General features: G+C 36.3%; 4 protein-coding genes across 26 annotated transcripts in view; 1 reads left to right on the forward strand and 3 right to left on the reverse strand.

The window, feature by feature from the left end:
- Window positions 1-1,397: 1,397 nt before the first annotated feature.
- LOC128865682 (putative phosphatidate phosphatase) lies at window positions 1,398-88,685 on the reverse strand. 4 transcript variants are annotated; one of them, XM_054105945.1, is made up of 7 exons: window positions 88,613-88,685; window positions 71,641-72,658; window positions 23,602-23,753; window positions 19,368-19,586; window positions 9,490-9,669; window positions 9,248-9,424; window positions 1,398-1,761 (listed from the first exon to the last, which is right to left on the reverse strand). In XM_054105945.1, the coding sequence occupies exons 2-7, from the start codon at window positions 72,044-72,046 to the stop codon at window positions 1,654-1,656; spliced, it is 1,242 nt and encodes a 413-aa protein (XP_053961920.1). In that variant the 5' UTR covers window positions 72,047-72,658; window positions 88,613-88,685; the 3' UTR covers window positions 1,398-1,653. The 4 variants fall into 4 exon arrangements, with proteins under 4 accessions (XP_053961920.1, XP_053961921.1, XP_053961919.1 ...); XM_054105946.1 differs by having other exon boundaries at window positions 88,582-88,654; XM_054105944.1 differs by lacking the exon at window positions 88,613-88,685 and adding an exon at window positions 88,200-88,567.
- A 5,645-nt stretch (window positions 88,686-94,330) lies between these two features.
- LOC128867959 (putative phosphatidate phosphatase) lies at window positions 94,331-109,864 on the reverse strand. Of its 3 annotated transcripts, none has more exons than XM_054109601.1 (7): window positions 109,635-109,864; window positions 106,009-106,449; window positions 102,396-102,547; window positions 98,828-99,046; window positions 94,932-95,108; window positions 94,650-94,826; window positions 94,331-94,508 (listed from the first exon to the last, which is right to left on the reverse strand). In XM_054109601.1, exons 2-7 carry the CDS (start codon window positions 106,367-106,369, stop codon window positions 94,443-94,445), a joined length of 1,152 nt encoding a protein of 383 aa, XP_053965576.1. In that variant the 5' UTR covers window positions 106,370-106,449; window positions 109,635-109,864; the 3' UTR covers window positions 94,331-94,442. The 3 variants fall into 3 exon arrangements, with proteins under 3 accessions (XP_053965576.1, XP_053965575.1, XP_053965574.1); XM_054109600.1 differs by having other exon boundaries at window positions 106,009-106,461; XM_054109599.1 differs by having other exon boundaries at window positions 108,994-109,864.
- Window positions 109,865-111,280: 1,416 nt separating this feature from the next.
- On the reverse strand, window positions 111,281-115,864 carry LOC128867914 (uncharacterized). The gene is made up of 6 exons (XM_054109532.1): window positions 115,688-115,864; window positions 115,451-115,613; window positions 115,248-115,387; window positions 115,085-115,178; window positions 114,876-115,004; window positions 111,281-111,479 (listed from the first exon to the last, which is right to left on the reverse strand). The coding sequence occupies exons 1-6, from the start codon at window positions 115,852-115,854 to the stop codon at window positions 111,321-111,323; spliced, it is 852 nt and encodes a 283-aa protein (XP_053965507.1). The 5' UTR covers window positions 115,855-115,864; the 3' UTR covers window positions 111,281-111,320.
- A 7,013-nt stretch (window positions 115,865-122,877) lies between these two features.
- Window positions 122,878-144,179, forward strand: part of LOC128866440 (cyclin-dependent kinase 6) — a 24,387-nt gene continuing 3,085 nt past the window's right edge. The window contains exons 1-4 of one of the 18 annotated variants that reach the window (XM_054107177.1): window positions 122,878-123,180; window positions 129,270-129,579; window positions 140,316-140,481; window positions 143,317-143,452. In XM_054107177.1, the coding sequence (XP_053963152.1) occupies window positions 129,489-129,579; window positions 140,316-140,481; window positions 143,317-143,452 (393 nt within the window). In that variant the 5' untranslated portion in view covers window positions 122,878-123,180; window positions 129,270-129,488. The other 17 variants (XM_054107178.1, XM_054107176.1, XM_054107175.1 and 14 more) reach the window with 17 other exon arrangements.

Raw genomic sequence — 144,179 nt, forward strand, 5'->3', positions numbered from 1 at the left:
CAAGTGCATAAGTCGCTGATACCTATTCCTATTGCCACTTTTAAACTACTTATAGATAGGGAAACGATCAACCAGGTAAAACCTCACAATATGCGAACTAAGCAGACAGACATGGCCGAAATGGAACAGTGGTCGATCAAAAAGCTTGTTAAGGTTCAACAAAGATGCTATAAGAAACATGATAGGGGTATTAACTGGCCATTGTTTAATAGGCAGCCACGCTAGAAGGTTAGGACTCCCGTACTTCGATTTCTGTAGAAGCTGTCTTAAGACAGAAGAAGATGAAACAGTCAGACACCTTTAATGTGAGTGTGAAAGCTTAGCTATAAAGAGGTTCCGCACTCTTTATACGGCATTTTTAACTGATGTAGCGGACAGAGCGCATCTCAAACTAACGAAGCTTTGCTCGTTTATTAAAGCTACCGGATGGTTTCAAAAGGTACTCATAGTGCAAGGATAAGTTCCAGTGGTATCACAATGGACTTATGAAAGTGTGTCATTGCGACAGCCATCCTACCTACCTACTTAACAATGTAATGAAAGAATTGATGAATACCAACCATAAATTTATATTACGTTTTTAAGCAATTTAAAAATATTTCTAAGGTGCACGCAGACTTTATAGGCAATGTGTATATTTCTTAATGTAATAGGAATGTTTGAAAATATTATAAAAATCCGAGTTTTTATATTACCAACACAATCTTATATTTTGCCGACCTCTTTTGTAAACAAACCGCTTTCATACTCCTTATTACGTCAGCAAATTAGCTGATTCCTTCAAATTCGGTGATAGTTGACGTTAGCCACATCTTTGCTTTCTGTACAACGTGGCTGTCGTCCACCTTGCACTGCATCGACATACCACGCAAAGTCGTAAACGAAATTTGCGTTTTTGCGCGTATTGAGGTTAATTGCAGTTAATTTCGTATATTCGTAAGCTTCGTTTTCCAAAATTATTTCACGATTATCGTGAATCCCCTCATTGTTTTAAATAAAAAGGTGTTTTTTTTACTTATTTTATTATCTATGATTGTACTTTTATTTTATTAAGTGGACACTATTTAGCGAAAATGCAACGATTCTTTTTGTACTTCAGTCGCGAAAGCAACATAAAATCTTTTAATTTGATTGGTTATTTCTTTATACATTCAATGAATCAACCAAATTTCGCTTACAAAGCACTTGAATCTATTTCATAGTTATTATTTTTCGCAAATTGACGATTGTTTAAGTAGTTCGAAACTACATCTTGTAAAATTGATTTAAGACACGCATTTACTAATTACTCACTGTCCTATTGCACTCGTGGCGCATCACCAGCAATCACTTCGCCACATACGAGTATGCACCTGTTGCGCATTGGAATATCATTTAAAAAAATAATTGTACGTATGTAACTGTAAAACGACATGTATACAGTTGTATACATGCAATGGTGTGTCAATTTAATAACTAACTTACTGTCGACTATCATTAAAGCTACTACTTATAGATATTTTTTCCTCACATCGATAAAATAAATAGCATAACGACGACTTCAGAATAAAAGGCGCTGTCATCACTTGTATGTGTATAAATATATAGTAAATCTAAGCTTATAGTCTAAAACGCTTTGCGGGTAAAAGGCGAAATACTGTCCAGAGCTGGAGATTAATGACCATTGTGAGTTATCGTCTGTGGTTGTGCGTCTTGAGATGTACGTGGCAGTAGATATTGTTGCGTTGATTTTCGTTGAAACAAATCGGAAACGTAGTTCGCCTGGAAAATAAAATATTGAAATATTAAATGTATGAGTAATTTGGTTTTGGAATTCAATACTTCTGGCTAAAAACATTCACAAAACTTGTAAAATAAAGAAGGAGTTACCCAAGTGTATTAAAACATGGAAAATAAGTATATGACATTTAACGCTTTGGGAACGGAGCCGCTCGACGGGCGAGCATCGCTTAGTATAAAAGGTATTGGAGTGCGCAGTAATGAAAATAAATACGTTGAACGTTATAAAAACTAAGGATTTATTTAACAATAGAAGCATTTATTTAACACAAAAAAATATATATAAAAAGCCTGCTGGTTCCACTGGCAGTGAAATTCGTTCTGACTCTACCGTCGTCTCACATCGTAAGTTTACATTATAAGGAAGATAAGACTTCATCGCAAATGGCCCTTAATGTCTTTGAATGGAAACGTGACCCTTTTACTATATGCGTATCTTATCGCTCAGAACGACAGACGTCGCGAACTAATTCGGGCGGCTATATGCCGACACGCGTTCAGAACGGTAAAACGGCTTGGGCGGCTATATGCCGATACTCGTCCCCCGCCGGTTGATGTAACCCTTCTTTTACTTTGTGTTTTTATAAAAAAAATTCATCTTGATATTAAAAAATAGCAAAATTTCAAAACGAAAAACGCAATTATTAAAAAACAAAATACTATATAATAATCCGAACTGAAATACAAGGTGAAGTCCCCAATAAACAAGACTGGCGTCATAAAAATGTTTTTGATGGCGCGATCTTTTTAATGAGTTAGTGCGTTGGAAGTTACATCCCTAGCTGACTTCTAGTGAAAGCTTGGTTACATTCGGTTGAAAGAAAGTTATTGCGTCTAAAGGGTCCGTATGTTTGTGTCATCGGTACAAAAATAAGTTTCGAACAAAGAGCTAATATCAAATTTTGTTTTCAAATCGGTAAAATGGGTAAAACGTTTACCGAAACAGTTTATGGCGATGATTGTCTATCTCGTACCAGAGTTCGTGAGTGGTTTACATGTTTCAGAGATGGTTGTGAGGACATAAATGACAATAAACATACGAGCCCCCAAAATCAGTAATCACCCAAAAATCCATGGAAATCATTGTTGAAATTCATGGAGTCAGAGTTGAATATCCCCGAAACATCGATTTATCGCATTTTAACTGATCATTTGGGCTAACGTTTGAGAGAAAGATTCTGCGGAAGATTTTTGGACCTTTGCACGTTGGCAACGGCGAATATAGCAGACGATTGAACGATGAGCTGTATGAGCTTTACGACGACATAGACATAGCGCAGCGAATAAAGATCCAGCGGCTACGTTGGCTGGGTCATGTCGTCCGAATGGATACAAACGCTCCGGCTTTGAAAGTATTCGTTTTAACGTTTTAACTGGTGATGAAACGTGGTGTTTCCAACATGATCCTGAAACTAAGCGTCAAATGCAGTTTTCTATCTTGGCGTTTTGAAACGTTTGTTGCATCGCCCTGAATACCGCGAAGAGGGAAGCTGGCGCTATTGCATGATAAAGGACCCTCTTATCGATCCACTCATGTGACTGATTTTTTGACTAGAAATCGCATTTTAACCATCAATCACTCACCTTTTTCGCCTTCTACCTATTCGGAAAATTGCATTTGGCCATGAAAGGAAAACGTTTTGCGTCCGTAGAGGCCATCCAAAAGGCATGTACCGACATCATGAAGGACATTCAAGTCAATGACCTGAAATACTCTTTCGAAAAGCTTTTAGATCGCGCAAAATAGTATATCGAGGCCAGAGGGGACTATTTTGAATAAATAAACTCGAAGTTATCAGAACAAAGCTCCTGTCGATCCTATTTTAGCTCAGTCTTGTTTATTTTGGACTTCATCTGGTAATTATTAGGTTGAGCCATTCACTCTCAATTGTTTATCTGCTTTTAAATCTCCCATTGACGCTCTGTACTGTTAGTTTCTATTTCTCTTTTATGGGAGATTTTATTAACATTTACATTAGCTGTTAGTAAAATTGTATATCTCTAGTCTGTAAGATATACCCGTCATGTTATAACAGGTATTTTCTATTCGCCAAGCTTTAGCAAGTGGGGAATAGATGAAGCAAATGGTGTAAATAATTTGGAGCACTGGAAAAGAGCTGCCAAAAATTACATTTGCTTCGAAGCATTTCATGAGTATCAGTAAGAACGCAATCATACAGGGAGACAGTTGTTGCTTCAACTCATTACTTGTGATGCTCGTGTTCCCTCAACACCCTTTGTGTTCTTATTCTTCTCAATGTTGTTGCTGACTGTATACTGAAAACTAACAATTGCAAGGTGTGCGAACACGACGGGCAATACCAAAAGAGAATTCATAAATCTTGAAGCAAGAAAGGTCTCCCTCTATGAAAGCTGTCTAATGAAACTTTCTTGAAAGAGAGTTGGCAGAATTAAAAATAAAAAATAGTGAGTTATTTAGTTTTATGAGGTACTAGCAAACCCGGCCCGCTTCGCTGGGCACACTAAAATAGAATAGATATGGTTTAGAACAGAAAAGATATGGTTTTCATATTATTTATTTCTTTATTCTAATACTATTTATTTATTTATTCAATACCACGTTTTGGTCTCTATCTCGAGACCCTAGTCACGGAGCGGCATGAAAAATACTCTGAACTAAAGCATTCACCAACAGCTTCCATTTGATACCCATATTGAACATACACATCCGAAGGTTACCTGAGTCCACGTTTTGACCTATATCTCGAGACCCCTGTCACGGAGCGGCATGAAAAATACTCTGAACTAAAGCATTCACCAACAGCTTTAATTTGATATCCATATTGTACAAACATATTCTAGGGTCCACGTGTTGGTCTCTATCTCAAGGCCCTAGTCACGGAGCGGCATGAAAACTACTCTGTACTAAAGCTTTCACCAACAGCTTCCATTTGATACCCATATTGTACATACACATCCGAAGGTTACCCGGGTCCACGTTTTGGTCTCTATCTCGAGGCCCTAGACACGGAGCGGCATGAAAACTACTCTGTACTAAAGCTTTCACCAACAGCTTCCATTTGATACCCATATTGTACATACACATCCGAAGGTTACCCGGGTCCACGTTTTGACCTATCTCTCGAGACCCTAGTCACGGAGCGGCATGAAAAATACTCTGTACTAAAGCATTCACCAACAGCTTCCATTTGATATCCATATTGTACAAACACATTCTAGGCTCCACGTTTTGGTCTCTATCTCGAGGCCCTAGTCACGGAGCGGCATGAAAAATACTGTGAACTAAAGCATTCACTAACAGCTTCCATTTGATATCCATATTGCACAAACACATTCTAGGCTCCACGTTTTGGTCTCTATCTCGAGGCCCTAGTCACGGAGCGGCATGAAAAATACTCTGTACTAAAGCATTCACCAACAGCTTCGAATTGATATCCATATTGTACAAACACATTCTAGGGTCCACGTGTTGGTCTCTATCTCGAGGCCCTAGTCACGGAGCGGCATGAAAAATACTCTGAACTAAAGCATTCACCAACAGCTTCCAATTGATATCCATATTGTACAAACACATTCTAGGGTCCAAGTGTTGGTCTCTATCTCGAGGCCCTAGTCACGGAGCGGCATGAAAAATACTCTGAACTAAAGCATTCACCAACAGCTTCCAATTGATATCTATATTGTACAAACACATTCTAGGGTCCACGTGTTGGTCTCTATCTCGAGGCCCTAGTCACGGAGCGGCATGGAAAATACTCTGAACTAAAGCATTCGCCAACAGCTTCCATTTGATATCCATATTGTACAAACACATTCTAGGCTCCACGTTTTGGTCTCTATCTCGAGGCCCTAGTCACGGAGCGGCATGAAAAATACTGTGAACTAAAGGCATTCACCAACAGCTTCCATTTGATATCCATATTGTACAAACACATTCTAGGCTCCACGTTTTGGTCTCTATCTCGAGGCCCTAGTCACGGAACGGTATGAAAAATACTCTATACTATAGAAATCATCAACAGCTTCCATTTGCTACCCATATTGTACATATATGTCCGAAGGTTACCCGGGTCCACGTTTTGACCTATATCTCGAGACCCTATCTACCAAAAGGTATTCAAACTATACGGAAACCATCTTCAATACCTACTTAACAATGTGTGTAAGTTTGGTTTAATTCGGTTTAAAGACACGGCGCGTCCACGTTTTGGCATATATTTCGAGACCCTAGTCATCAATAGGTATGAAAATTACCCCACATTAAAGCACTTATCGACAGCTTTCATTTGATGCCCATATTGCACATCCACAACCAAAGGTTACCCGGGCCCACGTTTTGACCTATATCTCGAGACCCCAGTCACGGAGCGGCATGAGAAATACTCTGTACTAAAGCATTCACCAACAGCTTCCAATTGATATCCATATTGTACAAACACATTCTAGGGTCCACGTGTTGGTCTCTATCTCGGGACCCTAGTCACGGAGCGGCATGAAAAATACTCTGAACTAAAGCATTCACCAACAGCTTCCATTTGATACCCATATTGTACATACACATCCGAAGGTTACCCGGGCCCACGTTTTGACCTATATCTCGAGACCCCAGTCTCGGAGCGGCATGAAAAATACTCTGTACTAAAGCATTCACCAACAGCTTCAATTTGATATTCATATTGTACAAACACATTCTAGGGTCCACGTTTTGGTCTCTATCTCGAGACCCTAGTCACGGAGCGGCATGAAAAATACTCTGAACTAAAGCATTCACCAACAGCTTTCATTTGATACCCATATTGTATATACACATCCGAAGGTTACCCGGGTCCACGTTTTGACCATTTTCCCGGCAATTATTCGAATTTTTCTCACCTTTTAAACCTTCCCTAGACCTCCACGAATAATTCAAGACCAAGTTAAGATCAATCCGTTCAGCCATTCTCGAGTTATAAGCGAACATAGGGACAGATTTTCACATTTATATATATATATAAGAAACTAAAGATGATAGAATACAAGGTTGAGTCTTGAATATAAAGGTTGCGCCATGAATAAACAAACGAAAGGGTGATTACTTGTTTGTGAAGAAGAAGAGCAGGCGAAAGCAATAAAACTAATAGACACAAGAAATTATACGCTCACACACCCAGTTTCTTGCCACGGCGTCTTCCGCATAAAAACGTAAAGAAACTGCATAATGAGGCTTTATATTAAATTGAGCTTTCACTTTCATTTAACACACTTCCCTTCGTTTCATTAGTTTGTTTAGTTTAAATCTCATAAATCACAATTTTACCAAGCCATTCACTGAATTTTCACGAACATTTAATTTCTCATCCTTTGGTTTATTTTGTTCGTTTGTTTTGTACTGGTTAGGGAACTGACGCCAGACTTGCCAAAATCGCGTGAAATAAAGTAACTGTTTTGGGAAGACGCCACTTTCAGTACTCAATTCGCCTTGTTCGATTATAACCATTGTACAAAATTACAAGTAAAACCACTCTTCTTTTCCTATTTTTGTGGCATGCACCTTGTTGTAAGTTTGACAGGCACCTTTTTCATTCACAACAGATATTAACTGTCATTTTTCGGCAATCCATTCGGTTACCATCGAAAATTCTCCTAATCCTCTTAAGGGGGTCTTCTGGTCTCCAGCGAAAAAAAAATCGATTTTTTTTTTTGCATAATTTTGTTGTATGTGTATGCGAGAATACGCCACAGAAAGGATTTTTTGAAAATCGCATTTTTTCACATTTTTCTGGGCACCGAAGTGTACCCTCCTCCGGCCGTTTTCATCATAAACTTTATCTTTAAACGCGTTTCCCCGAAAATCGTATTTTATAAGCATTTTGGTCACACTTTTCATAGTAGTTATACTCCGATTTCAATGGTTTTGGTCTTAAAAGGTTCGGAAAACTTACCGCTAAGTTTCCCCGTGTACGATTTTTGAAATTTTTTTTCATTCCATTTTTATAACCTTTTAAATTTCAAAAAATGAGCAAAAAAAAATTTTTTTTGCAAATTGTTGCATAACTTTTGAAAAAAATTTAAAAAAAAAAATCTGTCACGGGAAAACTTAACCAGGGCAACTCTGAAGACAACGCATATCTAATTTTTGCTTTCTGATTACCCAGGTGGAAAAACCGTGACCAAAATGGAGACCTGTTTCGTTTGGAGGTGGACGTCTTCAGCGCCATTTCAAGGTCGCGGGTGTTAAAAATTTTTTAAAAATATTCACAGGATTTGTCACAATCAATCCCCAAAAAAACCCTTCATTTCAGGGCCTCGAGACCAGAAGACCCCCTTAAATGATGAGATTAAGTTTAGTTGTCAATCTGCATTAGTTACACTTAATTCCTGAGATAATTGCGAATTAAGTCGTTAATCCCGATTAACGTCGGCGTCTGTCTAGGCTATAAGAATGTAAAAGGAGACTTTAGCACACAGACTTTCCCTCTGCCGTACCTTTTCTATAAAAGTTAGATCAGTAAAATTGCATGAAAATCGGAAAATGTTTGTTAAAGAGGTGCTTAACCCATATCTACACTTTCTACTTCCTTTCCAATGGAAAAATACGTGGTACACATGCTTTGGTTGAGTTGAAAAAGAAATAATTTAGTCTTAAACATGAAACACTGTACCTTTAAACGTAGCATATCGACGGGCGTGATGCGTCATTGTTGTTGATTGCAAAGCCCTGGACATGGAATAGAAAGAGTTCAAACTGCGTTGTGCAATGCTGCCATGAAAAGGCTGTTCATAAATACCACAAGCGCACCAGAGAAGCGCAAAGTGCAGTTGAGCTCTCTTTTGGAAAAATAGAAAAATAACGCAAATAGAGGGCTAAGCTATTTTTAAATTTGCCAAGACAGTTCAACTGTAGTGAAATAAAACGACTGCAAAAATTAGTAACTTTTCATATAATGTTTTTATTTTGTTTTGGTTTTCAATTTTTCTTCTTCGATACTAAATTTCTAGCTATTCGTCTTTATAGAAAATTTACATAAATGACTTTCTCAAATTGATATAATTAATAGTAGTTCGGTTAAATTGTATTTGTTTTTAGCTATCAGTTCTCTTTATTATGCTTAACGGGCCAAACTGTATTCCAATTGAACCAATCCTTCGGAAGAAAGTAACTCTAGAAAAATGAAGGAGATATGGCGTCAATGAGCTTTTTGATTTTGATTAAAATTGCGGTTTCAAACACATACTGCTCTTGTAAGTATTTTAAAAGAACATAAAATGGTAAGGTAAGGTGCAAAGGCACATGCAAACTGAAATTTAATTTCTGAACACTTTCGATGCTTGTGAGAATACAAAAAATGTGCATAAGTGCAACTATTCATAAATATCTCAAAAGTAGGCCCCCGCTTGAAGCGATGGCATTCCATATACTTCAAGAGTAGATATACATACATACATTAGATACATCACACACACAAATATTTTTAGGTTTATGAATGAAAAATTACGATAAACTTACCACGATCACAGCAGTGAATGCTCCGATCGTCGAACCGGCCAGCACATCAGACCAATGGTGTTTATAATCAGACACCCGGCTCAGGGCTGTGTACCAGGCAATCATAATAAATAGGAACTGCAGAAAATGCCGCAACAATTTCGATCCGTGCCAATTCATGCGTGATTGTAAGTATAGCTAAAAAAAAAAGTATAATTAATTTTTTTCATATTTAGTAAAAACTAATTAGATTTCGAGCTTACCGCAGTATAAACCATCGTGTAGAATGTAAAGCTAGAGTGGCCGCTGGGGAAAGAGAGACGGACTTCCTTCAACATGCGCTTTGTGGAATCATCACCTTTACACGTGAAGTACTCGATGTATTTTCCCACGTTTATGGAATCATCGCAAGTAGTGCCGTCGAACAATATTGGCTGACAGACCTACGTAATAAATCACATAAAATACAATTTTACAATGTTAAGTTTTAATAAAATATATAGTTTTTTTTACATAGATGCAGATTTTATTTAGATATTTCAAATGATAAAAACGCGAGGCATGCATGATGAGGAAGAAATTGTAAAAATCCACCCAAAGACAATTCCTAAACTTAAAGACGAGATTCAATGCACTGTTGTTTGAGTTAATCCTGCACTTTTCCCAATTATTGTAATAAAATTCATCAGACCGACCAACTTTGCATAGTAGTAATTTATCGGTAACCGCGTTTCAAATATTATATTTTAATTAAAACCAAATTTTAGCTAATAATAGACATTCTAAAACCAAGCTTTTTACAAGCTAAATTACAACTACTACACAGAGTCACCCAAATGAAATGAAAAAGTTAACCAAGCACTAGGAGGAAGTATGCGTATTTTAATAAGTTCATCCTGTGCCAGCTACTTTTAATTTACATACTCGTAGTAGTGGAAAGTGAAGTGGACTGCATAGCTAAAAGTAAAACCTTAACATTTGTGTAATTTACTATAAGGAGGGTCATTAGAATCGGAAGATAACTGTATTACTTTGTTTTTTAATATTAAGGATTCAGACTGATGCGCGAGATGATGTAACAGCAATTATGAGACTCGTGACTAACTCTAGTGACGTACAGATAGAAACTAACATTCAATCACGACGCAGGCTCGTGATATTTACGTTTGGCCCGATAATCTATTAACGAGCCTGGCTCGTCGTATTAATGTTTGGGCCAAAAATTTTCATCACGAGTCAGACTCGTTAAAGCACGGCATGGGCTTAAGCCTGTAACACAATTTTGTTAAAATGACTTTCACGTCTGAATTTAAGGTCGTTCATTCTGTTAACCTAATTTTTACTATAATTTCGCGAGTTTCGGCACTTATCCATGGCAGTTAGAATTGTCTCTGGATGATTTGCATTACATTCATCTTCAATGGCACCCCAAAAAAATTGTCGAATGGATCCAATTTGAAACGGGGATATCGTTTCAGCTGATTATTTAATTTTCAAAGGTATGCGTAAATGATCGAACGTAAGGATGGCTGTGGGACCTGTAGCACCCTTATATTGAAACTAAATGTCGTTTATGCAGTCCTCTGCAATTTAGGGAAAGAAAAAATTGGCTAAATTGGCTTAGTCGTAATTCGAAACGTTAGACGAACCGCCCTGTATGACATTCATGTCTACGCTTTTTATAACAATAAAACATCAGAATTTTTATATTCAGGGAAGTCTATTGGAAACATCCCTAGTTCGCATTCCTTTTATTTTCTATATATATATACATATGTACATGCATATAAACAAATAGCGACTTTTACATGATGATAGCCGTTTCTGTATCTCTTGTTCATTAATTCGCAACCGTTTTAAATTCGATATATTACATATGTAGATCTAAATCTCTATATAGTCATTTGCTCTTAACAGAGCTGGTCTTGTTTGTACTTAATAAGCTGCTGTGGGCCTATAACTTATCCTCTATTTATCGAATATCATTTTAGATAACTTAGAAGGGTAGGAGAAGCTGCAACGATTGAGGCTGTGAGTGGTCTAATGCCATCTGAAAGATGTCAGGTTGATGATTTTTTTCTTTAGCTAACATTTTAAATTAACCAAAGAGATTAAATGGTATTGCAATTTGTATTACGAAATTGATATCAATAGTAAAATGGGAATTGAAAATAATCTTCTTTTTGAGGCTTTTATTGAATAATTAATTAGTACAAAGTTTTTAGTTTTAACAAATGTAAAAAATAAAAAGTTTAAGCAGATAACTTTTAAGGAATGAGAAAGCGCCTTAAATTAACTTTTCCAAAATCTAAAGGTCAGCAAGCCACTGCAAGTTCAACTTCGCTTTCCAGTTAAGCCGAGTTTAAATGCCCAACTTTGCGGGCGGAAACCAAGTTTAGAAAATCCATCATAGATAAATACAATAGCAAAATAGCTGGAAAACCGGATCTAAATACAAAATATGTTCAGAACTCTGGTAAACTCTCCACAGAAAAATTTGTGTCACTTTATTTTTTGTTTGCTGTTGCACAGAACTGAAAAAGGAAGATGCATGCAAAAAGTGACATGCGCAAAATTAATTACCTTTTCGCAAGATTTCTATCAATCAAAATCATTTTGGGAAAAAAATTCAGAAACAAAATTGGATGATTAAGAAGAAATCTTAAACGTGCCCATAAAATTAATAAATAAATAATTGGCGCGTACACTTCTGTTAGGTGTTTGGCCGAGCTCCTCCTTCTATTTGTGATGTGCGTTTTTGTTGTCCATGAAATTCACGTAACACCTTCACAGCGAATCTAATTCGTTTTTTGTTTTTTTTTTGTTTTTGCAAATCACGTTAATTTATCTACGAGCCCTGCGATAGGAAAATGTTTTTGTACACATTTTTTACTTTATAACATAATTACATCTTTTTGTAAGTTATTTTATTTTTTTAAGTATGCGTCTTTTTGCCGCCCTGTCTTTCGAATTCGAATGCAGGGTGCACCGGCTGCCTATGAATCTTAGTTTTTAGTACATAACTGCATTTCATAGATCCGCTGACAGATGGCGCGAATGCGCGCCTTAAAAAATGGCTGCACTTTTGTGCTAATTGGTAACACCTTGAAATGCAAGCGTACAAATTTATAATAGGCTATCATTCGGCATGCATGCCATCTCATTTTTATGGCAAAAGTACGTATGTATGTACATTAGTACGAACCAAAAAATAGTTTTTTTCTTGATGCTACCTCCTAAATTCGTTATGTGGGCAAATAGATGACTCACACATGATTCAATAATAGAAGGTTTGCACTCAGTAAACAACTTTCTTGTTCTCTGAAATCGACTTCCCTAGCAAGGCACTGGGTTGCTAGCTCTAGAAATTTTGAGTACATTTAGGAATATGTAACTAATCACAGCAAGCAACAACGCAAGTTTTGTTGCTCGTGGTAACGTGCAACTGATGAAACCGAGTGGATTAGCTTAAGTTTCATACCAATTGGAAAATTAAAAAACAAAACTTTTTTTCTGATGATGAGGTGATTTTTAAGAAGTTCATATTTTGAAACAATCTAGCATTTCCCATCGGGCTACAACAGGGCGAAGAGTGAGATAGTTTCCATCGAATTACATTGTAGGACTTCATTATAAGAAAGGATTGACGGCATATTTTCGCAATGTTTTTTTTTTTCAAAACAAGAATGTTTTAGTTAATGAAAATTTACACAAATCAATTCGAAACAAAAAATATATTAAAAAAGCCCTTTAAATAATATAATAATAACTAACTCAAATAAGAGGAGCAGCTCGGCCAAAACACCTAACAGAAGTGTACGCACCTATTTTTTATTTTAACTTAAATAGGCACTGGTCCTTGTCAAGTAGTTAGTAGTGAAATAAAAATCGTAGGTAGACTCCAAGCTTATAATAGGTTCATATAATAAAGGGTTTTCCAATAACAGGTGTTACAGGTGTTTTGAATACCCCGTTAGTGATGTGAAGAATAAAACCGGTGCACGTCGCTCAAGAACAGCCGAAAATATTGCTGTTGTAGCCGAAAGTGTTGAAGAAAACACAGGTTTGTCTATTCCTCGTCGTTCTTTGGAATTAGACATTCCACAAACGCCATTACAACGTATTTTGCATAAAGATTTGGGTCTTAAGGCCTATAAAGTCCAGTTAACACGAGAACTCAAGCCAGCCGATCATCAACAACGTCGTGTCTTTGCTGATTGGGTCGTTGGGATGCATGAAAATTATCCGGAATTTCATCGAAAAATCATCTTGAGTGATGAAGCCCATTTCCATCTCGATGATTTCGTCAACAAGCAAAATTGTCGGATCTGGGGCTCAGAAAATCCAAGAGTTATGGTTGAAAAGCCGCTCTATCGTCAACGTGGGACTGTTTGCTGCGGTTTACGGTCCGGCGAAGTCATTGGACTTTACTTTTTCGAAAATGAAGCTGAAGCAACAGTTACGGTGAAAGGATTGCGCTATCGAGAGATGATTAACGATTTTTTATGGCCGGAATCGGATGGTATTGATCTGGAGAACGTTTATTTTCAACAAGACGGCGCTACGTGCCACACAAGCAACGAAACCATTGATCTTTTACGGGAATAACGCCTCTTATTGGAAAACCCTTTATTACTTTTCTTTGCCTTTGACTATCGTTAATAGTCATCAAACAAACCAAAAGCACTAAAACCTTCAACCAAAGCAATTTCTATGAAAAAAACCTCTCAAAACAGTCTTAACTGCTGATTGTCAATTTTGCAATAATGTGCCATATGTGAAGGGTTAAATTAATTTTTGTGGATTTATTGCTGATTGCTGCATATGTGAACGTACTTTTACGTACGCTTCTTCTTTGAAAGAATTTATTGTGACCTATTTTGGTCTCATATTTATTATGACCCATTTGTAACATAATAACTGCAAATTGTCGGAACTTCGTCACATCGGCTTTAAACTTAAAAATTACTTCACAAAATATAATTCTTGAATTAATTTAAGCCATTTTTTGTTTCAATATCACACTCGGCAATGTCTGCTAATAACTTCTATTTTTACCATATATTTATTTATTTGTACGGGCGGGTTAATTTAAAAATCGCTCATTGCTCTGTGAAAATCGTATTCTAGGGATCAAAATAAGAAACTTTGCCGAAGGAACCATACCTCTAAAACGAATTCTGATGTCCCCCAAATTGGGCCGTTTCCTAAGCACATTCTCTCTCAAACAACGCATAGCTTCCAAATAATATTCTCTATTTACCATAGAACCATTTGGAACGAATTTCGAGTGCACAACACCATGATAATCAAAGAAAACCAGAATCATGACTTTCTCTTTTGACCGACTGTGGCGTGATTTTTTGGGTTTCGGCTCATGTGGGTAGCGCCATTCAGCCGCCTGTTGACTGTTTTGAACCTCAAGCTCATATACCCACGTCTCATCACCTGTTATGAAGCGCTGGACAAACGTTGGGTCTGAATTCACTTGCTCAAGCATGTCTTCAGCCACCTTCTTTCATGAATTTTTTGAAAGAAATTCAACTCTCTTGGAATGAGTCGAGCGTCTCATGAACAATTGATGGGTTAAGGTCACCAGCTACCTCCCTCAAACTCAAATAATGGATTTCCAGCACCATTTCCTTGACTTTACGATCGGGGCGAATCTTCCACGACTTCTGGGCCCTCTGCAACAGCCTTATACCACTCGTAGACCCGTGTTTTTGATAAAGCACACTCGCCATAGGCTTCCTCCAATATTTTCAACGATTCGGCACAAAATTTAAGACAAATATTTTTATCCATAGTGAAAATCGCAAAGCACACTTCCGGTTGACTGATACAATTAAATGCCAAAACAAGCTAATTGACAGATCCCACTCAAACTCTGCGACACTATAGAAGGCAGTGGTACCAACATTCCAGCAAACAAAATTTTGACAGATGTGTAACACGCGCTTTTTAAATGAACAATTCCCGATATTTTTTTGACAGAATGCATATGGAATTTATTTGCATTGACCACAAAATATATTATTTACATTCAAATATTAATTTAAAAACATGGATAATTTTGCACTAAGTCAATTAATTTTTCATCGTTCGTTCTAAAATTTAAATTTTTTATCGCAAATATCAAAATAAATGTAAAGTTTTTCCCAGCTGAGTGTCAAAACTCTAATGTCGCAAGTGAGCAAACCTTCAATAGTTGGATCATATTGATCCTCTATTTAGCTTTTCAGTTATGTAATATACTCATGCCACCAGCGCTTTGAAAATTACCATTAGAAAATTGCCGTTTGCTTTCGAAGAAATAAATAAATAAAGATATAAAATGTAGAACTGCGACATAGCCATCGATGTTGGTAAGACATGGGGTGACTATACAAAATAATAATATTTTTTTAAGTGTATTTATAGTTAATTTATCGAAAGACAATTTTCGGTAGTGCAAAGAATGAAATTTGTTATTTAAATAATACAAATCAAAAATAAATAAAAAGTTTCAGCTCTTCACCTTCAAATATATGTTTTATTGACGTATATACGACACTTGGGTGAAGTTTGTTATGTGCTTAGCGAAACTCGATGACTGGCTGATGGTCCATAATTTTATGCCACCCACCAACTCCAAATGAATTTTTATTTATTGGAAACATTTTCCCCCGGCATAAAAAATACACTCGGGAGTTGGCAACATTGCCTGCTTTGACTTTCATCAAGGATGGAAGTTCTTGACACAACTACACCTTTGCAGGAAAAAGGTGTTACATATAAATTTTAACTACACCCGCGCTGACAATTTTCAAACAATTTTATTTTGAAATGCTACGTTAAAAAAAGTAAGTAGTATATCTTCAAATAGTTCAACCGAAATAGCTTTCACATGATTACAATATCGGGCAATAGCATCAGATTTGGTAGTGATGACACCAATAGTGAATTTAAGGAAATGGTTTTGGGGGCAACATTGTATCCATAAACATACATACGTGCTTATGTAGTAGTGTATTACCACGCGAATGTGCCGTTTCAAGAATACTCCGTTAATGGCTTCAAAACATACTCACCGTAATTCACTACACAATTACAACATTGTTATCATTCAATCCCACATCTGCTACAAATTAAACTTTTTTTAGAACATCATCGCTTGCAATCAGAACACAATTTTCCATTTTTTAAATTGCATTGGAATCATAAAATACAATTAGTTGGTTCTTAATAGAGCATCCAATGCCGCAATGCAGCAACTCGGATCCCGAATGTCAGGGCTTAGGGATTTACTTGAAACCAAATAACGAATTTTTCAATAGAAGAATCATAAGTATAAATTTTATTTACTATCTGGCAGTGTCAAAAATTCCTCCAAGTCTAGTTTTTATGACGAGGTATTTTTTAAACGAGTAAAACATGGAAATTATTGGAAACCCCAGCCGTACTTCCCAGTTAAAAAACAATTAATAATTGGCGTGCACCCTCCTGTTATACTATATGTTTGGCCGAGCTCCTTCTCCTATTTGTGGCGTGTGTCTTGATATTGTTCCACAAATGGTGGGACCTAAAGTTGCAAGTTTTTATGAGGAGCTTCTTAATGGCAGAAATACACTCGGAGTTTTCCTATTGTCTGCCGAGGGGCGGCCGCTATTAGAAAACCACTTTTTCTTTCATTTTGCTGTCTCATGCACGGAGCCTCGAACCTATATATTCCCGAGTGGTAGTCACGCACCAACTCATTCGTCTATGGCGCTCATTATTTACGATCTGGCAATGTCAAAAATTCTTCCACATCTAGTTTTTATGATGTCGCATTTTATAAACTTGTAAAACTTGGAAATAACTGCCGTACATTTTTAGTTAGTTTAGGATGTGCGTGCTATAGTGGATAAATCCATCGCAAGACCTTCACTACTAAATGCTCCTGTGCTAATGAGACAATGCACTGGTCGAAATATTGAAAATATCGTAGCCGTAGGAGCATCAAATTAGTCAATTTCAAGCTTTTTACAGGAATTCGTAATATTTCGGGTCACTTTTTTACGAATTTCTATCGTATGAAGCCCTGAAACTTCTCCCACTGAGCTTTACAAAAAGGATGCTCTGTGGAATATTACTATAACACAAATATGAAGGAAAAACTAAGCAAACTTTAAATTTTAGGCATTCCCTAACAGTAAAAACTTCAATTCGATGTAACGACAGCAGCGACATGGAGTTCTCAAGTCTGGGTGCTCCACGACATAGAATGCTGGAGGAATTTTTGATGGTTCACTTAAAAGCAATTATAAAAAAGAAAATAGACGACACAGGCAGATTCATAGTCAAATCAAGATGGTTGACTAATCAAAAGCAGTGGTTCTGTTGTATAAGTGGAATAAGTAAAATTTTCGCATTCAAGTAGTCTATCAAAATGGCATCTATTGTGCTAATTGGGTCTGGCCTGTGTCACTCGGACAACACCTCCACCACCACTACCAAGTAGCAGAGATGAATATTTTCCAAAATTGCAGACCCTACCAACCCCTCTTGCTGTGCTCACGCATACAAAATTGGCATGACACGCGTAAAACGAAAAGATCGCCCCGTAGACCAAAAAGAGCCCATTCAAGGGGTCAGCAATCAGTTAAATTAGATTAAGATTTTAAAACTTACTGATAGGCTTAAGCTTACTCATAAGAGATTCTGTAAATAAAACAATGTGGACAGTTAACGGACTGAAAAATTTGTCCGGTTATGAGAAAAGTATAAAAAAGTGAATACTATGTTATAGGAGGATTGTCCACTCAGGAGCAAAAAAATTTAAAAAAATGCTTAAGGATTTGTGATATGTACTGAAAAAAGTGTCCCTTAGGAGAGAGTGTACTGTATTTATAAAAAAAAGTTATATGCACAAATAGGTTATGTCGAAATTATGTAGTTCTAATAGCCAAAATCACGCGACATACGAGTTATGTGCAAAAAATAAGGCCGTTAACATGTCTTCGAGACGAGTGTACTAACATAAAAAAATAATAATCGTATGTCGAATGTAATCCGCGAAATCCGCAGAAAACGGTAAGCAAAACTTTTACACTCGACCGAACTTGGCGCGCTTTTTTCGGTCTTGGCTCGTGCGGCAGCTTCCATTGAGATGATTGAGCTTTGGTTTTCACGTCATAACCATAAACCCACGATTCGTCACCAGTTATGACCTTCTGGAGCAAATTCGGGTCCAACATCTCATTAGCAATGTTCATGCGATGCTGCTTTTGGTAGAAATTGAGCAGTTCTGGTACGAATTTTGCGGCGACCCGTTTCATGCCCAAATCATTGAAAAAAATCGAATGGCACGAGCCAATCGATATGTCTAGGTCCTTAATAACTTCTCTAACGGTGATTCGACGATTGGGCAATACCATTTTCCTCACTTCATCAATTTTTTCGCCTGTTGTTGAAGTGCTCGTGCGTCCGGCACGCTTTTCGTTGTTCACATCTTCTCGGCCTTCTGAGAACATTTTGTACCTCTGATAAACGTTGCTTTGGTACAAAATAGCTTCTTCGTATGACACAGTCAACATTCGAAATCTATCCGCGCACTTAATTTCGTTTTTCACACAAAATTTGCTACAGGTTCTTTGATCCATCTTTAATCCATCCATTTAAAATCGAAGACGAGCCGAAACACGTGCAAGCAAAACAGCTGTTAACAACTAAGTGAACATTCAAAATTGCCGAACTCGTCGGCATGAGTGCCAACATATCGCCACAAAAAAATTGAAATTCGAATTTACCTAACCTGCGAAAATTCAAAATTCGCAATACCTTTTGAACACACCTCGTATATCTCGAAAACTTTCGGTTCCTCCGAATTAGTACTTTAAAACCTCGGAATCCCGATAACACCAAAGCTGTACGGGATTGCGTGCATTAGTTCCCACTCATAAACACTTTCATGTGCAGCTATGTTTATGTGTATGTATGTATGTGTGAATGTTCGTCGGCACATATTTTCCGTTTTCATATGGCAAGCATCTTAAACATGCCTCGTTCAGCATGGCGTTTTGATTGCATTAATTGCCCTTAAAATTTTTACATTTTTGCCACTTATGACGAATGCAAAGCTACGTAAATGATAATTTTATGATTTGCTGGCATAACTTACTGCGAAAAAGTGAGGCCTCAGTCGCCCAATCGAGTATTTAGCGATGTCTGTTGTTAGCTGGCAAATAGCAGCACCAAATCCGAAAACACCAATACTTTTGTAGCATTCCACCAGCCAGGCGGGAATTTCATAGTCCATAAAAATATATCGCCGGGTTGGAATGGAATCATCCATCGAGGATTTTATGTGTTCCGATTTCACGATCTCAACGGCAAAAATCTAAAAGAATGACGTTTTAAAATTAAAATAAAAGCTTCGGGAATTTTAAATGTTTGTATAAAATATCCTTTTTTGTAGTAAATGATAATAATAAATAGAACTATATTAGCTTTTAAGGAATGTGAATGGACAAATGGTATCTAAAGGCCAGTTTTGCACTGCGTTTAAACGCCCAACTTTGCAGGCCTAAACCAAATTTAGAACATCCACCACAGTTGACACATCGCTGACTGGCAATTTTACCCTAAATCTATTATTTCGAGATTCAATGTGGAAGTGAAAGAATATAAATAACCTTCAATAAACTGTGCTCGATAAAATAATTGGCCATCACCAGCCATCAATTCAAACCAAGAGCGTAAGAAAGAGAGCAAGAGAAAAGCAAAAATGTTAATGACGGAAAATTTGGCAAATTTGACTATAGCACGCACTTGCAAAAAAAGGTAGAAGAAAAAATATATATCCGCTGTGTTTGTTTAAAAACTGTAATACTGTCTAAAAAATTTATCGTTTGCTACTGTACACTGCAAATTGAACAAAATACCAGATTACACAAAAAAAATGTTCCTTGTTTAAAAAAAAGTTTAGTCACATACAGGGTCCGCACTGGACGTGTAACCAATTAAAAGGGCCATAATTTTAGTTTGGAAAATTACTTTTATACAATTCAAAGTAAAAAATGTGTGAAAATAATACAAAATTAAAAATCAGTGTACTTTTGCTCGATATGACCATCTTTTCGCAAGCTGCCTGAATGTGATTTGCAGGTATTTTGGCCCACTCGCGGGCAATCACACTTTTACGAAACTTTTTGAAATGCATTACTGATTTTCTTTTTTCGCCTTTACTCTCGGAAAAGTGCTTTCGCGCAATATTCTAGACTGTCATTTAGCCAACTAACAGACAGCGCGAGCGGTCTGAAGTTAGTTACACTTCGAGTGCCGGACGCTGTATTTTGGTAATACATAGATAATTTTTGCTGACGGATAATTTTTGCTGACTAAATTTCTCAATCACATTATTAATGTCTTTCTTGCCCCGAACTGGCTCTTTGTGTTCTCAATTTTTGTGTGATAGACAATTGCTGGTGTTATTGAACTCGACTGTTATATGTACAATATTATATATAAAATATTATATATGTAAATATAATGTTATGCTCAAAGAAATTAGTTGAAAAACTTTGAGCTTAAGCGTTGCGATTTGTCCGTACAAGCTTAGAAAAGAGTTTGATCTCGACATATACTCGTACATATATTTATGTATCGGCCGCCGTAGCCGAATGGGTTGGTGCGTGATTACCATTCGGAATTCACAGAGAGGTCGTTGGTTCGAATCTCGGTGAAAGCAAAATTAATAAAAACATTTTTCTAATAGCGGTCGCCCCTCGGCAGGCAATGGCAAACCTCCGAGTGTATTTCTGCCATGAAAAAGCTCCTCATAAAAATATCTGCCGTTCGGAGTCGGCTTGAAACTGTAGGTCCCTCCATTTGTGGAACAACATCAAGACGCACACCACAAATAGGAGGAGGAGCTCGGCCAAACACCTAACAGAAGTGTAAGCGCCAATTACTTATTTATTTTTATATACTTACACATACAAACCTACACGCATGCAGATCTTATTCATTTATTTATGAGTAAAATGTGATGTATTAAGCTTTCCATAATTCAAATTTGGAATTAAGATAACGCCCACTATTGGAGGGAGTATTTTGTGCTGGCACATTTCCACAGCTGGTATTCAGCAAATAAACATAAAAAGTGCCATCTAATGGTGTGTATAAATGGACCACACCACTTTAAAATTGTGGTAATTCAAAGTATGTCACACTTAACATCTCGTGCATACAAGTCAAATAGTCGCTGTGAAAGATTAAATTACGAAAATTCCAGCCAACAGCTGAAATCGCTTACGCATTTTATTTCGTCATTATTTCACATATGAAAAGTGGGCAAGTGTTCAGTGAAAGATCCCAGCGGTAAATTTATTTCTAACTTGTCGCAGTTATCGATTTTTATTGCTCCTTATCAAGAACAATTGCCGTGCTTGACTACCATTCGGTAGTGCCTGGATTCGAAACGCCAAATGACAGAAAAAGTATTTTCTAATAGCGGTCGCCCCTCGGCAGGCAATGGCAAATCTTCGAGTGCATTTCTGCCATGAAAAAGCTCTTCATATATTAAGAAACATAAAAGTGTGGATCCCTTGATTTGTGGGAAAACATCAAGACGGACGCCACAAATAGGAGGACGAGCTCGACCAAATACCCAATAAAGGGTTCAGATTGTAGCCTCTAGAAAACACTGTTAATCTTATTAAAAATTTGAGCTTTTCTTACTATGAGGGAGTGAAGTAGTACAAATGCACCTTTAAATGTTAAAATAAATAGATAATAAAAAATATTTATAACCTGTCTCAAATATGGTAAATTTGGTATCGGATTAACTTTGGGATGTTGAAATTCTCCCAAAACTCAAACCTCCACTGTTATTTTGTCCCAATCTGCCGGTATTCAGCAGTAATGAGAATTTAAAAGTCCATCCCAAAATCCTAGGTCTATGAGCAGATGCATACTATACATGCATGACGTTGAAAACCACAACAATGAGTTATTGACAACTTTTAACAGCACTCGACATTTTTTATATGGAGTAAAACACCTTCCTCTTCTTAGCTTCACAGCTCTCTCTTCGTGAGAGAGTCTGCTTCGACGTCATCTAGCCAATTCTTTCTTGTTCGGACTCTTTTCCTTCCTCCTATTGGACGTAAAGTAAACACTTGTTTTTTTAATTCTTTCATTTGGCATTCTTATAATGTACCCAATTCATCTAATCCGCTGCGCTTTAATAAAACGCTCACCACCAATAAGATCTTCCACTTCGTCCTTAGATTTTTTTCATAATGCTTATTGCAAATCGCAATAGCTGGTTTATATCATTAACTTTCAATGTCAAGATTTCCGCACCATTAAGGCAAAGTTTTATAAATATTGATTTTCTGTGTTCATGATAAAACCTTTGATATTAACTATTCAATATTTGCATAATGAGCCTTGTTGGCCCTTTAATTCTTTCATCTATAGTAATTGATGAGCCTTTATTCACTTGTAGAAAGAATCCCAAGGAAGCAAACACCGTCAGCAAAATAATTGTTTACCACTTGAAACTTGCACTTTACTATATCAAAAGTCAATGGGTATACCCGAAAATTTACTTCGAATTCTTTTTTTTTTCAATTTGCATAAAGTGCGAAACTTGGATTTATAATTATCCTAAATTAACTATATTTTCATAGAAAAATTGTCAAAATTAAAAAAGGAACAAAAAATTATCAATAAACCGCAGTGCTATAGTTATTTAACGCAGTCTAGTTTTAGTTAGTTTTTCAATATCAGGAACTCTACAGAATAGGGTCGACATATAAAGATTCAGAATATAAGAGTATGTATGTACAATATATGTATGTGTATGACTGGCCTCAGCTTCAAAATCGAAATGTCAAAGTAGCTCATTTATTCACTCGAACAATCACTGTTAGTTTTAGATATTACAGTATTTTTAAACCCAACTCACAACTTATTCAAGTTCGATTGTGTTCTCGATTATTTTAGCTATCGATCGATTGCTTTGAAAAGCTAACATTCAGCTGTCGCCTAAATTGAAAACTTTGTTGAATTGATTGAAGTCGAAAAATAATAGCAACAGATGTGTGAGTGAATTTATATTGTATATATTCATATGTATATCTACATACAAATGTTTGTTTGTATGTGTCCATTTGTGCGCCCCTTGAAACTCTGCGTAATGGGAACTTTTAAGTGAATGGGGCTTATGGACACACGTACATACATATATACATATGTATATATCCACCAATGACAAAGATGACAACAATATGTGACATTATGTTTGAAGAGATATGTATGTAGGAGTGTACAGCCTACATACACAAACATTTATGGTAAGTAATTGACTGCACTCATGGCACAATTTTAATGTTCATTTCGCTTACCACTCCAACGGGTAACACCAAACCGATGATATATAACATCCAATTCCGCACGGTTGACTCTTTGAAGGGATGCTTCAGCGACTCGTCATCGCAAAAGAACCCACGCTGATAGGCAGAGCCCCAAATATAGAAGCACAAAATCGGAAGGCCCACTGTAAGTAAAATAAAGAGATCATTTATAGATTAGAATTATAATTATAAAGTTGTATTTGTTTTATTATAAAATATAATTTAATTTATTATAAAATATAACTCTTGTATTTTTAACAGTAATAAAAACGCCGGAAAACTAAAAACAAATGTGTCTAGTAAGCTGCGCGAGCAAGAGCAACACCTGTTTTGCAGCGGTCAGCCAACGCTGTCCACACTACAAAGGTAGTCATCGGTAAGCACCTAAGCTCAGCTCACCGCCGAGTACTAAACGGAATGTGTTCTTTTCAAGAGCGCGCAGGGTTTTTATAGGTAAAGGCAATCCTATTATAAAATTCAAATTAGAGGGCTGTATGATAAGTACGTGGTCTTGCTTGCCAAAGATTCCTACAACTTCCCAAAATACATGTTAAATTCAGCAATGATCTCATCGTTAGAGCCGAATTTTAATGGATGAGAGGGCAATTCGTATCCTAACTCACAGAATTTTTGAAGTTGACATAAATGCAAGTTTATTGGAAAGCTTTTTCATGCCCTATCAATCAATTATGGATTGGTGAGCCAATTTGGATGGCCTGGACGGTGTTCATGAAAAACTCCTTATTTAAATTTAGCATTCAAATATTTTATAGTTAATAATAAAGAAGCACAGTTCCCGTAAGTCCCTTTTAGCTGCGTTTTAATTTCATTATTGGTTTTCTTTTTCAAAAGATATTTTATCACTGATCGATACTCTATTTTTTCATTGCTGTAAAATCAATCAATTTTTTTCAATTGCCATAATTTACCGCCGTAGCCGAATGGGTTGATGCGTGACTGCCATTCGGAATTCAGAGAGAAGGTTCGAGTCTCGGTGAAATACCAAAATGAAGAAACAGTTTTTTCGAATAGCGGTCACCCCTCGACAGGCAATGGCAAATCTCCGAGTGTATTTCTGCCATGAAAAAGCTCCTCATAAAATCATTTGCCGTTCGGAGTCGGCTTGAAACTGTAGGCCCCTCCACTTGTGGAACAACATCAAGACGCACGCCACAAAAAGGAGGAGGAGCTCAGCCAAACTCCCAAAAAGGGTGTACGCGCCAATTAAAAAAAATAAAAATAACGGGACACTGTTAGTCCTGAGGAATGCATGTAACACAGGCAACGAAGCGAATGCTAGGGATAGTTTGGAACACCTACTTTGCCACTGCCCTGCTTTCTGGACAAATGTGCCTACGATCAACACATTTATCATCCTTGAAGGATATTGCTGCCAAAAGGCTGAACGGCTTGTTAAAACTCCCGAAGACGTCAAGTATGAATTATATAAAATAATATCTTCGACTCTGAATGCATATCACTGGCAAGACAATGAACCCTAGAGCTCTAAGTGTGATCTTTTTACTGATGAGCCAGCACTACCTAACCTAACCTACAGTGTCTTGATGCTAGAGAAAGAACGTTAAGGATAATTTCCGCCTAGAAATTGACCCGACAGCGGCAGTTTAATCATAAATATTACTCGCAAAATTTTTCTGCGACTTATTAAGAATATTTTTACAGCATGTTTTGACTATGCAATTGGAATAAAGTAATTTTCATTATAAAATATTCTTATAACTCACACTTTTATACAAGGTGGCGCAAAATTAGTCATCTAATTTTGTTTTTGAATAGCTTTTTTACTAAATAAATAAAATGATTTTGATCTTAATGCGCCTCATTGCCTGTAGGTTTGTATACTGCAGCTGTCCAGTTCACAAGAGTCAGATATTATTGACATACGACGCCAGTTGCAAAAATTATAGATCTCCCGATGTAGTGATTAATTTTGGGCTCCCTTTTCGGTGAGTTAAGAGAGCATACCGTTGTATAATTATCTACTTGCAAAATATGTTCATATAAATTCATAAAAATGTCTGTGCGTAAGAGGCTTCTAATAGGGCCGTTCCAATGATGACAGGCTGTAGCGGGCATATTGCTTAGGCGGCATAGAATCTGTTGATTATTTTTCAGCACTGAGGCCAAATAGACATGAAAAGTTACAAGATCGCGCGATTTGACGCCACTAGACATTTTTAGTGACCCTTTCTGAAATCGCAGTTATATGTATTAAACAGCATTCAACCAATGCTTTCCAACTCAACAACGAATAAGAAGAATTTTTACAGGTGTGCTATTTAGCAGACCTGATGGACTGACGTCACTTGAGGTGTGTTTAGAAAAAAACTAAGATTGTGTTGGTGATATACGAAAAAAATCAACCAATGACACTTCGTTGCCGTCTGAAAAACGTATGATTGGACGAGTCTGCGAATAAATACATGCGAAATGATCGTGCAAACTTCGGCTGGCGATATCTCAAGGGGCGTGACATCCAAGATTCCCCTCACAAATTTTCTTCTTCACCATTGTTAAAGAGCAAACCTGGTAAATCAAGGATGATAGATTACTAGGTTAGGCCAATAATTGTGGTGAAAAACAAAATTGTGAACTGAACTTCGGCTGCCACGTAACGGTGGTGATTCGCCAACCGAATTCTGCACGATCATTTCACACACTCGTCCAATCAGTCGTTGTTCAGACGGCAACGCAGTGTCATTGTATTAATTTTTTTCGTATATCACTAACACTTAGTTTTTTCGTAAAAATTTCATTACCCCGACTACGTCAGCCCATCCGCTGAGTGCCGGTCTAACGGTCTGATATTGGCCACACCATTAAAAATCTGTTCACCATGTTGGTAAATTTATCATCCTTGGCCATAGCAGCATTCAACCAATGCCCCCAAACTCAACAACAAATTGGAACGGTATTATTCAGAAAAGATTGACTTGCATGAACTTACCGAAAAAAAAAAAATAATAACGAATTTCGTTAATACCTCACACACGGCTTTTATAGTATATTTTGTTCCACCCTTATTGGAAAACCCCATATAAATATATCAAAAAAACTCTAACTACATAAATACATACATACATACATATAAGGACAATTAGAGCTCGTAATTCGTAGCATGATTAATGTAAACTAAGGTGAAGCAATGCAAGAGACTTCAGTGAATTTGCAAAGGTTGATTCGTAGTCAACAGGTACGAATGCAATCAGTAACTCCTAGGAAAATGGGATCCTCGCTACGTACATATGAACATATGTAAGTATGTATGAATTGTTTTATCCGTTGAATCTTCAAGGTATACAAAATGACAACAAAAACATTACGAACAATGCAGCCTGCAACCATTAACCCCTGAGCATTAAATTCCTTTCAAGTGACTTAGCCAATAGCTTTCACAACATCTAGTTTTTTTTCAGAGTAAGCCATTCATTTTCAATTTTTCAAAAACATAAAAGTAAGTCGTCGAAAAATGTGAACTACCGATAATTCATTTCGGATCTTTTATTGTGTTGTAACGTAATCCGTGCAATCGTAACAATGCTCCTGATACATACATACATACATACACGTGCATGCGTATATAAGTGTGTATGAGTGGATAGTTTCCCAAATGAGATACGATTTCAGAAAAGGTAATAAAATGGCTTTAACACTTCCTTATTTTCAGGTGTAAAAAATATTGTTTCATAAAATCTGTACACTTTTTATAGCTACTGCATTTATGTCCCTTTAATTATTCTACTCTAATAACTTCACCTCGTCCACTCATATGTAGCTACTTAAGTACATATATGTACATATGTGCATACATATTTGAATGTGTATGTATTAGTATAGTGCTCTACATCTTATCCACAATCAAAAATTTTAATCTCTTTCGGCCGATATGAAACTTTTTTATGGAGTTAAAAAAACAGACCCATAAAATATTGAAGGAATTAGCGCAACTGGTGGGCCGCGCGTTGTATACGGGTCACGAGAAGTAAATTTGTTATCAATTCTATTCCACTCAAGCGTAGCATTGACAGTTCAAATAGTTTCCGTTAGAATGTGAAACAGTGGAGCCGTTGTCACTTCAATTGAAGTTGGATGAGGGGCTTCACTGAAATACTAAAACCGCCATACTAAACGGCTTAGTTTAACAAAGCGCGCCAGTGTTTCCATTCTCTTGCTAACCGGCGCCAATTATATGCACCAAGTGAAGCCAAATTCTTCTCCAGCTGATCTTTCCAGCTGGTACCGCATCGAATATTTTAAGAGACCGACGTTTGTACCCATTCCGGCAACGTGACTTACTTATGTACTTATATGGCTTGATCAAGTTCACAACCCGTTATCGGATTAAGGCCGACTGCAACAAGTCTCGTTAGGTGTCTCTGCTTTGCGCGCGTCTTCTCAAATTTGTTACACCAAGCGAGAATAGGATACCCTCGACACCCTGGTCCTTCCATCGGAGGCATGGTCTTCCCCTACGTCGTTGTTCTCCAACTTGCCATCTGAACACCTTTTTTGCTGGAGCTTCGGTATCCATACGCTCGACGTGGTCCAGCCAACGTAAGCGCTACATATTGATGCACTCGCGGTTCATTCGGTGATAGTATCGCCAACATAAACAAGACCGAAGATTTTCCGAAGTATCTTTCTCTCGAATACCCCAAGAGCTGCTGCATCAGTCTGCGACACGACCCATGTTTTAGCGTCATATAGTAGCACGGACAAGATGAGCGTCTTGTAGAGTGTTAGTTTTGTCGGGGGAGAGAAGTCTCTGCAACACATTTGCTTACTTAGACCGTAGTAACACCTATTAGCAAGCGTGATTCGTCAGTTTATTTCCCGGCTGACATCGTTTGTTTTTGTGCCGGCGATGCCAAGATACAATACATATGTATATAAACCCCTTGACAATTTCAAAAGTATAGTTGTCCGCTGAATTGGTGGATTCAAAACGCCATGTATGTTTTCTAAACGGCAGCACTTACTTCGTCTTGCTCTCATTAACTGCCAATCCCACTCTAGTTAATTCTCTTTCGATAGCGGGAAAAACTGCGGTTTGTTCAATGTGGTGCGGAATTTTAGGACTTCTGTATGAAAACGTCCTCAAATCGTGCCTTTGGATACATTAACACCACTTTTCCTTCAAACTGTTTCAGCTTCACTCAACGACAAGTTCGGCTTTGTCAGAAACAAATCAATGATCTTCTGATCTAGCTTTAGAGAGGTATTATTTTTGGGTCTCGATATACCGTTGCAACTAGTTTTTTTATGAACGTCTTCGACCTTCCTCAAATATTTTGTTGCAGATGGACTTGACATTTTTGGACCTTTAGGGTGTGTACTACACATAGGAACACTGTTACAATTCGTTTCTCATAACTCATTTTGTAAAAACAACGTACGCTTTCTACATTCCTCACAAAGCTAATAAATTGCACAACGCGAATTGCGAAAAGGATAGCAGGATTTAATTTTTATTTATAAAGGAACGCTAAGTTTGCATTTTGCCGGTCATGCTTCTATGAGACAAACTGTACCTGCATATATGATATGAAACACGTGTCTGACAGAAATTCGTGATCACCATAGATTCCATCAAAATTGTTTGGAAGAACAGCAAAAGTCAGACAACATACAAAAAAAATTAACTTTGACAGAAAACTTTAACCAAATGGGGTTTGTTGAGCTCAATTATTTTTTTATTTTTAAAGCGGTTTTTGAACACAGAAGCCATTCAAAACTACCAGCCAACGATTTAAAGCAATAGCCTTTGAATAACATAAATCCACGATGTAGAGAATACAGAAGGTAGAGCCTTCTGAACACCGCTGTTTTGTTTTTGGCAAATTTGCAAACTGATTGATGTTCGTGTAGAGAGTAAATAAACGTTTGTGTGCAAACGGATGCACGTGGAGATATACAAATATGTGCTCCATTTCTCCCATCATTCTTGGTTTTCCACTCAATTTTGCTTATTCTTACTCTTCTTCTTGTTTGTTTATTTCTTCGACGTCACTACACTTGGGAGGGCTAAATAGATATTTCATTCTTGAAGTAGATCGCTTTTGTAAAATTTAAATTTTTGTTGTTCATATTTTTAAAAGATTCTGCTTAAAACAGTTTTCAGATTCGAAATACGCTCATATTTCACGGGAACACAGGTTCGCATTAACCAAAATAAAATCTTATTTATCTAAGTCGATGATAAAACGAATTTGAAGCAACCCACTACAGTGAAAATCATATTAGTTCCTCTCGGGAATTTACATGCATACTTTGATGTTCCCTCTGTTTTACTGGCAAATATTTGTTAACTTAAATCTCGTTTATCTTTAAATTGTTTACTTGAACTTGGGTAGTAGTTTGTTTGTTCTGCCTCGTGTTGTTACTGCGGAGTTTTATATGAACAGAAACAGTTCCGTTTTTTTCAAACCTTAAAAGCTTAAAGATTTTGTTTAACTGCTTTGTTTAAACTTCTGTTTCGGTGCTTTTGATCTTAATACATATTAATTTTTGTATGTACGTATGCATGTATATGTTATAGGTACAAATGTATGTATGTACTTGCACATCAGTAAGAGAACGAGTCCGAATAATTTCAACGAGATGCATCCATAGAGTAAAATGTTTTTCAAAATTATCGTCTATGTCTCATACGCACATACACACGTACATGCATACATGTATTCACGCACTGGAGTCTAAACTGTACATAAAATATCTTGGAGTACTGATTGACCACAAGTAGAGCTTTTTAAATAGCACCTAACATACGCCAGCAGTAGAGCAGCGAAGGCTGTAAATGCATCAACTCGGATTATGATGAATACGAGAAGTCCTAAGTAGGATTCTAAGAAGTTACTTAGCAAATAATTAGTGGTATCACCTATCTTGTTATATGCTGTACCGTCCTTGGTTGAAGCAATAAACTGCAGCTCATTACATGAAAGGCATTAAATCGAAATACCGGCTAAGTGCATTTAGCACCGTATTGGAGGATGCCGTATTAGTCATCGCGGGTATGCTACCAGTTAAGCTGACTGGATTTGAATTCGCTGAGATAAAAAAAAACACCGAACGCATCAAGCACAGCTGATCAACAGAAAGACTGAACGGGAGCGAGGCATCCGTACGTGACAGTAGGAGTTGAAGAACTCTATGAACAAACTACGGACATATCAATTGATTGCGGATATCTCCAAGTGGATACATCGAAAACATGGACAGATAGACTTCTACCTGACCCAAGCACTTAAATTTAAGCATAAGGACGACCCGTGCAGCTCTTTTTGTGACAACTTAGTGTAAAACGCAGAGCATGTTTTCTTTGTCTGCCCTCGTTTTGAATTCGAAAGGGAAGAGTTGAGTATAATGGATTGGAAACCAATCCAAAACCTAGTGGATATAATGCTTGACTCAGAAGAACATTAGTCCACTGCCAGTAATATGGTAAAGATAGTAATCACCAAACCACAGCGCAGATCTTCATGAAGAGGCAAAAGACCGCTCCCCTCGCGTGGAGTAATACTTAACGGTTGTCTCGCGGTGGGTGGGGGGAAATGAAGCTGAAGTGGGTTTTAGTGGGTGAGTCAAAACACAAGAGTTCACACAAGGCAGTCGTTAAAAATGACTATAAAAGTCAATAGGCAAAGAAGAAAACTTCAAAAAAATTTGCGAAGAAGCTGTTATGAACCCCTGAAATACTGTTCTTCAGGTAGTATTGTCCAAAGCAAAAAACGGAAGCAGCCAAATTACCTGCCCATTCAACACAAAGTAAATGACATGCCACGTGTTTCTGAATATGAACTCCAAGTGGCGTAGAGTAAAATTAAGTCCCAAGACGGTTCAGGCATGAGAATATGTATAACGGTATTCCAAACCTGCTTTAACGAAGACACTTTTCCAAAGAAGTGGAAAATGCAAACTCTTGTGCTCTTACCAAAAGGCAATACAAAGCCCGGTGAGCCCGCAGCTTACCGACCTAGATGCTTAGTAGATGCAATGGGAAAAATTCTTGAGAGATGTATTTTTGACAGACTATCATCATTTGCAGAAGATAAAGTTATTATATCTATTATATCGACAAAATAATACTGCACTCTAAGAGGTCTGGACGTTAACGGTTAGCATACATAAGAAACGCTCTTAAAATTAGAGTACTTTGGACACATTATCAGAATAGTTGAGAGCTTCTTTACAGATCGTAAAGCCAAAGTTGATGAGGAGTACAATGAGCTAGGAGCTGTTCTTCAAATATCAGTTTTAGGCCCGCTACTCATCGCGCTACCTGATGTTTGACGAAGTTCTCAGATTCGGCATGCCACCTAAAACCAAAACCATGGGATTCGTCAATGACATCGCTGTGGTAATGGTGCAGAAATATATCCAAGAAATTTAGTTGGCTGCCAATGATTCAAGAAACAGAATCAAGGCATGGCTGTGGCCAAAGAACCTTGAAATAATTATACATATATACTTATTTATATATATTATGTATGATTGGTGCTTACACTATTTTGGCTGTTTGGTCGAGCTCCTTCTCCTATTTGTGGCGTGCGTCTTGATGGTTTTCCGCAAATGGAGGTACCCACAGCTTTAAGCCGACTCCGAACGGCAGATGGTTTTTTATAAGGAGCTTTTTCATGGCAGAAATACACTCGGAGGCTTGCCACTGCCTGCCGAGGCACGACTGCTGTATCTTTTTGGCTAATTTTGGTGATTCATGCACGGAGATTCGAACCTACGTACTCCTGAATGGTAGTGGCGCACCAAACCATTCGGCTACGAAGGCCGCCTTGAATTAGTTGAGCATAAAACTGAGGCAGCCCTCAGCAGCAGCAGAAAGTCAGTAAAATTTATGAAGGTAAATGTAGAGGCTGTAACTATCACGTCAAAATCTCCCGTGAAGTAATACCTGTTTGTTCTCCCGTGGGGAGAATTAGTTGGTTGGTGGAGAGACGTTTAGTACGTACATAAATATACATACATACATATCTATAAAACTGCAAGTCGTGCATACCGTTATGCCGGTATAGCAGCAGCCATGACAGATTCCTCTTCACGGGCATTATCCCGCAAAAACAAAAAACAAAACCGAGAAACAACATAAAGAAATTTAATATGTACAGTTGCGGCCAAAATAATAGTAGTGCTAGTACAGCACATAGTTTAATATTTTTATTTTTTCTCGTTGTCTTCTTTGTTGTCTAATTCGAGTGTAAAAACTTACAAAGAAGTTGAAGATATTGGGACTGTTCACAGACAATGATTTGTAACGCATTAAAATAAAAATCCCAACCTGAAACCACCTGCTAAGTCACCAGCTAATCGTGTGGTAAATTCAAAGAATAATTCTTTCACACCTGCTACTAAAATTAAAAGCGAACTGGAGCTGGGCAGTAAGCGTGGAAACTATTCATAGACGTGTGCGGGGACAGAACTTGGCAACTCATGACCCAAGAAAAGTGGCATTACTAACTAAAAGGCATGTGGCACAAAGGCTAAAGTTTCCAAAAGAGCACTTAGATTGGTCCACCGAAAAATGGAGAAATATTTTGTGGTCAAATGAATCCGAAATTGTGCTGAATGGTACAAGAGCACTTCGCCAATGCTTTAGACGAGCGGCTTATTCTAAGTACAACTTGAAATACACAACTAAAACTAATAAACATGGATGATTAAGTATTGGACATGTTTTTTATTCTATAGTGTAGGATCGATATACTCTATCGAGCTATGGAGGAAATCATGCTACCGAATGCTCGCGAAGAAATGCCACTGCTTTGGGTAATCCAACAGGTAATGACCTAAAACATACGAACCAGTTGGCGCAGCAGTGGTTTCAGAGAGATAAGGTTGAGCTTATGAAATGGCCTACACAGTCTCCAGACCTCAATCCCATAGAGATTTGTGGTGTGATGTGAAGAAGGCAGTTGCTGATGTTTAAACAACAAATAGTAATAAACTTTGAGAAACAGTAGAGCGCCCATGGAAATCTTACGAACGATGTGAAAATTTCGTTAATTCGATGCAACGGCGTTAAGTTGTGGTAATATCGAACAACGGATACTCGACTAAGTACTAATTATTGTTATGATTATTTCAGAATTATTTTTCTCTTAAATCTGATGAAAAGAAAGATTTATATTAACTTTTTTTTTATTCAAGAAAATCATGCAGCTAATTTTTTGACCGACCATTTGCAAAACTTCGTATGAAATTTAATTCTTCTTCTTCCTCATTTTTTCCCACTGTGTGGGCACTACTATTATATTGACCGCATCTGTATGTATGTATGTATGTATGTATGTACATACGCTAGTATTGCGTAAACTATTTATTGAATGCTTAAATTTTACGAAATTATTTGGGTATTTACATACTGGTTTATGAGCCTGAATGAGTTTGTATTTGCTCGAAAGAGCATGGCAAATTTGGTATGTGAATTATGTGTAGGTATGTAAAATGCTAGTCGTTTTTGATATATATACATACATACATATGTATGTATATTAGAAGGTATATACATATGTATGTATATTAGAAGGGAACGAAACTAAAAACCTCCGTACCCTCTTGCAGGTGCCTTTGGCTAATTGTTTCTGCGCTGGAAGCACACACAGCGTTGATGATGATAAGCTCATTTGATTGTGTCAAGTTCGTTTCAATGAAAACGCAAATCAGCTGAACTTTTTCGAACTATACATAAATACGCACACTCGCACACACATATATACATACATACGTATATGCATATACTCATATTTAAGTAAATAAATTGATTATCAAGCATAAGTTGCAGCTAAATGAATGAATGAAAAAGCGAGCTCTTGTTACATGCGAGCTCCCGCGTAAAATACAAATACAACGGCTGGATTGGATTGATGCTCTGAACGCCATTCTGGACACCTTTTCCATGAATGCTCAGCTCCAGCGGCACAAATGACAATTTTATTTGGCATAAGACGAACGCACATGTAAATAAATAAAATAAATAATATGGTGCGCACATACATACATACATACATAAACAGGTGTATGTAAACGTGGTAGGTAGTGCACGAGGGCTGATACGGTAAGGTTGCCGCATAGCCTCAAAGTAAAGTAGAGTAAATATTTACGCGGTGTTTGTGTTCTATGCCCACTTCGTTTGTTTGTTCATACTAAATACAGGCATGCCGCACTCTGCTGTGGCGTCGGCTCAACATTGTTGCACAAATAAAATTACAGGAAATATACGTAATTTAAATAAATTACATATTACTGTTTTCCCTTTTTTATCCAGCGATTTAACACCAACAAGCATTGGTATTGTATTCTGCAGGGTAGACGAATTTATCGTTAATGGGGGCATTTAATATACGTACAAACATACATTCGCAGAATTTTTCGTTTTAACTAAACTCGAACATGCGTCAAATCGAATACAAAGCTAGAGCAACGTTTGCAAAATAAATTTTAAATTTTTACATGCACATGTACGTACATACATACATACATATACATCATTTTACACACAGCCTTACTGCCTCGTTTCGCAGGGCATGAATCTATGATATCTATATACATACGTACACATCCATACATCCCCATGTATGCCATATTCACGTTGTGTGTGTGTACGTTTTCGAATCGTTTCATCGCAGACTATGCGCTTCGTTTATCATCAATATTAACACTCGCTTTTGTTGTTTGTTTGTTGCAGTGTTTCTTGCAGTGCTTGTTAAAATAACTTCGCCAAACATGGCAGAAAAGAACCTGTGAATTCCTAGAGAATTCTTTATTTCCTTATTTTCTTAATGCCAATTAAAACAAGAATACCAACGAAATACTCTTGCCTTTTTTGGCTTTGTATAAAACACAAAGGCATTCAAATCCGCTAAAAGGCAGACTGCAACAGAGTCAACATCGCAACCAAGACGAATTCATAGAAGGTGCCTACGGTAGAGCCACAGCAACATTTACATGTATTTAGGATTTGCAATTTGGTGGGTTAAATGCAAAAAATTTAATGAGGTTGTAAACAAACAAACAAGGCAACAACAAAGAGGCACGACACTTTGAGATTCAAACCAGCAAGTTGCAATGAAAGAAGAAAACAAATCAGTTGCTGAAACGAATTCGCCTTAAGTGCATTCGATCCTTTGGGATTTTAATTTAAATTCACTAGAGATTTATAAAATGTTTTGCTAGTAAAAGGATCCTTAAAATTTCGCGCATGACGTCGCAGAAAGCCCAAGTTGGTGTAGGTCTTAGGAATAATGAAACTAATGTTATTAACAAGGAGGCCGCCTTGGTTTTAGAGTTCATAATAAATAACACCAACTTGGTCGCACCAAATACATACAAAGCATAACCTTCGCAGCGTGAATATTCGGGCGAGGCAACGACGTAGAAGCATGACCGGGCAGTCCCCATGACTTTCTTTTCTTTGGATTGCTGTAATGAATCCATTTTTCATCACCCGTCACCATGCGATGAAGAAAACCCTTCCTCTTTTGCCGCTGGAGCAGTTGTTCATAGGCGAAAAAACGACGTTAGTTTCGACGTTAGTTTTATTACTGTGGGCAAAAAGCAAGGTGAATTTATTTGTCAAACTTCGCGGGATTAAAATTTCGCCCTAGTTATTTTTTTCATGAGTTGGCAGCACTGTTAATAACATCTCGGCCAACTTTCATGTGAATGTCATTATCAGTAATATATTTACGCTTGGTTTTACCAAACGACCAAGATTTTTACAATGTCTGATTTGATTGAGCAGAGAAGTGCCATCAAATTTTGTTTGCGGAATGAAATTTCGGCTGCGGAACGTTTACCATGTGGCAGAAGGTATTTGGTGATTCGACCATGTCGCAGAAAAATGTTTATAAGTGGTACAAAGACTTCAAAGAGGGTCGAGAACGTGTTGATGACTTGGAGCGCTCCGGACGACCATCGACGTCAATAAAGTGAAGGAGTTAGTGCTCTAAAATCGTCGGTTGACTGTTAAAGACCTTACTGATATGATCGGAATATCAGAAGGATGTGTGAAAACCATTTTGAAAGACCATTTGGGCCTACGATGCTTTCAGACTATCAGGACAAGCTCAAATGGATCATTACGGGAGATGAGAATTGGATTTATGCTTACGACCCTGAAACAACTGACCAATCAAGCGAATATCGTGCTAAAGGCGAGGCCAGACCGAAAAGAGCACGTCAAAGTCGTTCAAAAATAATGGTGTCCGCTGTTTGTCAATAGGTGCCGCCAGCAGTGTGTGCTGGTCGATTCTAGCATAACCTAAACGTCATAAACCAAGCTTAGACATATGATGCACAAACTGCTTCGACACATTAGTGATTTTGTTTTGGAGATGGTGCTTTAAGTGAAACAACGTGCCGAGATTGGTTCCGTCGCTTCAAAGACGGTGATTTTAATGTTGACGACCGTCCGGGTGAAGGAAGGTCAAAAACCTTCGAAGACGCTGAATTGGAGGCATTGCTCAATGAGGATCCATGTCAAACGCAAGAAGAGCTTGCTTCAGTATTACGAGTTACCCGCCAATCCATTTTCAAGCTTTTGCATGCTTTGGGAATGATTCAGAAACAGGGGACTTGGGTTCCTTATGAGTTACTACTGTGGGCAAAAAGTAAGGTGAATTTGGTTGTAAAATGAAAAATCTTTATTTATTCTTGTAAATCAATTTCATCTCCTTCAAAATAATCCCCTCCCGATGAAATACACTTATGCCAACGATTTTTCCAATCCCCGAAACATGCCAAACAGTCCATTTCCGGTATAGCCATCAACACCTTCTTCGAGTCAGCTTTTATCTCCTCAATCGACTCGAAACGGGTTCCCCGGAGTGGTCTCTTGAGTTTTGGGAATAGCCAGAAGTCACACGGAGCCAAATCAGGCGAATACGGTGGTTGCGGAACGATCTGCATGGAGTTTTTGGCGAAATGGTCACGAAAAACGATTGCAGTGTGAGACGGTGCATTATCGTGATGCAAAAACCAAGAGTTGTTGGCCCATTATTCTGGTCTTTTTAGACGAATTGCTTCACGTAAACGACGCATAACGCAAATTAGTTGCGCACCTAATAATAATGTCGCCCCTTGGCAGGCAATGGCGAACCTCCGAGTATATCTCTTTCTGAAAAAGCTCCTCATAAAAAAACATCCTCCGTTCGGAGTCAGCTTAAAGCTGTAGGTACCTTCATTTGTGGAACAACATCACGCCATAAATAGAAGGAGGAGTCCGGTCAAACACCTAACAGAAGTGCATGCGTGAATTATTTATTTTTACTTTTTATGAGCAGAGGGTATTAAATTTAGAACATTAGCGAAGATTTAGAATTAGGATACTGGAAAGCTACACTTCGACATAAAAATCTTTAGTGTCCTCTAATCATCAAAATACCTCTATTAAACTCAGTTGTTTCAATAAGTTCAGGATCGAGCTGGGATGGGCTGACCGTATGTGCTGTTATTCAAGCCCCAAGGCCGAAATGTCTACTTCTTTTTCTCGCAACGTATTCGAGAAGAAAGAGTGTTGGAGTTTCTGGGGATTGCGCACAGAAACAACAGAAATCCATGAAACATATCACGAGCCTGTGCAGATGGCTTTTAGGATGCCGTGAACACTTTTGATATGAGAACCTATTAAAAATTATTATTTGCTATTACGACTGCCGTAGTCGAATGGTTGGTGCGTGAGTACTATTCGGTAATGCGTAGGTTCGAATCTCTGTGCATGAACATCAAATAACGGAACGTTTTTTTTTTCAAAAAGCGGTCGCCCTCTGGCAGGCAATGGTAAACTTCCGAGTGTATTTCTGCTATGAAAAAGCTGCTCCTCCATCAACCAGCTGCCGTTTGGAGTAGGCTTAAAACTGAAGGTTCCTCCATTTGTGGAAAAATGTCAAGTCGCACACCATATATCGGAGAAGGAGCTCAACGAAACACGTAACAGAAGTGTATTATTGATTACCATTTTAAATTCTTACGCTCTTAAAAAAATGCCAGGTACTTTCTGCAAACAAAGGTTTAAATTCTATTATTTAATTATAAAAATGTCAAATATATTTTATATACTAGTTTTTTCTAAACTTTATTTATATCAACAAAAGATTTCTTTAAGAACACAGCCCGGACGTTAAGTGTTGTCCGATGAAAAGCTAGAAGCGCCCCGGGCCGTATGGTTTTCAACTATGATATTCATCAGCTGAACAAATAGAAGCGACTTGTTTGTCTAATCATACTGATCAGCAAATACGGTTAATATATGGTTACCTTATCACTCCAATAAACGGCAATATACTCCGATCTATTCGGAAATTGGTTTCACTGAACTTTTACTATTTCAGTTTTTGTAAATATGTACATACATACATACATACACACAAACATATGTATAATAATAACAGAATTCATTGAATCTTTACATGCATTTTTCATGCCTCATTGCGTGAAACAGTTTGAGCAAAAATGAACGGTAGAATTGAGTATAACAATTTTAATTAAGAATCACACCCAGGGTTGTATAAAATTAAACAATTGCATCAACCAATATGATTATTCGTGGCACATCAATTCGAAATCAGTAAATTATTCTCTATGCCCGAATTTATTTGCGTATCAGCATGCGGTTATGTGCCACATGCATCATACATACATACATACATACATACATACTTACTTGCACAATACGCGCTACCTATTCTATGGGGAACTTCACGTATCTAAACATTGGTTGTGTTGTCTAACGAAAAACTCGCATGTCATGCCCATAATTTATTTATTTTTCACAAAAACCGTGGAGGAATAGGATACTGGAAGCCCATGTGCGCATTTTGCACATCCCCTTCAAAAGAGGCACAACTGAAAATTCTCAATTCTGAGTTAATATACGGACTTGCTCATTGTTAATCTGTCTACTAAATTAGCAGTACTAATACGCAAAATTCCGCCATATATTTTTTATTGTAAATTATCGAAAAAGCAGTTAGACTCACGGTTGAGAGAGTTCAGATGCACACCACGATATATAAGCTCAAATTGTCAATATACGACGATGTACAAAATGCAGATGTGTGGCCAACCTCAGACCGTTAATCGGCTCTCAGCGATTTCAAAGAAATCAGCCTATTTGCTGAAATATGTATGTAAAAGAGGATGTGACAGCGGTGTGATACACGAAGCGCGATGATCGCAACCGGTTATTGAAAAGAGACCTCTTCGAGCTGTGAATCTTTCTTTTTAAAATTGTTCTTAACTTACTATATGGGCATTTTCACAAAAAAAGTCAACTGCGAGTGCAAAACTCAAACTGTTCCTGAGAACTTTTTGTTGATGAATAATAAATCTCAAATGTGTTTACTTTATAAATATAAAAGAATTTCTCTTTTCTTTTAATTTTGAGCCGAAATATACAACGAATATACAAAATTTACAAAAATCTAACTCTTTTGACCAAATATACCAACTTTTTTCCTTGTAATATTCCCTTATTCAAAGCAATACTATGATGTTTTTATAATTTAAAAATCTTCTACTGATAGTAACATAATGTTTAACAAGCAGAGAGACTTAGTGGAGATCGAATAACGGTAGTTTTTTTTTATTACTTCTGCTTATATTCGTATGTCGCGTCCGTTACCGAAAAATAGCATTTATTGTTCTCATTAGTGCAAAAAGTGTTGAAGTATAAATTGCTTTCAGACTTTAAGCAAATAACTTATTTCACTTAAGAAAAGTAGCCATTGACTCTCGACAAAAAAGATTAATAAAATTTATTGATGTTTGAAATTCGTCGCGTCCGTTACCGCGAACCTTAAATTTTAAATAAAGTCGTAGAGATTGCACAAGATTAAAATTTTATAGATGGCAAAAACGGCAAAAGAAACAAGAAAAGCAATAACAACGAAATATAGAGAGAAAATGAAAGAAAACGTCGATAAATGGCAGGAAGACAAGAAGAAAGAAGCTAAACGAAAGAAGAGTACCGAAAAAGATTATCGCAAAAAATGAAAAGTGATAGCAATTTATTAGAAAAGAAAAAAGAAAAGGACCGTGTTAGGCAGCAAGTTTTGCGGCAAAAAAAGAGCGTCAATAATATTGTTAGTTTGAATTGCGAAATTTACAGCTGTAAGCAAACGATGGGAAAAGCAATAAAAAAAGTTGAGCGTGCGTTACCTAAAAACCTGAATAGAAAAATAGCTATCCTCAAATCTTTATGCAATAAATATCTTAGGCCAACAGAAACGATGGATGAAAATACTACCAAGTCATCAAAAAGCCTGATGCGTGAAAAATTAATTGAAAAATTCTTTTTGCAAGATGGAATCAGCGTTCAAGCTTCTGGGAGAAAGGATACAATGCTAATCAATGGGAAAGTAGTCTCAAAACGTTTTATTCTTATGACCTTAACAGAAGCATATCAACTCTTCAAAGCCGAATATACCAAGGAAAAAGTCTGCAAAACTATTGTATTTTTATTCGTTCTAAGCCAACTTATGTACATTCAGTTAATCAATAATTTACGACACAATATGTGTATCTGTAAGTACCAGGCAAATTTTATTTTTTTACTAGAAGGCTGTGCAAAGATTATAGCGCAGATTCCTGCCAAAGCTGATTTATTTCTTACATCAGTTGCTGCGACGTTATGAATGAAAAGTGCATGGCTAATACTTGTGACAGCTGTGTACGCGATATTAAAGACGATCTAGTTCCAATACAGTTTATTAATCAATTTGATACGCAAATCAAATGGAAACAGTGGAGAAAAGTAGACGATCGCATAACTTTAAACTATTGGTCTTTAAGCGAATTAATTCATGATGTAGAGATTCAGCTACCAGCTTTTAAAATGCATTGTTTAATTAAACGTCACCAACAAAATTACTTTGAAATTAAAAAGAAAAATTTAGCAGCTAATGAAATTGTTATTCCAGTTGATTTTGCTGAAAATTATCGCTTGACATGCCAAAACGAAATTCAAGATGCCCACTTTAGTTATAACCAAGTAACAGTGTTTACGTGCGTAGCTTGGGTTCTTGGTGAAACCAAGTCCTATGCTGTTATCAGTGATAGATTGACTCACAGTAAATTCGACGTTTAATGCTTTATTTCCAAAATTATCAATATCTTACAAATCCAGTACAAAGGGTAACTCGCATTTATATTTTCTCTGATGGAAGCACTTCCCAATTCAAAAATAAATTTATTCTTTCTAGTATTCCAAGACTTGCAGCTGAATTTCATTGCGGAATCTTAGAGTGGAATTTTTTCGCCACTTCACATGGCAAAGGTGCTGTAGACGGAATAGGTGCCGTAGTTAAACGAAAAGTCTGGCAAATCATTAAAGCAAGAAATATCATTCTCGGTGATGCCTTATGCTTCTATGAATGTGCTAAGAACAACATTGATGGAGTTAAAATTTTGTATATCTCTGGAACACAAATTGATAGTTTTTCGAATCAACTGTCAGAGTTATGGCAAAATGTTCCAAATATCAAAGGAGTTAAAAGTATGCATTGGTTTTCATATTTCGACAGTAAATGTATTGAAGTTGCTCGGACGGCCTATTCATTAAAGAAAATAATTAAAATAGACCATCCTAAAAACTAATAACTTTCTTCTTAATTTTTAAGTCGTTTTTACTGTAATATTACTTGAGTTTTTATTTTCAATAAAATTGAAGTGTTATAATGAAAAAAATTCTATTTCCTAGCTCATGGAAAATTTTGTCGCGTCCGCTATGTCGCGTCCGTATTTCTTCTATACTCAATTAAAAAAAAAACGAAGAGAAAATTATCATATTTCATAAACCTACGAATAACAGTAATCTGTTCGCATTTATTAACATACATATATATTGTATATATATAAAATCATTAATTTGCTGAATTTTGTATATTTCTGAATGCGCCTCAAAAAAACTTCTATTTTTTGTCGCGTCCGTATCACTTTATAATTGCTTATAACTACGTACTTATTTGTAAAAGATCTTTCCCGTATATATTAAAATCTAGCACTCCGTCAGCCCTTTAAAACAATATCAATATATACATATAAACTTTTACTTTGTCTTCATTGTTTTGGACGCACTTAAAAGCGTACAAATGTCGCGTCTGTTACCGTGAAAATGCCCATATATGTAACTTGAATATCAGCAAAGGAGACATAACTAAAAATAATTCAATAAGTAAAAATAATTCAAAAAATTATTTTTCCAACAAATTTAATAAAAAAAAAGAGGTTGTCTGTAAAGTCGGTTTACTGACGATAGTTTAACGTGACAACGTCATAAGAAAATATTGATGGAATGGTTGCAATTTTCAAAGCAAAATTTTAATTTTATTTGTTTGGTAGATATTTTGTATGGATATAGAGGAGGAGGTAAATGGAATTGCAATGGAATAGGTCAAGTTACATTTACACAAACGTGAAAAATGACGAAACATTTATCAAATTCATGAAAGATATCTTCAATTTCGATTGTGCATCAGACGTTAATAAGTCAACAACACTAAGAGGCACCATCATCGATTTGCCGTTTTCAAGACACTTTACACTCGAAACACTCCCTTTCATTTCCTACTTTTTCTATCGTCGTCCTATTCTCAACAGAGAAATGGTTCATTACCATGCACACAGAAAGAAGGCATATGCAAATACAAGTATGTGAATTTATATACCTACATATGCGCATATACATACATATATATGCTCACTCAAGTAGGACAGAGCCAGATGTCGAACGTTGACGAACGCGGGGGCCGATTGTGCTCTTTGTCGTTCGTTCCGCGCTCTCGCTTGCAGTTCAAGCACATTAGCTTACATTTGCTTGCGTACGGAAAATTGCGCGAAATTGTATATGTATATGCATGTTTATATACATATATTAATATACAACATATCTTATAAGGTATATGGTAAATATTACCATACATTTTTTCCTTCATATATAATAAAAAAATTAATAATAATAACATTAAAACAACAGGTATTATTAACAAACTTGGTTTTATTTTAAATTCTTCAAGTAAATCAAATTAATAATAATCAATAAGAAGGTATATGCAAATACAAATACGTGAATTTATATATGTGCATATGCGCATATACATACACATATACGCTCACTTAAGTAGGAGAGAGCAAGATGTCGAACGTTGCCAAGAATGATAGAAACAAGATTGCGCCCATCAGAGCGTACGTGACGTCACGTTTGCTGAGTTGTGCAGTATTGCCAACCATATGTTCTTCGCAATAAATTTAGTGCTTTTTTATACCGAAAATGCGACAATTTTTAAGTTTGGTGTTTGTTTCTTTTTGTTTTTAATTTAAGGCTAGCGAAACTTTAGGTTAAAAAAAAACTGTATTATTATACAAAAGAAGTTTAAAAAAGGCCACTCTGAGAAGATTTTAGCGCTAATGAAAATTTTTTTACTCCTATAAAATTTGACAATTTGAAAGTGCAAATTTAATTTTTGGCTCCATTTAAGGCTATGCAAAAATATTAAATGCCCCGCTCTCAACTCTTCTTAAGATTGAAATCCTTTTTACATATTTTAAAAAGCCTTTGAATTTATTGAGTGCGAATTAAAACCATAGAGGTGTAATCGTTTCTTCCGGTCATCAATCCTTAGTGAGACATAGAGCATCAAGAGGTGTATTCATAGTAAAAATAAGCCACAAAATACCAGAAAATACTAAAGAAACCATACTGACATTTTTACAAAAAGAGTACCTTATCTAGTTACATAACTTCAAATATAGCAAAGAAATCGTTCCCTTAATAAAAGAGTCTCGCTTAACAAAAAAAACTCATAAATTAAATTGTACATAAGCATAACACATTTATTTAAAAAAAACGCACATTCTACAGACAATTTGTCACGCATACAAAGTTCTTTAAGTAACACAATAAAAATTTCGTGTTTTATTTTCTTTAAATGGGCATTTAGTGCGTTTTTATATCCAAAGCTAGGCAACTCTGCAGTAGCGAGAGAGAGATTTGACTGCCGAAAGCAGAAGAACACCAACAACACCGGCAATCGCGGGCAATGCCACCAGATGTTAAAAAAAAGTAAAGCTAAATAAAACTGAGTGAATTATTTAAATAATTATTAAAAAATGTATATTTTACAAAATTATAAACATTACTTTTAATTAGAATAGGCTAGAAAAATGTCATGTGGAATGAACTAAAACTCCGAGACAAAAAATAATAAAAATAACAAAAAAAAAATGCTAAATCAAGTTACGAAAATGGTAATCTGGCCATACTGGAGCTAAAATCACGTAACTAGTTGTCAAATTCGCTGAGCGCAAAGTAACGGGACCACGATGGGCGCCATCTCATTATTCTTTGCATCATGGAACGTTGCCGTTCGTTTGCTTTGTTCGTTGCGCGCTTTCGCTTGCAGTTCATTCAAGGTAACGACAAATGAGCAAGGTAACGGCAATGAGCAAGGTAACACTAATGAGCAAGGTAACGACACATTTTTTAGTGCGTGCAGCCGGCTAAATCGAATTATAAGACGTTATCACGTCAAAACTTTAAGATTTTTTTAATGATTTTCAAAGACCTTTTCTTCCCAATAAACAAGGTTTTTTTATTTCTAAAATATTTTATAAGCAAAGTATTTTGATTTTTTTTGAGACATGAAAAATTTTGAGTTGTGCTTCTTTGAAGAGGGTGTGCGATATGCACCTCACGGTAAACCAAACACTCGCAGTGTAATGCCGAACTATCTCTGTTTGGAACAGTAGTTGCTCGCTCTCATATGTAAGTATACCAGCAAACATCGTAACTATCCCATTCTCCATTAATTTGGGTATACTTGGAACTACAAACTGTAAACTACAAAATATAAAATCTAATTGTTGGCACTTATTGGCGCTTTTCTCCCAGCCATAGATAATAGAGTGTTAATACAACATTCGATTTGCAATACAATTTGGCAGTTCTATTTTTAATAACGTATTTCTTAAAATTAATTTCACTTTGTTTAGTAGAAAAAGCTGAATTTTTTTACAACCAACCTGCAATAGAACCTTCGAACTCGCTTATAACTCACTTATGACACGCTTGTGAACGAAAAGCACCACTAAATCATTTAATTTTATATAAACCTTTGGTAAGTATATTTATTGGGGGATGGTTTCATGTGTAGAAGTCTACACAAGTGGGGAAAGTTACTGATCGCCATTCACGTGGGAGTGGCCAGGACGATTCATCTGCATATGGTTCAAGCAGCTCACAACGTCCGGGATTAGCCCACGTATCCTCTGGGTAGCTTCCGAACACCTATGAAAAGTGTGGCAAAGTGTGTGAAAAGGCGAAGCATTCCAGGATAGTTGGTTGTGCGCTGGATTGGGGACCCGCACACTTAAGACCTCTCTTGGAGGCGTTCTGTTAAAATACGAACTGCATTCAAATAAATGTGGTCAGGTAGAACATACATATTTATATACACACACGTACATATCTATATGTATATTGTACAATGAAAAATTAGTTCAAACATTCCCTCCCCAAATATTCGTTTAGTTATTTAGAGAACCAGAAGGACATACAAGGTGAAGTAAGTAGATGTGAAGTCACATAAAACTGAAGCTATACGTTAAGTGTTACTTAACAAGCAAACATGACAAAATACCCTATTGCGAAAAGTCAAACTACTCAGAAAATATTCTAGTTCATGAACGGCAAAATTCGTACTAGTTTGAGAGTTAGTAGAACGGCCACTTGCCGCTTAAGGTGTATACAAAACAATCATTATTCTTTTACTGTGAATAAGAATGCTTCAAACGTTAAGGATGCACGGCTGAGGATTTAACGAACATACACGTGCTTACATATGTCCATACATTCATATGTATACATATGGATACATAAATGTGGAGTTGTGCAGTAAATAATTTGCCTTTTTTGTGCATTACTAACTAGTTCGATAGCATAGGTGGGCACTTTGCAGTAACAGTAAGAATGCAGTAAATATAATATTTTACTGATATTGCAATTTAATTTTCATTACCAGTAAACTTTTACTGATTACTGAAAAAAATTTGCATTACCAGTACACTTTTACTGATTACTGAAAAAAATTGCAGTAAAAATATTTTTTTACTGATTACTGAAAAAAAATTGCAGTAAAAATATTTTTTTACTGATTACTGAAAAAAATTTCAGTAAAAATATTTTTTTACTGATTACTGAAAAAAAATTACAGTAAAAATATTTTTTTACTGATTACTGAAAAAAATTTCAGTAAAAATATTTTTTTACTGATTACTGAAAAAAAATTGCAGTAAAAATATTTTTTTACTGATTACTGAAAAAAATTGCAGTAAAAATATTTTTTTACTGATTACTGAAAAAAATGCAGTAAAAATATTGTTGATTTGCTATTAGCTATTAGCCTTTCTTAACACAAGCATTTCAAAATTTGCATCGCTGAGTTTTTGCCTTCTAGACTGATTTACAATTCCAGCGAATGAAAACAACCGTTCTACAGGTGCAGATGACGGTAACGGGGTATTATATTTTAAAAATACGTTTTTAATAGCCTGATATTTATTTAGGCAACTTGTTGTTTCTTCTCGTTCGGCCAGGTATAAGAGCGTTTTTTGAAGATAATTTTCCGAGTCAGTGGAACCACATTGTATGCTTATATCTATTTAAGTAAATATATGCATAAAACAAATATTTAATTGAAAACCAAGTGTAAAAAGTTTACCATTACTTTCATCCCCGAAGTCAAAAAATGTTTTTTGAGGGGGTTGAGGTAGAATACGAGTTTTGGCACAGGCTACTTTTCCATACTTGACCACATACATGTTGAACATTTTTTTAACTTCCTCTTCTGTTTGCGTTTTAGCTGTTTCTAAAAGAGCTTTCACAAATCGCAACTTAATGTCAGGGACAGAAATAGCGGCAATAACAGCATCCCAAGCGTCAGGCTGAATCAGGAAGTACTTTTCAAATCTTTTAAGCAAAGCTTCATGCAATTTTTTGCTACTTTCGGTTAAATACTTAAAACTTTTAGGCTCCAAACGACGCATTTTTATTCTTAAGGACACTATAGTGGGTATGAAATAACCAAAATACATGGTCTTTTCACCCTGAAGGAAGTCGATTGCTTCTGCAATAGGTCTCATAAGCTTTACGTATTCCTCTAAGTACTCAAGCTCACCACTGAGAATGGTAGGAATTTTTAAACGGAAACACAATTCCGCTAAATTGGTTTTGTGCTCCAATAACTTATTTACGGAATCATAAAGCGAGTTCCACCTTGTTATGCATGGAGTTATTAAATTCGCATTCATCACTCCATTAACTATTTCTGCAAATTTCGGTCTATTGCATTTATTCCAAAGTTGTGTGCATCTGTGCAGTAAGAAAATATGTAAATATAAAAAATTTCAATTAAATTGAAGGATTTTTTGCCTTTGGAAAGATCTTTTGTGAATATCTTTTATATCCTGACTTGAAGAATTCATAATTTTGTTGAAATCGGTTGAAGCCAAAAGATTTAGAGTGTGGCTCGCACAAGGAAAATGTTTCGACAGACGTGGAGTTACAGATCGAAATTGAGGACCTGAAACAATTGTCGAGGCATCTGAATCGGAGTCAGTGTAAGTTTCCTCATCACTGTCATGCTCATTTATAGATCCTAAATCATTGTAAATCATTAATTCAATATATTGACTGGGAATAAATACGTGTATCTGATATATATATTTTACATAAATGATTGAATTTCGTGATGAGAGTGTATTACATTTTGACTTCCAATAAACAGTAAATATTATACTGATAATGCAAATCAAATTATATTATCAGTAATTTTACTGCAATTTTTTCAGTAATCAGTAAAAAAATATTTTTACTGCAATTTTTTTCCAGTAATCAGTAAAAAAATATTTTTACTGAAATTTTTTTCAGTAATCAGTAAAAAAATATTTTTACTGCAATTTTTTTCAGTAATCAGTAAAAGTGTACTGGTAATGCAAATTTTTTTCAGTAATCAGTAAAAAAATATTTTTACTGAAATTTTTTTCAGTAATCAGTAAAAAAATATTTTTACTGCAATTTTTTTTCAGTAATCAGTAAAAAAATATTTTTACTGCAATTTTTTTCAGTAATCAGTAAAAGTGTACTGGTAATGCAAATTTTTTTCAGTAATCAGTAAAATTTTACTGCTTACTGCTATTTGTAATGCAGTAAATTTATAATGCAGTGTGCCCACCTATGTTCGATAGCTTGGGTTGTACCGCATAGACCGACTAATAACGTTAAATGATATGCTGTTGATGCATGGGCTGACAATTGACATTTCGCCATGTTAAAAATACTAGTTTCTATCGCGAAAAGAATATGGCAGACGAACTACTTCAGCTGCAAAGCAAACTGGTAATAAGGTGGTTCATAACTAGCAAGTTTGACTGCAGGGTGTGTATAAATGCGCATACTCGTACATACGTACATATGTATGTATGTAAGTACATAATTGAAAAGAGCCATTAAGGCGCGGAATTGTCATAGAAATATTTTAATTCAATGGAATGCGACGAATTTTCAATAAGAGCCAATATGTGCTTAACTGTAAGTGGTTGACGCATTCTGTAAAAAAGTGAAAATGGATAATTTTAGAAGCCTCCTACCATTAAGCATAGCCAATAATTGATTTCTATTTTTGAAAAGAAAAATTAAAATAGGCGCCGATGCATTAATGTCAAAGTATCACGAATTGTCAATATATTACACAAAACTATTTAGACGCACACGCAAGCAGATTTCGGAAATTTCCAACCAGTGCTCGCGAAGCTACCATAGAAATTAGCCATGTACATATGTATGTATATACAGTCTAATCTTGGTAATTCGGACACTTGATAATTCGGACAGCGCGGTAATCCGGACACCAAAACGTTTTCTATTGAAGTCTCTGTAATCCGGACACCACGTATTCATGGACCTCTAAAATTCGGACACTTCTTTATTTTCCAGTGAATATGCTGAAATAAAAAGAAATTCCGTTATTTTTTATTTTATTTTATAAAGGGGACTCCCCTGCTAACTACTTTGCGTGAATAGTGCGTTTAAGTGCTCGTCAGGCTCCTAGTTCATATTCATAAGCATATTTGCGTAACGTGTAGTTCAGTAGCTAATTTCAAACATTAACTCCATAATTTCTTTAACTGTGGACTGTATAAATTTAACTATGGCACCAGCAGCTAAGAAAACACATACGTTTTTAACGATAGACCAGAAAAAAGAAGTTCTTAAGAAACTAAGTGAAGGACAGTCAATTCGACAGCTAGCTGCGCACTACAATGTGGGTAAATCTACAATTTCGGACATAAAATCAAGTGGATTAAAGATTGATAGGTAAAAAACGAAAACATTTTTTAAGAAGAGCTTACACTCCTTTGATTATATTATGCAGTTACATTGCTAGAACAGAATGTGGCCTTGGAAAGCGTAAAACTATGCGACCTGCGGAGTTTGAAAAGATGGAAGACCACTTGTATAAATGGTTTGTAAACGCAAGGCGAAACAATGCACCGATTTCCTCGGAAATCATCAAAGAAAAGGTCAAACAATTCTGTTCCCAAATTTACGGACAAAGTGTGGAATTTGTGGCTAGTAATGGTTGGTTTAGTAATTTTCGCTCCCGATATGGAATTAAATTCCTAAAAATATCTGGCGAAAAACTTTCCAATGATTCTACTGCTGTGCAACCCTTTATTGAAAAATTGCGAAAGAAAATTGCAGAAATGGGCATTACGTATGATCAGGTTTATAATGCAGATGAGACTGCTTTGTTTTGGAGAAAACTTCCAGAAAAAACCCTTGCATTGCATAATGAAAAATCCGCACCCGGGCGCAAAATTGGAAAAGAAAGAGTAACACTTCTAGTTTGCTGTAATGCAACCGGAGAACATAAACTTCCATTGTTCATGATAGGGAAAGCCAAAAACCCCAGAGCGTTTAGAAAAGTAAACCTTCCGCTTGGGTACTCCCATACCAAAAATGCTTGGATGACAGAGCAAATCTTTAAAAATTGGTTTGAAAACTCATTCGTTAAAGAAGTAAAGCGTTACTTAAAGGAAAAGAATTTACCAGCCAAAGCCATTTTACTGCTAGACAATGCAACTTGCCATCCCCAATCACTGTCGGATGTCGATAAGGACATATATGTTATGTTTTTGCCACCAAACTGCACGGCTCTTATACAGCCAATGGACCAAAATGCTATCCGAATTTTAAAGACAAACTATCGGAAGAGTTTTTTGTCTCTACTTTTGTCCAGCCCAACGAGCAATCTCCCGGAATCTTTAAAAAACTTTACATTAAAAGATGTGGCTTTTTTATCGTCTAATGCTTGGAAAAATGTGGATGAACGCGTGCTCAGAAAATGTTTTAACAAAATTCTTTATGACGAAGAATGGGACTCAGATGATGATTTTCCTCTTGCGATGCTACGGCCCAGCAGCTCAACTGAAATAATTGATCTTCTTGTTGAAATATCCCCTGATGTATATAATGATAACGAGATTACTGAGTGGTTGAATGACGACACTGATTTCGATATCAACGAGATTGAGGAAGAAGATAACGAGAACAGCAGTCTTGACGAAAATGAAAGTCAAGATCCTAAAATTTCGCACTCTCAAGCTATTGTCGCATTTGATAGTTGTATTAAATATGCAGAGGAACAGGGATTTTCATCCGGAGACATTTTAAAACTTGTTAGTCTCAGAGATATTGCCTTCAGAAAGAGAAATGAAACAAAATTGCGGCAAACGAATATATTGAAATATTTTACGGCCGAATAAAAACTAATATATGTACATATAACTCATTGAATATTAATCAATTTAAGATTAGATAAAAGTTTATTTCATTTAATTACTGATCTACTGATTTCTATTAAATTTTTTACCCACTCGATAATCCGGAAAATTCGATATTTCGGACAACCTCTGGTATTTAATTGTCCGAATTATCGAGATTATACTGTATATCCTACGAGGTTTTTATCAATACCACATACATATATACATACGCACATGCCATACATATATGTATGTATGTATATACCAATAATAATAGACTGAGGTATTTATCTACTCTTCACAACCCAATACCAAGGGTTCTATAACTTTATGTCGCCTATGAAGGGCAAATAATTTTATGAGAGGCTTTTTCAGGACAAAAATGTACTTAAAAATTTAACATTGCCTGCCGAAACGCTTTTCTTAGAAAATCTTTATACTTCCGATACTACATGACCCCTATGGCAACCGACCACGAGACCTAGAAGCCGGCACGTTTAAACCCACCCGGTGCCGACAAAAATGCATATTGATTATAAATCCAATGAATTCAAAAAAGTTTGCCACTTAGGCAAGACATACAGTCCAATCCGAGTTCACAATTTCAGCGGCCTAACTTGCATTTTCGCTTTTATCAAAAAAAATTATCATCTTGACAAAGAGCATAAACTTTTAATAGTTTGATCGATACTTTACGAGATATCGATCACTAGAGCCTTCTACCGAGAAAATAATGGATTTGTTTTTCCCCAAACCTGATATAATATTCGATATCCCGATAAATACGCTCAGCAGATACATTTCGTATAGTATTTGGGCAAAATAATTTATTAAAGCTTCAATAAAAATATGAGTTGAGTACAGGTTCCGGCACTCGAAGTGTAACCAACTTCAGACCGCTCGCGCAGCTGTCTGTTAGTTGACTAAATGACAGTCCGGAGTATTCTTTATAAGAGCGCGGAAGCAAATTTGCCGAGAGTAAACGATGATATTTGGCTGGAAAATCACAACTAGTGATTGTTCGTGAGCTGAAGCACCTTCAAGTAAATAAAATTTTTGTTTATCGCACCGTTACTCGTTACAGTGATACTGGTAGCATCGCGAAACGTCATGGAGGTGGTCATCAAAAGACTGCAACGTCACGTGGAATGGTTCAAAAAGTGAAGAAGCGACTTCAGCGAAATCCCCGAAGAAGTGCCAATCAACTGGCGAAACAACTGAAAATATCTGACCTTAACATCCGCCGTATACTGAAAAATTATCTCAAAGTCAAGCCTTACAAGATTCAAAAGACGCATAGTCTCACACCAAAGCAGCAACAAGTCACAACTTGAGAGAGCGTAGAAGTTGCTTCGCTTGGCCGAAGGCGAACATTGTGTTTTCTGATGAGAAACTTTTTCAAATTGAGCAATTCGTAAACTCCCAAGACGATCGAGTTTGTTTGACCGACCGTTAATACGAGAATTTGAGTCATCGTTTGCTACCACGATTGGCCAAACAGTACCCGCCACAGGTAATGGTTTGGGCCGCTGTAACCGCAGATGGTCGCTGTCCAATCGTTTTCATTGAGCCTGGCGTCAAGGTAAATGCGAAATATTATGGGGAAAGTATTATGCAGGTCGCTTTGAATCCGTGGGCAGAAAAACATTATGGTGGCAGACCATGGACTTTTCAACAGGACTCGGCACTGTCTCACAAAGCTCGAGTGAACCAAGAATGATCAAAAAAACAACGTTCCGAACTTCATAACGTCCACACAATGGCTCTCAAATTCACCAGACGCGAAACCGATGGATTGTTCTCTTTGGGGCATTTTGGAGAGCAAGATCCGAACTAAAAGATTCACCAGTCACGAGGTGCTGAAAGAAACCATTGCCCGCGAGTGGGCTAAAATACCTACAAGTCATATTCGGGCAGCTTGCGATTCGTTTCTGGACCGTCTCAAGGCTAAAGTTAAGGCAAAAGATGGACATATCGAACAAAAATAAATTGATTCCTCATTTTGTATTATTTTCACATTTTTCACGTTTTTTACTTGAAATTGAATGAAAGTAATTTTCCAAATTAAATTGATGGCCTTTTTAATTGGTTGCACTTCGAGTGCCGGACCCTGTAAAAAAGTCTAACTAAATATGTGTAAGCTCCATGGACAGTGGAATTATGCATTATCTCTAATATGTTGCTCAATAATTTATCAAAAAATATTGCACTTATGCATATACCTATGTACATGTATATGTATACATATATGTATATATTGTATGCAAATATGAAGGTTTGTTGGTAGTTTATAGACTCCTAAACTGTTCATCCGATTACGATGAAATTCTAGTTCATTGCTGTGAGTACATTTGGAAATGTTTGCGAGTTTGCTTGGACCCACTAGGGGGCGTTGCGATCAAGATTTAAAAAAGGCGTATTTATGGTCTGATTTGGTTCATATTCGAGATAAGTCTTAACTTTTTAAAAATAATTATTTTAGAAAGGCACAATTCTAAAGCCTTGCTCTGTTCCTTATATCCAAAAACAACATGAATCCAATACTTCTTCTCTGGGTTTATGTAAAATATCTAGTGTATATATGTACTACATATTTAATTTAAATTTTATCCCAACGTCAGTGCATACATTATTAGTATGATAACTAAAATGCAATTCGATTATGAATGGGAAAATTCTAATTGATTTGGTATAAAACCTATGAAGAGAATTAGAATTTAGTTGCAGAATTGTACCTCTGACAACGCATTTGAATTTTTTTGATTCTTTTTTTTTTTTTAATTATGTTTATTTGTAAAGATTGGATACATAAATTCATTTGGGTTCTCCTTCTTTTAGAAGTGCTTAGGTAATAAAACGTCTAGAATATTTCTTATACTACACCCAGAAAGACTGGATTCGATTATCGTTAGTCCATTGTTATATTTTACTTGTACACTATCAGCTTAAATAAAAAATGTAGGCGCCAATTATATATGTGCATATGTAAGTATGTGTTTAAGAATTTTTTTTTGTTGTTGACAGTTGTATTTACAGTTAACTACAACATAAAATACAATAAGCTTATAGCTCTGGCTACTGTGGCCTTAAGCTAAACTGAGAGGTGTTCAATAGAGCTGAGGTATTGCAGTATTTGCAGATACTCACGTTTTTTTATTTGATATTCGTGTGTTATCTTGTGTGTCTGCGTCGTAGTTGATACATTTTTGTTATTGCCCTTCTATTGCAGTTATGTCAGTATTAGGCGCAAATGTGCGTTCATTGATTGCCTGCTTCACTGGGTTGGCAAATTTAAGTATACCAGCTTGTTGTTTATTTGAATTATTGTATTTTTTTTTATGATGTGATTTTTTATCTCTGTATATAGGAGGTTTAGAGACACATGTATATAGTAAGGGGGCGGTTTTGTGATTCGTTTGCTGCTAAATCTAGTTCGTCGCCTTTGAATTTCGCACGTCCTTGTATCCCAAACAAGTTTGATTTTGTTTTTGTATTTTATTAAGCAGTTTCTAGTGTAGTCCGTATAATAATTATTTCTGTTTATGTTTTTTACCATTTCTAATGAGGCTAAGGTAAGGAATCAGAAAAAAATGCAAATTTTCCTGACTACTTCAAAAATGGCTATCGATTCTGCAACAAAATTTGTGCTGTAAAAAGTTAAGATTTTGGTAATTATTATTTTATCGTTGCATACCACTGAAGTTTGTTTGGTTTGTGCTTTTTGAACCGTCTGTGAAGATTTTTTTCTTGCTCACTCCTCTCGGGAGCATGGGGCCTCGACAAGACTCAGTCTTGCGTTGGTTTCTTTAATCTATTTTGATTTCTGACAGGGTAGGTGATTAGCCTGCCGTTAGTTTGAGTTTTTGTTTTATAAAATTGTTGATTAATTCTGCGAAGAGATTCTGTGAAATATTGTTGAAAGCGAGTTGTCTTTTTCCACTGCTAGAGTTATGTATCTACGGACTTGAAAGGTAGTTGCCATTCGGATAATCAGGGATGATGGTTTTGGATTTATTGTTGTCGGAAATATCTGATTTCTGGGCTTTTGTTTTATTAGGCGATTGAGTGTGGATTGAATTTTGTGTTTTCGGTTAGAAAAAGAAATCAATTATTTCTGCGTAAAATTCAAACCTTTATTTAAGATATTTCGGATTATCCGATTTGGGTCAAATATGCACCGTTTTGTTGTATAATTTGTTCCCATTTTAAATGTAGCTTCAAAATTACTCTCTGATAGAAGGATTGGTCCTTACTGGCGAAAAACTCTAGTAATCGATTTTTATAATCAGAGAAAAGGTGGTAAGGACCGGACTATATGATGGACACATTTAAACTTCGCAACCCAGCTCTCGGAGTTTTCGGCGAATCACCACAGACGTGTGTGGCCTTGCGTCGTCCTGATGGAACAGAACACTTCTTTTGCTGGCCGCCAATTCTGGTGGTTTCTGGTCAATCGCTAGCTTCAAACGGCCCAGTTGTTGATAGTAGAGATCTGAATTTAGTGTTTGGCCATATGGATGCAACATATAATAAATGGTTCCTTTCAAGTCACACCAAAAACACAGTAGAACCTTCCTGGCCGTTAGTCTTGGCTTGGCCACCGTTTGAGCTGCTTCACCACGCTTTGACCACAACCGTTTTCGCAAAATATTGTCGTATGTGATCCACTTCTCATCCCGAGTCACCAACCGTTTAAGAAATGTATCGACATTTTCTTTAAGATCAAAAGAGCCTAAACGGAATCATGAAACCAAAATTGCACATAATTAGCTGTTGCAGTATCGGCATCATAAACACCATTCACAATTTCAGCGGCCTGGCTAGCGTTTTCGCCTTTGTCTAAGAAAAAAAAATATAATGTAACGAATTTTCTCTTTGTTGACTTCCATTGTTAACACCCTGTAACTTACAACTGAATGGAACAAACAAAAAACAGCGAAAAAAATTTTTTGTGTGAAATGTCACCTTGACAACGAGCATGAACTTTCAATTGTTTGATCCATACTTTACGAGATATCGATCACTACAGCCATCTACCGTGAAAATAATGGATTTCTTTTTTCCCAAACTAATATAATATTTTAAGTTTCTGAGCCAAATTGTGGATTTATTGGTTTAATTTCGGCAATCCTAATAATATTTGTGAGACCTCTTCAAAGCAATCAAGAAATACGAATGCGAGAGTGAAAAGCCTTTTTCTGTATAGAGCAATACCTGTACAGAGGAGGTGTTCCACGGACAATGTTCTATTAGTACTCCTGTAGTATTTCTTATATCCTGCCTCCTAGGTTAGGGTAGGCATATTTGGCTGATCTGAATAAGTCATAGACCACAAGGATTCGTGGTATTACCAGTGTTGTTAGAGGCGTATTAAACATAGTTCGTGATATATGTATGGGCGAGTTTTAATAAACAGTTTAAACTTTTATCAGCAATATCCTCCTGAGATGAAAAGTATACCGTTCCCAGGCAATTTTAATGAGTTCTACTTAGAGCAGAAAGTGACAAAGGATGTGTGCTAACGTTTCCGTTTCTTCTACGCATAAGTTACACGCGTCGTTCTTACTCACTTTAGCTGTGTGATTTGGAGTGAGACAACGTCCCGTCAGTACTCCAACCAATAATTTTAGATTCCTTCCTGGGAAGTGATAAACTAAAGTTGGTTGTTTTCGTGTTGCAAGTTTGTAGCATTATTTTGGCACTCCGCTGGGAGATCGAGGATTCCCATATATATTGTACTTCCAGAGTAAGTTCTTCATCTAGTTCCATCTTTAAAACTGAGGGATATTTGTTCGACGTTCTCATCCTAGGCCTTTAGCAAGCTCATCAAAGCTGTCATTTGCCTCTATTCCCTTGTGCCCTTCCTGTTCTCGCAGAGCTCGCCCATTTTGGATCTACAGTGTTGCACCCATTCCGAGCTAGTCATTACAGCCATTATTGCTTTAATTGCAGCTTGACTATCGATGAAGATGTTTGTACGAATGTTGAGGGGAGTAAATTCCAACGCTAATTCAGCTGCGTTGGTTACAGCATTGATCTCAGCTTGAAATATGCTACAGTGGTTAGGATGCCTGAAAGACTTTTGGAGATCAAACTGCGGGCAGAAGACAACCGCTCCTGCTCTTAACGTCATTTTGGATCCATTTGTAAAGAACTTCTATGCATGGTAATCGGATTCTAAACCCTTCTGCCAGCCATTCTGTTCTATTACAAAACCAGGCCTCTTGCCAAAGTTTCCTTGAGGAATAACGTAGTTTATGTTCTGTATGTTACTGTAACCACAAAGCTTGCAATGGGCATCAGCAGCATTGATAGGGTGTATATCTCTTAATAGTTTGCTCGTAGCTAAGGTAATCGATATTAGTACACAGTTTGGCAGTTAAGAAAATTTGTTATCGTGCGATCCCAAGAATTTGGCAAAAGTTTAAAAATATGCTCGTATCGATCTAAAAAATTCTTGAAAAAAGTAATCAGGTGCTTAAAACACATCTGTTAGATCAAGAGAGAAAATGCCAAAAGCCGAATCGTAAATCCACAATATTAAGTGTGCGTTTTTTATTACTAGGTTTGCAATATAATAATCAATTTTTGTTATATCTTTTGTTTCTCGTATGTTCTTCTGAAAAAATTTCGGCTAATGCATTAAAGGAAAATTTTTGAATTTGTATGTCCACAAGTAACTTTTTGTAAAATATAAAAAATGTATTGGCTCTCATCAATATTTTATTTTGCTATTCGCCACATGCATACTTATTTACAGTTATGAAATTAAATGATGTTATACGCACTTGAGGAATGGCGGTGAAAAAAACATCTACTCTATCGCACTTAATGCGTCATTGATATTTTGATAAACGATCAGATACAATTTTTGCTTTGTCTTTCTCCAATGAAAAATGACTCAGTAAGGTATTTTTTTTATTGTTAACCAAACGCACAATGTTCCTTTATACTTCTTTATCTGATAGGTAGTTTCATTCAATTCGAAGGCGGTTCGACTCGCAACAGAAGAGGTATCGATCGAAAAAAAAATAAAAATCACAAGCAATGAATTTGGACTACCGGTAGTTTTCAGGTAGCGCTGTATCTTATTTGAAAACTATAATGCAAGGAAAGCAACAGTAATTCCCAAACGTTGAAGACGTTTGGCTTTAATAATTCTTATCTTTTTGTTTATTTAGCTATTCTATTGTTATTTTAGCTTTTAAAAAATAAGAAATAAATAAAAATAAATTCTTACATACATATATATCTATCCACCATCGTGCATACTTTTTACAAGGAAAAATAAACTTGATTACCTAAAATCTCTACCATTGATTTGAATAAATGCAACAAACATTGAACATTAACGAGTGGCTAAATTTCTGGTTGTTATATTAGATGATAAATTACTCTGAAAACCACATGTAGAGGCAACAAGACAAAGCGCTCAGTAAGAAATAGCGTAGCAAGGCCTATGAGAACTATTGAACTTAAGTCCAATAGTGTCCATAGAAACTGCTTTGGAACCAACATACTTTTATATGTGAGTATAGATTCAGAACTGATCAAAGATGGCTGCCTTCCTGAAAATTGCGTGAGTGTATCTGAGACAAAAGGTCATGCCAGTCCATTATTGCGACAAATTCAGTTCACCTCGAGAAGGACTGATTACATCTTCCCAACGGTTACATTCAATAGCAATTTGCCACTCTTTCCATCCCGGGAGGAATGGAATTAGGGGCTTTTACTAAACAACTTCGAATCTACAGTCCACGCAGATGGTTCAAAAATGGATTGAGGTGTTGGAACAGGAATATATTCTCATAGCCTTAGAATTAAGAAATCTGTGCGTCTTCCTAATACTTGAAGTGTCTTCCAGGCGGAAGTATTGGCAATAGGGAAAGCTTGTAGGCTACTAATCGCAAATTTTTCTTTTAAGGGCAATATCGCAGGCACTGTATTCGGCTACAACAACCTTTAAACAGGTGGAATAAAGTAGGAACAGTCTTACCACCTTGAGCGTGAGCCGTAACGTTACATTAATCTGGGTCTTGGGACATCGGAACATTGAAGGTAACGAAAAACCAGATGAACTTGCAAGAGAGGGAGCTACCATGAATAATGTTCTTGCAGAATCGATATTCCCACCACATAGTGCAATCAAGAAAGCAATCTCCTCAAAATATCTACGAACCGCGGAATGTAGATGGAGGGATCGGAACACCTGCAAATTCAACAGAACGTTATGGCCGACCTACGCCCACAAATTGTCGTCAACATTGACAAATATGAAACGAAGGGATGTCTGCAGGCGCACGGTAGTGATAACTGGCTTCTGGCCCATAGGAAAGCTGGCAGCCAAAATGGGCTTCCCTTACTATAACTGTAGTTGTAATCAACCGAAGAAAAACTTCTTCCTTTTTCTCTGTGAATGCCCATTCCGTATGGAAGGCGAGGATGTTAACCCTTGGCAAACCGCTTTTTGAAAACCTCGAAAAGCTGGTCGGCATAGACGTAAACAACCTTATAAGGTTTCTCAATCGCACAGACTGGATATAGTCGTGAAGGAATAATCGGCTAACTTGGTAGCGAGGATGTGGCAACAAAAGGGTGTGAAAGCACTAATTGGATTATTGGTGAATCACCACTTCAACCAACCGTGGGATCACAGATATCCCTCTTTCAAGTAAAAATATAAGAATACATACAAAGATGTGTAGACTTCAATATCAAGAGCAGCTGCCAGAATCTCCGAACTGATGACGGAGTGCCTTAGTAAGTTGAACACGCTTGGCATGATCAAACAAGTTTGGCTTTTCTGAATACCTGAAAGAAATGAGACTCTTGATAAGCTCGCAAAGAAAAAACATTAATTCTGCAGCTCAAGCATGGGGCACCGTCTACCCTGGCAGAAGAAGAGAAGAAAACTCAATGGCACAATATATCAGGTATGAAAAACTCCAGAGCCCTTTGGCATCTTGCAACCGAAAAAGCTTTAAGAATTGCATGAGCTTGTCCAAGAACAATCTGAGAATTATCACAGGAATTCTGACGAATATTGTGTGACGAAGAGCACAAAAAGGAAGACACAATGGCAAAATAATCCAGAATGACTATTTTTAAACTGGTGCCACGATGTATTCTAGCGACTTAAACTCTTTACTAAAGTTGCTCTTTGAAGCAAATAGCAAACGTATGTATGTAAGCATGTATGTACATATGTATAGGATGCGTTCGATAACACAAACATTTATAATATTTTTCCTAATTTTTGCAAGGCGTTCGATAACGCCAAAAAATTACCCATCACTCAAAAATTGAGAGGACAAAGTAGCAGTTCGATGCAATAAAAGAGTTCATTTTGACGGTTTGCAATTTGCAGTTTATAGTCGGAAAAATGGGGAATTAAGTACCAAAAAACGTTAGTATAAAAGTATATTTACGATAATTTTTAAACAAATTTAGCTGATTTGTCATGTTTAGCTCGATAAAAAAAACTTTAACTAACTTAACTTTGTTTAGTGTATTTTTTGTTATCGCAGGTGTATAGATGAAGATTCGGTTACTGTTTGAAAGCTTCCTCAGCATTTTCAACAGCTGACGCACGCGTTAACGTTATTTACCAGTAACAATGAGAATATAAATACATACATATGTACATATATAGGCACATATAATATATGGACAAATACCAACATATGTACATGCGCAAGAATCGTAAGTGTTAAGTATGGAGCAGCCAGATTACTTTGAAATGGTGTAGAATTAGTCACCAGCTTACTCATATCCGTATTGCATAACCATTTACAGTAAAAGCTTAAGATTTCATTTATTTTAAGATGTTCTCCAGAATACTGCTGCAATATTGTTGGCCAAATGTGAGTTGCATGTATGCATTAAATATAACTCTAAAACCATATTTTTATATCGAATTATTAAAGAATGTTTGCACACCAATTCTAAGGGAAACGACTTCAGTTATATTTCCCGTTTTTTTTTGTTTGTTTTGAATTTGAAATATGATCCGCAGTATTGCCATTATGCTCTGCTCTGTGATAGAGTACATAAAAGTGAGCGAGTAACTCGGCTCGTAGAAGTGAAGCTTTTAGTTAGTGCTAATAATCGCAACATCGGAAGAAAGTATGAGCGAGCGCACATATGTATATACATATAGAATAAGTGCAGAAGTGTTGTCAAATGTTTCTGATCGACATTCGCTGGGTAGTCGTTTTTAGCCTATTATAAATATGTGTAAATATACAAGCAAGTATGAAAAACGTCCCAATGTCGTTTCGTTGATTGTATGTATGTATGTTTAAAACGGTATCACATAACGGAAAGTATTCGGCATTTATTGCTGTTTTTAGTATTTTAGTAACGTGCAAATTCTTGTTCTATGCAAAACGAAACAATTATAAGACCAAAAACTTTTGCTTTAAATTTAAAAGTGTACACTGTAAGTTATTACGTAAAAATTATTATATTACAACTGCTTTTGATCACCTTATCTCTTTCTCAGAGTTAATTAGTTGTCTTAGTTTAGAAACAAAAAAATATGCCGCATGAAAAAGCTTTGTCTGAATTGGGCGGGGAAAATTTTAGCATGGAGAGAGAGGCCTTACAATGCGAGAGATTGCTTCAAAATAAAAAAGAAGCAAACTTGTGGTTTTGCATTGCTTCCATTTGAAAAAAAAAGTACGGATGTACCAAGAGAAGTGCCAGAAAAACCAAAATTAAACACACTCTTAACCCCTTAACCTACAATGACGGGCATAGCCCGCGTACGATGGTCAGGCCAAACGTAAATATTACGAGTATAGCCCGCGTACGGTGATCGCACCAGAAGTGAATATTACGTGTGCCATGGTGTGGATTAAAACTAGATGATTTAAAAAAACAGTTCGAGCTTGTATAAGATTTCGGCCCAACATCAACGAATCTAAATCGTATGTTAATTGGTTAATTTAGAAGTTACTACCCGTCGTGCGCAACATATTTAGCCGATTCTTGTCTAGAATATGCAAAAAGCCAAAACCAAAAGCTAGGTTAACCACACGACACAAACAGGTCAGATTGACATTTGCCAAAAATACCTATTTTTGCAATATTAAAGGGTAAGTATCATTTTTTCCGATGAAGAAAAATTTAATCTGAACCATATGGTTCAAAGTGTATTGGCAGAACAAGCGGAAGAAAAAGAAGTAGAAAATGGCTCGTAATTTCGGATAGGGTTATGTCATGACTCAGGCAGCCATTTGTGTCAAAGGCAAAACGCGTATACGTTTGATATCCACAAAAACGAATTCAAATACATAGAACTTCTAGACGAAGTACTTTTTACTTTTGACGTGATAACGTCTTATAATTCGATTTAACAGGCTGCACGCACGAAAAAATGTGTCGTTACCTTGCTCATATGTCGTTACCTTGCTCATTAGTGTTACCTTGCCCATATGTCGTTACCTTGCTCATTGCCGTTACCTTGCTCATTTGTCGTTACCTTGCTCATTGCATTGAATGAACTGCAAGCGAAAGCGCGGAACGAACGACAAAGCAAACAAAGCAAACGAACGGCAACGTTCGACATCTTGCTCTCTCCTACTTAAGTGAGCGTATATATGTATGTATATGCGCATATGTACATATATAAATTCACGTATTTGTATTTGCATATGCCTTCTTATTGATTATTATTAATTTGATTTACTTGAAGAATTTAAAATAAAACCAAGTTTGTTAATAATACCTGTTGTTTTAATGTTATTATTATTAATTTTTTTTATTATATATGAAGGAAAAATGTATGGTAATATTTACCATATACCTTATAAGATATGTTGTATACTAATATATGTAGGTATATAAACATGCATATACATATACAATTTCGCGCAATTTTCAAAAAGAATAAATCTATATGTAAAGATGCATACAAATCATATGGACATATCAAATATACGAATCTATTTCGTACGCAAGCAAATGTAAGCTAATGTGCTTAAACTGCAAGCGAGAGCGCGGAACGAACGACAAAGAGCACAATCGGCCCCCGCGTTCGTCAACGTTCGACATCTGGCTCTGTCCTATTTGAGTGAGCATATATATGTATGTATATGCGCATTTGTATATAATAGTGGTGGCAAACTATCGATGGCACTATCGATAGTATCGATGGGGTACCACTATCGTTACTATCGATGGTCCTTAACTATCGAAAAAATACTATCGAAGTTTTTTACTTTATCCAGCTGTGAAAATTTACCATCACTATTCTTTGTTTGGCGCGTTAGTTATTTTCACTTTTACTTGTAATATTATTTTTGCTTAAAAGAAATTTTCAAAATGGACAAGTTTATAACAATAAACGGAAAAGGTAATAATCTATTTGGTGAAAATATATCTATTAAGCCGTGTGAAGATTGATTTTATTACTTTTAATAGGAGCAAAAGAAAATGCAGTCGAATGCGTGTGTTCTTCGGAAAGCGAAGAAGAACGTGGTGGCAAAAAAGCACGTATTAAAATATCTTCAGTGAGTGAATTCTTAATTCTTATATAACACATTTAACTATTTTATATTTGCAAAGGTATGGAAATATTTTAATACGTCGGATGACAAAAAACTGGCAAAATGTGTTAAATGTGCTCGTGAGTACAAGACTAGTGGCAACACTACAAATTTAAGAGACCACTTAAAAAGGATGCATCCAAATATTGAAAAAGACGAAGATGAGTTTTCAACAACTTCGTCAAGCTGTCGCACAAGTTCTCGGTCAGTGAGTTCTTTTTTTAAAAGGGCTATAGAATATGGTAGCTCTTCTCAAAGAAAAGCTGACATTGACGTTGCACTAGCAAGTTTGATTGGTGAAGGAATGCAACCATTTAATCTAGTTGAGGATACTAGTTTCCGCAACTTCGTCAAAGTCTTGGATCCCAGATATATGTTGCCGTCCAAAAATACATTGAAAAATGTTTTTGTGAAGAATATGTATGTCGAAAAAAAAATCAAACTTCAAGAACATTTGAATGCAGTTGAGCATGTGGCAATCACTACGGATCTTTGGACGTCTGCCGCAAATGAAGCATTTATAACATTGACATGTCACTTTATCGAAGAATCGTTTGTGTTGAAGAATGCTGTACTGCAAACAAAAAAATTAAATGACGTTTTGAACCACAATGCACAAAACATTGCAAATACAGTTTCTGATGTGCTAAACAAGTGGAACATTTTTAATAAGGTTATCTGCATCGTTACTGACAACGCAAAATCAATGTTAAACGCATGTGATATATTGAAAATTGCACACTTACCTTGCGTTGCACATACTTTAAATCTCGCTGTGCACGACGCTTTGATGCTGAAGGCGGAGGATGGATATTTGAAGCCTATTATAACAAAATGTAAAAATATTGTACACTTTTTCAAATGCAGTTCTATTGCGACTGAAAAATTGAAAGAAGCGCAAAATACACCAACACCATTGAAATTGATTCAGGATATGCCCACAAGATGGAACAGCACATATAATATGCTAGAGAGATTGTTAACTTTACACGATGCTGCCGCTATTGTTCTTTTAGCTATAGGTAAAGCTCCTCCACCTCTTTCTGCTGATGAAAAAAATTGTGTACGCGAAATAGAAAATCTGCTTCGTCCTTTCGATGAAGCTACAAAAACTTGCTGTGGGAACAATGTCACCTTGTCTTTGATAATACCCATTGTGTATGGCCTGTATCAAAGGATGTATGAAATTAAATGCCAAATAGAAACAATTGAAGCCATAACTCTATGCGAAAACTTAATTGAAGGACTGAGAAAGCGAATGTTTCAATATGAAACACGAACTGCTCCACGATTGGGGTCACTTCTCGACCCTCGGTTCAAGCGTGAAGGATTTATTTCTAGCAGCAACGCAGAACAAGCAACCATTCGCTTAGATAATGAAGTTATGAGTCTTCTCGAAAATGAACCGCCATCTTCAACTAATAATGCACCACCAAAAAGTATTTCTCTTTTCGCATTTATAGAGAAGAAAAATGCGGAGAAAATAAAGTCGAAGAAAGCGGATGCCATCATTCTCAGGCGTCAATATTTAGAAAGAGAAAATACGGCAGAAGATTCAAATCCTTTAGATTTTTGGAAGGTAAACTAAAATTATGAATTAAAAAAAAAATAATATGTATAATGAATTTTTTTTATTTGTAGGTAATTGAAAATGATTTTTTTCCTTTAAAGAAGTTGGCTTCAAAATATTTATGTATACCGGCCACATCAACTGCATCGGAAAGAGTTTTCAGTAAGGCCGGTTTAGTTATAACTGAAAACAGAAGCCGCATAAAAGAAAAAAATGCAGATATGCTAATTTTTTTAAATAAAAATACTTGGATTAATTAAATTTTTGTAAATGTTTTTTTCTGTACTCTACATTTAATTTTTATTGAACGCAATCGATACTATTGAAAGTCTAACACTATCGGCACTATCGATGGTGAGAAAAAATACTATCGTTCACTATCGATAGTGACTAAAATACTATCGCCCACTATCGATGGTGCCGACTATCGATAGTTTGCCACCACTAGTATATAAATTCACATATTTGTATTAGCATATGCCTTCTTCCTGTGTGCATGGTAATGAACCATTTCCCTGTTGAGAATAGGAGATGACAGGAAAAGTAGGAAATGAAAGGGGGTGTTTCGAGTGTAATGTGTCTTGAAAAAGGCAAATCGATGATGTTGCCTCTTAGTGTTGTTGACTTATTAACGTCTGATGCACAATCGAAATTGAAGATATCTTTCATGAATTTGATAAATGTTTCGTTATTTTTCACGTTTGTGTAAATGTAACTTGACCTATTCCATTGCAATTCCATTTACCTCCTCCTCTATATCCATATAAATTATCTATCAAACAAATAAAATTAAAATTTTGCTTTGAAAATTGCAACCATTCCATCAATATTTTCTTATGACGTTGTCACGTTAAACTATCGTCAGTAAACCGACTTTACAGACAACCTCTTTTTTTTGATGATGATTTCGATGAGGAGTGGATTTTCCAACATGACAACGCGCCGTTCACGCTTCCAAAGTAACAAAAGAGTTTTTGGCAGCGGCAAAAAGAATTGCCTGCCTGCAACCCTGACCTTAACCCAGCCGAAAATGTATGGGTAATACTTTCTCAATCGAAGAGTGCGATTAATGTGGAATGGTAAAAATTTATTACTATTAAATATAATAGTATAAAAAATTATTCAAATCGATACCTCGACGACTTCAACAACTTAATTTTACTAAGTACCAAATTATAAACTGAGCCCAAGATTCTATTTGTTGATTTTAAAAATAATAAAATTGGTCTTATACGTTTTTCGTTCTATAGATTTTAATTCTCCTGATAATTGTTTTAAGTTCCCTGAAATATGTGCATATTTCGGGATCTCTTTAAACATTTATCGTTAAACCTCCGTTGGGTATCCGGGACAAGCCAGACTTTTTCTACTTTGGTCATGAATTTAACATATTTTTATTATAGCTAACGACTTGAGCTTCCAAGTAGCCTCCTAAAATTTAATTTTCTATGGATTTATAGATATAACCTTTTAAAAAGGAAAAAAGGTCAGACTCGGTCAAAATAGTCAAAATAGTCAAAATTTTAAATATTAAAAACATAAATTCTTAGCCCTTAACTGATAATAAAAATATACGAAATTTAGTTGGTCTTACATATTTTTCGTGTGGTGTATTTCTTTACATCCAGATGCGAATCTCGGTTGAATCGATGACACGAATTTTTAAGTTTTATTTAACGAAAAATAGGGTTTATTTGCATCTTTAATCTATAAAAAAAAAATGTATACAAAAATGTGGCGGCTGCCGTAGCCGAATGGGTTGGTTGACTACTATTCGGAATTCACAGAGAGAACGTAGGTTCGAATCTCGGTGAAACACCAAAATTAAGAACAAAAATGTTTCTAATAGTGGTCGCCCCTCGGCAGGCATTGGCAAACCTCCGAGTGTATTTCTGTCATGAAAAAAAATCCTCATAGAAACCATTTGCCGTTCGGCGTCGGCTTAAAACTGTAGGTTAGGCTTAAACGCATAAAAATCCCAGTTTATTTCACATCATCGCGTCAAATAGGCGTCGTCGAATCGACGAAAATCTTTTAAATCTTTATTTTTAACCCTAAATGGCACTTCTTATAATATAATGAACAATAAATAAAAAAAAGAATAATAAGAAGCGCCATTTAGGGTAAAAACCAAGGTTTAAAAGATTAAATGTGCTCACCACCTTAACCACTATTTATTCGTACCCCTACGATTTCTTCGTAGTTCACACAACAACAAAAACCATAAAACGCAAAATTTCATTGTACAATTTTTTGAAATTTCGTCAAAACTTTCAACTTTTTAAGCAGTATTTTTAGAGTTTTTCTGAATATGCAGTTTTATAGCGTTCGGGTCTTGCCAGGCGTTTTCTTCTATCTTAAAAAAATGCAAATCATCTCTCACGTAGAATAAACCCAATCTGACCCGCCCATGTGAAAACCAAGTATGAGTACCAATCTGCTACTCAGTTTGGAGTATTTTCATATACAACTGGAAGTAGCAAGATTTTTTTAAACAAAAAAGCTAAGGATAAAGTTTGTGTTGGCCCCTAGGGATCAACACATTACATACATCTTCCTTAAGGGTCCAAACTTACTGATCTTCCACCACCTTTTTTGATCTCCCGTTAAGTGATCGGAATGGTAATACTTGAATGATAAGCTATAGTAAATATAATAACTTGTGACCAGGCTTTAGTGACACTCCAACTAAAAACCAACTGCACATTCATGAGCACCATACAATCACTGGTTGCAGTGGAAATAGTTCCATAATTCAAATAAATAGTATATTTATGATAGAAATTTTCTCTTTTGTGCTTCTTTATATAATAATAGGATGACAGCTTTATGCATACACACATAGGTATGCACCTATGGTACATACAAGTATTCACGTATCTCGTCAACTTTCCGAGGCAGATGTTTGAACAGCGATGAATGGGAAACCAGTTTTGACTTTTTTTTGCATTACCTCGAAAAAGCACTATATGCTGGCCTCTACGCTAAATACGAGTACACGCACACATGCTTGTGGCTTGCAAGTATTTGTGGGTAGTGACGAATGCTTTCAGAATGAGCGACTTTTCACATTTTAGTACCCAGCAGGTAGTAAAGTTTGACCAAACATAATAAAGACATTTAATATTTATTTTCAATAAAGTGGGGAGATGACAGTTTAGAAAATTATTGCGATCCTAGCGACGACAGCTCCTGACTCACCAACAAACCGGAAATTTTTGTGTCAGTTAATTAGATAAGTAGAGAGTTGTGTAATATGAGGATATTTATAACAGGCTTTCTGGCGTTTCAATAATTGGATAGAAAGACAAGCTAATGCTAATTTATCGCTTCATTGACCTAAACAGAGATCGATCGGTAAGAGCCCAACTGGCAAGTCAACACAAGATTACTAAAAAACACTATTAAGAAATTAAACTTGCTAAAGGTTGATAAACCAGCCATATCGCCCGATATCTCTCAATTCGCCAGCAATGAGGATACTGCAACCCTATTATTTCAGTCATTCATGCACCATATTAACGCAGAAGCACCTAGCATATGCATATCAGTAGCACCACATTTAACCCCTTGAACTGTAATATATTTTCAATCAGCACTGTTCAGACAGACAATTTAATTTTCTTAGTTCTAGGAGGAGGGATTTATATAGAAACTTACGGAGAAGTCCTTAGTCAACATTGCTTCCAACACACATAAAGATGTGGGATTTTCACCTAATCTACGACGAACTGTAGCATTTGCACTCGGAAATTCTGTAAATTGGTGTATTTTTGTAACATTATCCGTCTCTTCGGAATTTCACTCTTCCGAAGGTATTCCTACATTGTTCGAAAGTTCGTTTTCACTGAAGTGTATCCTTCGTGGCGCTTAGTCTCCGCACACGTTTTCGAATAGGTGGAGCTACATCACTATCAGTACTGCTATCGCTATCACAGCTAACTTTTTCCTTATCGGCCTTATCCTTCTTCATCTGATTGTTCATTTTCACTATCATTACCACTCTCGCATAAAAAATCGAGATGTGCCTCAACACCTGGTAATATTCCCACACCTTATATCTATATTTATTATACTCCCCTCCCCAAATATAACTAATTCTATAGACGGATTTCACTAGTCAAATAACCGATATTGTATATACTTCATTTGTATGTCGTGCCGTTCATTTACTTGACACGATACTGGCTGCATAGATTTATACAAATTACACTCTAACGGTTCTTAGAAGCATGCATACAAATGTATCAAAGCAATAGACTCGAAATGACTTGCATATACTTTTCGCATAAAAAGTATCAACCCTCAATGATTTCTGGCGAGTGCAGCTGGTCATTGTCAGTTTGCACAACAAAGTTCTAGTTAAACACGTCATTTCAGTTCAAGGGTTAATGTCATAACAATCAACAAATCGTGACCTAAGCCACTAGTGCACATTAGCTAAAAGTAAATGGGAATTTTTCTCAAGTTTCCCGCTTCTTCACTGGCCAAAGCCTTACACTCCCAACAGCTCTTCGAGGATGTACTTTTATTCTCATCACATACAACCACAAACGTTTATTTGGTTGATGGGGACCACTAATAAGCACTGGGCGAAGCTATAGAACCGCACTTAAAAAAACCATATGGTATCTTCTTATGTTGCAAGAACGTTGATACGTCCACAATGTGATAACAAGCGCAATATAATCTTCTATAAACAGCGTTTGTCAGGTTGCTATCTCAGACCACCTCAGCAAGCACCTGACTGCTGGAAGCTAAGCCATCTTTTAGATATATCGGAGCCCCCAAAGTATATTCTTCTTCTTGATTGGCACGATAAACGCTTACGCGATTTTGACCCAGTTTCACAAAGCGCGCCAGTTGTTTCTCTGACGTGATAACCGGCGCCGGTTGGAAACACCAAGCGTAGGTAGTCCCTTCTTTACCTGATCTTTACAACGCAGAGGAGGTCTTCCTCTGCTACCACCAGCTGGTACCGCATCGAATACTTTCAGAGCCGGAGCGTTTGTATCCATTCTGACGACATGACCCATCCAACGAAACAGCTGGATCTTTATTCGGTGCACTATGCCTATGTCGCCGTGAAGCTCATCTAGCTCATTGTCCCATCCCTACGATACTCACTGTCGCCAACATGCAAAGGTTTAAAAATCTTCCGCAGAATCTTTTTCTCAGGCAATCCAAGGGACGCTCATCGAATGATGTCATCGTCCAAGCTTCTGCGTCATACGATATACCTCAAAAGTATAATCGATAGGCAATTAACTGCATTCACTTGAAGACAATTAACACAAACTCCTGCCCCATGAATGTCGTGATCGGGGATCTACCTTTTATCAGAGGTGACGAAAAGCTAAGATGCCTTGTAAAAGCTGCCTAACACTGGCACGATAACGTTTTCGACATTGCAGCAGATAAACCCCAACATATAGTATCAAACGCTGTACAGTTAGTATGTGAAGAAGTCCCTCACAATATTAATCACCAAGTCACGTGCTTATTCACACCAATTTGATTAGATTATTACCACAACAATAACAACGAGGATTTGTTCGATATGCTATCATTTACCTTAATCTTATATTTCAATTTCAAAAAAAAAAAGAGCTTAGGTTTTCTATATCTGCAATTGCCAAGACAAATTCTATCACAATACGAGTATAGTGAATAATTACAGATTTCCCGTTGTAGAATAATTCGACAGTTAACCGAATAATGCACGCATTCGCCAGTGTTCAATGCAAGGTAGCCGCCCGCATGCATACATACATATGTGCACTTATACAATTATGTATTATCTATATTTAGACGCGATTTGAGTCATAAATACATTCATTCAAGCAGCTGACACTTGTGCGTACAAATGCATGCCGTATACTATTACTATTATTTTAACAGGTTGTTGTTTGCAGTCTGCCTACTCAGATTAATACACTCATAAAAACAAATATGCATACAGATTCGATTGGCGAGCATTTACGTAAGATTTTTTGGGTTTTTTTGTTGTTGTTTTTACAGAACTGTTGTCAGCCAGCTTATTTCGTAGAAACTTACCGCAGAGCAGAATGAACACATCCAATACCACGCGATGTAAGACTCTTTTGTTGTGATCCATTATGATTGTTTTAGAAACGTGTTCGCGCGACGATTCCTCTGTGGTATCGTCACCCACACGTACTTCAACGTTGTTGTTATTCAAATTTGCAATTGCCACTGTGGCTGTTGTTGTAACAGTGGTTTTGCTTGTGTTACCACTATTGTTGCTATTGTCGTTGTTGTTACTGCAGCTGCAATTGCTGCTGCTACTATTGTTGCAGTTGTGATTTAGATTGCAATAACGTTTTTCCACGTCACGCGATTTTATTAACAACAACGGAGACGACGACGACACGTCTGCACTATTTTGACTTTCCGGTCGACAAAACAGTGTTGTTTCACAAGCGGTTGAATCGTTACTCATTTTGGCAGTAGTTGAGTTTTACATTAAAAGCACTCTCGGTATCACAACGCAAAAGAGGGCGAAGCAGTGCAAAAGAGGGAACGTGAGAATGCGCCAAGAAAAAGCTTTTACCCCCCTACTGGCCTACGTTGCTTTCTCAGTATCCACACCATATACGAGTGCGAGTACAAATACTGGGCAAATTAGACGGGAGAGCAATAACGAGCGTCTTTCGTAAAGCATATGTACGTATGTACATGGAACATAAATGTACATCAACACATGGAGGAGGCTTTAATATTCGTATGCGAACACGTTTTTCACTTTTTATCGTTTATTTGTTTTGCTCAGACTACGAGACTGCGTTTATTGTTTATTCGAATTTCATTGCATATTCACTTGATTAAACACACTTAAGAACATCGAGAGACACTAAGTTAAGAACAGGGAAATTTTTCTGTTGAGATTTTGTTAAGAAAAGCTTTCTCTTTCCTCTCTCTCTACACGTCACGCTCGATAGCAAAGTGGGGATGACTCAAACGTTTTAAATTTTTTAGTTAGTTGTTCATTGCGGGTTCACTGCTTCATTTTTATGCTACTGATTGAGTTCGTCGATTGCATAGCTTTTAAAATCTGAAAAGAGAATTAAAACAACGTTAATAATAACTTGCAAATAATGAGAGATAAGTAGGAAAACAATAGGATTAAAATCAATGGAGTTAATGAATTGGCCAAATTTGGTTTTGGCTTATATTATATTTAAGCGAGATATTCAGTAGTCCCCTAGATCTATGACACATTTCTATTTACGAATATTTCATTTGAATGATCTAAAAAGGAGTTTCTTTTGAAAATTAAAATACAATAAACAAAAATAATTTTTTCGGATTACTAAAGCTTTCTTAGAAAGTTCGCATTACATATGAGGTAACCTGTCAACTTAATTTCCCAGACCACCTGGAATTGTGAAAGCTAATTTTAACTTTGGAGTTCTACCACTGGCGCAGGTTAGGGCAAAAGATCCTTCCTCCCTCACGAAGAGGGATAAGGATCGTATTAAGAAGGATAAAGAAGCCGTGGCATACTTCGAAGCAAATAGCACAATTACCTGCGTAAGCCTAGTAAAATTGGGACGGGCCAGGTTCACAGAATCCGGTGAAACTCGAAATATCTGACCCCCGTTCCTTTTCGAATGGCTGTAAGATACCCTTCACCATTGATATTGAAGAATAAGTTTACGGCCTTTTAGAAATCTTAGGAATTAATATCGGGTAAAACAGTATAAGTAGAATCCCAGAACTCACATCGACCGGTAGAAATTTTATGGCAAATGTTACCATTAATGAGGCTCTAAACGGTTTGACAAAAGCTTCAAAAATCCTACACTGTAATTAGACGCCGAATCAAACCTAAACTAGACAAATGGTTTCAACAACTACATACAGTGACTCAATACAGAAGTCGGACACCCAAGTGATATGGTTTTAAATCAAAAAATATATATTGAAAGACAAATCTAATCCGTTTATGTTACACAATTAACAAAAGGCGCTCGGGCGGTTCGTATGCTACGTAGGCAACAGCAAATCGTTATATTGATAGCTGCTATGACGGCTGAAGAACTATTATATGGCCCAGAAATAGATGACACAGTGAAAGTAATTAAATAATTCGTATAACTCTACATACATAAATCGATAGCAAAACTTTAAATGCGTTTTTCTCAAAACTATGTTTTTTGAACTGGTAATCACTCGAACTGAAAAACCGCTTGGTAGATTTCTATAAAATTTGTACTGCTTTTGAAAACCATAAAAAACTCGATTTCGATTTTTTTTTAACAATTAATTGTCGGTTTTTTCTCGAAAATCTGAAAAATATTTCCTGAGGCCGCCAATTTTGAAAAAAAGCTTCGATCAGGCACAAGATTATGTATTAATGATACTAATCTCTCTTGTCCGATTGATATTAGATGAATCTCCAAGGACTTGTGATGATCGCCGCAAGGGACTTCTGGAGAAACGGGCTCCCAACAAACAGCGATAACTTCTACCAGCGATAAAAGGTAACGCATGGGCTGAAAAGTCCCGGGCCCTAATACATATATTGCACTAGTTTTATTGCATTCACCTCTTTTTTAATAACCTTAAAAAGGTAGCTGTTGAAATTTCTTGATATTCTATTCATTAGTTCGTGAGTTATTGCGCTAAGATTGGCGCTACTTTAGTTGTTTTCAAAACTATGAATCAACAAGAATTTCGTGTTTTAATTTTACACAGCTTCTTTGAAAAGTGGTATGGCGACTCCGCTCCATCAGAAACAACAATAAAACGATGGTTTCCTGACTTCAAATGTGTCGTAGAGACACCGATGATGCACAATGCAGTGGACGTCCAAATGAGGCGGTGACACCAGAAAACATCAAAAAAAATCCACAAAATGATTTTGAATGACCACACAAACAGCGATAACTTTTACAATTATTATTCTTTTTTTTTTTTGAAATTTCGCTAAAGTCCGAAATATAATGTGATAATGCCATGTTCTATTTTTGTTCTTCGGGCCTCTGACTACCCTTAACCCCTTAAGTAAAAACAATATAATTAATATTTAGTCGGGAAGCCTTTATTTTTCTCCCAGCATTCAGTCTTCTTCGCATGGATTCGACCAACTTCTTGTATGTTAAGGCTCTATTTTCCTCCACTCTTCTTTAATAGCATCTTCTAGGTCTTTCTTGTTTCTAATAACAAGCTTTATCAGGGCAGTTGTGCAAATGCCATAGACGAACATCAAGTGCCTCATGCAAGGGATGTGCTGGAAATTGTCCTTAATTCCCAACTTATCAACACTTTGGACCAAATTTTCTTTCATAATTGTTAAGTATTGTTTGTGGTCCATATTGCCATCAATAAGGCACATTTTTGCAGTACCAGCAGCGATCACACAACCCCATACCATTACCGACCCGTCCCCATGTTTAACTGTCGGACGTAAGTTTTTTTCCAGCAACTCTTCATTAGGTCTTCTCCACACAAATGTATGATTGTCCATCTGACCTAAATACATATGTTAAACTTGCTTTTATCTGCAAATAAAACGTGCTTTCAGAACTCGAAATCCGTATCCCTATGACGCTTTACAAATTTTATTTCGGTTAATCTCGTTGATGAAAGGTTTTTTTCCATTCAAAAAAGAGAATGACCCAAGAACCACAAATGTGACATTAAGGTTACGAATTTAGATCCAATTCAACTGTAGCCAGAAATCTCTGTACATCTTTTCCAGCCTGGAAAATATTGCTAACATCCAGATAGGAAATCTGGTGCGTCCCCCAGACATTCCATCTCACAATTTTGAATACCAAAATGAGAAAAATGTTATGAATTTTGAAAGAAGGCCAAAATGATTCGATTTCAAGCAATTCAATAAAGAATCAAAGTTTCCTGACATTCAATGTAAATTACGCTTCATTTTGATGAAAAGAATTCGCACTAATTCGCAGTTTTATGCCCAATGCTTTAATAGCAGTTGTTCATAATGTTCAGCCAAGAGAAATCGATTTGAGTGTAAATTGAGATAAAAAGTAGCTTCCTTACAGAAAAGCCCACAGTTTCTTCAGTTGGAAATAACTCTGGATTTTTATATGTACTTGCATTGGTAATTATCCCCAACGATGAAACTTATAATGTAACTATTATATTTGATTACATACCAATAACCGTCGTGGGTAATCACAACTTGTAAGCCGCGAACTCGTTGCATTCTTTCATGAACATAACCAATTCGTGTGGCTGCTCGCATGCATACAAACCTATGTATGTGTGCCTACAGTGTTTCTATTTTAATCCGGCAGTTTTAAAAGAAATATATTTGAAGACGTATTTCGTGGAGGTACATTCATATGAATATAAACGTATATATCTGTTTTACTTTAGAGGTTTTTGAGCACAACACAAACATATTTCGTGAAAAAATGTACATAAATTTTGGATAAATGTGAGTTACACCGAAGTACGAGTATGATTCAGTAAGTCCTAAATATTGGAAGTGGGAACATTTTATTCGTGTAAAAAGACGTTTTAGTTTCCAGGAGAGCCTCTTCTTAACTCACATCCATCCAATAGAGCTGTCAAACTATTGCCGCTAGTATCAATAGTGGGTGTTATTTTATGATGCATCGATGGTTTTATGACGCTTGACTTCAATTTTTTTTAATTCTTCATCACTTTGAACAACGATTTTTATTGTATGCATTTCAAGGCAGATGGAGACCCGTTTATTTATTGAAAACTAACACATGGACTGAAAAGTCCAGGGCCCTAAGACATTAATAGCACTAGTTTTATTGCATTCAGCTCTTTTTCAGTTAGTAACCTTAAGAAGACAGCTGTTAAAATTTTATGATATTCCATTAATTAGTTCGTGAGTTATTGCGTTTAGATTGGCGCTACTTTTGTTATTTTCAAAACAATGAATCAAAAAGAATTTCGTGTTTTAATTATACACTGCTTCATGATAGGAAAAAATACCCTTCAAGCGAAGCAATGACAATGGAAAGTGTTATGCGGACTCCGCTCCATCAGAAACAGCAACAAAAGAATGGTTTGCTGACTTCGAATATGGTCATAGAGACACCGATGATGCACAACGCAGTGGTCAACCAAATGAGGCGACAACACCAGAAAACATCAAAAGAATCCACAAAATCGTTTTGAATGATCGAAAAGTGAAGGTATTCAAACAACGCGTTGGCTTTATATTGCATGAGCATTTGGCTATGGGAAAGCTCTGTTCAAAGAAGGGGCCGCGTTTGTTCACTGGCACTACTATAAGTACATGAATTGAACTTCGAAATGCTCCAACATCCACCATACGCGCCAGATGTGACTCCCAGCCACTGCTGGCTGTTTGCAAACCTAAAAAATGCCAGCCGGTAAGAAATTTCGCTAGAATGAAGAGGTTATCGCTGAACTGAGGCATGAGGAATGATTGCGATGTTCATAATGGAAATTACGTTGATGAATAAAGCTAATTTTGAACACAAAAGTGTTTTCTTAAAATTCTAATGTGTGCCATTATATGTCATTATTATTATTATTACGACATGCTCGTAATTTACAATTAAATATAATAAATTAGAACTTAGGTGAAAAGATTGAAGTGCCAGTCTGGTATTCCTCAAATAGAACTTAGTCCATTCACAAATTTGTTTTGCATGAAGTTTCTAATCTTCTCTATTTCTTGCTAGATATCTTAATTTATTCATTAATTTATTAGATTCGTTGATAATGATTTTTCGCCACTTTGTCTCCGGTTGCCCTCTTCGTCGTTGTCCTTGTGGACTCCATTCCAGCACTGCGTGGCACCACATCAGTGCTCTTTGTTAATGAATGACCCTGCCACCCATACTTTTTCTCTTAGATTTCTATCTCCAACGGCATTTTCTGAATGTGCAAGTCCCCATATATGTTCATGCAAAACCCTCGAGGGCTACCATATTCATAGAATAAGGCGGCCGCCGGCAGTCAATGGCAAACCTCCGAGTGTATTTCTGCCATGAAAAAGCTCCTCATAAAAATATCTGGAACTGTAGGTCCCTCCATTTGTGGAACAACATCAAGACGTACACCACAAATAGGAGGAGGAACTAGGCCAAACACCCAAAAAAGGGTGTACGCGCCAATTATATATACATATATATATTAATAAAAGTTTGTAGCTTCCCTACAAGACAGTGCTGAGTACTTTCGGCAAAAATTCCTTTATTCCTTTATCAGTCTGTGCTGATGAGTTTATGCTAAGAGAAATGAGTAGTTTTGGCCATCAGTGCTGATAACTTTCTTATAGCAAAAATGAGAAATTTGATTTTTTGTGCTGAGAAGTTTGTGATGACAACAATGATGAGTTTAGTTGTCAGCAGTTATTACATTGTAAGAATAAAAATGCTTAAAAATGCTTGCCTTTAGAGCATAGAAGATATATTTCTCAGTTATAAGAAATTGCTATTGGTAAAAGAGAGATAGAATATCACACCGACAAAGGGAAACTAACAGAACTTTCCCATGGCTAGAATGAAAATGTGTAGTTTAATGTGGTTAATGATGATGATAATATGAATGTTTATATGATAGTCAGCTGTCTTGTAGGGTTGCTGACGTTTGCCTTTGTGGTAGACCAGGTCTCGCATCCGTACAACAAAATCGATTTAACACAAAGGTCTGAAGCCTGCTTACGTGCCACGAATTGAGCTGGTTAATATATCCGATATCCTTTCTAAAACTATTTTGTTTAATGTTTTCGCAACTGCTGGTAGTAAAGAGATACCTCTCCAATTCTGCATTTTCTCTTGTCACCTTTTTCGGTAGCTTCACTAATATCGACTCCTTTCATTCATCCGGAAAACTTTTCTCTTCTCATACTTTATATTATGAGAAAGTTGGTGTAAATTTTGGTCATCGTGCTGCTAGCTCTGCCTTCTCCAAACTGGATAAAGAGGGAAAGCGAATGCGTTTGGTGGTGAACGAGGACAAAACGAAGTACCTCCTGTCTTCAAACAAACAGTCAGCGCACTCGCGTATCGGCACCCACGTCACTGTTGGCAGTTATAATTTCGGGGTTGTAAAAAACGTCGTTTATTTAGGAACCAGCATTAACACCGCTAAGAATGTCAGCCTTGAAATCCAACGTAGAATCTCTCTTGCCAACAAGTGCTATTTGGACTAAGTAGACAACTGAGCAGTAAAGTCCTCTTTCGACGAACTAAACTAACACTATATAAGGCTCTCATCATGTCCGTCCTAACGTATGGCGCAGAAGCGTGGGCGATGACAACATCCGATGAAGCGACGCTTGGAGTGTGAAAGATTCTGCGTAAGATTTTTGGACCTTTGCACGTTGGCAACGGCGAATATCGCAGACGATGGAACCATGAGCTGTATGAGCTTTACGACGACATAGACATATCGCAGCGAATAAAGATCCAGCGGCTACGTTGGCTGGCTCATGTCGTCCGGATGGATCCAAACGCTCCGGCTTGGAAAGTATTCGGTGCGGTACCAGCTGGTGGTAGCAGAGGAAGAGGAAGGCCTCCTGTGCGTTGGAAAGATCAGGTGGAGAAGGACTTGGCTTCATTTGGTGTGTCCAATTGGCGCCGGTTAGCACGAGAAAGAAACGACTGACGCGCTTGGTTAAACTCGGCCAAAATCGCGCAAGCGGTTATCGCGCCAATTAAAAAGAAGAAGAAGATTGAGTAGGCTTTAAAGCACTCAACAAGCAGTTCCTGTGGCTTTTCCATTTTGCATGGTTGTTATTGCATAAGACCTGCATTGCAAGGAATTTTTTATGTAACTCTCGTTTTCAGTTGAGTCTGAACGAATTTTCAGCTAGGCGGCTTTAATTAGAAATGACCTGCGGCTTACCTTGAAGCCTAAAAGCGTTGATGCGCAAATTTTTCTTAAAAAAAAAATTCTGTCATTGTTCGATAGTATGGATGGTTTGACAGCTCCAATGCGTATCCAATTTTTGACTAATACGATTTTTCATTTATAATGTCGAAGTGCCTTTCAATTTCTTCAAAATTGTACACATTCACTCGTTTTTTTATCAAAATCACAACTTGCACCTTGAACAGAATTGCAGCGAATAGCGGGTTACGGGTTGACGGGTGCCCGCTGTCAAATTAAAACACATTTAATCGCTTGAAATTGCATGGATTTGCGGCGGGGACGCATTTCTTGCCGTCGGCTATTTTTACGACGGCAAAATAATTTGATTTATTTCTATTTTATCCGACGGGTTGAAGACTCAGGGTTGCTTTTCTGGTTACTTGATGACAATTAGTTTGTTTACAAGCAACAGCAGGCAAATAACAAGCAAATAGTTATTCAATTTGCTCAAGAAAATACACAAAATATCAATAATTTAGAAACAAGTTTTTTTGTGCTTCACAAATATAGCAAACGAAAAGATTTCGCAACCAAATTAATTTTATTGTAACCACAAAATGTCAGCTGAAAGCCGGCCCGTCCCAACTGTGCTTAATCGACGGAATTTCCCGACGGAAGTGGATTAGCTGGTGGCCACCCGTTAACCCGTTACCCGATGACCCGCTGCAATACTGTTCCAGGCCTTAAACGCTCCGAACATACACATAAATTGAAATTCCATTTAATTTGTCAGATTTAACAGCAGCTTTAGTGGCAGCTGCTCGTCACTCCAACTATAGAGCTGCCTCTAAGCGAGAAGCCGACTCTAACTCGACTTCTTCTTTTTCTTAATTGGCGCGACAACCGCTTACGCGATTTTGGCCGAGTTTAACAAAGCCCGCCAGTCGTTTCTTTCTCGTGCTAACCGGTGCCAATTGGACACACCAAGTGAAGCCAAGTCCTTCTCCACCTGATCTTTCCAACGCACAGGAGGCCTTCCTCTTCCTCTGCTTCCACCAGCTGGTACCGCATCGAATACTTTCAAAGCCGGAGCGTTTGTATCCATTCGGACGACATGACCCAGCCAACGTAGCCGCTGGATCTTTATTCGCTGCGATATGTCTATGTCGTCGTAAAGCTCATGCAGCTCATCGTTCCATCGTCTGCGATATTCGCCGTTACCAACGTGCAAAGGTCCAAAAATCTTCCGCAGAATCTTTCTCTCAAACACTCCAAGCGTCGCTTCATTGGATGTTGTTATCGTCCAAGCTTCTGCGCCATACGTTAGGACGGACATGATGAGAGCCTTATATAGTGTTAGTTTAGTTCGTCGAAAGAGGACTTTACTGCTCAGTTGTCTACTTAGTCCAAATAGCACTTGTTGGCAAGAGAGATTCTACGTTGGATTTCAAGGCTGACATTGACTCGACTAATTCGACTATAACTAAGATAAAGTAAATTTTTAACCAGGCAAACACCAACTTTTCTGGAGTCTGCTTTAACTCGACTATTATTATGCGCTCATGATTTTTTTAGATGACCGAATCCCCATGCCTGCAAATGTATATATTTGTAAGTAATTATGTATGGGCGTATGTATGTGCAAGCGCTACTTTCTTGCTCTTAAGCATACTTGAAATCTAAAGTTCAATGTTGTTTACATTTTTTACGACATTATAAACACAGAACATTTTTCTGCAATGCCTACATTGCTATTAAACCATTTCAATTTTAAGTACGTACTTTGCGAGGTATGATTACAGCAGCCCGTCGTGAAGCGGGCAAACGCACATACAATCTGCTGAATAGCAACTTATTTTTTACGATCTCTAGTTTGAGGCAAGGCGAATCTATGCAAGTTAGTGGCACTAGAGCAGCTGATTTTTTTTCTTTCTTTCTTGCGCTTCGGTATTTGAAATGCCAAAGTGACCTGTTTCTTTGTTGTTACCCTGTTGGTGTGTGTGTATTCTCACTGAAAATACCAAATTGCATAACCAGCAAACATGTAAATGTTGTTGTTGCTCTAGTGCACCACCTTGTGTAGATAGGCCTTAGTTAGTTGTAAGACATTTTCAGTTTGTAAGTAAAAGGATTTCGGTTGCCTGCTCGATTTCATTACGAAAATGTGAATGTAAAAATAACGCTATTTAAATCCACAACCACATTCACGCTTTGTAAACTGCGAAACGATAATAATTAGTAGATATTTGGCAGATTTTCAACTGATTCGCATTTTTTAATGCTGTTTGTTTTTTACAAAATTTACCAACTGAAAAGAATGAAGAATTTTCCTAAAAGATTGAAATGGTCTAATATTTTTTAATTTAAACACCTGCAACTCAAAAGTGGTATTCCAATTGGCACAAAAAAACATGAGCGCAAAGGAGCGGCCGCCGTAGACGAATGGGTTGGCGCGTGACTGCCATTCGGAAGAATCTCCGTGAATGAAACACCAAATGATAGAAAAGGTTTTCTACGATACGATATTGGAAATTTTCTTCCATATAAAGCACATCTAATTTTGTAAAATTATAATGTGACTTAATTATGTGAGCAAGAGTGTATGTAGATCCCAGACAGTCAAATCCTTTCCATCCGGATTTTGGTAATTATGCTCATCGCCAACTCATATGCCATTTGCTATCGATATCGATCGATACTTATCTTTTGAAAAGAGTCCATGGTAAATTGTTGAGTATACTCGTATAGGAAAATATCAGTTTCAAAGGACTAGTTTGGAATCATTTCTAAATCATCCTAAAAATAATTTGGCCTTTTCTCGTTTATTTTATACCTATATTATATTCGTATACATATACACACATACATATATACACAATTAGCGCATACATCTTTCGTTTAGTAGTTTAGCAAAGGTTTTCCTGTTTATAATTTCACTCGTTGTTACCTACGAACGGCGTTCAGTATAGAGATTTGCCGTTCATTTTCAACATTTAATGCCAATGCCCACAATGAAAGCTAAATAGGGATTTTAATTTCACAAAAAAAATTAGAATACTTCTTCTGGGCAAAATCCTTAGGGAGTACGCAAGAAGGAAGCATATGGAAGCACACATTTTATATTTAACTATTTTTTAAGCGCAATTTAGTTTTGAATAGCTTTTTTGTTAAACAAAAAAAGTTATTTTGAGTGATGGAAATCTTTATTTTAACCTTTACGCGCTCCATTGCTTGTCTGTTCTGGGATTTAGGTTTGCGCACTGCCCCAGGCTGTCGAAGAAAGGAGCACCCAGTGACCTTAACCGTCTAGCTGCCAAATCCGGACATTTGCAGAAAAAGTGCTCAACAGTCTCCTTCTTCTTCTGCGATGGGGGTTAAATGGTAACCCTAGCTTTTCCTCGTCTGTGGCGATCGTCCAATGACCGGTAAACACAGCACAGTTCCCCTTAACAACTGTCAGGGGGATGCCGGTGACCGTGTACGAGCTCTCTGAGGCCAATTCAGTCCCCTTCCTGGCAAGCTCATGAGCAATTTCATTTCCCTCTAAGTTCCTATGTCCTGGAACCCCGATCAGAGAAATGTTGCCTGCACACCCAAGAGATGTGATATCCTTCTTACAGGAGTTTACAAGTTTCGTTCTGCACCATGGAGTTTACAAGTTTCGTTCAGCACTGTGGCAAGTTTTACATGCTCCGGTGATGCCAATGCATGCAATCCTTTGCAACCTCCCCAGTTAAGTGATATTATAGCCCTTCCGAAGAGCTTCCCACCAAACCAGGCATCCGTAAAAATTGGCAAACCCACTGCATTGTACATCCACAGCACGTCCTAATGTATGGCGCAGAAGCGTGGACGATGACCACATCCGATGAAGCAACGCTTGGAGTGTTTGAGAGAAAGATTCTGCGCAAGATTTTTGGACCTTTCCAAAGCAGTTTGACAATGACTAAGGCCCATGTATTAAAGTTGAATTGTTGGCTCTTAGCGACTTCCATCTATTTCCAGACCTACAAAAATGCATGCGTGTAAAGCGTTTTTCATTAAATGATGAGGTCATTACAGCTGCGGAAGCGTCTTTTGTAGCCCTTCCAGATCTTCACTTCAGGAAGAGAATTCATAAATTGGAATAAGTCTATTGAGAAATGCAAAACTTATTGAACAACCTAGTAAATATAAATTTGTTGTGTTACCGGTTTGTCAATTTACAAAGATCTTTTGCTAAATAATTGAGTATTTGGGGCGACTTACTTGTATGCACTGGCGTGAGAAGCTTTTTAAGTATTACAGCTAATTTCTGTGGAACCTTCAGTGCGGTCATTGCAAGCTTCGTAAATAATAAAGTGAAAGACTTTTTACGATCTTATTAAAACACCCTTTTGCCTCTCCTCCGAGAGCTCGCAACAGTTCTCTTGTTTTCAATACATTAATGGTGAGTCTCTCGTCCGTGCTGTCAATAAATTTGGTATTCAACACCCAAAAAATGTGGTAGTCGATTTCTTGTTTATATCTTATACGAGTGTTTTTATTTCATAAAATTTTAAACAAAAACAACAAACGCTGATTGTTGGCACAGATGAGCAGGCAACGCATACAACAAATACAACAACTCTAAACAAAAATTCAACTGACGCGCAATTTTCGTGTAATCACAATGGGTTTTTTTTTATTTTTTTGTTTAAGTATCGAACTAATTCGACGTCCGCTAACCACACCTTGGCGAAAATGAAATTATCATTTCAAATCAGTTCTGATAAATAATGAAACCTTTAAGTATTTATATATATATATGTATATATGAATAATCATTAGGTGTGGGTACAGAAATTACTTACATACAATGAAAATAGTACAAAGAAACGAAACTTATCGATAACGTCCAAAAAAATATGACAGAGCACCGAAGCAAATACTTGGTTACGATTGTGTCAATTTTTGCGACTAAGCGTGCAATTGCTTTCGTACCAATTGACATATGACATTTGTTGGTATTTCCTATTGATTTGCATCGCAAAAAATGGCAAAAAGAAAATCAGGCATTATTGGGATCGATAAAAATATTATGAAAGTATGCGTGATTTGTTTGAATAAAAATTTATATTGAGATTAATGCCATATAAAATGAGTTGTATAATTTATTTAAAATATTAGTTTTGAAAATATTTCCAATGTTTTACCAGCCATTAAAACAAATGCTAATATAATAATATAATATTGAGCGGTGCATTGGTTTTTATTTTTAAAGAAATATTTGGTTTTAATCGCAGACTTTTATTATTATACATCAATACTTGTGAGATTTGAATATATTGCCTTAAATTTATTTTTCTTTTGTTTATTTATGCGAATTTCATAGACTATAGAAGTTTTTTTGGCACAATATTTTAAACGTTTAGCGTTTGTGAAGATGTTTTGGGGTTTTCAATTTTAGTTTCTACCATTCGGACTCGTACAAACTTATATTTAAAAAAATTAAGTGGATAAGAATGTTAAAATTGGTTTTTATAAAAATGGCTAAACTTTCCATTACTACCACAATTTGTTTGGCTGCTGAGCGGAGGCTGAAGGGGCATGGCACCTGTTGACGCAGCAAGCAGTTTCATAGTTCCCAATATTTATGAAAATGTTGTTTTATCGTAAAACTTACAAGCGGCACAGGTGAAATTTGGACTAGGTTAAGTTAAGTTAGGTTAAATGGCTGCCCTTGCCTGGAGCCCACTTGGACAAATATACAAAAAATGTGTCCTTTATGATATCACGCGATATTTTTTTATCGTAACATGTAATTATGTATGTATGTATGTACGTATGTCTAAAAACAACAACAAGCGCCGCTTTTACTATTTACGAAAATATTGTTTTTTCTGGGGCCAAACGTCAAATTCATTCATTTTCAAAATCACAAAAATTTCTGCCGAACCTCAATTTTTGATTTTTCCCTGCGAAAAGGTGACTGTTCTTTACTTATTCCCTAAACTATTAGGATTTAGGCAATGTTTTATATCTCATAATAGATAAAAAAATTATATTTTGAACTTTTTGAAAAAAGGGCAGCATAGCGACTCTTCATCTCTTCATTTAAAAAGTTAGCGCGGCTTGTCCGCATGGGGGCGTTCACGTCTGTCGTTCTTCAGCCCACGAACACGCTCAGGATCCCATCCCTCAATCAATATACACCTAATTATATTTTTACACAATAGATCTTCTTCTGGAGCATGGTTCCATATGTTGAAGTCCACGCAAGTGGGGAAAGTTACTGATCGCCATTCACTTGGGAGTGGACAGGATGATTCTTCTGCATATGTTTCAAGCAGCTCACAACTCCCGGGATTAGCCCAAGTATAATCTGGGTAGCTTTCGAACACCCGGTCGGGAGTGAGCTAACGTGAGAAGGCGAAGCATTCCAGGATAGCTGGTTGTGCGCTGGGTTTGGGACCCGCCACTTGAAAACACAAACAAAGCCTCGGATGAGAACTCCTTACACAATAGACACGTTCCCAAAATATCGTGTAAAAAGAAAATTAGGCGTAAACAATATTTTTAGAGTTCACTTAAGAATTTTTTTCCTGCTTACACATTTTAATTCATTTAATACAATATATTATAAGAAGTAAATTATGAAACTGCGAAAAGTCTCACTCTATTTGAAAAAATTATAAAATATTCAAAATCGTGTTGAAACAAAACAATTCGTGTAAGAAAATATTGTTTTTCTTTTCTTTTTAACTCATGTTAAATTAAAGTCGGGTAAAAAAAATTGGTGTAAAAAGAGAATTAGGTGTAATTCTTCTTTCTCTTACTGCAGTATTATGGACTTTTTATATTTTCTAAAATAAGTAATATATAAAAACTGTTCCCTTTTGGTTGACTGTGGTTTTTATTGTTTCGCTTTATTCCTTTTTTATTATCTTTCCTTTGACAGTTCGGCCTGCACATTTATTTACGAAGTTTAGAAGAGCATGTGTAATAATAGAATTTTAATAAAATATGAAGTTTTATTTAGTAAAAAAAGGTTTAAATAAACTGTCCAATCAATAAAGAATATTTATAAGTGAATAATGCTTCCTTTTTGGAGTTTGTTTTTAAGTAAAATAAGTGGGTGTAATAGGCAGTTTTTAAAACCTGTGCAAAACATAAGCATTTTTAGAGTAAAATATTCCTATTAATTGATGCTACACCACTGAGATACACAAATAATACCTACATACTTATAATACAGTAATCGTGTGCAACAAAACAAAAAGTTTCTGCTACCAATCCATACGGCAAACCCTAATGTGTGTATACAAGTATGCATTTACATGTGTACGTAAGTATGTGTGCAAGCAACATAGTCAAAACAAATATACAAAATTCACTCAAATGTTTAATAAACAAACTTTCATATTTTTGCCGAAATATACACAAAAGTTGAATCTGTAAATATGCATATACACACATACATACTTCCACACGAGTGTAACAATTTGCGACACTTGACCTTCACCCCGATTCTCAACGACCCACTAAACCTGTCAGCAAGACACAATTTAATTATGTTATCGATTGAGAGCAGTTTTACATTACTATTTATAAATGAATCTGTCTGCAGCTGTAAAAAGACGTCCGCCTTCTTCCCCTATTGGAATATACACCAGTCTAAGGGCATAGCCAATAAAGTCGGAGATACGTACACATATGTACACTTATAAATATTTCGGTGTTTTTTTTTTTTCAAAACGCTCGTAAGCTATTTTTGGTATTTATGTTTACAATGAAGCAGCTTTCGTTCGACGGCACAGGTTATTGACAGCAATTTTACAAGCTATGCGCACAAGGTGTTTGAAAAATAACAATACAATGCTAGGTACGTACCCTGATTCAATTATTAAAGGTTTGCTCACTTGTGACATTAGAATTTTGACACTCCCTTACAAAAGGTCGCATTTAAGAAGGGCGTAGAAAGTGGAAAAATTAAATACCTTCTTGATAAAAATGGTAGCAAAAAACGTTTTCTTGTTACTTAAATTATAACTGGTACAAACAGAAATTACCAGGAATGATATTAAAAAAAAAATGTTATTAAGTTAAACCCAGGTTGATATTTAGTGAATTAATTTTTAAATTGAAAACTGACCACGAAGTTGGGAAGTTTTACCAATATGAAGCAATTATATTACCTAAGCAGTATGGCCCTAATGAATACCTTGCACCTTGCTTTACTATGCTATGCCCACGTAAGTTTGGAGGTTTCCTAACTACTTGACAAACTACCACGGGCATGAAACACCAAATGATAGAAAATGTTGTTTGTAATAGCAGAGGCTCCTCGACAGGCAATGGCACACCTCCGAGTGTATTTCTGTCATGAAAAAGCTCCTCATAAAAAGCCATCTTCCATCAGGAGGCTATGATTAGTTACATATTGCTCAATGAGCACTTGTTGGTAACTTATGGATCTTTAAAGTAACGTAGTAAGTACTTCCCCCACCTGTATTTGAAAGGCATTGGACTCAAATTGTCAAAACGTCCACCTTTCACGTTCATTGCCCCAAAAAGATGCTTTGTGATATCCTGATTTAAGCTTTATGTCTGGATGTTTTCCATATCGTCTTCGTTTTTCCCATACCGAGCAAGTGCTTATACACGCTTTTGAAAACGAAATGTTTTTCCTACAAATTTTACATTTCTTCCACTTTTGATAAAAATTTCTAGATTTATCAACCCAGTTGCTAAGGGAGCCGATTTGTCAAGAGGGAATGAGAAAGCTGCTTACTGAGCAAACCTTTTATTATTGAATCATGGGTACGTACCAACAACTTTTCCAACAAAAAACATTCACTAGCAACAGACTTTTAAATAAATCAAACACTCTTTTTCCTTCTTTAAACTTTGCTGGGAGGTTTTCATTGCAGTTTCGTTAATCTTTATATCAACTGCAATGACAATAAATTATTTGAGCCATAGATAACGAAGAATCGGTGTTTTTTTTTTAACATAGAGCGGAGTGCCTTTACTTTGGATATATGTATGTATGTAGCTCATAGGTATTAGAAAGAATGAAAAATATGCTAAATGTTTGTCACGGTGACACACAATATTTTATTTCAAAGCACAAATGTATGTATATATAAACATATTTGGTATTTTTTCACAAATCTTAATAGAAAAAGCAAGAGGATTTCCGTAATTTACCGGACCACAAACCCACACGGCCGAAACGTACCTCATAAAAACACAAAACACAACTAATATAGGCGAATCCGTTTCAACTACTGAAAACACCCTTCAAGTTTTCGCCGAGAGAATGCGAATGTTGATTTGTTTTGACAGGGCAACATGTTGCCATGAAATTGGCCGTATATTTGCTTTGCTGGTGTCAAACATGTTCCACAATCGATTGCTTCGCGTGTTTAATTCTCGACATGTTGCTGGATTTCATTACATATACATGGGTACAAACAAGAATGATAGAATACATACAAGTACACATGTATGCATATAGCTACCTCCGACTACTTTACTATATGCAATGTGAAAAATTTCTGCTTTCGGTTCGAAGGCTTTCCTGTGGATGCGGGCATCATTAGTTCCAGTTTCTACGCTTTTATACGCAACTATTGGGTTTTACCTAGCGATGTTTCGGAAAGTGTCAATTGTCTGCCCGTAATCGCCGGGATGGTTGTCGTTTTTGGTTTTTCTTACCAAAGTCGGTAGGAAGTTTTCCGCCCGAAAGGTAGTTTTTCAATGTCCAATTACCGAATACCATTTGTTTGGTCCAGGATTCTAAATCTACTGCGGACATAAAGCATCAAATGATAGAAACAATAGAAAAAATAATAATGGTCGCCCTCACGGACAAGTTTTGGCAAACCTCCGAAAGTATATCTGCAATGATAAAGCTTTTCACAAAAACCGCGGCATAAAACTGAAAACTGAACTGGAACAGAAAGCAAATACCAGAATTTTCATAAAATTTGCAAGCTTTTTAATCGGAATTTTGCGAAATATTTGGATTTTGCAATTTTAAAGCCCATTGAATTTTTGGCATAATAAAGCACAAGTTGAAAGTGGCTCTAAATTGGCGTTGATTTTTGATCATTTTTTCAGTTGATGTTGTGCATTTTGTACCAAATACCGAATGCTCGGAATTCATTATAGGGCAGTGCACAACAAAAAAATGTAAATCAACGCGATTTTTAAGCCACTTCATAAAGTCGCTTTTTTACACCAAACTTCATATCCACAATTATTTTAAAAGTTTTTACTAAAAAATTTGAAATTTTCATGAAAATTTGTTGAATTGTTTTAAATTTGGTACAAAGTTTCAAGCTTTGAATTATACGCTGTTTGTTGTAGTTAGAAAAATATATTATTATAAAAGAATAAAAAATTAAATAAAAAATAAATAAATAGTCAAAACATTGCAATATGTCGCGCTGTTATTATTATAAATGCGGGTGAAGCGACTGATTAGTGCAATTTCTCGTTTGCGCAATCCGTAAAAGTAACTTAAAAAAATGTAGGTTTTTCTCATAAAAAAGCAAAATTGGAATTGAAATACTCAAAGCAAACAATTTAACAAATTGTCAGATCTGGAAAAGACTGTAGAGTAAGCACTCTCCAGGGGAAGTCGAAGATGTTATTAAAGTTCACATACATACATACATAGATTCTGAAATTGTAGCGTCAATGCCTGATGGTATGTTGGCTAACCACTTTCATCACGAGGGTTTACGAGTTCAAAATTGCGTTCTTCTTCTTAATTGGCGCGATAACCGCTTACGCGATTTTGGCCGTATTTAACAAAGCGCGCCAGTCGTTTCTTTCTCGTGCTAACCGGCGCCAATTGGACACACCAAGTGAAGCCAAGTCCTTCTCCAACTGATCTTTCCAACGCAGAGGAGGCCTTCCTCTTCCTCTGCTGCCACCAGCTGGTACCGCATCGAATACTTTCAAAGCCGGAGCGTTCGTATCCATTCGGACGACATGACCCAGCCAACGTAGCCGCTGGATCTTTATTCGCTGCGATATGTCTATGTCGTCGTAAAGCTTATACAGCTCATCGTTCCATCGTCTGCGATATTCGCCGTTGCGATGTTGTCATCGTCCAAGCTTCTGCGCCATACGTTAGGACGGGCATGATGAGAGTCTTGTAGAGTGTTAGTTTTGTTCGTCGAGAGAGGACTTTACTGCTCAGTTGTCTACTTAGTCCAAAGTAGCACTTGTTGGCAAGAGAGATTCTACGTTGGATTTCAAGGCTGACATTGTTATCGGTGTTAATGCTGGTTCCTAAATAAACAACCTCGAAATTATAACTGTCTACAGTGACGTGGGTGAATATGGCGTTGGTCTACCCATAATTGGCGCGTACACCCTTTTTGGGTGTTTGGCCGAGCTCCTTCTCCTATTTGTGGCGGGCTTCTTGATGTAGTTCCTCAAATGATGTTGTTCCGACTCCGAATGGCAGATATTTTTACGAGGAGCTTTTTCATGGCAGAAATGCACTCGGAGGTTTGCCATTGCCTGTCGAGGGGCGACCGCTATTAGAAAATTGTTTTCTTAATTTTGGCTACGGCGGCCTTATGTTATCCTGCACTTATTTAAACTTTTTCACTACCGATTTCATAATTCTTTTTTTTTTGCGACCATATTTAAAACTTGTTTTTTGTATTGGTCCTGTGTAGGAATAAGATCTGGATCATCAATTTCCAAATTGCAATATTCCACCTCAAGTAACCGATTACTTACTCAAATAAAACCTGACCTTGCTCTCAGTCGAGCTTAATAAACAACAATAAATATTGAATAATAAAATAGCATTGGTCTTTATTTACTTTTCGCTGGATTTTCCTCCATTGCGCTGTGAAATTTTTTGTGTTCCTTTTATTTTGCTAGAGCTGAACAACAGATTGTCAACACATTGAGAGAGAGAATACAAAGTGGGCACCATCCGCAAACCGCTACTTTGCTCCTGACAAATTTGGCAGCAACGTCAGCATAGAAAATAAACAAACCTCTAAGAACAAAATTAGTTGTTTGTGGATCTTTCAGTGAATATTTTCATTTTGAAATTAAACAAAATAAAATAAATTAAGTTCCGTCCGTAAAATTGTGAAAGCACGGTTTCTCCGAACCTTATACGCTGCAGCTTTTGTGTACGGCATTTGTACGTTCCCAAATTGAGTATGCCATCTTCATTTGGTCTCCGTATTATTCGTCGTGCCAGGCTGCTAGAATTGAACCAATCCAAAAAGTATTTTTACATTTCGCGTTACGTAGTTTACGCTTTTCAAATCCTTTTCCTCCTATGAAGCGCGATGCTTATTGTTAAACTTAAAATCATTGCAGAACAAAAGAATAATTGAATCTTTGTATTTGATTTTTGATTTGATCCGTTGTGCTCTTGACACTGTCCGATGCTTCTTGAGAGGATTTTCTTTAATATTCCGGCCTGAGCTCTTCGTAGTTCGGAGTTTTTCTATGTTGGTCTCTCAAAATTCTTTATGGGCGAAATGCTCCTATTACTAGAGCCTTTATTGAGTTTAATAAAATCTCTAAATTCGTTGAGATAGATTTTTCACGTTCAAAATATCGCCTTTTGGAATTTTTGAATTTTTATTATAAATAGTTTATTTATATATGTAATTTTAATGCCTATTAACCTTGAAATACCCTATGATCAAAAAGTAAAGTGAAGGTGATGTTGACTGTTTTCTTCGATTGCCAAGGCGTAATGCACCTTGAGTACCTTCCATCGGGCCAGACAGTCAATAAAGAATATTATTTATCCGTTTTGAAGCGTTTGAGAGATGCTCTTCGTCACAAACATGATGATAACGCGCCATCGCACCGAGCCCAAATTGTGCTGGATTATTTGACCAAAAACCAAGTAAATACCATCGCGCACCGTATTCACCTGATATGGCTCCGTGCGACTTCTTTTTGTTTCCCAAGTTGAAGTTACTACTTCGTGGAAGGGGATTTCAGTTGATAGAGGAGATCAAAGAGAATGCGACGAAGGAGCTGAAGGCCATCCCTTCGTTGGCCTACCAGGGGTTCATGGAGGACTGGGTTAAACGTTGGCACATCTGTGTTGCTTCAGACGCGTAATATTTTGAAGAAGATAAAATAAAATTGCTTGAAATTTAACTCTGTTTTGTTTTATTTAAACATTCACGCTACTTTCTGATCATAGGGTATGTCTACTTAGCTCATAATAATCTATTAAATGGGCTCAATAAATAAATTAATAATAAAGCCTGCCAGCCAGTTCTGTTCCTTGAAAGATACAGAGAGAAAGATATTGAAAATAGTAAACGAACAAAAAACCAGTAAAACCTTGCAAATTTCACGAACTGCTGATAGTTTGCTTGCATTAAAAATGTAAAGTGAAATATAAGCATTCTTTGTTCTCCAAGCGCTTTCCGTAAAGTTCAAAATAGATTTACTTACTTCTTCCAATATATAAATTCTGAATTGTTACTTTTTCCAGCGTTAGATTACAATTTTCTGATTTGGTGTTTTAGATCCGCTGGCAAATTGCGGCGGGTAAACTTTTTTCCAGCAAAAACTATCAGCTTCCCCTCAAAATGAAATGGCATTTTGCTCTCTCAATTTCCGCTACTTTGCAGAAGTGTTGCTTACGCGAAAACTAAAGGCTGATAATTTTATAAAATTATCGCAAAACGTCAAAAATTATCAGGTGCGTGAATTCACTTAATGTTCGAATATGATTTTGAGCACATCTCTCCATCAGTTAGTTCGAGTAAAACATAGTGTAAAGTGCAATTTGGGACTACATTTTCGACTTAATATCGAGAGAAACTCGATTTCCAAAGCATATTCATAAACGTTGATTTCCAAAACATGGCCGTAGCCGAGCGGTGCCAGACATAAGTATTTTTGGGAGTTATGATAAAAATCACAAAAAAGTTTGTGTAACTTTTAATGAGTGTTAAATATTCTTAGTAAAAACTTTGATTTTGAAGAGAATTTTTCGGGGTTGCTCGGAAAAATTATCTCGAATACACTCCCAACAGTCTGGCTGTGCCCGGGTTCTAAACAGTCAAACGTCTTTGGCTTATCTGATTTTAAAATGAGCTTAAATTGCTACTTTAGACTCCCAAGCCGGTGGGACGTCTTCCAAACTGTGATGTAAGCTGTAGACAAACCAACAAACCTTACCATTTTTGTTCATAGTCAAGAAGCGAGCAAAGCTCTGGCCTCAACGCGCATCAATTCGAGATGTGTTAAAGAATGCAGGAGATCGCTCTCGCTTATCCAACAGCAGAGCACCACACTTTGTTGCGGATGAGTGCGCAAGGAAAGCTCTTGACCTTCAGCGAGGGGTAGAGAACATAAGCATTCCTTTAAACGAACTGTGCACTGCGATTGACTCAAGCGTAATCGCGAAAACCAATAGAAGGTGGACTCTGACTACTCACTGCAGGGTCTCCAAAGCGCTCTGGCCAAAAGTGATTCTGAAAAGAACAAAGTATCTGCTTGGACTCAACAGATCAACTACCAGTGTCCCCACAAGTGTTATAACGGCTAACTGCACTATTGGCACCCTAGCCAGTAGAATGGGTGTGCCTCAGTATGACATCTGCAGGAATTTTGGAGATGAAGATGAAGTTGAGTCGGTACAACACTACCTGTGCATGTCCTGCACTTCAAAGAAGCCGTGCCAAATATCTTGGCGATTATTTCCTTGAAGACCTGGGAAATTTGCAAAATGTCTCACTGGAGAGACTAGTAACCTTCGTAAAAAGATCCAAATGATTTAAGTAACTTAGTTAGGGGATGGAAATCAAAGCATTCAAAGCATATATTTAATATATTTATTTAAATTTGGAATTATTTTTAATAATACGACGTTAATGTTGAGAAAAATGAAAGTAAAATATTTTTTTTTATTAATAACATTAGACGTATTTATATATGTAAGTAATAGAAATGCGTTCCTGATAATATGCGATTAAAGTTCAGATGAATAATAATAAAATTTTAATTAAATACATTTCAACTCTTAATTATGTAGTGTAAATAAAATGCTATTGGAGAATTTTCCTAGTTCCAAGTATACCGCCATTAGCAACTGGCCAACACATTGTCTTCATCTGCAAACAATTAAAATAATCTATGTATTACATTTTTACATCAAGGCCTTATATGATAAATAACAACAATGCGTTCTTCTCATATTTCGTAATATTAATATATGTACATATGTATGTACTATACGAAGAAATAATACCTACCAACAGAATAGCATATAAAGCACCGATCGCCGATCCGGCGAATACGTCCGTCGGGTGATGCTGGTAATCGGAAACACGTGTCAACCCAGTATACCACGCGAACATAAGCAGCAGAAATTGAATGAAGTGTCGAAGCATCTTACATCTTCTCCAAGTCATGCGATTCTCTAAATAGATCTGAAGTGTAGCAACAAAAACAAAAACAAAAATATATTAATAACAATAAGAAGAGACAATAAAAACACTCAAGATTAGAGAGAACGCGTGGAGATTAAATTTTACCGTCATGTAAATCATAGTGAAGCAGGCAAAGCACGCATGAGAACTGGGAAAAGAGAGGTGCATTTGTTTTAGCATACGTGGAGTAGCATTTCCAGTGCAGGAGAACTCCTGCACATAACGACCTGCATTAAAAGCGTCATTACAAGTGGTACCGTCAGCCAAAACGGGTTGGCAGACCTGATGAGAAATAAAAAAACGAAGAATTTAGTCGTATTATAACATACATATACACACACACATACATACATAAACATATTTAGAAGTAACAATAAAATAGCTTTAGTTCTGACAGTTTTTCGGTATTTGGCCAAGCTCCTCCTCCTTTTTGTGGTGTGCGTCTTGATGTTGTTCCACAAATGAAGAGGCCTACAGTTTCAAGCCGACTCCGAACGGCAGATATTTTTTACGAGGAGTTTTTGCATGGCAGAAATACACTCGGAGGTTTGCGATTGCCTGCCGAGAGGCGACCGCTATTAGAAAAATGTTTTCCTTAATTTTGGTGTTTCACCGAGATTCGAACCAACGTTCTCTCTATGAAATCCGAATGGTGGTCACGCACAAAACCATTCGGCTACGGCGGCCGGTCATTAGATCATTAGTGGGGAGGGAAACTGCAACATATCTTATAAAAAGATTTGCAAGCATAATTTCTATGCTACTCTAAATCTATCTAATTTTTTACTAAAACCATCGCATCCGCCAACGAGCAGTCTAGCACATAGACAATGGAGTTAGGTTAATATCAGAGCATTGGGCTTAAAATACATTCTGCCGGTAAGTCTCATTAAGAACTTTCATAAACTAGTCCAAACCTGAATTCGATAATTTGTATTTTTAAATAAGACAAACCTTTACTATTTGTAATTTCGATTTTTGACAGAGTTTTAACTTGAACGGAAAAATTTTAACAAGTCACAGGAATAAAAATTAGTTTAACTGAAACATTTCTTCGATAAAAGAAGTTCAGTTCATATTTCTCCCACCAAGAGACAGAAATAATTGCTTGCAGAAGTATTTTTCTCAGACAGAAATTTTCATTTTTAAAGCTTTGTCCCAAACAAACAAACAAAATGTTATATGCAGCGACAGCAAATCTGTTATTGTAACCTTGCAGAACACTAATATGATAAGAAATATTGTAACGAAAAAAGACGCGATAAAAATTATATGGGTTCCTGGTCATGCTGGAATCAAGGATAACGAAGTCGCCGATGAGTGTGCAAATAGAGCATTGGTGCAGCCATTACATATTTAACCACCTGTATGTATCACACTACAAGATTGGGCCACCTATCAACCTTTTTTTTTTGTCAAGACAACGAGCAAGTACAGCACTCAGACAACTCTTGTGGTGCCGAGGAGCCAAGGCGTTCGCTTCTTACCACATCAGTGGTAAAACCATCAAACCAGATTCGAGCGAAGGCCGGGCAGACCCACAGTAAGTGGTCCGCCGTTTCATCCTCCTCTCCACATGCTGGGTAGAGTGCACTTTTACTGTACACTAAGATGCCTACCTTTTCCATGTGCTTCGCCCATAGAAAGTGGCTCGTCATCAGTCCAACCAACTGCCTACAGTCCCTTCTGCTTAATGACAGTAGGACCTGCGGCAGTCGGTCGGATGTGACAGATGACATCAGTTTTGTCCATCTGTAGCCTCTCTCAGCCTGCCAAGCTCGCTTGTGGGTTAAAGTAACCCGTTTACTAACCCTTTCAGCCATCAAGCAGAAGGGAGTGGTAGAACGGGCTTCGGGCCAAAGGAGTTGGTCTCAGAGCCCATCTTAGCTAAAGAGTCAGAGGTTTCGTTACCCGCGATACCCACGTGTATCGGGCCCATCTTATCATCAGTATATTATGTCTGTCGAAATAGTTCAGCCTGGGTTTACAGGCCTCAACTACCTTTAAAGTGGTTGAAGTGTCTTAGACTATGAGCGCAGCTTTGCTGTTGCTGCAGACACATACAGATCTGCCGCACCACCTGTTTTCCACAACAAAGTTCATTGCTTCTTGAACAGCATACACCTCCGCTGGAAACAAGGATGCGTACATTCCAATAGCAAAGAGTATTTTTGTCCCCCAATGTTATAAAGGTTGAGACTTATTTTCAATCTCTAGTTCAAACCAATATAAAATTTTATTTACAGAGCTCAACAGTTTATGTGCGATAACAAAATTAGCCATCACCAGCTATCAGTCCAAATCAAGAGCGTAAGCGAAAAATCTCTCCCAAAGAGCAGAAAAAGTTTAGAAAGGCAAAACATAGTCGAAGGCGAATCTATTCAAGGTGGTGGCATTCGAGCAACAATAACATTTTTTAAATTAGAACTGTCAAGGGAAAGAGAATAGAAGAATGAAATGGAAGACAAATAGATAAAATTAAATGACCGACAAATTCACAACTCAACAACAACTTTCCGTCATTCAGTTTTAATAGCATTCCTGAATTAAAAGCGAATGAAAGAAGAGGAAATCAACTACTCTAATCACACCACCTTCTATAGATGCGCCCTGTTACACGCTTACTTGGAAAAACCGGTAGAAGAAGAGAAAACAGTTGAGTTTGTTTACCAACTTTTGTGTTGTCCAAAAAAAGACTTTATATTTAAAACCCCGGTTTTTGTTGTTTTTATATTTTCTCGTTTCTTACTATAAGCTGCAACTTCAAAACCGGTGCAAGAGCAGAAGTGTACAGATTAAAGAAAAATAATCATTTGTGTACAAAAGCTCAGTGATATGTTTCGAGATTGATAATTTTTACTGGCTAAAATATCTCCAGCACAAAGTAAACGTGTCTCCAGCAGCTGCCACTTCGCTCTCTCAATTTTTATGTAATGCGCAATTTTTAGGTGTTACGCCTATTTGCAAAAATTAGGAATAACTGTTACAATGTTTTACTATGGTGCAAATATTTTTAAAGGTGTGGCCAATATCAAACCGTTAACCAGCTCTCAGTGAATTTGACAGAATCTGCTGATAGGCTGACGAACAGTGAATGTGTATACAAAAAAACTGAGATTGTGTTGGTGATATACGAAAAACGTCAACACGGTCTCCGCCTATGCGGGCAGAAATCGTCTGCCGAGGGCCCTGCGACGTGGCAGCCGAAGTTACTCGCACAATTTGGTTGATTCCCACAGCTAAAGGCCAAACCTGGTGAACCTATCATCCTTGAGCGTTTACTAATAATAATTTTTAATATAATAGTATTCATTTGCTATACTAAATTATTTGAGACTATTATCAGTTACATAATGTTGCTAATGTTAATAATGCTTTCAAACCAGGTGTCCGTCAGAGATCAATTCCCTTTTAGTTTTTTTAATAATGTCTTTTATGTTGGTTATGGTATGTTTTATGTTCTTGCTGTATAAACTTGTACATAAATGTCCATGCCTATGCTGATGTAACTCAATATTACACCTATCGAATTGTATAGGACTCGTTTAAGATTTATGTTATAGGGTGATCTTCGTATTATAAAGCCTTCTAACTCCGAGGTGGAGCTTAGGGCGTCCGAAGATTCGTTAGCATATTGTGTTTTAGGCAAGTAGGTTTCTAGCCTCCCTACCCTCGCTTGTTGATAGATAAATTATCCGCAACTCCAAGCAGGTGTTTGTCTGTTCTGGTCCGCGAATAATATTTTATTCCTCAATTACCCTGCATAATGCCGAGTCTTCCCCAATCAGCCGCCTAAGGACGCGTCCGATGGGAGACAGACAACAAATCCACAAAGTATAGAAAAGTATTATTATAAAGTGAGCTTAGTATAAGATGTTAATTATTTGTAAGGGATTGAATGGTCTTAGTTGTACAAAAATATGAAATAAACTTATATTCGCACATACTCGTATGTCTAGTTTAGTTTTACTTAAAAACCAACATTGTCATATTTAACTTACAGTGGAAAAATGTGGCCGCAAACGTCCAATTGTATACTTGGCGATATCCATTGTTAATTGACCTACACCGGAACCAAAAATCAAAAGCCCAATTTTTTTGTAGCACTCCACAATCCAGTCTGCAATTTCTAACCGCCCAATGTAATATCGTTCAAAAGTCTTATTGACCAGTCCATGACTTCTGTTGTAGTGTGAAACGAAGAACTCGACTGCCGTAATCTAAAAAATATTTGTTTATTAATTTTAGTTTTAGTATTTCTAATACATGCAAAGAGATATTTTTTTTTATAGTAGTTCTTTAGTTCTTCTTAAAAATGTCATCTAAAAGTATTTATTATCAAGGAAACAAAAACTGAGTTCTTATTTCTTTTTATTTCATTTTATTATTTTCATTTACGACTTTTGATTGGAATAAAATTTAAAAAATTATTTAGAGTAAAATCAAGGCGAATCTATTCAAGGCGATATCAGTAGAACAGCTGATTTAATTTTTTTTATTTGTCCTGGTTTACATTTTAATTTACATTTTATTTACATTTTAATTTGAAAATTGTGTAATTCAATCCTCAGCAATGCTTTGAAATAAATTATTTCTGTCAAAGCGAATTCATTCGCCTTAAAAATAATCAGTTCACTTTGACAATATGAAAGCAAAAACCAAAAACAAAATACCGTACATGCAAATTTTTTTTTTGTACTACTGCTTTCATACAAGTAGATTCCCTTGAAAAAAATCGTAGTAATGTTCACGAGAAAAAAACACCACTTTTAAATCATTCCTATTGCCTTAAAACGTTTGTTAAGTACAGCGTCTTGAAAGTCCATCTTCCATGAAATTTCTCTCTACATCTCCAGGATCTGTGTTCCTAGTGAGGTTGTAGCACCTTAGTCATGTCCTGTAGATATCGGCGACAGTCCAACCTACAGCTGCAGAAAACTAAGCTTTTTTGGTAATGTAAGATTGCCCTAATTTTTAAGCGCAATTTAATTTACTACAGGGCCTAGAGACAGGAAAAAAATTGAAAATTATTGTATTCTTAGAACTTCATTTGGTATATTTCTTAGCACCCCGCTTACGTCGATTGTACTACACAGTTCTTTGAAGTTTAGCTTTTTACAACCTCCCTTAGAAATATAATAGCAGCCTCCTACAAAGGCCGAAACATTAAATGGACAATATCAAGACGAATCTATTAAAGGTGGTGTTGGTAAATCAGCTGATTTGTTTTTTTTTTTTTTTCTTTCACTGTTTCCATGTGGTTGTTACTTTTCTACTTTATATACGCATTGTTTGTAAAATTTAAAACTATTTTAACCCTTTGGGGACGCGTGTTGGCATATAGCCGCCCAAATTAGTTCGTAGCTGCAAGGCTCGCGACGTCTGCCGTTCTGAACGATATGATACGCATAGGTATAGTAAAAGGGTCACACTTTCATTCAAAGGGGCCATTAGCGATGAAGTCTTATCTTCCTTATAATGTAAACTTACGATGTGAGACGACGGTAGTGTCTCTCAGTGTCACTGCCAGAGGAACCAGCAAGCTTTTTATATATTTTATATTTTATCCTACGCACGATGGCTAAGCGATCTAGAGATGATACGTTAGATAGTACAGTTCTGACAAATATTACTTTGAATCTGATAAGACGGAAGATGACGGCACTACTTCGTCAAGTGAAATCCGCGCAATAAGGGATCCCTTCAGGCATTTCAACATTAGCAGTGATAGCAGTTTGTTTATAATTATTTTTTGATTTTATGAAATTTTTTTCTTGTGTTTTTTTTTTAATTTTTTTTTCTTAGTTTTTATAACTTTGAACGTATTTATTTTCTTTACTGCGTACTCCAATACCTCTCGTCCTCAGCGACGCTCGCTGAGAAAAGGAGAAAGATGATGGGAACAGGAGAAGGGAAGGGTGATTAAATATTAGAAGTAGTTAGAAACTGCAGTTTTAAAACACTTTTGCTTGTTTTATGGGCTTTATTGTAGTTAGTTGGTATAGAATTCCATAGTTTACTGGCACTAACAAAGAACATGTAAAGGGTTTTCCAATAACAGATGTTATTTTGAATAGCCCGCTATTTCGGTAGATGTCAATTTGGAAGCTGTCGTTTTTTGATATTTGACGCACAACGACGCATTGAAATTATTAAAATTCACTATGAAAATGGTGAAAAATTAGCAGAGACGGTTCGTAAAACTCGAACATTTTTGGGTCATCATGAAGCACCTTGTCCGACTGCAATACATAAATTGGTAAAAAAATTCGAGCTGTTGGGACATGTTAGTGATGTGAAGAATAAAACCCGTCCACGTCGCTCAAGAACAGCCGAAAACATTGCTATTGTAGCCGAAAGTGTTGAAGAAAACACAGGTTTGTCCATTCCTCGTCGTTCTTTGGAATTAGGCATTCCACAAACGTCATTACACTGTATTTTGCATAAAGATTTGAGTCTTAAGGCCTAAAACAATTAACACAAGAACTCGTGCCTTTGCTGATTGGGTCGTTGGAATGCATGAAAATGACCCGAAATTCCATCGAAAAATCATCTTGAGTGATGAGGCCCCATTTCCATCTCGATGACTTCGTCAACAAACAAAATTGTCGGATCTGGGGCTCAGAAAATCCAAGAGTTATTGTTGAAAAGCCTCTCTATCCTCAACGTGTGACGGTTTGGTGCGGTTTACGGTCCGGCGTAGTCATTGGACCTTACTTTTTCGAAAATGAAGCTGGAGCAGCGGTGAATGGATTGCGCTTTCGAGAGATGATTAACGATTTTTTATGGCCGGAATTGGATGGTATTGATCTGGACAATGTTTATTTTCAACAAGACGGCGCTACGTGCCACACTAGCAATGAAACCACTGATCTTTTACGGGAATAACACCTCTTATTGAAAAACCTTTTATAAGTCGGAACAATCAGATTCAATGTTCGGTTGCACTGGCATTGTTTAATGTTTTTATACAGGTACAGTGGCTTTTGTGTATATATTAATTAGCTGCAAATAAAAACGGTAAAAAGTTGCTCTTTCTCTCTGCTAAAGGCACTATTTATCTTTAATTCAAATACCTCCTTAACTCAAACACCTCCTTAACCTCTAAAAACCACACAAAAGCGAACACAGTGGAAATACTCCAGCTGATCAGCGATTCTTGCCATTATACTCGTACTCGTTTTTTTCTTTTTTAAGTGATGTTTTTAATAGTCAAGGGGATTGGAAAAAAATATTTCCACGTCATCCAACATCCAATTCCTCTTATGCAAGGTGGCACAAAATTAATCATCCAATTATGTTTTTAAAGAACTTCTTTACTGAATAAAACCAACATTGCTTGTCTGTTTGTATGTATGCTGCAGCTGTCTAGTGCACAAGTGTCAAATATGATTGACGTACGAGGTCATTTGCAAAAATTATAAATCTTCCGATGGCGTGATTAATTTTGCGCCACTTTTTATATAATATATATACATGTATGATACATTCAAGTTTGATATGGAACGTTTTAGATTTTTACAACAACATTAACTGAGAACATATTCTCTTCTCAGCTGAAATACTCACGATTGATATTGGAACTATGAAACACATCACAAATAGCATCCAATTACTGACTGTACTTCGTTTGTACGGATGTTTTAAGGTTTTGTCATCGCAGAAAAATCCACGCTTGTAAGAGACGCCCCAAAGTTGAAATGCCAATACTGGTAGTGCCACTAAAAAAATTTAATTTTATTGTATCTATTCACATGAATGGATGTAACGAGGAAAGTATTTATGGATTATGGACAAATTATATGTATATACTAGGTTGTTCAATAAGTTTTGCGGTTGGATAGGAAAAACACAATTTTATGGTTTGAAATACACTTTATTATACACTTATTCCTACAAGATTCCAATTTAGGAAGTCCGTCCCTGAAGTGAGAAACTGGAAGAGCTGCGACGCTTCTACAACTGTTATGACCTCATCATTTCATGAGAAACGCTTTCCACACATGCGTTTTTTTTATGCATTGGGAGTGACTAGGGGCCGAATCTGGTGAATGCTGGATGATCCAACAATTCGAACTTAAATTCATAGATTTTAGCGATTGTCAAACTGATCTCGTGACGCGGTGCATTGTCCTGATGAAAAAGAAATTCTTTCTTATGCAAACTGGCTCTTTTTTCACGAATTTTTTCTTTCAGCTGTTCTAAAATTGAAAAATTGTTGTTTTACCAGTTTGCAAGTATTCCGCAAACAAAATTCCTTTCGCATCCCAAAGAACTGATGCTAACTGATGATGCTTCTTGGCCGATTTCTGGACACGAACTCGTTTCGGAGCCGAAGACCCAGTTTCACATCACTCTTTAACCTCTTGCTTTGATTTAGGGTCATGGTGATAGACCCAGGTCCCATTCATAGTGATGGATAGATACACAAAATCCAGTTTATTCTTTCAAAAAACACTCTAAATGTTGCTGAGAAAGTCACAGCCGAATTTGGTTTTGTTCCATTGTTAACAAATGCGGCTCCCATTGTGCACACAACTTTCTGAAACCAAATACTTCAGTCAAAGTATTGCTTACACTGCCCAATGAGATGCCTAGGGCTTCTATAAAATCTCTTTTAGTCACTCGGCGATTTTCCAATATGACATCCTGTATTTTTTCTACGATTTCTGGTGTTGTTGCTGTTTTCGGATGTCCTTGACGTGGATCGTCTTCAAGGCTTATACGCATCTTTCTACTGTACTAATTGATGGTGAAAAGTCCTTCTACACCTTCAATATTCGGTCATAAATTTCCTTTGCACAAAATAGTGACAATAAATGGTTAGTACACAAAGAAAGAATTGATAGATTGAAATGAAACTTCACAAACGTTTATATGAAGAGTATACCAGCATAGCAAAGAAAAAATGTAGACTAGTAGCAAACCCCTCTCTTATCGATCCGCAAAACTTATTGAATAACCTAGTATTTCACCGCCCAACACCGTCCACTTCTTCCATTAGGTGCGTGCGTTGTGCCAAGTGAGCCCGTATCAATAAAAACTAATAAATTATCATAAAGTAACTTTCAGTCCTTTTTAGTAAATATTCGCATTCGCAGACAATAACCCATGAATTATATTTAATTAAACGAATTCCTCTTACGCATTGCAAAGATCAATTAGAATAACTGGAATCATAAACCCAAATACTACGACGCATTGCACTGTTTACTGCAAGACCGTCATAACTCGAAAAGGCAAATATCTTTTGTCGACTCTGTCAAAGAGCTTTGAGGGAGGAGGAACTACAAACCAATTTCTAAAACTCAGACTCAAAACTTTTCGGAAAAGCGGTTAAAGAAATCTTATATCAGAATCATCACGGTATTGTCCATGGACGTTCTGCAACCAACAATCTGGCAGTATTTTCCTAATTTTACATTCCAAATTCGCATACGACATCTAGACTGGTTTTTCAAAAGCTTTCCTACCCTACTGACTCGCAAGACATTGTATATGTAAGTAAAGGGTGATCAATTTAGAGGTATCGAATTTTGATTTGTAATAAAACAACGAAAATTCAAATTAATTGGGCAATCTTTATTATTTTTGTATAGAACCACTCATGAAATTTATTGTTTTAAGGTGATCCCTTTCAAATGTTGGCCGCTGCGCTTTATTCGGCCATCCGTAACACCAATTTTGAATGACTCGCTGGAGGACTACCATCGGCATCTCGTGAATAACTTTAGTAATGTTGGCTTCCAATGCCTCAATAGGGGCTGGTTTATCCACAAAGCATTTGGACTGTACATACCCCTACAAATAAAAGGCCAAGGGTGTGATATCACACGATCTTTATGGCCAATCCACATCGAAACGACGGCGCAGTAAATTCATTATTTCACGGGCTGTATGGCTGTATGACAAGCAGTGCCGTCCGCCGTCTTGTTGCAGCCAATAGAACAAAATTTTGTGGAGATCACGGAATTCAATTTTCGACATCAAAAAGTCGTTTATCATGGCGTGATAGCGTTCGTCATTCAGTGTTACATTGGCGATAGCCTCGTCTTTGAAGAAATATGAACCGATGATTCCTCCAACCCATAGGCCGCTCGAAATGGTTGCTTTCAATGGATGTAATGGCTGCTCTTGAATGGCTTAGGGTTGCTTTTCAGCCTAAATGTGGCAATTATGCTTATTGACGTAGCCATTAAGCCAAACATCGCTGAACATCATAAGTTGGCCTGAGCGCGCGATGAACACTTTTCACAGAGCGTCGATTTTCGTAATATCATATAGTACAATTGCACGATTTTTAAACGTTGTCGAGGGTTAGGTCTTTCCATGATGAAATATCAATAAATACTGAAAAAATTTTGTATTTACTTTGACAGTAGTCACGTGTGATCTGTTTAAAAAAAACATCCATTGGGAGAAGTACCTCCAATCTGATCACCCTTTATAAATGAACTAAAAATTATATAAAAAGTATACAAAAAAATTTCCCAGCCTCATAGAATTAGTATTGATTGATAAGTTTTGCATTGAAAAATTTAAGTTTTTAAATTTACGTCAAGCGAAAACGGTTGTAGTCGAATCGCGGTGAGCCGGCGCAAAAAGTGATTTGATATGCGTTTGGTGGGGTTGGCAGGGGTCATCTAGTATGAACCGCTTATAGCATCAAACTCTTAATTCGGGCAGATACTGTCAAAAATTTAGCCATGTGAAGTAAGCAATCGCCCAGAAGTGGCCAGCTTTAGAAAGTAGGAGCAGAGGAATTCGATAGTGGCTCGCAGGAAACTCAGAAACTCAGTTAGCTTAGTTGGTAAGTTCTTATGCTTCAAGCTTGAGAAAATCAAATGTACCAGTTTATTGCCAATAGGGACGAGAATCTAATGCTAAATCGGATTATTCTACCTATGCTAAATAAAATAATGACTGACTGAGGCATGATAAAAAATAATAAGAAATTATAGAAATGAACTGCTTGCACAAAAACAATATACCGTTATGGATTCAAATAAAGTAATAAAAATCGGATCGCAGATTGCTTTAAATTTTGTATTTTAGTTGAAATAAAACATAAACCAACAATTACTTCAGCATACTTCCACAAAAATCAAGCCTTTGGAGTTATGCCGGTTTCGCAGTAAAATTACACAGAGTATGATTATTAACACATATGTAACTCACTCACCACATGCCAGAATCATTAGATCCGATCCAATGCGACAGCAAATTTTTCCCACTCCATTTCGGTAATCCGTTTTTGTTATTTTCGTAAGCCCACTTGAGCCACCACCATCGTTCATGAAACCGGGGAATGGCAAAGCCAAGTTATTGTTGTTTTTATATTGAGTGTTGTTGATTGGCAGTGGCGGAGATCTCGTCGCTGTTGTATCAACCTTTGCTATCTGTGTATTTCGTATATGGAGCACCGATGTTTGAGGAACACCCGCTTGTAGCGTCGGCGATGAAGGCTCACTGTTACTACTCTGACTCTCCAGTCGTTGCAGCAGTGCCGCGTCAGAAATGCTCGTCGGTCGTAAGCTGTTCATTTTTTCATTAATATCACCTCAGAATCGCGATGGCAAAATATTCTGGACTCTTTATGCAGCCGACGTGCGCCCTAAATAAGCTGAATAGAAAGCTGATACCTCGGCAAGGCAGAAAATTTAAATATTACATACAGTTTTTTTTTGTTTCTAAATCTTCAAAGTTATTCTCGAAAGAGTGATCAAAAATAGTTGAATGCATTTAATGTTTTAGTGAAAAAATTTCAAAAACTAATAATTTCACCCCCAAAAAATGTATGCACATATTATATATATATATTCAAGTCTTATGTACACTTATTTGCTCACAAAAATATTTATTTGCATAATAACCACAATTCTGCGGTCAATCATAAGAACCAGGTTCGAACAGTTTCTTATAAATCCAATTTAACAAAAGTCAGCTTAAGGTGTGCACAAATAGCCTAGAGATAACAAATTAAAGGGGCCATAAAAAAATTAAAATGACTAACTTTTACAAACACAGCTGGGGGTATACTCTTGGATAGGTGTACTTTCAGAAATTACAAATGAATCCCCGTTCGTTTTTGGGAAGTCGCATAGTTATCTACAAGGTGGCGCAAAATTAATCACCCTATCGTAAGACGTTATAATTCTTTCAAAAGGCGTCGTGCGTCAATCATATTTGGCACTTGTGCACTAGACAGCTGCAGCATACATACAAATAGACAAGCAATAAGGCGCTGTGCTCTGCAAGAGAGTGGAATAATTAGGTCTGTTCATTTAAAAATTATTATAAATTGACAGTAATTCAATTTACGAGAATTCGCTCTTAAAGAAAATAATATCAGATAAAGTTCATGAATGCATAACCAGTAACAATTTGCAAGTTTTGCAAACAGCTGATTACTTAAAATTGTTGGCGGGGAAAAATCACAAATCATTTTTTCAGTTGAGGTACTCCGTATTAAATAAAAAAAAATAAAGCAAATAAAATGTAAAATACGAACTTAGTTTCACATGGTTTTTTTTCACAATAATTTGTTACATTTCATGATCGCAAGCAGATGAAGAACATTCCATTAGCAATTGAATTTTTGTGACAATCACAGCTTTCTTCATATTTTCCTTGCTTCCGTCTATGCATGTACAAATGTATGTATGAATGTATGCATTTATACATTGCCAAATTAGTTAATAACTAAGAAGTAAAGCATAAAACATGAAAGACACCCGCACTGCTTTCGATTGGAATTTCGCAGACTGCAGCTATGGTGACTGCAGACTTTGGTTCAGAAGTGCATACATACATACATTGGCCGATTTATACTTAATGTATGACTTCAAATAAACTATATATAAAATATATTTACTTGTATTCTCCACTTTAATCACAATTTTTATTTAAATTTAGAACTTTGACTCAATTCGCAAATTTTACTTCGTGTTTATTTTTACTTTGCGATCAGCTGTTTTTCTCACTTGCTAATTCTTACAAGTAAAAATGTATTCAGTAAAAAATTGCATTTTCCCCTCCCATTTTGCTCTCTCAATTTCCCCTACTTTGCAAGTTTTTTGGATACATGAACAGCAAAACTTTATAGTCTGTAACAATTGTTGATAATTTGTTCCGCAACTATTACAAATTGTTTGCTTCATGCACAGGCCTATTGTGTCGATTATTTTGACGCGCTTCCTGGTCGCTTAATCTCCCGTTTTGGCATGGCCAACAAGATCGCCCGATTTAAGCTCCCTTGACTTATTTCTTTGGGGATACTTGAAGTCGCGAGTTTATGAAAAGAAGTATCAGACAATCGCAGCTCTTAAAGAGAATATTGGACAGGAATGCGAACACTTATCACCGGAAACCTGGCGGAGAGTCATAGAAAATGTGATAGAACGGCTACAAATGTGTATCAGCGGCACCCACTTGTCGGATATTATCTTCGCCACTTAACTGAATGAATTTTAAAGGTTCAAATAAATAATTTATCACTCACTTTTTTTTTATTTAGTAATAAAGTTATTCAAGTAGGTGATTAGTTTTGCGCCATATTGTATTACTAGTACTTTACGACCACAAGAATTTTTTTGCTTTTATGAAAAACAACGCCACGCTTTTAACTCTAATTTGAATTATTCTATTTGTATCTTAATTTTTGTTATAATTCTGTTCTGAGGTAGTTGACTATGACTGATCGTTCGATTTGCTATTACTTCATTATAGGCCCCTTTGTCATTAAAATTTATCTTCTACTTTTTAGTTCGATTAGCAATAAAAGCGTGTTTTTTAGTTTTTTTAAACTATTTTTTATTTTTTAATAAGATGGCTTATAGGATGCTTAAACACAAGTCTCAGATGTTTTTTTATCTTATGCGATTTAATTTATTCAGTTCGAATGCCTCTGACAGACTCTGGTCTGCACGCCGATCGATTTTCTTTTTTACACTTTAACTTGGACGACTCTGGCAAACAATCAGATTAAGAAACAGTACACAACATTTTTTCTCGCTATATTGTCAATAATATTATAAAAAAGGTATTTATTTATCAATCATCAAAGAGAAAACATTTCTTGTTTAAAATCCTTTTTCACTGTTCACAAACCATAATACCACCTTAAATAAATATTTGATTTTTCCGTTAAACCATAAGCAAATATTACCCGTTAGGTCGATGAGCTGCAGTATTTATTTATTAACTAGTACAAAAAGGAGAAACATTCTCGTACACACACACATATGTACGCATGTACGGATGGCAGGAGGAATTTGGTTCAGAAACAAATTTGTATGTCTGTCTTGCTAAACAGAATTATTGAAATTGTTTAAGTAAATTACTTGCGCTCTACACACATACGCATGTATATGTATGTATGCGCGCACATACGTATATGTATACCAATACATTTATTTTCGTAATCATACCAATAACTTGATGAATTTAAGTGGCAATAACTTGAGGTAAATTATGTGTTTTTCATATGAAACGTTAAAAAAATCGAACACGCGTATTTTTGCACCTTTAGAAATCAAAATATTTTCCTAATGCAGGTAAATATTTTTAATGAATACATGTATGTATGTCTGTTTATGCACCCAATCTGCGGCAAGGCAAAATTGAAGGCAGCTTGTTTGAAAGTAGGCTGGTTTTAATGCTTCTGTTTGTTTATACATACATACATACATACTTATACGTGCATATGTATGTATGTACCAAATACGTGCATTTGTTGTTTTTGTTTTTACGGCAGGACTTTGTAAAAGATAGAACACTTTTTATAGGAGATTAGAATATTGGCGCTACCGCAGTAAATTCCAAAATTTAAAAAAGCTTCCGTCGGATTTTACATAAAATCTCTCTCCATTAGATATTGCCATTAAATTATTTGAGTTTAGCCAGATTCACTTTTTCAATTTTTGCTCGCCTCTATTTGTATTTATTTTCAATTCTTGACGTAAATTACGAACAGGACTTTCAAAGAACAAAAGCACAAACGAACAGACGAACAAATCAACAAATCAACTGTGACAACACAACACACAAAAGCAACTGCCTTCTGATAGCTGCGAAATTCCTATTCATTAAAATAAATTGTTGCTTTTGGAGGCAAGATCAAATACTGGGGTTGATGCCACAACATGTTTTCATTGTAGCATGTTTCCCGCTGCGATTGTTGGCAACAAGTTGCTAGAAACTATTCTGAAGAGGCATTTGAAATATCGCTTCGAACCAATTTACGCAACATGTTTAAGTTGGTAGGGTGTGGAACACGTTGCGTCTTACTGTATACAGTGAAGGCAGATAAAGTTGGATGATTTTTTTGCATCAATAGAGTTTAGCTGTGATTGAAGGCAATGGAATGCAGTTTACTTTGTTTTTAAACAATTTCTTTTTTATTTCAATAATTTTATTTACTAAATAAAAAACAAGTAAAAATGTAGGCAGTAAAAACTTGCAACTTCCCCTCAAAATGCTTAAATGCCATTTTGCTTTCTCATTTTCATCTACTTTGCAAGTTTCTTGGACACATGAACACCACAACTGGATAATTTGGAACAATTGTTGCAATAATTTTAAACCGCTTCATGAACAGACCTATTGTGTCGATTTTTAAGCGCATTTCCTGGGAGATTACGGGAGATTACGTTTTGGTGATTGAGCATAGCCAGCAAGGTCGCTTGATTTAACCACAGCTGACTTCATTCTTTGAGTTTACTAGAATTCGCGGGCGTATGAAAACAAATTTAAAAAAATGTATTATTGTACAATACTATTTCTAATTTTTTTTATTAAAAAAATTATTTTATTATTATGTCAATTTTTTTTTGGTAAATACAATAAAAAATAATAATTTTAAAGCTGGAAATCCCTATTTTGACATTTACGCGCTCCAGGCTTGTCTGTTTGTATATAAATTTCAATACCAAAATAAAAACAAAAATTAAATATTTTTACATTATGTTATCTTTTTATTTAAAATTTTATTAGTCTTTATTACTTATTTTGTGTGAATTGCATATAAATATATTTTTTTATTAAGTTGGAACTGACTAAGACCATTTCCAATAAAGAACTATGAGTTTTATTTATTTTGACAATAACTTTAATGAAATAGTTCATAAACATTTATTAATTATTTTAAAAGAGTAATCCATTTTTATCATTTCGAGTATTTGAGATTCTTAAAAAGTTCCTGAAAAATTGGAGCCTATGTTTTCCTTCCGCTACTGGTCTGGTGGTGGTATATAATAGAAATATACCCGATTCCAAAAATGTGTGGTCTATTGTTTCAATATTATTATTTAATGACTTTCCCGTGCTCCCTCATTCCCATTCGGGACTTTGTGGAAGAGTGGAGTGGGGTATTTCATTCGACTTTATATACATTTTTCTGAAAAAGTAATTATTTGGCAATTAGAACTATATATTAAACGTAAGTGCGTACATACAAACGAAAGCTGCACTGTAAGTTGCATACTAAACAAAAACTTAACGTGTAGACTTGTTGTAGGGAATCTTATTGCGTGGGTGTAAGACGCATCCGGTACCCAAGAACATCGCATCGAATTCTTTGGATTCCTTATGTTTTCTTTGATTTTCTTGTCTCACGTGATGAATATAGTGGTCTTGCCAAACTGAATCCTGAATCTGAAAGAAAAAAAAATTATCTTTAAAAATGTACAGCGATTCAGAAAATCAAAGGAATAGCGGAAGTTTTAGTTAGCCTTTTAGAGCTTTTAAATGTTGCCGTAGCTCCCCGCCCCTTAGAAGAAAAACTAAATTTAGTTATTCACCCGAAAAGGTGTTGCAAACTTCATCCCTATGACATCTATATATATATATAATATATATATTGTATATATAATTAGCGCTTACACCCTTTTTGGGTGTTTGGCCGAGCTTCTCCTCTTATTTGTGGTGTGCGTCTTGATGTTGTTCCACAATGGAAGGACCTACAGTTTCAAACCAACTCCGAACGGCAGATATTTTTTTTATGAGGAGCTTTTTCATGGCAGAAATACACTCGGAGATTTGCCATTGCATGCCGAGGGGCGACCGCTATTAGAAAAATGTTTTTTGAAGTGAAACTTCTTTAGGCGCGTCGGGGGCCCCAAGGCAGATTGAAAATAGGCGAGTGAAACGGTAAGTTCGGAGCGTTACCGAAATCCGTCAAATGGGCGGGGCCAAGGAGCAGCTGCTCCTTCCCACTCTCGCATATTCGCTCTCTCTGTCGCTCTCTCGCATCGCAAGCGCTGAACGATGTGAGGGAGCCACCGAGACACGCCGAAATGTATATAGCACACAAGTAAGCATTGAAGTAGACTGGCGACATGCAGGCAACCGACAACGGGTATTATAGATAGCCATAGCCCGTGCAAATGAGTGCTGTGTGTGAGTATCAGATAAAGCGCCGATTGAATGTGTGTAAGCGGGAAAGCAATAAGAAACTGCTGTGAAGTAAATAGATGGTAGGTATGGAGGAGACGAAGCGATACAATGAGTGCGTTTGCCAAACGAGTGACGATAGTTGAAGTAGAAGGTTGTAAAATGACATTTCAACCGTTTCGGTGATCAAAGCAAATTGATTAACGCGCCAAAAGTAGGCAAAAAATACCATTGGAAGTGCAAAGAATTGTCAGCGTCAAGTGCAACACTGCACCCAAGTGTCAAATTTGAAGCTAATAAGGACAAAAATAAATAGTACAAATTTATGTGGACTGATATAGAAAAAAAAAAATATGAAAACCTGAATTTAACACGAGAGAGGGGGGAGAGATCTAAACCGGGGCTCCCATGCATGGAACAACCAACTTAGAAGTTTCACTTCTACCGTGCGTGAGTCTGACAGACCCTAGTTTTTATTTTTTAATTCTTCATCTTTCACCGAGATTCGAACCGACGTTCTCTCTCTGAATTCCGAATGGTAATCACGCACTAACCCATTCGGCCACGGCGGCCGCCCTATGACATCTACTTCGCTCGAACTTACAAATGGGTGGAGAAACTTTCCTTTTCGGCCAATTCTCTACTATGGTTGTTGTTATTGTAACACTAATACAATCCCTGTCAGTGTAGGGTATATCACCAATTGTCTTCGTCTAGCTCATCTGAACGTAGGCCCAGGAAACATGCTGTTTCGACAGGTTGGGTCCAGAGGGAGAGGGGTGTTAGATGAGTGGGTTTTAAGGGGCATGTGAAAAGGTGGCTAGTGTCGTGCGGGGTGCCTTCACATGCAGGACATATGTTTAGTATGTCGGAGTCAATTCTGGATAAGTAGGAATTTAACCTGCTACAATATCCAGAACATAATTGTGCCAGTGTTACGCGGGTCTCACGGTGGAGCTAGAGCTCTTCATTTGCTGTAGGTGGTGGTTGGATTCCGACTACGGCATTTGGTGGTCGGGAGCTTAGTAAGGTGGTGACAGTCTCCCGATGAATGTCTTTTATTGTCTGTCTAAACACTGTGTGGTCCAGTAAATGTCTGTTCGTTTTGTCCTGGATCCCGTCGGCGTAATTGATGAGGTGTCTCCTGACGTGCCTGGGAGGCGGCTTTGGCTCAAGCAGGTGTCTCGTATCTGCTTTCATAACCGGTGCAATATCAACCACACCATCGGAAGCATTATAAATATGCGACATTCCGAATATCCTCCTTCCGGTAGATTTGCAGGCAAATTATGTGCAAATTTGTGTGGGAATAAGGTTGGACACTTTAAATAAGTGGTCAATTCACGGGCTACGGCCACGGTAAAATTCCAGCTGGGATTTCGATGATTCTCAGGCTGACTGACTATGTACTCCCCACTCCTACACTTGCCATTACAACGTTCACGACCCTCCTACCCTGAAGGGAAGAGTGAAAGCGGGTCGATGCAAGAGCAAGTCCATCCATGTAAATACAGATGGCTCAAAGCTCGAAGGCAGGGTAAGCAGAAGTGTATATTCCTAACATCTGGGGATCTCCTGCAGCTTTCGGCTCCCCAACTACTGTAGTATCTTTCAGGCTAAACTAATGTCAATAATAAAAGCCGTGACACTAGTACAGTGCAATGCGTTACCTGGATAAGATCTCTACATTTTCACTGATAGCCAGGTGGTGTTAAAAACCCTCAACCTCCAAGGTAGCCAGGAAATGCCGCACAGATTTACCATTGTAGGTAGACATTTCCAATTCATTAAAGGAAGATCTGAGTACTGTGGAAATCAGGGAACTTCTAAAATTTTTGAAAAGTACACACTGGTTTTAGGAGCTATGAGCCTGAGCGTGTCCCACAGCGGACTTCCGCTTCAACCTAACCTAATCTACCCTATACATATAGTATGTATACATTAGACCGGGTCGATCGCCATACGAAAATAATTAGCGAAGGGGACGAGTATTTAAAGCTTACATTGAGAAGATTTCAGCAGCAAAAAAAACATTTTTTTACCCTCAAAACTGCCGAAATCGTTCCTTTTCTATTATAACTTTGTTATTTAACATCCGATTTTCAAAAAACAAAAATACCGACTTTCAAATATAACAAATATATTTCACAAACAATATTCCAGCCTGGAGCTGTACTATATTTTTGAACGAACGCCGTATGTGTTGGCCATAGCCAAATGAGTTGCACCAAATGTGTATTGTATTTTTTCTTATGTCCTTTTTAGTTCCGAAGTAGTTTTCACATAGTTGGGTAAGTTACTCAGATCTGTACCCTGAGGTTTTCTATTTGTTTCATTGAACTCAATTACCCGGTTTCGAAAACTCGGGCAAGAAACACCAAATGATAAAAAAGTTTTTTTCTATTGTAATAACGGTCGCTCGTCGGCTGGCAATGGCAAACCTCCAAGTGTATTTCTACCATGAAAAAGCTCCTCATAAAAAATGATCTACCGTTCGGAGGCGGCATAAAACTGTAAATCCCTTCATTTTGGTGCAACATAATGACGCACACCACAAATAGGAGGAGGAGCTCGGCCAAGCACCAAATACAGGGTGTAAGCGACAATTATATGTAACTAATGATATTGCAAAACTTTTACATTCCGATAATACTCAACCTTTTGTTTCTCCTCCCTATAATGATTATTCAAAATATCCCAGAGGTTCTGTTTTTTGACTTGCAATTCAAGGTTGATTTCGCGTTGCTTAGTATTTTTGCGATTTTCCTCATTCTGTTTAATTTGTGCCTGAAATAAGTAAATGATGAGAAATTTTTGCAATTTTATGAAATGTTTTATCGTCATTATCCATAAGAAATTAAGTGTACCGTTAACACATTATGTTGACTCAGCGCCTTATTTTTCTCCATCTCTTTTAGCCGATCCATGTACAATTTGTCTTTAAGCAAAGCACTCGCATCCCTGAAATGAAATACAGCACACACACCAACTGTTAAGGTTACCCAAGCTCGACAAAATTTAAATTCTTACTCTTTAGCAAACTCGTTGCGCGCAGCTTTATCATTAATTTTATTTATTTCCTTCTGGCATTCGTCATTCCTTGAATTCATTTCCTGGTTGGACTTCGCAATTACTTTGAGAAGCTTTCGTTCCAGGTTATCTTGCTCCAGCTGTGAAAGGAATTGATGTCTTGAGTTTTTAAAGTTATTTATCCATTCTATAAAAGACCTTACCATCTCTTCATTAAATCGTCGTTGGACATCCAACCACATTTGTTTAATTTTCTTTTCTTTTTGACGCATTACTTCCTTCTCCTCGATTTGATAGAGCTGCGCTCGTTTGCTATCCATCAGCAATGTTTTGCTTTCCAAGTGTCTCGCTTTCTCACAGCTTTCCCTATAAAAAAAATTGAATTATAGTATTTACACAAATGAAAATTTTAAAATCATGTCATATTTGTGTATGAGCACATTTCTCTTTGTAGTTGCTTAAGTTTCAAGAACTTTTCAGTTTCCAGCTCTCGTTCCATTCTTTGAATTCCAAACCATTCGTGCCGTTTTCTGGCCGCTTCCTCGATTCGTTGCTTCGTGAGCAAAGCCAGTTCCTCAGAGTACGTCAGATGTTCGGACTCCAACATGTGTCGTAGCCTACGGCATGCAAAAAAAATTGTGGACAAGATTTATATTTATAATTTTAGAAGTAAGTTTTAAGAAAGCTTTACTTTTTATTGCCACATTTCAACCATTCAACCAAATACTGTTATGGGATAACATTTGTTGTTAAAATTAAATATTAAGTGCTTTATTATAGACATTATTTTATCAGAAAAGTAGGTGGGTTATTATAAATAAAAAAGGGGACGTTACTAAAGGCAAGTCAATTGAAATAATAGTTTTTGTCGTTAGTGTTAATAGTTTACGCCGTAAATCGTGACATTCGAGCCATAGTTTAGTGGTTGAAAAGTCTAACTGGATAGTTTTACTACTTGCATTAAGTCGAACAAATTACTTACATTACCATCAGCGTCAAAATAACACCAGTTTGGACTATTTATTTTGTAATTTCAATTATGTTTTTGTAAAAACATAGTCATACTACAATAAGAAGAAGCAAGAATTTGTGAAAATTCGGCAATTTTTCATAAAAATTTTAAACTTTTTATTCAGAATTTGTAGAAATATTTCAAGTATGCAGTTTTATATATCTTTCAATTTTGGTATAATAAAATGCAAGTTAAAGATTTGTGCTAAAATTTGCCGAATTTTTACAAATTGTAAACAAAGTTCGAAACTTTGCTTTATGTAGTTGTTGTAGTATGAACAGTATTTTTTTTAAATAATTTAAATTACAAAATAAATAAATTAATAGTCAAAACTTATCACTATGGGGTGTACACTTTATTTTGACGCTGACTTTTTTTACGAATATTGAGCCAACGAATGCCGAATGTGCTTGAAATAAAAGGAAAAAAATTAGATTATTAAAACTCACTGTGCCACAAACCAAAAAGTTACTAAAAAAATGGCAACGGATTCAGAATCAAATTAAGAAATTTCAAAATTTTGTTCTGCTTTTCTCAAGGCGAATCTATTAAAGGTGGTATCGGTAAATCAGCTGATTTGTTTTTTTTTTTCGCCGTGTCCATGTGGCTGTCAGCCTAGAATGAAACAAGGCGAATTCATTATTTGTTTTCTAGTTTCCCAATACATTGCTTTGACAATCAAACGTACAGAACATTGTCGTTGGTCTAGTGCCACCACCTTGAATGAATGCGCCTTGGCTTTTCTTGACAAAATTGGAGGATGTCACTAATTGCTTTCCTTGCCTCAAATATTTACAAACCGTAGCCTCTAGTTTCGAATGTGCTTCGACCACTTTTCAGGCCAAACAAGTACAATTAAATACATACATACATATTTATATTGAAATAGTTAATTGTATCTAGTCATTGTTTCGGTATAAAATAAATTCGTCGTCCCATTCACACATTCACTTCACTTTCAGCTTCAATATTTCAGCTTTTCGGAAACGAGGTTTTTGCCATTTCGCATCCCTAAACTATCAGCTTCGTCAGGCTTTACTAAAACTAGAATTCTGAATATAACTATTGGACCCAAAATTCAACTCATTTACACACTACGTGGCATGGGGATATCTTTTGTTAACTTCATTGAGCAGCTATATCTAGAGGCGAGATCAATAATGTTGACAAGTGAATATTATTCGGATGATTTTAAAACGATCTGTGGAGTAAAGCAAGGCTGTCTGATGTCTCCTTTACTTTTTGCGCTACATTTAAAGTGGTGATGGTTTGAACGTTGACGATCTAAATATAAGGCGATGATATTCAAAAACACTTCAAAAATGATAAATAATCTAGAGGCTTACTGTGAAAAATGGAGCGTGGAGGTTAACCTAACCAAATCGGCAATACTGGTTTTTCGTCGTGGAGGCAAACTATCGAAAAACGAAAAATGTCAATATAAATGAGAGAATATTTTTATAACAGACACGTACTGCTACACCCAAAATGGTTTTCCAGAAACATCTAGAAAAAAGGAACAAAGCCGCAATGTCAAGTTTAAACTTCACATGGAATAACTTTTTTGAAAAGAAGGAAATAAAATTAGGTGTGAAATGGAAAATCTTCCAATTAGTCTATCGAGCTGTCCAAAGTTATGTTTGAAAATATTGACAAATTACAACTTCAATTCATAAAGAAAGTTTTTAAGCTCCCAATCTGTTCCCCTACTTATGCTATTTATTTAGAAACAGGTATCAAGTGTGGTCACATTTACATGCTGGCATTACACTTAAACTACAACCTAAGAACAATCATTGCATATGAAGACTTGAGGCTCCCAATCCACCTAACAAAAATAGTTTTAAAATGAAATGTTTTCTGGGCTAAGGTTTTAAATCAAATAGGATTGGCTTACAATTGGAAATGGGACGAAACGGTGTTAGAAAAAAGTAAGAGGGCAGAAAAAACCAAAATATTTCTAAATTGTATTAACACTACTAACAGGCAAAAAACGTGGAATAGAGTACTAACCAGTACGGGCAGAATATATTTAAAAAGAACTGAACGATAGTGTAGGTCAAAGTTATAAATTAGGTGCGCAACTAAGTTCTCGCTGTTTTTTATGAAAATACAACTTTATTCTGAAAAAATGGTTACAAGTGAATCATTGAAGGTATTGCCCATCGCTGACTACTACTTTTCCCCATCTTTCTGGTAGATCTCGTATACCGTCGCGGTAAAACTGTTCATCTTTTGAGGCTATCCACGGATCAAGCCATTTTTTGATGTCTTCATATGAATGGAACTGCTGGTCAGCTAGACCAAGTGCCATCGATCGGAACAGGTGATAATCGGACGTCGCAATATCTGGAGAATATGGCGGGTGGGGTAGGATTTCCCATTTCAGTGTTTCCAGATAGGTTTTAACGGGTTTGGCACCAGTGATGGTTCCTCTTGGTTTTAACGGTTCATAATGAGTAACATCAATTTGGTCCCACCAAATACACAGCACCTTCGTAGCGTGAATATTCGGCCGAAGCAACGCCGTAAAAGCATGACCGGGCAGTCCCCATAACTTTCTTTTCTTTGGATTGCTGTAATGAATCCATTTTTCATCACCCGTCACGATGCGATGAAGAAATCCCTTCCTTTTTTGCCGCTGGAGCAGTTGTTCACAGGCGAAAAACGACGTTCAACATCCCTTGGTTTTAACTCATAAGGGGCCCAACTCCCCTGTTTCTGAATCATTCCCAAAGCATGCAATCGCTTGGAAATGGATTGGCGGGTAACTCCTAATACTGAAGCCAGCTCTTCTTGCGTCTGACACGGATTCTCATTGAACAATGCCTCCAATTCAGCGTCTTCGGAGGTTTTTAGCCTTCCTTCACGCGGCTGGTCGTCAACATTAAAATCACCGTTTTGAAGCGACGGAACCAATTTCGTCCCGCTGTTTCACTTAAAGCAGCATCTCCATAAACTTTTTGTAGCCCTCGATGCGCTTCAGCCGCCGTTTTTTTCGAATGAAAGAGGAAAATCAACACTTCCCGCAAATGACGATTATTCGGCACAAAATCAGACATTTTCACCAAACCAAAAGACATTTTCACCAAACAGCGGGAACTTAGTTGCGCACCACTATTTTAAAGATGGCATAGAAAATTTTTAAATTTCATGGATTTTCAAAGCCAGAAGTAATTTCATTATGCTTAATGAGCTTTACATCAAAAACTGTTCTTTATGTAACTGAAATGAAAAGGAAGTAATCCAACATTTCCTTAGACGATGCCCAATATTAATTTATCAATTTTATCACTGGTACTTTAAGGGGTTATACGCAGTTATGACTTTCAAAAAAATCGATTTTTTTTATTGCATTTTTGTAATGTACATATATTCAAAAGCATACGCACGAAATTTGAAGTAGATCTAAGCAATACTTTCGGAGTTATACCTAAATATGTAGAGATGCCTCGGCACGTTTTAAGGTAGGTATTAAAACTTTAAACGTGTTTTTTTCAAAACGGCATTTTTCAAGTCGGTGTACACGATATCTCGAAAACGGCTTGTTTGATCGGTCAACCGTTTTAACTCAATCTTTAAAGATACATTTTCTAGTAATTAATCGTTCCTTTTGTAAATCTGATACTTATTTTCCATTTTATAATCAATTTACGGCCAAATTTTAACGTAAAAATCGAAATCATTTCTTTTAAAAGCTGCCATTTTGTGAAAATTCACTATTTTGATTAGCCGAACGATTAATTACTAGATAATCTAATATATTAACAAAATTTGTTTGGTTTTTTGATTTCAGATAATCCAATCCTGAGTTACGATGTACACCGTAAATCGTCTTTTTTTAAAGGAGGTTCCAGAAATCGCCTGCAACGCGCTCTATAATCAACATTTTCATAAATAAAAAATTTTGTTACGTTCTTGAAGGATGCTTTTATAACCGCCAAAAATTTTCAAATTAAAATATTCTGAAGTTTCTTCAGGATAAATCCTTGACAACCCGTCTTTTATTTGCTTCATAACTGCGTATAACCCCTTAAAGTGCAGATAATTTATTGTAGATGAACAGTTTCGGAAAAAAAATGACTAATAAATATATAATAATATTGTAAATAGACGTGTAAAATTTTTGTGAAAAATAAATGAATCTATCTATCTATTGGACCCGTTATTTTCTTTCTAAATTTCTTTGACTTATTCACAATTGGTCTCACGCGCGAATCGAAACTTCTCAGAATACAAAGAACGGCTTCTGTTAAAACTGCATTTTCTTATTCCGATTGGAGTCACACAATTTCTATTTGATGACAAGTTTTTATCAAATTTATCTACAAAAATATGCATATGCCTGTATGTTCATGCCTATGCTATGTGTGTTTTACTTTTCGTATGCCGATGACACCTTCGCAAATAATCTCGTTTTTGAGTTTATGCTCCAAATGCTAATTAAAGATATTTAAAAAAATATTTAAAATTAAGAGTATCAGAAATTTACAACTGGGTGTTTTTGGAACATAAAGTAAACTAGTTTTCACATGCCCTGATATTTTGTTAAAATATGATTGGTTCAAATAAGCAGGTGGATGTACTACGTATCTGGTTAAGCCAATAATGTAGTTAAGCATGTGCATATGTGTGTATGTGTAGGCGAAGTCGAATCTAACATCAGCCTTCTCTCTTCCAGCTCCTCGTTTATTCGCCGCAAACTCGCTTGAACCTAATTTGTAATTCAAAAGGAGGTATTATTTAAAAAATGTTAACAATTATCTATTAGTGAATTCAATACAGGTATTTATTTAAATTTTTTTTACCATAGACTTAATGTTGAATTTTAAATTACGCAAATTTGTGTGCTCTAAGAACTCGATTACTTCCATTTTGGTTATATGGTAACAAATTACAAGCGAAGACCAGTTTCGGAAATTAATACATATTTGTTCTTGGCTGTTTGGTTGTCATAACAAGAATGAAATTAGGGTGAGTTCGTGAAAACCGTAAAAGCAAAGCGTAAAATTGTAAAAGCACCACATATACTCGTATATATATTTTTTCAATTTTTTTTTTTTATAAAAATATAGTTGACTCTATAATACAAAATTTAAAAAAATTCTACAAATTTTCATCAAAATTTCAAACTTTTTAACAAAATTAAAAAGAAGAATTGTATATGCAGTTTCAAAGACAATAAAATTTTATTTTAATAAAGTGCAAGTTTGAAGAAGCTCAAAATCATCGTTGATTTTTGATACTTGTTTTCCTTGAGGGTTTTGGGCCCTTTCTTCATATAAGAAATGCACGACATTTTGCTTGTTTTGTATGGAAAAAATTAGCAACGCCGTCAGCGTGAAGTGAAATTATATCAAAATTAAATCGAAATTGCTGAAAATAACTTGATTGCTTTTCTCTTTAATTTTGCGATTTAAAAGAAGACCTGCTTATCGCCTGACAACCATTGACTTTAATCTGCCTCGACTACCGAGGGGATACTGTATTGGAAGTTTTCTGACGAACATTTTTAACGAAAAAGCTTTCGACCAATTAAGTCTAGCAAAGCCACAAACCACAACAACGCTGCAAACATGCAGCACAGACATGTTTGAGAAGAATATCAATCAGGTTGAATCGTCGAACTTACGCTATTATTTTTACGATATGTACGATATGCAACATTCGACATGTAAGTCGCTTTTATTGAAATTACTAATTTTACAGAGATTTAAAGTTTATTCACATTCAAATTAATTTTTTTTTTACTATTTCGACACGGTGTATGTTCAGATTGTTTCAGCGAGAAAATTTATGTAAGCAATATTTTTTGTAATTTTTTGTTACTATTAGGCGTTCGAATTTTTTGTCGTAAATTTGCCAATTATACACCAAATATATCGACAAAATATTATCTCCCCCACAGAGAACGTAAAATGATTTCTGTCTTGTATTTCTTTTACGCTCTAAAATATTACGTTCTCTTGTCTGCACAAAGCTTTTTAGTATAGACAAAATCCAGTTACAAATAAATTCACCATATTTCACAGCCCTGGTGAGATTTTCTCATAGGAACAGAAGTGCCAAAAAAAGTACAGCGCGTGGTAACTTCTGTGCAGAACCTGGTGTTAATTTGTAGCAGCATCAGAGAATGGCTAGCCAAAGAAAATGTTCGATACTGTTTGTGCTCGCGTTTTACAGTGCCTGACGCTTGTTCGGATCTAGCTCTGTGCCTACATATGATAGAAAAATAGACAACAAGCCCAACTGCAACAACAGGCTTGATATGAACAGAAGCAATGTACATAAACTTTACCCCACCAGGTAACTGTGGTTGCTCACGCCCTCAGCCGGGTTGGATATTTGCAGTCTGTGTCTACACTTGCCGACGATCATTTGATTTTTCCCCTACCTGAGCATTTAGAATAGGTGGGGAAATCGCTTCTATTCAGTTATTTGTGTTGACAGTGTTGTTCTCACATTGACTGCTTGTATACTTGCATGCGCTCTTTACTACTAACACATCGATCTCTTTTACTGCTGACAGCGTGATCATTTTTGTGTTACAATTGTACAATTGTAGACAAAGCATTTGAGCGTAGTGTTAAGCTGAGTGAGTCGGTTTTAGGTATCCGTCATTACGTTTTTTGAAATCAATGAAAGAATTAGTACGCTGAGTGCGATGTTTTCCGCTCGAGTATTTTTTGGCGTGTTCATCGGTCTGTTTTAGTGTAATTGCTTCTCGTGTGTGTTTGCAGACGCGATAAATTCGCTAGCGATAAAGATTGTAAAAAACTTTTCCAAAACGATTTAATAAATTTGCCTGTGATTGTTGAAAACATACAATTTTCATCGAATCTGAAATCGTAGTGCAGATAACGGAAATTCGGTCGGGCAAGCGTATTGTGAATGTACGTCCATTCATACATCCATACATATGTATGTACATACAATGCATAGCAGAGCAGACAAATCGAAGCCGTAGCAATGACAGAACAACGCATGGCGAAGCAGTCCATTTTTTCAATGCGGCATATTGTATCAAAATAACGAGTGTGTGTGAGTGCATGTGTGGAACTGTGAGTTCAGCTGCCGCTATTGCTTCTGCTAACGTATAAGTGCGAGCAGGCTTTCGTATATATATACAAACACACATATGGATATGAGATGCAGCGGCGATTCGATTCATATGTTGAGTAACATGAGGGCCACGACGACTGCGGTTGTGACTGCGCGGATGGCTACGAAGCCGTCGATGTTCAGTGGTGTATTTGTTGAATCCTACGGTGAACCTCAATCACAGAGCCACTTGTCACAATCACGGACATTGGCTTCGTGGTGGGCAAGCAAAATTTCCTTCTACCCCATTTGAGCTACTTATTCTCTTCGTATTTTCTCTTCCGTAATTTATTTTGTGCTTAGTGCAAATGTGTAGTGTGGTGGTAGTGATAATATTCAGCTCGTATAGGTAAAGATCTGCCTATAAATGGATGTGGAAGTGGTGAATTTGAGCAAAAAAAAATTAAAAAAAGAATAAAAATTTAACTTTGCAAAAATAAAGCAAAGCACGAAAAAAGATTTAACATCGATACAAATTGGCAACTGCTGTTCGTTCCTACTGCCTTCGTTCTCTTCAACTTTATAACTTCTGCTCTTCTCATTTATATGCCCCGCTATACATACATATGTATGTACGTATATGCATACATGTACATGTTCATGTGTATGTATTAACACAAACAAATGTTTGTATGTACGCATGCATATACCTAACGTCTATTTAATCGATCGTACTCCGCGCTATTCGAAACATCAGACAGCAAAAGCAGCATTTGCTTGTTGGCCTTTCTGTCTCTACCATCGGCAAAAGCTGTCTATCACAGTGAACCATATTCCGTCGTATCGCCTATGCAGTGTTTTGATTGTCTAACAGTGCGCTAACGTCTTTCGGACGTGTCACAAACGTAATAAATTATTCATGGAAGGTAGTCGCATATGCATACAAAATATGTATATACAATTCTCTAACGCGTGAAAAACAACAAAAACATAAAATTACTATCGCTACATTTGCTGCGTAATCCGTAGCACACTCAAAAACATAAACAGTTGTACGAGATTGTGTATGTGGATATATACAAATATGTATGTTTGTATATATATGTGTGTAAGTGCAAGATGCTTGAGAAGGGACCTACATATGTATGTATGTATGTAGATATGCTAACGATCGTTGCGAAAATATGTGTGTACCGCAACATTCGGCTCTCCCACGAACACATAATAAACTATGCGTGCACTTGTGCCGATCCGATAGACTAGCGAAGTATGTACTAATGTGTACATATATATTTGTAATTATTGTTGCGTATATGTGTGCAGAAACATACATATGTATCTACATTAGGACATGTTAGTATGTATGTATGTAATGAGGTCACTGTCCTCTCGTAGCTGCACAGCATACACTTGCAGAGCTGCCGCAGTCACAGCCAACAGCCAACATCCAGCAACATTACTATCCTATCGCATTGGAGCAGCTCAAGAATAATTAGCAACAACGACATCGTCGCCGACGGCGGCAACATTTGCACCAGCAACACTACTACATTTGCTCCATACACCACATTCGTTGCAGTATTCCTTAAATGCTTAGGTTTTTTTGCACGATACGATTAGCACGCAATCATAATCACCGCTGTGTCTATGTTTTTTTGTGGTTTCTTTGTGTTTTATGTGGATTTGTTTTTCCTGTTATTTTTTATTATGCTATGTTGATATTTTTTATGTATGTATGTATATATGTGGTACATATGAACATATGTATGCTTGCTTTTCGTTCTAATTACATTTCGGTTTTTCTTATATTTATGTATTTTTGTTTCTAATGCTTCAAATATGTGGGCACATACATATGTATGTACAGATGTATGTACATATTTATTTATGCTTGTGTTAATATGTATTTATTATTATGTTAATATGCACATTCATATGGAGCTCTACATATACATATGTACATACATATATTGCCGGTTACGGAGAACTAAGTCGACCTGGGCACTGAAAGAGCCGCCAGTAGTGGGGGGGCCCAGGGCAAGAAGAAAATTGAGGCTTCCTTAAAAAAGGTTTTTTGGTCCTCTCTAACACATATGTATTAAATAAATAGTTAAAGTGTACAAGATAAGACGCCAATCACTCCAAAGTATCGACAAAAACATGGGAACTTTGAGCTTTGCGCAAACTTGCAAGAGACGAGGAACTATTCAAGAATGATATACCTACATATACATCTATGATTTTCAAGGGCATTTGTTAATTTTATCATTTTTATTAATTATTTTCTTCAAACACTTTTGAAAATTAAATGTAAATACACAATCTCTCTAATCTGCCTAAAATTCACAAATGAAACCCAATTAAATTAAATGAAAGACGGGGATGTTGAATTCCTCTGACAAATCGAACATTGTGCCGTAGTTCAAGTGCTTGAAGCAAACCTGCCATTTGGTCTCATTTCATATACATATGTATGTATTTTATGTAGTATCGTTCTATTCATTTTTGGCAGCTATCGAAGCCAAGCTAGCAATTCGAGCATACATTGGGCCAATATCTTTAGGTCCAAAGGACGAGTTCGCAGTGGCTGTGTTTCAGTCTTTGTAGTTATGGTTTGTTCTCAACTTGAGTGTCGATTCGCAGCAATGAAATTTGTTTTAGAAACATACTAAGTTGTTCAGAAATTTTTTTTTATAAATTCAACTTGCCAAGAAATTTCTCAATTCAAATGAGTAACTTTTTTACTAAATTAAAAACGTGATTTGAGATATGGAAATCCTTATTTCGACCTTTACGCACTTCACTGCTTGACTGTATGCAGCAGCTGTATAGTTCACCAGTGTCAAATATGATTGACGTACGACGCCATTTGCAAAAATTTCAAAATTAATTTTGCGCCACCTATTATGTAGAGTAGTGCCCGCTCGTTTTAGAATAAAAATATTTAATTGGCATGAACACTTCTGTTATGCGTTTGACCGAGCTCCTCCTCTTATTTATGGTGTGCGTCTTGATATTGTTCCACAAATAGAGGGTCCTACAATTTTAAGCCAACACCAAACGGCAATGGTTTTTTATGAGAAGTTTTTTCATGGCAGAAATACTGTTGGAGGTTTGCCATAGCCTTCCGAGGGGCGACCGCTATTAGAAAAACTTTCTATCATTTTGCTGTTTGATGCACGGAGATTCGAACCTAGACTCGTTTAAGTGTCCCAATTTGAGAATCCGTTAAATGGAATAAAATGCCTAACCCCTTTAAACTTAAGCAATATACCAAAATACAATGGACTACAAAACTGCATACTCAGGTTTATTCTAAAAATTCCGGCTAAAAAGCTTACAATTTTGATGAAAATTTGTGAATTTTTAGGCCCCTTCTATTCGCTATTTCACCGCTCGCTATCTCTATATTCGATTAACTTAACGAAAAATTTGCATATGAAAACAACAACAAAGTGATCGAGTAAGATTCGCCGCTAGTGAGTATGGCTATAGCTCATTAGACGCACTGCCTTACGAACACATGTCATTTTAGCCAGCTCTCTTCCCGCATTGCCGACATACATATGTTCATTTGAACCAGTTGCTTCCTCTATTCGCCACTTGCTAAGGCATGGCGAAAAGAAGAGGCCCTTTATATATTTTAGTAGGTATATTATTTTAGGCAGTTGAGGAATTTGTAATATCCTGTAGACCTGCTACAACTACTCATTTTGTGTACATACGTACATATGTTGTAATACTTGATGGCAATAAAAATTGGCTATTCGTCTACATTCAATCGTTCATATCCCGAATAAGAATGCATTGCTGATGAACTGTTGCACAGACGTTTTCTTATACTGATCTCGAGTTCTTAGCAAAACACAAACATTTCGCTTTCTGATAAAAAATAAGTAAAAGCACGATTGATATACTTGGACAATAGTGGTGCATCTTGGGGGCTTCGAATCCACCATTTGTTCACGCTGCACCTTCGTGATGGATTGACTAATCAACTGGATTTTCCACCATAAAACCATTTTATTAAATGGCCTTGACGTATTAGAGAGCTTCCACTTCGCAATGCTCCTTAAATCTTCAATAGAACTGAGGTCTGTGCTCTGGGAGAACCATTCCAGCACGCAAATACCTTCATCACGTAAACTTTTTTTTTGTCACGGCAGCCGAGTGCTTATGATCGTTATTCTGTTCGAAGCGCCAAATTATCAGCTACTACTCTGTCGTTTAAGACTGCATGGCATTTTGCAAATTTTCCTTGGGGAAATGTTTGGTATAATGCCGCACACTTTAAAAAAAGGAAAGAGGGGTGTGTCACCATTCAAAACAGAAATTTGCACTTTCCGGAGCCTTTTAGTTTTAAAGTAATTTGTTAAAGTTGTGCAAATTATCGAAAGGAACAAAGTTCAGGTTTCTTTGAATTTTACATAGACAATGGCTGGAATAGAATGGTGTTTGTAAATCAGCAGTACTTTTGCGTAGAACTCCTTTCTGCGTCGGCGGCCTTCGCCAGCCACTTGCCAGAAATGAAATGAAATGAAATCATATGAAATATGCAATATATTCGCAAAACGTATGGCAATGTTTTCGTAATATTGCTGAGTAATGAGATGACATTTTTTTTCGAGAAAGGAAAACTTTATCACTTTTTTCTGTCATTTCCAAAATATCACCAAATAAATCAGATAGTTGAGTTCCTATGGAAAAGCCATCAAGGTGAATTGTTAAACTAATAAATAGCAGCTCATGTTAAGCCAGCTAGTTACTTATGTACAGATGTGAGTAAATATGTTAAGATTTTCGGCGAGACTGGCAAATCTTGTCAGTGGAAATTTGAGATCTCCCCTTAACATTTTTGTTTTAGCACATCTTTTTAACATAATCTATGGGAGGTATGGGAGCTGCCGTCGTAGCCGAATGGCTTGGTGCATGACTACCATTCGGGAGTGCGTAGGTTCGAATTTTCGTGCATAAACGGGCAAAATGATAGAATTACTTTTGCTAATAGCGGTCGCCCCTCGATATGCAATGGCAAATCTCCGAGTGCATTGTCATGAAAAAGCTCCTAAAAACCGTTCGTCGTTCGGAGTCGTCGTAAAGCTGTAGGTCCCTCTATTTGTGGAGCAACATCAAGACGCACAAATAGGAGGAGCTCGGCCAAATACCTAACAGATGTGTACGCGTCAGTTATTTATATTATTTTTATGGGAGGTATAGATGCGGAGTAAAAATACTAACGCCTATTCCAAAGTTAATTGTCGTGTATATACATACATACATATGTATGTATGGATATACGCATGTACCTACATAAACACATATTTGAACGCACAAGGTGGCCCAAAATTAATCCCCCATTTTGATTTTTAAATACTTTTTTTTACTAAAAAAAAAGGATTTAGAGGGATGATAATCTTTTTTTACCTTTGCAAAAATTGTAAATCTTCACATTTGGTGATTTTAATTTTGTGCCACCGTGTATGTACGTGTGCATGCTTATTTACTAATGAAAACAATTATAAATAAATATGTACATACATACATACATACATACATACTTACGTATATCATAAGCACTAATAAAACCAAAGTTATGCACTTAAATACTATTTTTACATTACCCATAGTGGATTAATCATTTTGTATTCCCCGAAACACAATCACAGCAACAAAAATTCTATAAATACACACATCCGCACATTTCAAACGCTAATCAATTCACATGTGTGTTTGTTCGCTTGCCAAACTCAAAGCTTAGTTACGGAGCGCATTTTGCTACTGATCCTCTCACATTATCTGCTTCCGATTCCAATTGCCCTTCACCTGTTGTTGAGCTTCTCACTCTTCGTTGCTTTCTTGACCTTGTCTACTCTGCATTGCTCAATGTACATATGTATGTATACTCGTACATCTTGATTTTTCGCCAATAATTTCCAAAATCTTATAAGTAAAATATTAATTCACCTTAGAACCTCGTTAATATTTATAGAAGCAAGTGAACATTGTAATTTAAATCTTAAATCTTGTGCAAGCAGATGTTGTGAAATGACTTTCGTAATAAATTAATGTGCATGTGTATTGAAATTGTAATTACAAATACATAGACAAATACTTCAAGTGATAGCTTTGAAGTGAAGAAGTGAAAAGTGGAAGCTGACAGTTTTAAATACACAACTAAAATCGCTTTAATGCGGAAAGAAAATTGGATAATGTCCTCGGCGGCTCATTGTGGAGACATCGATTCTTTAAACTATGAAGAACTTAACGTCATCGGCACAGGTAATGTTCGATATTTAAAATCATTTTTGTTTTTGTAATAAATACTGCATGCGATGTACGATGAAAATTAGAATAGTATTACCACAAGCCTTCAAAATTTGAACTTGTTTTCAGTTATCAGAACAGTTGAGGGATTGATTTTTGAGTATTTTGTATATTACGCGCTGAATACGAGACTGGCATCTATCACGCCAGGAGTTTGAAAATTTTAAGTCATATCTCCCAAAAATTGGTATTTTGGCCATTATTGTGATTTTTTTGTTTTTGCAGACAAAGTTTTTTTTGTTTTAATTTCCCAATTTTAAAAAGTGGTAAGCTTGTTGAAAAAGTTATGAATATTTGAATTTGTTGGCAGTGAGCCATTTCATTTCTCAAACCATTTTACAATAAAAGTTATTTATTATTTATTACCCCTTCTTAAGTATGAGCGAGCACATTTAAGCCTGAATATGTTTGATAAATGGTTATAAATGATACCGGTTTTGAAAGTTAAAAGAAAACTTTTCATCTCCGAAAAAATTCACAAAATATGCCAAATATTTGACCCACAATTACGGTTCTTTTAAGTGACACTCGAATCAATTTGAATTCCTCAATTGAAAATCTCGATATTTTCGAAATGTGCGTTGTGCAATTTGATAGTTTCGTGAGAAGTTTAGAAAGCATACTTTGATTTTACAAAATGTGCTCCGCGTATGAGAAACGATTTGAAGCAGTGTTCCTATGTACATATGTACACACCCTAAAAGTCCAAAAATGTCACGTGCATCTGCAGCAAAATATTTGATGAAGTCGAAGACGTTGATAAATAAGTGGAGTCCCGGACAAGGCAAAAAAAAAACTCTCCAAAGCAAGATCAGATCGTTGATTTGTTTGCGAAAAAGCCGAATTTAGCTCTCTCATTTTCACATATTGAAAAAAGACTTGCATGGGCTAAGCAAAATTCAGAACGGAATTGGACAAGCGTAATATTCATGGATGAATCTTCCTTCTGGGCGAATAGTTGCATATGTACGTCGGTGCTTGTTTACTGCTGGTGATCGAACACTTCAATAAGCTGCCCAAATAATCCAGGGCTACATCTCTACAAAAAAGGATTTGGCCGTTTATTTGTGTTTACCACCGATTTGAAAAAAAGCACTATTACTGTCAGCTGCGAAGAAGTTTGGAGAACTAGCTAACCTGGGATTTTACAAGAAGACAACGATCCCAAGCATCGAAGTCTCAGGTGTATAGGAAATACATAGTAAAATTGGATTGAAATGTTATGTTCGCCTATGCTATTGAAAATGTTAAAGGAAAACAAATATGGACGCTCAAATAGTAATCAAGGCAAATTCGGCTGATTCAAAACACAAACTATAACTCGAAGATGTGAAGTTGTTGTTGTAGCAGCAAAAAGATTCCATATATGAGGAATGCTGCTGAAGTGACAGTCCTTGGCCGGATATAAATCCCCGGTCATTCCGGTAACGTAGAACCGACTGTCGTGGGAACGCGAAGATGTGAAGCCATTATGGCTAATGGTGGTGATTAGACATTTTATTGAATATATTGCATATAATAAATATTAGCAGCCCATACAATGCGGATTGTTAGAATCGAATTGGTCCAATATTTTCTATATTAAGTTATGGCGGTCACACTTCTATTAGACAGACTGTGAATATCGCCACTAACGTTCTTTTTTTAACTAGCGACTTGAGGACCTTGTTACTATTCTAACCCCTAGTATAGATAGCAGTTGTATGCCACATGAAGCAGAGTAAATTATTGAAAGTATCAACTAATTGGTGTGTCACCGACTTTATTTCCGGTTGTAGTTTGACCTCTTTGGTTCAGGTGGTAAAGAGGGGTGCCGTGGATGTAGTTGGGAAAAGCGATAGGTTTCTCCCAGGGAAAAAGCAAGAAATTTCGGTGAGGTAACTGTTTACCTTTGAGCACAGGTCATCTAAGTTATTGCAGGATGGCAATATCATTTTGATTAGGTTAGGTTATACTGTCTGGCCGAAGCCACGCAGAGACCATTTTCGCTCATAACGATACCAGAACAGAGTCCTTTTTTAGAAAATATGCACCATTCAAGATGCGCACGCTATTCGCGAATTTTAGGAGTCGGTCAAGCTCTAGTTTAGGGATACATTCTAGTCTTTCAAAACTGAAAGCAGGCAGGTAGCATAGAAGATGGTCCAGGTTTTATCTTGTACCCGGCTCATTACCTGCAAGCATCGTTAAGAATTAGATTTAGCTTCTAGGGTATCGTTTTGACTAAGAACCCAGTTTATATGCGTTTTTAATTATTGCTTATTGCTCCTTTTTGGTAATTCATTATGAATATATTTCCTTGTTTTATTTGTCCTCTGGAAATGCCCTCTCTCACTGAAAATGCACAGCACTTTAACAGAAGGTTAAAAAAATCGGGGAAGGACTTAATAAATATTTTTAGTATTACAAAATCTTCTCTCCACAACTGTAAATCAATTTTGTATATTATTATAATTTTGTATACCCTACACATTTCTGTCGTTGTCGTTTGTAAAGGGTGATCAATTTAGCACCTTTTAAATTGAAATAAAACAACGAAAATTCCAATGCATTGGGCAGTCTTTATTATTTTTGTGATTTTTTATACCTGACATTTATTTTTTTAAGATAGTCCCTTTCAAATTCAATTTTGAATGACTCGTTGGAGGACTGCGGTCGGTATCTCGTGAATAACTTTAGTAATGTTGGCTTCTAATGCCTCAATCGAAGTTGGTTTATCCACAAAGGAGTGATATCATACGATAGTGGTGGCCAATCCAGTGGTCCGAGGTGAGACATGAATTGCTCCCCGAAAAAAGGCGCAGTAAACCCATTGTTTCACGGGCTATATGGCTGCATGGCAAGTAGCGCCGTCAGTTGGAACGTTAGAACCAAATGTGGTGGAGATCACGTGCTTAAATTTCCGGCATCAAAAGGTCGTTTATCCTCTTTCAAAAAATGATGATTCCTCCAGCCCATAGGCCGCACCAAACGGTTATTTCCAATGGATGTAATGGCTGTTCTTGAATGGCTTCGGGTTGTTCTTTACCCAAATATGACAATTATGCTTAATGGGCCAAAAATGGGCATCATCGCTGAACATCATAACTTGGCCTGAGCGCGCGCGATGGACATTTTTCAAAGAGCGTCGATTTTCGTAATACAATTTCACGATTTTTAAACGTTGTTGAGCCTTAGGTCTTTCCTTGATGAAATGTCAATGAATGCTGAAAAAAAATTATGTATTTAGTTTGACAGTAGTCACGCGTGATCTGTCGAAAATACCCTATTCGAAAAAGTATCTCTTATCTGATCACCCTTTATAACTTAGAACGAAGATTGATACGTCACAGGCCACAATTTTGTTTTTTTATTGTTGTTAGTGGTAGTGCATATTAAATTGCCATATGAGTAAAAGTAAACTTTAGTAGTAGTGTAAAGTGGGCATCTATGGTAGATCTCAATCAATTCCAGGGTTAGGGATCAGAATTTTTGTTCTAGCAAAATATAGGTCACCCTCACATGCTGTGATATAAGTACATTTGCCTGTACTTATACATGCACACACCGAAAATAAAACAAAGTTAACAAAGTACATATCAAAGTAAAATGGGTAAGTGCCATAATATTTAGACCTGCTATACTTTTGATGTCAGTTGGTGAAAGTCAAAGCAAAAAAAGTCTATCGCAAAATACCTATGTATATATGTAAGTGTGTGTGTATGTATAAACAAATTTCGTGCATGCTCGTGTTGGCATTTTGTTACTATGTATGTATGTCTGCCTCTCCTTCGTTTGCTTTTCAACAGCGCGTATCCCACACCTCTCAGCATTTTTGCAAAAGGTGTTCGCTAATTTTAAAGACGTTTCTTGTTTGGCTCGCTAGACGTGGAATTCATAACGCATTCTCACCGACCTGTTAACTGTGTTGGCCTAAAAATCTCCAAGTGATGTCACTGTGTTCGGGGGAAGGTAAATCATTTACTTTAATTCATTAAAATTTAATTTAATAAATAACTTTAGAAATGTCCACTCGCTCGGTCTCAGGGCTTATTAAAATTTTTGTGCGGACATAGATAGGTATGTGTGTAGGTATGTGTAGATACATATAAATTCATGTGTTTCTATATCATTTATACAAAAGCATTAAAATGACAATATAACAAACGATAATCAGAACAGAGCTGATGGCCTCGGTAGCCAATGCTCTAATAAATATTTTACTATTGGTATTCATACCACTATCAAAATTATAATAATATACATGTACTTTTACGTTTGTATAGAAGTAACACGAATATTAATATCTGAATCATATACATTAAGTGTTTTTAACTTTGAAATACATATTATACAATATTAGGACAGCTATCCGCTGGCTGTAAAGAAATGGGACTGACTGACAGTACGTAAGCTTACATATTTGCCCACTGTTTATATGTATGGAGACGCTCTTTACAATATGTGCATTTATTGATATTCGAGTATACAATTAAAAGATATAAGAATTAAAATAAAAAATATAGAGTTTTCGAATTTTTGGCTACCTTTCACTAAAATTCGCAGACTATTGGATTAAGTACGCTCTGGAGATCGCTTAATTCTAGTACGTACACATATAAGTACATATGTATATATACGGCTGTCAACATGGAACTAATTTCATAGATAGCAGCGTAACTTTTTTTTGAGAGTTCATATCGGCAAAAATTGCATAATTTTGGGTGTAGCTGTTCAAAAATTAAGTCTGTTCGACTTTTAAATCCTTACGTGATCTGAGTTCAGACCGGCGTAAGCCAGGTTGATTTCTATCTTTAATGAATTAATTAAAATAAACTGTTTTTTAATAAGAGGTGTTATTTTGATATTCAAAGAAAAATGCTATTTTTTTAATAAAAATGATCGCATTTATTATAAAGGTGAAGGTATGCCGTTAGTAGTGGAAAATAACATCACACAAATGACCACCACGACCACGCGTACAGGGCAATATCCTTTTCATGAAATTTCCCATAACCGAATTACAAAGTGGCTGCCCTATGTCCTCGATAGGCTCACGAATTCCATCTTTGAGTCTTGAATCGACCCTAGGCTATTGGCGTAGACCATCTCTTTCACGTGGCCCCAAAGAAAAAAGTCACAACGTGTTAAATCACAAGATCTCGGTGGCCAATTATGATCACCTCTTCGAGAGATAACACGGTCCGGAAACTTTTCTCGTAAAGGTCAATGGTTTCATTGCTTGTGTGGTACGAAGCGCCGTCTTGTTGCAAATAAACTTTGTCCAGATCAATACCATCCAATTCCGGCCATAAAAAATCGTTAATCATCTCTCGATAGCGCAATCCATTCACCTGTAACACCTGTTATTGGCAAACCCTCAAAATTGATAGCAAATGGACACCAATATTTATGTGGAAATAATGCAAAATGTTATCTTGCCGCATTGCATACAGGAAATGCCAAAAAAATGGGTCTACCAGCTGGATAATGATTCTAAACACACGTGTCGGAAAGCCAAAGATTGCTTTCGCGCAAATAAAATTGGAATGGCCAGCTCAGTCCGCCGACCCCACTCGACCTCAATCCTAGAGAAAATCTGTGGAAGGACTTAGAAAGAGCTGCACACAATGTCAAACCTAGTAACGATCGACAGCTTTGGGATATTGATAAAGATGCGTAGGCGAAGATTCCGATGCAGCGATATGAGCAATCGGTGCATTCATTGCTCCGCCGTTGTGCTGCCGTAACAAAAAAAAATGGAAAATTCAACTAAATATTAGGTACAACTTTATATCTGCAAATTTCGTCGATGTGGTTTTTCCTAAATTTTTTTATAAACTTAGTCAGAATGCGTTAATTATATGGCCACTGTTATTTTAGTGTTAAGCCTGCATTTCTATCTTTTATTATAAAAAGTATTGTTTTTCGTCATAGAATTGATTTAAATATGTGTTCAATTAAAAAATAGAATATTTCAAAATAATAATAAAAACTTTCTATGATGTGATTACAATTTTTTGGAAAATATCTAATATTTATTTGGTACTGCTATTTTCGTACTCGTAACTGCATGTAGGTATCCTGTACCTGAGTTCAAAATCATAGGAGCCCCACAATTTACCAATTTTTAGCAATTTTTTTAATTTTAATTTTTTTTCTATGTTTTTATAAAAGTATAGTGCATTCTACAACAAAATCTATATCACTAAAAGCACACAAATTAAGCAAATTAAAAAAAAAATACCTAAAAATTCCATCTTTTCATTCAAAATTTTGGGTGCGTAGTTATATAGCCCATTGGCATATTTTATGGGCCGTATTAGTATACCAAAGTTCCAGTTTCAAGTGATCTCAAAAGTCTCGTTGATTTTTTACAATTTTTTTCATTGAGGCGTTGATCATTTTTGCCACATAAAAGACTACCGAAAATGTGCTTTAATGACGGAAAATTCTCAGCATCGTTCGGAAAAGAGACTGCAAAATCAATGCTATTTTTGAGCGACTTCAAACCAACACTTCATTGCACCGAAATGGAATGAGCTACTAATTTGTATGCCCACAAGTTTTCTAAAGATTCTAATCAAAAAGTTGGAAATTTCATAATTTTTTTCTTTTAATTTGCTTAATTTTTGTGATTTTTCCCTAAAATGATGAGCTTTACATAGTTTATAGCTTTACTATATATGCTTCCAAATTATGGAAATTTACTTTGAAAAAACAAAAAATTAATGTTGTTGTTGTTGTAGCAGTAATGCAAGCCCTGTCAGTGTAGCGTATATACTGTTCACTAGACAGAGCTAGTTTACTGGGGCGGCAGCCCTTGGTCTCGGAAAAACCCGAATCATTCCGGTAACGTAGAACCGGCTGCCATGGGAATGAAAAAAAAATGTATCTGTTTGCGAAGTGCATAGAGCCCTGGCGGCATCATCGGCTCTTTTTCCTTTCAAATTAGGAAGAAGCTGCCGTTAACAATCGATTTATTAGACTTTAGTCTATAGCTAAATTTTTGAGAATTCGATAACAATCGCTAAGAGAAAAAATTATGCCTCAGCACACTTTTCCTACGTTACCTTGCTTTCAATTACAAGAAAAAATTGATCCAGTAAAGCATCTTCCTCTTAAAATGTAATGTGACTTTGCGCTCTCAAATTTTTTGTATATGAAAACATCAGAGCACAACTGATGTTAGTTCACCACTTTGTAGAAGCCAGCAGTTAATAAGAGAAACAGTTGATTCTGTTTTTGCATATTCCTTTTCTTTATTGTTTTCATAATAATTTTTATAAGTACATATTAATTTGTTTTATTTGGTTTTTGATAGCACTTATCAAAAGAATATTAAACACATACACTAAGTATGTATGTATGCGGCTATATCCACTAATACAGATACATATACTCGTATACATACATATGTTTTTATGCATTACTACAAATTTGTGAATATACTATATGTACATACATAGGTATATACTCGGGACCCACTAAAGGAAATGAAATTAAAAATTATATAGTGTCGATCCATTTATGTCCAAAAGATGACTGACGTACGACGTCATTTGCAAAAATTATAAATTTTCCGATAGAGTGATTAATTTTGCGCCACTCGAGAAAGCAAAAAAACAGACTTTGAATAAAACCCGACAGACATTTGGTATCTACTGATGAGAACATTTTTGGTAGAGTCAGTAATAAATATGGACGCTTTTTATCAAGGAGCTATGAATAGTTGCAAAGTGGATTTTAATTCCCAATTTCAATTTGAATTTTTATATGATTTGTATTTATAGATTGAATTTTTATTTACATTAATTAAAATTTTTTTTTTTTTGCAAAAATGAATTGTTTTTGTTTTATACACTTATGCTTTATAATACTTATATAATATGGTTTGCATACTTCTTTGCACGGATTTTGGGAAAATATTTAGAGTTTTTCAGCTCACACGATTTTTATAGTTGGAAACTTATATCGTATTTTTCTACACGACTTTTTTCACACATTCCTTACGAACGTATCTACCGTGTAAAAACAGAGTTGGGTGTAATACTTATATGTAGCTATGCCCTTACAATTAAGCCAGCTGGTGGTGCCTCTTCGAAAATCCCTGACGAGAGCCGGATTCTCTTGTGCACGATTGTCAAAAACACTCGTTTAAATGTCGATTTACATTTAAAGTAATAACTAAACTTGTTTACCAGTTGAATCCAACACGCACAAAACCATACGATTTGGTGTGCGATGTTCCCAAGCTCAATTATAGCACTATTGTGATTGATCCGAAGGGTTTTTGCGGTGCTATTTAGCGCGAAAGGCTGGATTTGTGCACTTAACAAGAAGGGCGAGCATAAGCCAATATGTTACAGAATAAGGTGTCCTTAAGAGTTACAGTAAGTAATAATTTGACTGCTTATTACTCAAAAAAAAAAAAGTATTCCCTTTTTACGATTCAGAAAGAGCACCTTTGAGTTTGGCGAACAGAATTCATACTTTGCTGCAGGTGTTTAAGGGGTTACATGGGTTTCGTCGGGTAAAAAAACGCGAATTTTGGCAGACATTTTTCCAAAAAAAAATGATAATTTCGGTCAAATTTGCTTGACATTTTGTTTTTTTTTTAAATAGTTGTAATTGAAAAAAAAACAAAATCCTTCGTTCAAGCACGAGGAAGTTGTATCTCGAACCACCTGTGTAAATTTTCATCAAGATCGGTTGAGTAGTTTTCGAGAACATTTGACAACCGACTTTGAAAACACGGTTCCGAGAAAAACGCGTTTAAAGTTTTGAGTAACAATAAAAGTGGCTTGGAGCGCCCACATTCCGAAGGCTGTATCTCCGAAACTATTATTCGGATCGACTTCAGAATTTAGGATAATATTCTTGAGATGTTGTAGAAATTAATAAGCCAAAAAAAATCGATTTTTTGAACCCACGAAACCCATGTAACCCCTTAAAGCAGCGAAGAACAAAAACAACCGCACTAACCGCCTCTGCACTTACCTCCTTAAACCCACTCATCTAACACCCTTTGTCCTTTGGACCCACCCCGTCGAAACAGCATATTTCCGTGACCTACCTACCACGTTCCCACGACAGTCGAGATAATTTTATTTTAGTTGTCGAAAACTTATTTTGATTATTATTTTGTTTTGTTCTCGACTTATTTAATTTTGTAAGTCAATGGCAGTTTATACCAGTGCTGTCATAGCTGAGTTAAACGAGTTGATGTGATCTTGTACAACTCGTCTACAAAAGAATACGACTTTCCTTAAGAAGTTTATAGTATTGTTAGCTGCATTCTTAAACAACAGTCCTGGAAAAGAGCACAACGTGGTTAAGCAAATTACGTGAAAAGCAACAAATGTGGAATTGTGATGAAAAGTTTGTGGAATTTTTCTAATTTTTGCATAAAGTTTGAAACTCGGATTTATATAGTTTTTGTTACGCAATATGCTTTACTTTTACAAAACAAAAAATAATGAACAGTCAAAAACAAAGAACAGAAAATAGTCAAAACTTTGATGTGTAATCGTTATCGCTGACTGTACATTAGGATGACTCATCATAAAAGAGTTTCCAATTTGCCACAAAAGTTATAAAAATTATTAAATTTTAAGAGCTTTGCCTAAATATTTCGGAGGAATATTAAGACTTACGAGAGCCGGCCCGATTTGAAAACATCTCCAAAAATCGTGTTTTTTTATAAATATTGTAGAATGTAGAAATGGCTTTTAATAGATAATAGACGAGTTAACGCATAAAAGGTCTGGTAAAAATGTTTAAAAATATAATCAACGGAATCTAAATGATGAAATTTTCGATGCTATTTTTGACTTTTTTTTTTGGGATAGGTGTAAAGAAAACTTGAACAACTCAGCGAATTCTGCACCAATTTAAGCTTTTGAGGTATCATTGGAAAGTTATTTGTTCAGATTTTTTTGGAAAATTAACTTGCCGGCCAATTTTTTTCGCTTTTTAGCGAATAGATAAATTCGTTCGTAAAAACAGTAAAAATTTAAATCTATACAACAATAAAATAAAAACAAATACTTCTGTCAAATTAACTGATAGGGCAACCAGTTTGCGGATGTCACCCACTTCTGTATACTCTCCACTATGCGACGGAGGTATTTGCTTCAGAATTTCAGAGTGAAATAAAGTTTGATTTAAGGGGGTATTACATCATGGACGAAGATAAAAAACAATTATTTTTTTTTGCATAAAAAATATCCTTAAACCTTAAAAATCAGAAAATTCATCCACATAAAACATACATAAGTATATTTGGACGTATTTCAATCGAATTAGCTACAAAACTGCAAACCACGAAGCCTTGTAAAAATTCTAATTAAAAAGTGGAAAGTTTTGATGTTCAGTTTTTGAAAATTAAAAAGTTTTTTTATTTATCTGACAAAGTTTAGAGCCTGATTTATAAAGAATTTGTTATACAATGTGTTGCGAATCTTATAAAATATTATTATAAAAAGATGAAGTAACTTCATTATGTGAGTATAATTGTATGTTATTGGCGTTCCCATTTAATTAACAGAGTTTCTGCTTTTTATTATTTATTTAACAATTAATTTTTTTTCTTTCCGCATGTTTTTCGATGTCTTCCCCTTCCAACATTCGCCAATTGTATTCAATTCAAAATAAAATCTATGAATTGCACGAAAATGAAATATTTCAATATTGGGACGAAATTCGGGCAGGTGCCTACGGTACCGTATATCGAGCACGAGATAACCAGTCGGGAAAGATTGTTGCCATCAAAAAAGTTCGCATACCTATAACGGATAATGGAGTGCCAATGTCAACGCTACGCGAAATCGCCTTGCTGAAACATTTAAATGCCTCAGATCATCCGAACATTGTAAAGTAAGTAATTATATGTCATTGGTGTATTTTATTATTATTCTAAGATTTGCTATATGATCGACACTAGCCTTATTTGGACGAAGGCTAGCTTGCTGCCAGTTTCCGCATAGAGTTGGATCTGTTTTTTTAGTACCTTAACTAAAGGGCTTTAAAGTCATTCTGATGGAAACGATTCACTCTCCCAAATGTTCTTGAAAAAGCCACACAATAACTTTGCGGAAGTATTGCTGTCTGTTTTGGGCATTTCCGCCACAAGCCCCTCGGCTCCTGTAGCTTTACCGAATTTCCGACTCGATGAGTTTTGAAAGCTAGCTCGAGTTATTCGTTTTGTTATTTGTAGTTATTGAGAGTTCAAGCTGTGAACTTACGAGATCCATTTGTGATGGCGAGATTTGAAACGTGTACCAAGTAAGAAAGGTATTTTAGAGTAAAGTTTTAAATAATCTTGTTTCGACGGTGAAAGTAAATGTAGCATACCAGCGGATAAAAAGCATCAAACGATAGAAAATCAGTGGGGAGTGAATTTTTGCCATAAAAAGTTGCTGATAAAAGCAATCCCCCTTTGGAAAGCCAGAATGGGTAAACTTGTGGGCCCTTTATTTGTAAGATAACAAGAATACAGAGAAACTTGGCCTAAATATCTATAGAAAACTCTATGGTGACTTTGTTATTTTACACTCCAGTTAAAAAACTTCCTGTACTCCATTATATTTCCCCGACTCGCTTACTTTGAAAGGCATATTTAAATAAAGTGGGCGTAAATGCGTCGCTTGTTCGATGCTAGAGTGACATTAGAAAATATCGGCATTATTCTTGGGCCTCGAGGTCATAAAGAATAACCAAATACACAAATCTGTAGGCAACGCAGCACAAAAAAGACCTGTATAAATGAAACACTAATATCCAAGTATGTACGTCCCCATATGTGCAAAAGCATACATATTTTTGCAAAAACAGACAGTCACTCGCTACTTAACCAAACGTATATTAACTCATACAACTATCAGTTTGTATTCAATGCCTAAGCCACTTATACACAAAGTAACAGAAATCAGCTGTGCGTCACCTGCCTGTCTTTCTATCCACCATTACCAAATTATAATACTTAGATAGCAGAAGCAAAACGAGTATGGTCGCAGATCTACTGCTGTTTGATTAGGGAAGCTTCGTCGTCATGTGTTTCTCTTCGCATAAATCAGCTGTTAGCTCGACCACATACATATATGTGTTGATACAAGTAAATATACTCGGCCGCCACGCAATGTGCAAAAGGAGAATTCGCAAGCTTAACAATTCACCACTGCCTGAATGTTTAGCGTTCTCTTTATTAAGGGGTATTGATATCGCACTCTTCGAGAGAGTATATAAACACATCTCTCTCACACAAATTTTTGCCATTTTGATCAGATACATGTGTTGGTCGGCTGAAATCACTCACATCTCGAGTTTGGTTTGTGTTAATTGAGTGGTCGCATGGCTTCTGTCGCTCGTGTCGTTTGTGTGTATCAAATGATTTGACAGCCTATTGTCGTTGCCAGACAACCCAAGTAAAATTAAAAACTATTAGATTTATGGAAAGGAATCGATATACAAATGCATTTACTATGTATGTATCGGTAGCTAAACATGATGCAACTCCAAATTCATATTTTCAAAACACAAAACAAAAATGATTCTTAATGATTGTATATGTATATGTAAAATCGATCTTTTTGCAGAGATATCCAAAAGCATATAAGATATTTTTTAATGCATATGAATGTATTTACGAAAATATAATATATCAAAAATTTTTTTCCTAATCCCGGGCATACTCGACATGAACGCTTAGAGGATTAAGTGCGAATTAACAAATTATGTCAGTCGGTTCTACGTTACCGGCATGACCCGGATTTATACTCAGCCAAGGACTGTCACTAAAGCAGCATTCCCCAAACATTGAGAAGGAATATTGCTGCTGTTACAACAACAACAAATTATGATGGCAAATATATACAAACATGTAATTATTATTTTGCCATTGTAATTTGCAAACTGATGCCAGGTTATTCGCACTCATTGTACAGATCCATAAGTAAAATCACTCTCAGCTGGTTGTCAAGAAAAGCCCTCAGCTGAGGTCACCTGATTCCAAAACAAATGATTATATATAAAATTATTAAATTTCATAGAAAATCGAAAAATTGTCATACAAATTTAGATATTTCGCAATAAAAATATTTTTATTGTCCATTTTCCGCGTATTGGATTCGCCAAATATGGGATTCACCGTGCGCGTTGGCTGAACTATTATCAGGAAATTCAGTGGCCATGCTTACTATATAATGTCAAAATAACGGAAATTTTCGTTTTTTGCTTAACTTTAAATTTCATAGCAAATGCAATTTCCTTTTTCGGCATGACGCACATATAGTACGACATTAACTAAAAAATGAACTTTTGAAATTGACGCATATACATATTATCACTTAACAGGCTAAAGGTGGTGGCACTAGACCAACAACACTGTTCTGTACGTTTGATTGTCAAAGCAAATTATTGAGAAACTAGAAAACAAATAATGAATTCGCCTTGTTTCATTCTGAGTTGACAGCCACATGGACACTTCGAAAGAAAAAAACAACTCAGCTAATTTACCAACACAACTAGGTACCTGTCACAAGAATAGGAAGAGTATTTTTACCTGTAATTTTGTACAATGTTCGAACTTAATTTTGCCAATATATAAGTATTTTATGGTATGCCTTTTTTGAACACCGTCTTTACTTTTATTTTATTTACATATTTATATTTGTACATTATCTCATCTAATTGCTTTCACATTTTTTTTTTCAGACTATTTGAGGTGTGTCAAGTTCTTGAGAGAGAAGATCAGCTGATGGTCCTTTTAGTTTTTGAACACTTGGAGCAAGATCTTTCAGATTTGATCGACAGGCTACCAAAATCCGGCATGCCACCAGTAACAATACAGGTACACTTATGCCCCTAGAATAGATTATATCCTTAACAGATTATGTGTACGAGTAATTTTAAAACAATTTGACTGTAATTAGGTTCTTAATTCTGCTCAATGAAATCTCTATAGTTATAGATAAAAATTTAAATTAAATATTATTAATTAAATAAAATTAAAATAAATAATAAATAAAGAAAAAACGGACTGAATTTACAATTCTCATATAATCACCATTAATTTAATTCGTACTCATCAAACATTAAATAAATATATATATATACATATAATATAATTATATATTTTTTTTTTGTTTTTGTTATAAAAATATAGTTCACACCACAACCAGAATCCTCAAACTTTATACAAAACTTCAAAATTTCAACAGAATTCTCAACTTTTAACGAGAATTTTTCTGGGCCCGCAGTTTTATTGCATATTGAATTTTAGTACAACAAAGTAAGTGCAAGTTTCGAGAGATTGCAAAATACCATTGATTTTTGACAATCTGCTTTCCTTGAGGCTTAACTCCTTTCTTCCATACAAAGTGCATCAAAATTTCTAACTTTTTATGCAAATTTTTTATAAAAATTCAATTTAAGCAATTTTATATCCCATTCAATATTATTGTACATATATATATAATTGGCTCGTACACCTTTTTTTTTTTGTGTGTTTGGCCGAGCTCCTCCTCCTATTTGTGGTGTGCGTCTTGATGTTGTTCCACAAATGGTGGGATCTACAG

The sequence above is a fragment of the Anastrepha ludens genome, chromosome 6 (assembly GCF_028408465.1).
Source record: "Anastrepha ludens isolate Willacy chromosome 6, idAnaLude1.1, whole genome shotgun sequence".
Taxonomy (NCBI): Eukaryota; Metazoa; Arthropoda; class Insecta; order Diptera; family Tephritidae; genus Anastrepha; species Anastrepha ludens.

What these genes read in the sequence shown, in the direction of transcription:
- LOC128865682 (XM_054105945.1), bottom strand. Translation starts at nt 72,046, where the DNA reads ATGAGTAACGATTCAACCGCTTGTGAAACAACACTGTTTTGTCGACCG. An exon ending in ACACGATGGTTTATACTGCG is followed by an intron (nt 9,425 to 9,489) that starts GTAAGCTCGAAA and finishes TTTTTTTTTTAG; the next exon opens with CTATACTTACAATCACGCAT. An exon ending in CATTCACTGCTGTGATCGTG is followed by an intron (nt 1,762 to 9,247) that starts GTAAGTTTATCG and finishes TTTATTTTCCAG; the next exon opens with GCGAACTACGTTTCCGATTT.
- LOC128867959 (XM_054109601.1), bottom strand. Translation starts at nt 106,369, where the DNA reads ATGAACAGCTTACGACCGACGAGCATTTCTGACGCGGCACTGCTGCAA. An exon ending in TCTAATGATTCTGGCATGTG is followed by an intron (nt 102,548 to 106,008) that starts GTGAGTGAGTTA and finishes AAATTTTTTTAG; the next exon opens with TGGCACTACCAGTATTGGCA. An exon ending in TCATAGTTCCAATATCAATC is followed by an intron (nt 99,047 to 102,395) that starts GTGAGTATTTCA and finishes AATATTTTTTAG; the next exon opens with ATTACGGCAGTCGAGTTCTT.
- LOC128867914 (XM_054109532.1), bottom strand. Translation starts at nt 115,854, where the DNA reads ATGTTGGAGTCCGAACATCTGACGTACTCTGAGGAACTGGCTTTGCTC. An exon ending in GACGATTTAATGAAGAGATG is followed by an intron (nt 115,388 to 115,450) that starts GTAAGGTCTTTT and finishes TTCCTTTCACAG; the next exon opens with CTGGAGCAAGATAACCTGGA. An exon ending in ATAGGGAGGAGAAACAAAAG is followed by an intron (nt 111,480 to 114,875) that starts GTTGAGTATTAT and finishes TTTTTCTTTCAG; the next exon opens with ATTCAGGATTCAGTTTGGCA.